The sequence below is a fragment of the Lemur catta genome, chromosome 2, assembly GCF_020740605.2.
Source record: "Lemur catta isolate mLemCat1 chromosome 2, mLemCat1.pri, whole genome shotgun sequence".
NCBI lineage: Eukaryota > Metazoa > Chordata > Mammalia > Primates > Lemuridae > Lemur > Lemur catta.
This window is the reverse complement of record NC_059129.1, coordinates 43607030-43743380: the sequence shown is the minus strand read 5'-3', so window position 1 is coordinate 43743380 and position 136351 is coordinate 43607030. Positions and strand designations below refer to the sequence as shown.

Here is a 136351-nt window from a genome sequence, read left to right as displayed (position 1 = left end):
GCAAGAAACCCCCCTGTGCTGGCATGTGCCGCGGGGAATCTGGGGGTGCGCTACTGCAGCCTCGGCCTGCCCGCGCTCGCCGATCCAGGTCACTAGCTGCTGCCATCTTCCCTGGGGGGAGGGCCACAGCGCATCACAGCAGGGGAGGCGTGGGGCACGCCTGGGTCCGCGACACTCCTACATCCAGTGCTGGGATGCTGCGGAATAGGCTAGAAAACTCTGGAAGTTCTGTCCAGGTCCTGGGTTTTTGGCTCTGCTAAGCCTTGGTGCAGAGAGCAGGGCAGTGTCCGGCAGGCGCTGTAGTGAGGGGCTGAAGCTGCGTCTTTCCGAGCTGGCTCCCCCTGCCGCGGTCCCCTGAAGAGAAGGATCAGAGAAGCGGGGCAGGGCAGGTGCGCAGGCAAGCAGGAGTCCTCCTGCCAGGCCGTCCCGCTGGCTCCCCCGCAGAGAAGCTGGGCCGCACGTTCAGGCGCTGCGCTGTGCAGGTTTAGCAGTGGAGGGAGGCCACGCGGCAGTCCCAGGACAGCCAAGGCCCATGACAGCCGCTCAGCCTTGACCCAAGCTTGGCGGAAGAAGCCAGCGGGGCGGTCGGCTGTCAGAGGAGGTGAGGTGGCATGGACACCCCCAGGGCAGCCCAGCCCCCACAGGGACACAGGTGCATGATGCACAACTGCTGAGTGCCAGGCCCTCTGCGGGGCAGGTGCCCAGGGTCCCCACCAGGATGGTGAGGGTGAGTGGGCAGGGGTGATGAGCCCAGGCCAGAGAGAGGAAGCACACGTGTGTGAGCCGTGCGTGTGCGTGAAGGTGTGTGCGTGCATGAGCGTGTGCGCCTGTGCTCCAGCCTCCCAGTGCGGGGATGGGGCTTCCTCGGGGACAAACACGCTCCATGCACTTTATCAAATTTGCAGATGCCACACAGCTGGGGGAGACGATGGCAAATACGCCAGATGACAGAGCTGGGATCCAAAGGGAAGTTGACAGGCCGGAGCGATGGGGTGGATCTAACGAGATGAAACTTAACAGGGACAAATGTGCTTATTTCGTCCTGTTTGTGCCCTTCCTCCCTGCGTGGAGGCGGGGGAAGGACAGCGGCTGCCAGGGCCGCAGACCTGGCTGCACAGACCCAGGGCTGGGCAGGGCTGGGCGGGCGCTAGCGTGGGCATGGGGCTTGATGACAATGGTCAGCCCTGTGGGCAGAAGCGGCTGTGGCAGGGGCGTCAATCCGTGGCCTCATCAGTAAAGGTGAAGCAGCCAGGTTGAGGGTAGTGGGGACTCAGGACTGAGAGCACCTGGGTTTGAAGCCAGGGACCTGTTGGGCAGGGACTTTTCAGGCAGTTCAAGCCCGGCCCCCTCCACACTGTCCACCTGGGAAACAGCCACCCATACCCGTCTCTCCTTCTCTGTGGCCAGGGCACCCCAGCCCTCCCCTTTTAAACATGCCCCACCCCAGAGTCAGGCCTGGGCCTCTGAGATCCCTCAAGTGCAGAGGACGCAGGTCGGTCTTGCAAGGACTCTCTCTCCACTTTCCACCCCAAAGCTGAAGCGCGTGGCTGGGCTTAGGGTTTCAGCAGCAGCTGCAGGTTGGGCGTGAGACTCCTCTTCCCTCTGGCAGGCACATCCCAGTTCTCCAAGCAGCCCTTACTGGCCCTCTGTTGGCTTCTGGTTGGGAATAAGACTCAGCAAGAAGAGGGTCACTTGCTCCAAACATCATAAGAGGGAGGATCAGGGTGGTTCTGAGGACCCCTGAGGGGGGCAGAGCCAGGTCCTGTGAATAGAAGCCTCTGAAAGACAAACCGCAGCTCTATAGGAGGAGGAAGGCCCTCACTATTTTGAGCCTTGGGCTGCCTCAAGAAGTAGTGAGGTTCCCATCACTGGAGGTATGTAAGCAGAGGCTGCATGACTCAGCAGGGATGCTAGCTCTGAAAGGACGGACAGAATAGATGAGTTAGCATCTTGTGCTACACTAAGGTGGTGTGATTCCAGGCAAGCTTTTGGTTAAAGCTGGGCGGAATTTCTCGCCCATGGGAATCCTCTTGAATGCGTTTCTTCTCCCTGGGGGAGCTGTTTGCCGGGTCTCAGCAGTTAGACTGAAAAATGGAAGGGGCTGGAGGTGGCAGCCAGGGTGAGGGCTCCTGTGGCCACAGACGTGGCCAAGGGTCACAAAAGGAAGGAGGAGTCCCCTGGTAGCCAGAGGTGTCCTGCGTCTTGTCCCTCGCATATCCACACAGCTTCTCACCCTCTATGTGTCCTCGTGCTCCGGGGAAAGCTGGGACCCAGGAAGCTTCTCCACACCCTTTCCTGCTCCTTGTCCTTCGAGGGGCAGTGACATCTGCAGCCTCAGCCCCGCACTGTCAGCACTACTGAGACCTCAGCCGAACCTGGTGTCTGCCAGGCAGGGCCAGGCCATGGGCCTGCAGGAAGATGTCACCCCCATGGCCGTAGCCCTTCCCATCCTGCCAAGGGTCAGACTGAGCCAGGCCTGTGCCAGCCTCCCAAACGCGGATTCCTGGGTCCTGCCCAGCTTTGAGTAAGGGCCTCAGGTGTGGGGGGAGGGGAGCAGGAGGAACGACCCGCCCCACTGCAGACCCACTCACGCCACACCTAGATGTGGCCCTTACCTCTCCCTGTTAGAAGATAACAGAAAGGGAGGGGGTGGCTGTGCCTGGAGGGCTTCCTGGAGGAGTAGTTGATCCACTGCGGTCTGAGGGAGAAGGTGTGAGTCTATGTGGGTGTCAGGGCCTAGTGCAGAGGTAAGAACCAACCAGAGAGGGGCAAAGGGGTGGTGGGGTGAGGGCCCGTGAAGCCCACAGCACAGCTGGCAAGGCATGGGCTCTGGATTTGAGTCCCCCATCCTGTGACTTCCTGCTGTGTGGCCTTAGGTGACACACTTCCTCTGGGCCTCACATTTCCCATCTGTGTAATGGGATGACACAGGCATCACCTTCACAGCTGCTGAAAGGATTAAATGACATGATGCGCTGTGCCTGGCACACAGTGTCTGCTGTTGCTGTTGTTGTCACTGTGACGAAAACGTGTGACTCCAGACGGCGTAACTGGGAACAAGCAGTATTCAGACTTCAGCTAATTACGAAGAACTTTCCTCAGAGGCAGAAACGTCTCTGCCTGGAGCAGGCTGCCGTGAGGGGGTGAGCTCCCTGTGCTGGAAGCATCCAAGCCCCAGGGCACTGTGCAGGGACACCCGCATGGGGACGTGCGTGAGGGCAGCCAGCAGCACAGTAGGAGGGGCTGGAGGTCGTCGGCCAACCTCCCACCATCTCCGAGGACTGGAGTGACAGTGGGATCGGGTGGCCTTGCTTCAGGACAGAGTCCCCAGCCACCCTGGGCCCAGGCTGGGAGCTCTGACAAGTGTCCTGCAGGGGTCAGGCCATGCCGGGGAGATGGGAAGGGGGGCTCTGAGCGTGCAGTGGGCCGGGGGGCTCCGGGCAGGCTGGGGCTGGGGTAGGGGTGCTGGCGTCCCGGGACAGGATGCTCTGCATACAGGCCCCCAGAAGGGTCACTCAGGTGTGGCTGAGATGGACCTGCTGCCCAGGCCCCTGTCTGAGGGCCGGGGCCTTTTTCACCTTCTGAGGTCCACAGTGGGGGCTGGCGGGGCCCATCCAGCCCCACCCGCAGTGCTGAGCCCCTCAGCTCACTGGGGGCCTCCTGGGGCTGGGAGACTGAGGGTGAGGAGACTGGGCCGAGGGGCTAGGGACTCAGCCATGTCCCTAGACCCTCATCAGGGATGAACATCAGGGGCCTGAGACAGGGCTCCCTAGAGGGAGGGATGCGGAGGGCAGGGAGGGGGCAGAGGATCAAGCCCTGCCCTGGCTCCAGAGAGGAGGGGAGTGATACACCCCTGCAGCTGCCCTGGCACACACAGGGCCCGGGCCGGCTGCTGGGGACTCGCTTGGGGCTGACGATGGATGGGGGCTCATCCCTTCCTTGGACGTGCCGAGGCCTCCCACTCAGAGAGAGCGGCACAGCCCCGGAGACAGGCTGGGAGCCCAGGCCAGGGCGGAGCCGTGGAGCCACACTCAGACGCGGCTGCGGTGCCCTCCACCCACGGCGCCCGGCCCAGCCCCAGCCCCCCAGGAGGGGGTGCGGGTCACTCCTGGCCCCCGAGGGCGCCCCACCTCCCCCTGGGGAGGCTGTGCCAGAGCCGGGCAGGCAGGAGAGAAAGGGGCAGGCTGAAGGCAGGGAGTGGAGAAGACAGGGCACCCGTCCCTGGCAGGTGGCCCATTTTGGAGCTAGAGGAAGCTGATGTCCCCTAGCCCCACCCCCGCCCCAGGACATGCTCTGGCTACTAAAGGGAAGAGTGACCTGGCCAAGGTCCAGGAGGGATCCTGGGGCTTCAGGGACACAGGGAAGATTCCCTGCCCGAACCCAACCAAAGCCAAAGCAAATAAAACCTCTCCTAAGAGAAAGGCCCGAAATTCCATTAAAGATTCATTCCTTTAGCTTAACACTTTGTCCTTTTTAAAAGTGCAAACCTATCAGTCTCGCCTACGCGAGCAGGTCTGTCAAAGGAGGGTGAGTGCACGGCCTCCGGTGAAGAGGAGCAGGGGCGGGCGGGGAGAGCGCGGCCGGGCCTCCCAGGACCGACTTCCCCGGCTACCCAGCTTTGGCCAGGGGCCAGCTCCAAAGACACCTGCAGAAGCTGGAAGCTCTGGGTCTCACGCCCCTCCACCAAGGACACCATCCACACGTGCACGTGCCCTCACAGGCATGTAAACACATGCACACCTGTGCACACACATGTGTGTGAGAAACTGTCCACGCAAACCTGCACCCCTCAACCTCCAGGTCGTGCATGTGACACAGGACCCAGGAAACATGACTCTGGGCCCAGATGACCCGTGGGGGAAGGGAAGGGGGCACAGTCTCCACTGCCGGCTCCCAACACTCTCTAGGGGTGGTTGCCGGGAGCTACCTCCCACCCAGGAGCTGCTTTCTAATTTCGGGTCCATGCGTCCAGCCAGTGGGTATTTATGGAGTGTCTGCGGAAGCTGCTGAAGAGCCCTTGTGACAGCTGAGAGGCGCAGCGATTAACCCATTAGCAGGGATTAGTTCTCACATTAGCATCTGCCACTGACCTCCTGCAGCTGGGTCCCCTCTGAGTCCTCAGCCGCTCCCCCTGCACCGACCCACTGGCAGGTCCACCTGGGTGCCTCAAACCAATACACCAGGGGCCCCTTCCCTTCCTTTCCCTCCCTTCTTTTTAAAGTAAGTTTAACTGTTATAAAAGTAACACATGGGCCGGGCGCGGTGGCTCACGCCTGTAATCCTAGCACTCTGGGAGGCCGAGGCGGGTGGATTGCTCGAGGTCAGGAGTTTGAGACCAGCCTCAGCAAGAGCGAGACCCTGTCTCTACTAAAAATAGAAAGAAATTATCTGGCCAACTAAAAATATATAGAGAAAAAATTAGCTGGGCATGGTGGCGCATGCCTGTAGTCCCAGCTACTCGGGAGGCTGAGGCAGGAGGATCGCTTGAGCCCAGGAGTCTGAGGTTGCTGTGAGCTAGGCTGACGCCACGGCACTCACTCTAGCCTGGGCAACAGAGAGAGACTCTGTCTCAAAAAGAAAAAAAAAAAAGTAACACATGGACATGATTTAAAAAGTCAAACAGTACTTCACGGCTTATGAAGAAAGAACAGCTGTCCCCTGCCCGCCCCAGGCCTGCGTGCCTGCGCTGCCATCTCAGTGCCGCGTGACATGCTGGTGCTACCAATTCGTGATTCTTCTATTTCAGGCTTTACCTAGTGATTTCTTACGGAAGATCACATTCTAACATCCCATTAGGATGTGACTACACCGTCGCCCACTCCCCTCCCGCATCCCGCCTCTAAACCTATGGTTTGTGCTAAGTCCTCACCCATGTTCACATTAGTGTTACCGCATGTCAGTGTTACTCCAGCTGAGTCGTACGGTGTGTCAGGATCACATGTCCTTTAATGTAGAGCTTTCTGGGTTCCTAAAGTTAATTAATTTGCCTTTTGGTCCTTGCTGGTTATTCCCTGAGGTTTCTATGGACCGTCATCAGTTTACCCTGAAACGCTCCAACCAGACTTAAACTTCCTCCCGAGGCGGCCGCTCACCTCTGGAAGTCTGACAACATCCCCCTTCCCGGGGGCCCTCAGGCCTGCAGACCTGGAGGCCGGGGACGCCCCTCCCCCAGCGTGGCGCTGCATTCTCTGCTGCCCAGACGCGCCATGTCGTGCTTTTTGTTGGTTTACGTCCTCGTTTTGTGGAAGTCATCCCTCTAAGAGCTTTCTGAGACAGGGTACATGGGAGTTGGATCTTTTGACATCTTTGTGGTGAACTGCTGGTGATCACCAAAATCCACTCTGCCTCCTCTCTCAGTCCTTGTATGGTTCGAGAATGTGGCTGCCTAGCCGGGCTGTTTCTCACCTTCCTCTGCGGTTCAGAATGGCTGTGGCTGGCAGGCACCGTGGAACGTGCCTGAAGTCCTAGCTGTTTGGGAGGCCGTGGCGGGAGGATGACGAGCCCAGGAATTCAAGGCTGCAGGGAGCTATGATGGCACCACTGCACTCCAGCCTGGGCGACAGAGTGAGATTATGTCTCAAAAAAAAAGTGGCAGTGGGATGAGATCTGCCAATGGGACGCATGTGAAAGTGACGATGGCCACTTCTGGACTTGGCCTTAAGACACTGGGTCTGCCTCCTGCGCTCCCCTTCCTTCTGTCTGTGGGACCCTGGGCAGGGGGCTGAGCCATCTGGTCCCCATCTAGCAACAGCGTCGCCAGCTCCCAGACCCGAGCTGCGGAGGGCATCTGCGTCTCACCACTGCTCAGCTTTCGGGTGTGTGCGGGGCCTCCAGTTTCAGAGACTTTGTTTCTCGTTGGATCCCTTGGTGGCCGGGCCTCCCCAGAGCGGAGAAAGCTGGAGGGCGGTTGGTTGCCAGTTTCCACCTCTTTCCATCTCCCGCCTGCAGTGCCCTCTCGCTCCTCCTTGCTGTCCTTGCGGCACACACTTTCTACCCTTTGCTGTCATTCAGTCGGCGTCTCGGATACAGTGTTTACTCCACACCACGCGGAATAACTGGAAACACAGCTCTGGTTTCTTTTTATAAATCCCAGAAGACCCAGCACAGTGCTTGGCACGGAGCAGGCACCAAATGGATGGATGAAGGAATGAATGAATGGCAGAGACATGATCCTCTGCCCTCCAAAAGCTCACAGCCCAGTTGGGTAGAGGATGCAGGTTAGAGGGGAGGGAGACTGAAAGTACAAACAACCACATCAGAACTCAGCGTGGGGCAGACAGCAAAGGCAGGCAGGGAGGTGAGGGACGAGGGCGCTCAGACTGGCCTGTCTGTTCAGAACTTTGAGTGCCGGGTTTGCCCCGTGGCTGGGGGGCCACCGGGCGGGGGCATGAGGACAGCTGCGCCTTAGAGAGCCAGGTGTGCAGAGGATAGGGGTGTCCTCCACGTGAGAGGTGACAGCTGACGCCACTGTGGGAGTGGACAGGCGGGAGTGGAGGCTTCAGCCTGGCCACAGGGACGAGGCAGTGGGCAGAGGCGCCCGGCAGCAGCAGTGCCAGTGACCACCAGGCAGGGAAGCCGGCAGGGAGGCCCACACCGGGGCAGGGCAGCCACAAGAGCCTCCAGTGCCCTGCAGCAGGCTGGGGCTGGAGACCAAGACGGTGCTGCCCACAGAGCAGGGGACTCGCCCCAAACTGGGTTTTCTTCCTGGTTTGGCTGTGCACTCTTGGGCTAGTGACCTACAGCCCCCATGACTCAGTTCCCCCACCTATAAAATGGGGACAGTCTGGCCACATCTCTCCACCTCCACCATTTGCACTCCTGTCACCTCCAGCTTGACAACTGCAGAACCTCCTTACTGGCCCCTGTTTCCTCCCTTGACCCCAGAGCCAGCCTCATGATACAAAACCCGTGCAGTCAGCTGCATGCTCGGAAGGGTCCCACACATGGTCTAATGCTCTGCTGTTACCATCTGGGAGTTCTTAATAATTTTTGAACAAGGGTCCTACTCTTTACTTTGCACTGGGCTTCACAAATTGTATAGATTGGACTTGGCTCCCATCTACTTAAAGTAAAAGCCAAAGTCTGTCTGTCTGTCTCTCCCTTACACACACATCTCTGACCCTCTATTATACCACTCTCCCCTCACTCCCTCTTTTCCAGCCACACTGGCCTCCTTGTTCCTGCCCCAGGACCTTTGCACTTACTGTGCCTCTTCCTGGCATCCTCTTCCCCATATCTACACGGAGATGTCGCAGACAACCAGAGCCTAGCCCAGCCCTCGGGGTACAGCAGGTGCTCAGGAGAGGGGGCCCTTCTCACATCTCTCCAGAGCCTCGTGGCGGGGACACCCAGTGTGTGTGGCAGGGAGCACTAACGTCTGCTTAACAGCTGAGGAAACTGAGCCTGGAGCTGCCGGGAGGGCTGCCAGGTAAAACATGGGACCCCACTAAATGTGAGTCATATGTGATGTTGTCACACAAAATCATTCATTGTTTATCTGACATTCAAAGGTGACAGGGAATCTTGTAGTCTTGTTTGCTGCCAGGCCACCGTAGCTATGGGGACTTGCCTGAGGTCCTCTATGGTTTGGCCTAGACCCAGCCCCCGGCCCTGCACTGGCCTTTCCCCAGTTGCCCTTCCCGGCATTCCTGGGGCCGCTGGCTTCGCACATTCCAGGCTGAACTTTAACCTGCACCCGGAGGGCTGGCCAGGGTGCCAGAGGAGGCGGCCAGAGGGCCACAGCTTTGGAGACAGAGCGGGCAGGCCCAGGCCGGCAAGCGGACTATCCCGCCTCAGAACTTGGGGCCCCGGCCGGAGGGGCAGACAGCAGGTGGCAGCTGGGCTAAAACAAGGCAAGAGGTGAGAGAGGGACAGCCTGCAGGGCCTCGCGGGCTCAGGAGGGCCCCACACCCTGGGGGACCCTCGGGGCCGGGTCTCACTGCGTCTCACCCGACGGCTGCTGCAGCCTCCATGGGGCCCCCCAGAACCTCCTCGGGGATTCTCAACCCCGTGTGAGGAGTCAGGAGCCTGTGCCTCAGTTTCCTCTTCTGTGAAATCTGGGGACAGTGATAGCACTTCCCCCACGAAGTTATTGGAGGATTAACTGAACTGACACGTGTTAGTGGTTAGACTCGTGCTTGGCACATAACTAGGGCTTTCCATGTGTCTGCTGATGCTACTGCCACAAACATCATGACTCAAACCCCTGCTCCTGCCACAGGCCCCAAGCCCCGCACCCCGACCCCCGCCGCCCGCCCGGCTCCTCCCAGGACCCTCCACAGTCTGCAGCAGCCTCTGCAGCCTTCCTGGGGCAGAGATGGGGCCATGGGGATTAGGCTGCCCGGAGGACAAACTCCCTGACCACCGACCTGCCCAGGCGTCGGGCAGCTGCCAGGGGACAGGGTGGAGGCTGGCCGAGGATGGATGGCTGCTCCGGCCCGAGAGCCCAGCTCAGCAGAAAGCAGGGCCGGCAGTAATGGGCTGGCAGCCCCCAGCTGCAACCAACTTCATTTTCTGCCACAATTAAATGATTGCAGGCGTTTGCTCACCCTCACTTATTCAATTACCTAGTGGCCCTGAAGGACTCTCAAAGAAACAGAAACATAAATAACACGCGCCAGCCACCCCCAGGCTGTCATCCCTGCCCCGGCTCGCAGCCCGGGACTGCTCCTTCCTTCCCGACGGGCCTTGCTGGCTTGTCCAGCCCAGGCCCCGGCTCCCACGCCCACGTCTGAAAGCCCAGCCCCTGGCCTGAGAGTCAGCAGAGCTGGGTCTCCACCTGGCTCTACCTCTGCCCAGCTGGAGTCTCTGGGGCACCACCTCCTCTGTGGGCCTCCATTTCCTTATCTGTAAAATGCAAGAAAATGTTCATGTCAGCTGTGAAGTGTTGACCCGGCAAGGGGCTGTGGTCCTGGCTTCACAGTTGAAATATGGCACCCCCAGGAGAGAGGAGGGGTGAAATGTCCTCCCTCCAACTGCCTCCACCCCACCCCGACCCCAGCTACCCTGAAGCCTTCCAAAAATGCCATGCTCTTCCATGCCTCTGTGCCTCGGTGGACGCTGTTCCCCTTGCTGTTCCCTTCATTCACTTCTCTGCCCGGGGACTCCTACCCACCCTTCGGGCCCAGCTCGGATTCCATCTCTTCTGAGAAGCCTGCACCACCCCCGCCATGGCAAGTGGACTGACCTCTCCCACCTTCCGCTCCCACGGCATTTTATATGTGTTCTGGATTTGGGGACAGTCCCAGATTCAAATATTCTGAGCCAGGACATAACCATGTCAAGACATGAATCTGAATTCAGGGTTGGAAAGTACGGCTGCCCTGCTTCCACTGCGGGGCAGAGGTCCAGCCCGACACGGCCGGCTCACATTTATAACTATAATAATAACAGCCAAGGTTTGGGGGCACCTTGCATCAGACATTATGCTAAATGCTTTTTACTTGCATTATGTCATTGAAACATCACAATGACCTTCAGAAAACTATCCCTGCTTTACAGCTAAGGAAACTGAGGCTCAGTGAAGTTAGGGTGCTTGTCCACAGTCGCGTCCCCAGGGGACGGCAGAGCTGGGAACTGAGCGAGGTGAGTCCACATCCACCGTCCGTGGATCCACCGTCCGTCCCTGCCAGCCTCGCTCTGCCACGCGCCCCTCGGGTTCGGTTCCGGCTCTCCTGGAAGCCGCCACGCAGACCCAGGCCAGCCCTCTCTCCCCTCCGGCCTTCCTGTGTCTCCTCTCCTGCAAAATGAAAGGATCGTAACAGGAAGCCTCTAAAGGCCCCTCCAGCTTGATGTTCTGGGATTTTCTTCCTGTCTGTAAAGGACTGCTCTGAGCTGAGCCAACAAAGCTCTCAAAACTACGGCAGTAATGGCGGGTTCAGGCAGCCCCTGGGGAGATTCTCCGGGCAGGGCCCTCCCGGTCTCCTCTCCCTGTGCCCGGAAGGCAGGTGGCAGCCTGCTCTCTCAAGGAAGGCAGCGCCCCCCGCCCAGAAAGGGCAGCAGAGTTCTTGGGACCAGCGGGCAGGGCAGGGCCCCCAGCCGGCCACCTTCCTCTGATGGCCTTTGATGTCGGCCACCGTGCAGGCCTTGTAAGTTTTACGTGCAGATTGTTCACAGGGCGAAGAGGACACGAGCCGCAGTATCGATGCACACAACTGGGTTCCCGGTGCCACACACTGGCTTTCGCGTGGATCAAAACCCCGCAAGAACCTGCCTTCCTGAGAGCTGTCTTGGGTTGGGAGGTCCCAGCTCCCCGTGTGGCCCTCGGCAGGACATCCTTCCTCCGGGCCTCAGCCAGATGTGAGCTGGGGGGTGTGGACTGTCACCCAGCGCTGCTGGGAGAGCCGGCCCAGTGCAGAGACCCCAGCCTGTGTCCACGTGCGCGGGCGGCCGACTCCTCCCTCCTGCCAGCCTTCCCCAGGCCCAGGCATGGCCGGGAAGCAGAGGTTGACCCCATGCTTTCCCCTGGCATGGGATGTGTCTCGGCACCGATGTGTGGCTGTGGGGCTGCCCAATAATAAGATAGGGCGTGAGGGAGGAGTGGGGGCTCCAGGTTCCAACCCCGACTCCGCACTTCCGAGCTAAGGAGAGAGGTGAGGGTGCAGAGGTCTGGGCCTGGCCCCTGCTGCCCTGGGGCCTCGCTCTCCAGCTGTCTGGGCAACAGGCAGCAGCCCGGGGCTCTGGTGCAGAGCCCTGCGCGGGATCCAACACCCAGGCTGGGAGTTCCTGGGTGGGGCTGGGGGCTGGGCCAGGTCAGGCCAGCACGGGTGCGATTCTCAGGGTGGGAGTCACAAGCCGCCCGGCCCTGAGACCTCCCCTGACTGTGAAGGGCTGGACAGTGACCTCTCCCCAGGTGTATCCCATCCTGCGCTTTCTAGGACGTGGGGTGGGCTGGGAGGGAAGGGGAGGGTGCTGTGCCAGGCTGGGGTACAGTGAGGCGAGCCCAGCACGGGGAGGAGGGGCTCTTGCCGGAACCTGGGCAGGTCTGTGGCAGCTGCCCACATTTACACCGTGGTAAGGGGGGTGACGACAAGCCCTGGAATGCGGAGGCTGTCTCTACAGCCAGAACTCTGGGTCACGGGAGCAGGGGCGGGGCGGCTGCTGAGCAGGGTTGCCACAGAGCCACCGTGACTGGGGCAGGAGGAGGAAAGGGAGCCCTGTTGTGCAAGCCCCAGCTCCCAGCAGCTGGGAGGGAGAGCCAGAGACCCAGCACAAGCCCATGTGTTCACTCACTCATTCATTCACAAACATGTTCTCGAAGGCTGGCGCTGGGACATTCTGAGGACATAGTGTTGAGCAAAGTGAGCCAAGTCACCGTCCTCAAGGAGGAGAGTCACGCAGTGGACAAATGGCACAAGTAAACATGCAACTTCATCTGGCAAAAGTGCTTCTAAAGAAAGTACTGGATGGTGGGCTGTGTCAGAGAGGTCAAGGAGGGCTTCTGGGAGGAGGTGAGCTTGAGCTGGCATCTGAAAGGTAGAGAGGAGTTAGCAGGTGGAGGGGCGAGGGAAGGGTGCCCAGGTCAGAAAGGACAGAAGGTGTGGCTGGACCACCGAGAGCAAGGGGGTGCCACGTGAGGTGGGACTGCGGAGGGACTTGGAATTTATTCTAAGGACAGGGAGCCACTGCAGAATATTAAGCAGGGAAGTGACGTGATGCAAATCATTTCAAAACATCACTTTGAGGAGAACGGCCTGTAGGAGCGGGTTTGCAAAGAGAACCAGGACACTAAGGAGCTGCGGGGGTCCCGCGTGACCATATGGTGGCCAGGCGGGGGCCGAGGAGATGGAGGAAAGAGACCGGCTAGAGAAACGTCTGGGACGTGAGCTGCACAGGACAGGGTGGTGGGTGGGCGGCAGTGAGGCGGCAGACAGGGGAGCCCTCCCAGGTCCGGCCAGGCTGGGGCGGGAGGGGCCGGGGGGACAGCCAGGGAGGGCCCGGGCCACCCTGCGCCTGGGGGGGGGCCTCAAGCAGCAGCGCGCGGTTGCGCCCGGGCGTTTCTGCTGACAGCTGGAGCAGGAGGGGTGGGAGCCAGGCCCGAGGTGGCTGAGGAGCTGCCACGCGGGCGAAGGTGGGTCCCAGACGTGGCTGTGGAAAGAGACATAGCAGCAGGCCCCTCGGAAGTGAAGTGCGCTTTGGAAAAATGACGTCGAGAGAACCTGGCCGCAGTCAGGACACAGAAATAAAGTGCTCTGTTTGATTACGTAACGGAAAGCTCCGGCAGCAGGGCCCCGTGAGTTCTGTCTACTGCTGTGTGTCTCGGGTCACATATTAGGGGCTCAAAATGTTGTTAAATAAACAGGCGAATAAGAAATCAGTATGAACCTCACTCTTGACAGCAACAGCAGAAAGCAGGCAGTGGAACGTGGGCCGGCCCTCCTGGAGACCGGGTGCCAGCCCACCTGCTGGCCGTCTTCTCGGGCAGGAAGTCCCTTCCCCTCTTGCCCCCTGAGGGTCTCCTGGCTCAGCCCCATGGTGGTTCTGTGGTTCCTAGAACAGGGGTCTGAGTCCAGCTGGAAGGGCAGAGGGGAGGTGGGGGAGGGCTGGGGGGAAAGGAGGTCACACCCTCTTCCAGGGCCAGGTAACCCGAGCCTGGCACACAGCTGGGCAGTGGGAGGGCTCGTGCACACGGAGGCCATTGCCTTCCCTGGTGACATGTGGTCAGCCACCTTGGGCTCGGGGGTGGGGGCAGGGGTATGTGTGGGATCCCCACCCCCAGGACCCCCTGACATGCCTGCGGGGCTCTACCCTGCCTGGGTGTGGGAGGGCTGGCCGTGGAGGTGGGAGGGCTGGAAGCCACAGCCGGGGCAGCTGGGCGGGCGGGCGGCCTTCCCACCCCACCTCATTCTCCTGCTGCTAACACATTGCTGAGGGCTCCTGCCATGCGGGGCCCCGGGTGGGCATGGAGGGCACCCAGGGGGCAATGCTGGCGCACGAGGGCCAGGAGGCCTGGGTTCTAGTCCTGCCTCGGTGCTGCACCAACAGGTCTGGGGGGCCAGGAGCTGGGGGAGGGCGTCCAGGGAGAGGCTGGACCGGACCAGGGGGCAGGCTGGGCCTGAGGGGTGTGTGGGCCGAGAGCAGCTGGTCTCACACACAGGAGAAGCCCAGGAAGGGCAGGTGGGCACCCAGCGCCGGGGGACGTGAGCCAGAAGTGCAGGGGAGCTTGAGCCGCCCAAAGGGCTGACTTCAGACCTTCCAAACACTGACCCGGGCTGCTCAGACCGGAGGCCAGAACCTTGAGGAACCCTCCTTCCCTCCACCCCCTCTCCCCGCCACAGCCACCAGACCTTGTCCAGCCTGACCCCTGGGTTCTCAGGAGCTCGCCCACTCCTGCCCAGCCACAGCCCCTCCCCACCAGGCCAGGACCCAGCTGGAGACAGCGCCTGTCTGCCTGCCTTCGAGGGTTCCACACTCAGACCCCAGCCCGACTCCTCCTGGTATAAAGCGCTTTAGTTCCTCCCCAAGGCTGGGGACAGAGGCCTGTGAGGCCCCTCCCCTCGTGGCTCCCCAGCCCTGTGCGCATCCAGCCCGGAGCCCACCCCACCTCCGGGCCTCTTCTCACCACCGCCCCCTTCATCCAGATGACCCTATTTCTCTGTCGGGTCTCAGTTGGTCGCTTCCCCCAGGACGCCATCCCTGCCCCTCCTAAGCCCCATGTTCTCCCACCAAACACTTACACTGGAATTGCCCCCATCTATAATCCCCCGACAACAGGCACTTGTCTAGGGGTTCCTTGGTCAGCCTAGCAGAGGGTCTGGCACACACAGGGCCTCAAAACTGCCTGTCGATCGACTGACGGCCCTCGGCTGCCTGGCCTGCCTTCTCAAACTACAGTCAGACATTGGGAAGGCGGAGGGCTGGGGAGACCAGGGGAAGGGAGAGCATGACCCCCACCCTCGACCTACCCCTTTTCTTTTGAACAAAAAATACCCAGGGGCGTTCGTGCCCAGGGCCTGACATCCACCCAGGCAGCTGCGCGGAACTCTCCTCCCCTTCCGACACTCCCGCTCCTCCCCCTGCCCTCTCCTGCTCCTCATCCCGCCCTCCCAGCCCCTCTGGCCCTGCCCCACAGCAGCAGAACACCCAGCTGACAGCTGGACATGCCAGTCCCTGCCGGCCCTTCCCCAGAGGGTCAGGTGACCCTTCCTTCCCCAGGCCACTGGCAGCCTGGCCCTTCTGAGCAGACCTGTCCACCCAGGCCTCTAGGGCACAGCGAGTGAGTACTCCACGCTGGGAGAGGCCTTCGCCCCACGCCTGCAGCTGGGGGGCATTGGCGACTGGATCCCCTCCTGCCGGACCCTCCCCACCACCCCCAGAAGGAGCCCTGGTGAGTGCTGCCTGAGTGGGGCGAGAGGGTCTCAGGGCCACGGGGCCTGTTCTCACCACAGGGCTCCCGCCCCATCCCGGGCTGCTAGGAGCCTGCCCCGCGGAGGTGGCAGCGACGCGTGTGGGTCTGGGCCGCTGTGTGCGCGGTGGGCTGCGCTGGGCTGTTGGGGCAGCTCAGCAATGTGGGCGTTCTGGCATTTGCTTCTCTTCCACCTCTCCTCCCTAGGCGATTCCAGCCCGCTCCTTCCTGGAGTGTCCCCAGATACGCTAACTTTGGCCCCTGCACGGACAGGGAGGGCGAGGGGGTGGGCTAGGACTGCAGAGGAAGCCGGGGGCCGGGGGCAGGTGCCAGGGACTGGAGCCGACAATTCCCACTCCACGCTGGGTTAACCCGTCACAGAGGCGAGTGTCCAAGAAAGGCGGCAGCGAGCCCTGGGCCCCAGGGACAGCACGTCCCATGCCAGCCGCCCGCCCTTCCTCCCAGAGGGATGACGTCAGCGCCCACTCAGCAGCCTGGGGCTTGGGGCCTGGGGCTCGGCACAGGGAGATGGGGGTGGTCACAGGAGGGGGCCACGGGTGTCAGAGGCGTGTCACCACCAGGCAGTGGGCCCTGCTGCCCTGGGCAGTGGCAGAGTCTTGGTGGCCCCGCCTCTCCATGGCTCTTCTCGTTCCCCCAGTGGACCCCAGACCTGAGCCTGCCCCGTGGCCCTCAGAATTCGTGGGGACCTTAAAACCGCCCACCCCAGCCCCTTCCCCAGAGACTCGAATCCCACAGGGCGGGACTCAGGCCTTTAGGTTTTTTGAAAACTACCGGTTTATTTTTTAACCTTTTTATTATGAAATACATCAAGGATACAGGGAAAAATAGAGGGAATGAGATCACGAACACGTGCACATCCTGCGCCTGGATTTCCATAGTTGTTTGATTTCTGCCATATTTGCTTCATCACATACGCTAAGGCTCAAGAATTTGAAGTAATTTATGGACGTCACAGCCTCCCCTTTCCCCGCCACAATGAGCCCCGCAGGCTCTTGCCAACCCCAAAGCCACTGCCCCAGTCACAAATGGGCAAGTCCCAGGAGCTGCATCCAGTCCTGTTCTCAGTCCCACAGCTGTCCCTGAGGCGTCCAGTGCTTCGCTAGCCCGGGATCCAGCCAGGATGCCTCCGAGGTCCCCTTCAATCTGGAGGCGTCTCTGCCAGCCCCCCCACCCCCACCGCATTGACTTGCTGAATTGAAGGGCCAGTTGTCCCCCAGGTGGGGTCCGGCAGCTCTCAGCCCAGACGGGCCAGTGAGGCCAGAGGGGAGGAGACAGGGAGTCTGGGGTGGAACCAGCTCTCCTGCCCCACCGTGCTCCCTCCCAGGGGCCTGGACAACCTCCCCTCTGCAAAGGGCCTGAGGCCTGTGGGGCCCTGCTGGTCCTCCGCCCTGTGCACCCTGGGAGCCCAGGGTTCCGTAGGCCAGGCTGGGCCCACCCTGTGGCCAGCAAAATCCCCTCCTCTCCCGCTCTGAGCAGCGCACGGAGTAAATCCTTCTCGGGCGGAAAGCCGTATGGTTGCTATCTTGTTCGCCAGCAGCCTTGGGGAACAGCAGTAAACTTCGTGAGCACTGGGTCATTCAGGGAAGGAGACCAGCGGTGGCTGCGGGAGGGGGAGGGGCTGGAAAGGGCTCTAGGGGCCAGGGCTGCACCCAGTGCCGCATCCTCGCGGCTTTTCCTCACCTGGGTGCCAGGACACCCAGCCGGCAGCTGAAGAGGGCGTGGGGCCTGGGTGGGAGGGTGAGACCCCGCTGTGCTCCGCTCAGATGTGTCTCAAGCACCACCCCCACCTCCTCCTCAGCCCCTGACCCCGGAACAGGGGAGGGGAGTGGCAAAAGGAGGGGCAATGTTGGTGGGGAGGCTCCAACCTCGGTGACTTTGAGCTTTCCCAAACCACCTGCCTGGTACAGGCAGGAACACTTCAGCTGCTACCCGGGCCCTCTGGGGACAGGTCTGGGCAAATCCTGGCCAGACCCAAGACACGTCCGAGAATGTGTCCCCTGCTCACTCACTGGGCAAGGGCTGGGTGCTGGCTTTAGTTTTCCAACAGAGTTAATCTCTCTCTGGGCAGAGCCGGCCCGGCGCGTGTGCTGCTGCCCTCTGCTGGGGAAGGCCTTGCTCGCGTTGGAGCTGACCAAGGCAGCTCTGCGGCCTGAAGGACCATGTCACACAGCACACACAGGCACAGGCACGCAAACACACGCACACACTCCACCCCGTTACTGTGCTTTGACCTTAAAAAACTGTGCCTTCCTGCAACTATAAAACGTCCAGGCTGACACCGGCTCCCAGGCCTCCGGCACCAGACGGCGGTGGGTCACACGCTTAGACAAAGGCAGCAGGTGTGGGGCGGGGTGTCGGGGCAGGAAACGCGTAGGTGGGTCTGGCTGCTTAGCAGTATCCGAGGTCCAGGGTGCAGCTTCAAGAGGCGAGGTCTGGTGGAGCGAAGCACGCCTGGGAGGGGCTGCAGGAGCGGTCGCTGGGTCGCTGACCGTGCCGTGGACCCGCCGTGCTGGCAGGAGTCAGGCTCTACTGGGCTGGGACGGACCAGCCCTTGCCTCCTCTGCCTCCCCCGACAGCCCCTGTAGCCGCACAGCTTCTTGAGCCATCTTGCCCCGCGTTTCTCCCGCCTTGACAGCAAGATCAGAACATGGCTGGCGCTGCTAAGTGCATTTGTCAGTGGCTGAAGGGCTTCTAAACTAATAATCGCTGTATTAAAATCGTATTTGGTCCTCGAGCTGGAGAAACGTTGGGAGGTTTTAAATGTTAACAAAAAAGGGGGGGAAATCCCCTCTCAAAGGATGAAATCAGCCCTGCAATAAGTTTCTGTGACAGGAATTGAAGTATTGCTCTCTGGTTCTGGAAATCCAGCCTTCCCTGGGAGGCACATGCTCTCCAAAGCCACATATTTGAGCCGCGGCTGGGAAGGTGATGTGTGAAGTCCCCCGGCGTTCAGTATTGATCCCACCGAGCCAGGGAGCCACGCACTGAGGACGCACCGCCCTACGGCCCTTGAGTCATTTTTAGAATAGATTTTAAGCTCCATTTTCTTCCCTCTGGAAAATAAGCTTGTGTCTTCCCGGCCCAGATGGCCCCAGATGATGCACGGCCCTCAGCCACGTGAGAAACTCCACGTTTCCCCTACCCATTACAACCTGAGCGGTTTTAAATGGTTTTCGGGTCCTCTCATCTCTAATAGATTAAAAAATGCTCCCCTGGGTGCCGCAAAGACATTGAATGGTACTTGTACCAAACCTCTGGCTCCAAGAGGCCTGTGGAATGTACGTTAGGGCTTCAGAGGCGAGAGGGCAGGCCACAAACCAGGCTGTCTGTGAACTGTGCGGCCTGCCGCATTTCGTATCGCAGTCTTCTTTGCTAAAGCTGTTTCTTAATTATCTTCTCCCCAGAGCGCCCTCTCCCCACCACCTAGGATTTCTCAGGATGTTGTCCTGAAGGCTCCAGCACCTTGGTATCTCAGGGGACCAAGCATCTCCTCTGGCTGGCACGGCTGGGACCCCTCTCTGCCCCCTCTGCTGCTGCAGCGCCGTGCGGGGCAGGGCCGCACAGCACCCCTGTGTCTTCCTCCTCCACACAACCCTCCCCTCCAGCCACCACCTCCTGCCCGTCCCCTACCGCTCCTGTACACACACGCCTCGGAGCAGGCCCTCCGCAAGCGCCCCAGGGCTGAGCCCACATCTCCCGCCTCCTGGACCCCTTTCTGGGCCTCTCAAGCCACCCCCGTCTCAGCTGGGAGCAGCGCCTCTCCTGACCTTTTCAACCAGGCTCGTTTCCCACGTCCTGTTTCCCTGCCAGTCCCAGGCGATGCTCATTATACTTCTAGGATCTGCTGACTGAGAAAATAGAAGATGACAGAAACCAGTAGGAATTCAACAATGCCTTTACGTGAATTTGCATTTCGATCATTACCGACACACTTACATGTGAGAAATGATCGTGCTCCTTGGGTGTTACCGCTCTAGTCTGCAGGTGGCACTTGCGGTGGTGTGGAGCAGGGTACGGCCCAGCCCACGGGTGGGGCCTCACCCAGGGCACCCTGAATCCGCACTGCCGGGCACCTTGTCACACTGCCACCGGCAGCGTGCTGCGCCTGGTGTGGGGCCCTCGCTGCCCAGCCAGGCGCAGCTCCTGGAAGGCTCCCATTCCTGATGCAGGTCACCAAGGCACAGGCATGGACAGGGCCTAGGACTGGACCCCAGCCCTAAGAAGCTGACCCAGGTCTCAGGACTCCCAGAGAGAGCCAGAGCGGCTTGGCAGCCACCCCGACTCCAAGGACTACACAGGGCGGAACGGGCACGGACTTTAGAATGAGACAGACGTGCCACGGCTGAGTCCCAGTGCTGGTCCTCACCAGCTCTGGACCCCGAGAAAGCTCTGCAACTTTTCACACCCTCAGTTTCTCCATCTGAAAATTATTATCTTGAGAAACAGAGGTGTGATTGTAAAGCCAGTGGTCCACGGTCGATGCTTACTCGGAGTGGCTATCATGTAGCATATATTTGTGCCATGAAATAGTTGAGTGCCTGGTGCAGGTGAAGTTGCTCTCAACTTAAGAGCTCCGCACGGGCTGTGAGCCGCTGAATCAGGCGGGACGGACCGGGCTGTGCTGCACAACAAGCCACTCCAAAGCTCAGTGGCTAAATATAGCGAAGACTGATTTCTCTGCCATGCTACATATGCAGTAGGTACAGTCACTCAGGGACCCAGGCTGGCAGAGCCCCCACCTCTTCCACGATCACCATGGCCAGGGAAAGAGAATGTGGGGAACTGCTCTTAACGCCCCCCCCCCCCCCCCCCGCAGAAGGTGCACATGCCACTGCCATCCACATTGTGCTGGCCAGGAAGTCGTGTGGCCACACCTGCCTGCAGGTCAGCTGCAGTCGTGCCATGTCCCCACAGGAAACCCAGAACAGCCGGGAACAGCCCTGACCATGGCGACAGTCCGCCCGTTTGTTTCCAGATAGAAGAAGCTGACAGGCTTTACTGAGACATCGTCCATGACTGATTTACTCCAGGTGTGAAGCCCTACAAGTCTGATGTGTGGTTTCGTCTGCCATCTTCCCTAAAATGGGAGTGGCAAGTTCTAAAAGAGATGCATCTTCTGTAATTTTTAACGAACTCAGATTTAGCACGTACGTAGAGGTTGCACACACACAGCCTCTCTGAAATAAAATGTGCCGACTGGTGGTGACAAGTTATGATGCCCTCATCCGTCTCAGCTTGATGGGTGGCATCTGTCATTGTATCTGGCATCTGTGAGGTCTTAGGGTCTTAGAATCACTGGTATTGTCATCTGTCCCCACTCTGGAAGCCAAACATACCGGAGGCCCTGCTGTCGGTGACCCTCCTTCCATACCAGGGAGTGTCTGGCAGCCCGGGGGCAGGCTGGCTGTCACTCAGCCCCCGAGGGCTGCAGAGCAGGGTTTGTATTGACACAGACAGCCCAGGGCCTCATTTAGCAACCAGCTCGGTGCCGCGCCCCATCAGCAGAAATTAGCCCTTGAGTCTCCTGGAGTGAGGCCCAGAGTTATTTCATTTAGGACATGACCCAAAGACAGGAGGACACAGGGACCTGGGGCCATCTGTCCAGTTCCTGGCAGTGGGGGGTGGGCAGCATTTAAGCTGAGCTCTTCTGGCTAGGGGCACCTCACACCTGCCCTCCCCCCTCCTCCCTCCTCCCCCTCTGTGTCCCTCTTACACTTCTCCAAGGAGCCCCGGGAAAGGGTGCTGGGCAAGGGTCTGGGCTGTGCAGCTGTGGGGAGAGGTGTAGCCTGGAGAGGGGGACATTTGTCTCCCTTCAAAGCACTGAAGGGAGCCCGGGGTATCCAGCAGAGTGTCAGAGGGGCGGGAGGCCGCATCTCAGGCCTTCCCTCACCTGCCTTCCCAGGGCCCAGCTGGCACACGGGTGTCGGCCCTGAGAGTAACCCGCGTGACAAGCCCCAAGTGGTGGAGCTGCTGGGAAACAGGACTCAACAAAGGAGTCCTGTGCATGTGTCACCTGAGCGTCATGCAAGGCTGTGGCAGTAGGCAGTAAACCAGACTCAGAGCAGTTGCCCAGCTCACCCCAGGGCCTTAGCAAGCCGTTGGGAATGCCTGGGATTGACCCTGGCCTCCGACTCCTTGCCTAGTGCTCTCAGGAAACAGAACAGGGCCAGAGGCATTGATCAAAGGCCCAGGCCCATGGCAGTGACAGGAATGCCTGCTGGTGGCAAAAGGAAGGTCTGGGTTGAAAAAGGTCCTACCAACTTGCATTATTTGTTTGGGACTTGCACAGGAGGAATGGGAAGACCGGGGCCTTCCCTCGCTCAGTCCCACAGAGCTGGAGGCCACCGGCAAAGGCAGACACAGACAGACCTCAGTCTCCCCTGTGCCAAGGGGGAGCCACAGATCGCTTCCCCAAGGGGTGGCAAAGCCCACCCTGCCCAGCTCCAGCCGGTGCTCCAGGGCTGAGGCCACTGCTCCTCCCTCGCCCTTCGCCCCTTCCCAACCTGTGTCAGACCTGCAGACCACACGGCGCAGAGGCAGGAGGCCCTCTGGCGTCACCTAATCTACACCCTAAGGTGACTTTGAGAAAGGGCCTCGGTTTCCCCAGCTGTCAAGTCCAGCTTTTTTAAAAGTGCAGGCTGGCTACCCAGCAGACACCCAATCGCTGCTAACCGCCCCAAGGCCGGGGCAGGGGTGCCTGCGTCTCGGGCCGTGCTGGGACCCAGGGGTCCTCCTGGCCCACCCTGCGCTCTGTGAGAAGGAGCAGCCAGGGATCCTGAGGACGCCTGGCGTGGGAGGGGGGAGGGCATCACAAGGCTGTGGCAGGAACCAGTGTGGGGCTGGGAATGACAGTGCCTCTCAGGTCTGGCTGGCATCCCCCGCCAGAAAGCCCTGGAGAAGGTCAATGCCACCCCCGCTCTGGGTGGGCCTCCTGCCCACCCCTCGTGATGGTGTCTGCAGAGGTGGGGGCGTGATGCTGGGAGTAATGACTCCACGTCATTAAGTGGGCTGAGGGACAGGCCGGGGGACAAGAAAACCTGTCCCAGCACCACCAGTGACTTGCAGGTGACTTTGGCCAAGTCCCGGCCTCCTTTCGGCTCAACTGCCTGATGTTTAAAATAGATAAAAAATAACCCTCAGCCTCCCCGCAACGTGGCAGGGGAGCGCACTGTGGGGCTGGTGCACCTGGGTTCAAATCCCTGTGTCCCCTCACTAGCTGGGTGCACGGGGAAGTTACTCAACCTGTCTGTGCCTCGGTTTCCTCATCTGTAAAATGAGGCTGGTAACACTGATTCCCTCCTAGGATAGTGGCAAGGCTTAAATGGGGTTACTCCGTACAAAGCACTAGAACACGTTGTGGCACCCAACAAGTGCTGTGTGTGACCATCTATTGCTATTGTTCCCTCACCACGCCCCCGCTGTCCACGTCCTTAGAGCACCTACGCAGACGGGTGGAGGGGGGCTGCGTGGGACGCGGCTGGGACGCGTTGGCAGAGCTAAGCCGGTGCCGGCAAGGCCAGGCCTGGTTAGTGCTGGCCCAGGCCCCGGGGAGACAAGTGTGAGGCATGGGAGCCAGGGCTCCTTCCAGGAGTGGCTGTAAATGAATTTTGCAGACTAGCTGTCCCTCTGGTTACCGGAAGTGCCTCTGCCTGGGGACAGGTCTGCCGTGAAGGCCCACATGCAAGCAGCCCAGTGAGGGCAGAGGCGTCCGGCCGCCTTGGCTTTCTCTGCCCTCTTTCTTCTTGCCTTCTCCAAATCTGCAAGTAGAATTGGGTTTGCCAAGCAACGGGGATATGTTGCCCCATAACCGGAGGGTTATCAGACTGAAGGTATCGGCTCATCCGTGGGTCAGTTTCCCAAGTACAGATGCCTCTCTCCGGCTTCTTTTCTCAGCTCCTGGACGGGCTGCCAGGTGGGGCTCACTTCTGCGCTGCCCTAGAGCAGAGCTGTGAAGAGGCCCCGGCAGGAGTGTCAGGCCCGGGCCGCTCACCATCAGGCCTCCCCCCAACGCCTCAGCCCTGCAACCCCAATCTGCCCAGTCACACTCCAGCCACGCAGCCGCTCCAGAAGCCTCACCCTGCATCCTGCAAAGCACATACACATGCACCAGCCAGAACCCCTTCCCCTTCCTGAAGGAGCGTTTTTGGGCCTATCCTGTAGGCCAAAAAGCTGATTCCCCTTTGTTGGGGAAGGAACAGGCCAGGCTGAGGCTGTCAAAGCCACCCTGAGCTGGAGGCCTGGGCCGCTGGTGGGAGCCTCCCTGAGCCAAGGGCCTGAACAAATTGACGGGCACCACTGTGTGTGGATCCAGCCAGCCGTGCCCGCGGCCTGGACTGAAGGTCAGTTAGAGGGTTAATCATGCCCAGCACTGCCCGCCTGGTCGCATCTGTGACCGGGAGTCCAGCAGAGGGAGAGAGTATTAATAACTCAGCGATGACGGGCACCGCTGTGGGAATGTCCTCTCGGACAGGACGAATACAGCAAGAAGAGCCTCCCCCCAGAGTGTCTCCTTGGTACTCCCTGACACCGAGTCAGGACATGTTAGGGGCTGTGTTTCCAGCCCAGGTTCCAGCATCTGCCTGAGATCCACAAGCCCACCCTAGACAGAGGGCAGCTGCAGGAGGGCACCAGGCCCAGGGAAGAGGAGACCCTAGCTTGACTTCCTGCTCTGCTCCTGGCCAGGAGCAACGCTGGGCAAGGTATCGCAGGCCTCACTTTCCTCGTTTGCAAAGTGGCCTCCCTTTCCTACAACGCAGAGCTGTTAGGGAAATAGGACCCCTGTGGTAATAATGCTAGAAATAATGATGACAGACCACATTCATTGAGCACTTTGCTCTGGGCACTGGGCCGACCTTCCCACCATGGGCCTTACCTCAGTTCTGTCCCTAATTCCATGAGGTAGGTATCATTATTATCCTGTTCTACAGATAGGGAAACTGAGGCCCACAGAGGGCCTCAGGAACTCGTCCAGGGTCGCACAGCAATTGTGTGGTGGAGCCATGATGCGCACTGACGGTGTATAGCTTACGACACAGCCCCGGCACCCCGCACCCCAGCCCTGCAACAGGGGCTCCGCCTGCTTCTCGCTGAGCCTGGAGCAGTGTTCCCAAAGGACAGAAGCCAGCACGACAACAGCAGTTAAGACACGGCCTCCAAACTCTGGAAGCTTATGGTTATGTTGTTTGATTTTTAAAAATGTTTTAATTTAAATTCAAAAGGTACAAAATGGTATTTAAAGTCTCCTTTCACCCCTGCTCCATGGGGGCAGTGACTGTTACCAGTGTCTTGTAACAGACTGTTCCAGAAGGAACCGATGCACATGTATAGGCTTGTTTAAGCCACCAGGGAGGAACCTGTCCTGGTCCAGGCTGGGGACCGTGTGGGCCCTTCCGAGCATGCCACCTCCCGCATGTCATATCATTCCACCTTCCTCCTCTGCTTTCCAGAGGCCACACACAGGAAGACAACTGTGCCCAGACAGCACTGAAGGCCAGGAAGGAGAAAGTTGAGGACGACTGACGGCCCGAATTCTGTCCAGGAGCGGCCGATCTAGCTTCTACCTCACACCCTCCTCTCGCAGATTCTGCGGGGTGACCGGCTCCCTGTGCGGAATCATGGTCGTACAGGGCAGCGCGGACGCCAGGGATGCCAGGGCGGGCGTGCAGCTGGAGCCCTTCCTGCACCAGGTCGGGGGGCACATGAGCGTGATGAAGTATGACGAGCACACCGTGTGCAAGCCCCTCATCTCCCGGGAGCAGAGGTTCTACGAGTCCCTGCCGCTGGCCATGAAGCGCTTCACCCCACAGTACAAAGGTGAGTGCCCGGCAGCCAGGCCACGTCTGGGTGCGGCCACACCAGGCCCAGGCCCATCTGCACACACCCCCTTCTTCTTGGTGCACCGTGGGTGTGTGCAAGCATTGCCATGGGGATGTGCCCCTTTCCGGGGCTGGCCTTCGTGCCCTGGTTTCTCTGAACTCTTCATGCCTCCAGGGCTGGAGTGTGATGCCATTTGGCTTCCAGACAAATTAGCTCAAGCCACCAGGCTTCCTGGAATTGAGAATGGAATAACACAATGCCCCTGTTCCACCCGCCCCGGAGGTGGCAGTCTGGGCTGTGCCTTGAGGGCATCGTGGCTGGTTAATCGTGGCTGTAAACATGGGTTGAGGCCTCCTTAACCTCCCTCTGGAGGCCCAGGCGGGTAGCAGGAGGCTGGGGCCTGGGATAGGGCATGGAGAAGCTGGAACACGCCTCTTTTAGGAAACCAGAATTCCCACCTTCACCCAGGAAGGGGCAAAGCCCGGGGAATGGGCTGCCACCTGGGAGTAGCTGGGCAGCCCTCTGCACGGGGCTGTGTGTGCTCTGGATCTGAGCCCAAGGTGACTCTGGGGAGAGAAAGCCGGTTGGAGGGTGCCTCCTGCTGGCATCCTGGCAGGCTCAGTCCTCGGGGGCAGGCCGCTGTGTCCCCACCCGGCCTTGGGTAGAGAGCCCTGCTGGTTCTCCACTGCAGCTAGGCCCCCCGCGGGCGAGTGCTCAGAGAAAAGACCTCCCTAGAGGAGTTGAGAGTTCACCACTGCAAGCTCTGCTCTCTTGTTTGTGGGGAAGGTGATAATGTCCAATAAGTCCGTTAAAAACCCACTCGCACTTCAATGACCAAGATAACTGGGGAGGAGGGGCCTCTCTACACTGGTGTTTCTCAAAGTGTGATCCAAGGTCAGCCGCCTTCGCAGACCTGTGAGTCAGGATCCCTGGGGTCCTGGGCTGAGAACAGGAGTCCGTACTCAGTGTGGTCCAGATGGAACCGCCCGTGGGAGCGCCAGGCCCTGCGCTCTGGGCATTGCCTCGGAGCAGTTTCCCACGTGCCTGGCTTCGGGCCGGCCTGCCAGGACCTCCGAGAGCCGCAGACAAGCTGATGATCATCGCACACTGAGAGACAGGGGAGGACAGCCGTCTCCTCTCCGCGGGGGTCTCCCGGGCCCTCAGGCTGGTGTTGCCTGGCTGGTTGCGGGTCACTGCCCATCTTGTCAGGGCACCCACCGGAATTAATGACTGTCCCTTCGCAACTGAACTCAGCCCAGCAGAGGGATGGCAGGACGGGGGTGGGGCGGCCTCCTGCCAGCAGCATTTCACGCCTGCTCCGCAGGGCTCTGCAGCTGAGACAGGCTGCCAGGCAGCCACAGGCAAAGCGGGAGAGGGACAGAGGCTGGCCTGGTCTTCGGGAGACCACCCTGGCCCCCCCTGCTCTCTTCTGTGCTTGGCCAGGCCTCTGGCGGGGGTCGGAGGGCGCTGTTCCCGGGTGCCCAGGCACGGGCCTGCCGTCCAGACGCCTGCTCTGCCCTGCTTCCCCTCAGGTTGGGCCCGGCACTGCCGTCTCCCCTGGGGCTCTGCTAGCTCAGCAGGTGAATTTGAGCCAAGGTGTCATAGCCAAGTGCAGCAACGGCTTCGGGACACAGGAGACGGTGTTTCTAAACAAGCTGGGCAGGCACCTGTGTCAGGGAGCCCTGTGACACCCCTCAGATGAGACCTGGTAACTGCCCACCACCCTGCTGTGGCCGGGGCGACACCCACGGGGGGCTTTGAAGAAGCAGGAACGCTGGCTCACGCCCAGCAGACCGCGGCTCGCGCAGCGCCCACTGACCGAGCACGCCCAGCTAGGGAGACACCAGCAAAAGCCCGGGCACCAGGACTGCCAGGCCCCGGGCGCCGGGTGGAGGCGGGAAGACGGGCGGCCGAGGTCGGCTGCAGGCAGGAAGGCTCCCCGAGAGGGCCGTCAGGCTGCGGGGCTGCTCGTTCCGCCCAGTTAGGAAAGTGGCATCAGCTGACCTAGGCTCTGCGCCTGCCACAGCTGTAAGCGGTTTCCGGGTACCGGTTCATGTGACCCTCACAACCTGCTGAGGCAGACACCTTTATTACTCCAGTGTCATAGGCGAGGAAACGAGGCACAGAGAGGTTACCCGGCTTGCTCAGGCCACACAGCCAGCGAGAGGTGGATCAGGACTGGAAGCCCCAAGTGTGGGCTCTGGCCACACAGGCCCGCTCCACTGAGCTCCACTGTTCCTGGAGGGATGGACTCGGGGTGTCAGTGCTTCCGGGGTCATCTAGCCCGGGGGGGCAGGGACATGACTTGCCAGGGGTCAGTCAGCTAGTGACCTCAGGTCAGGGGGACTCAAATCCCCCAAGGCTGCCATGGGGGTCTCCCTTTTCCTCCCCGATAGGAACAGCCCCCCAGAGAGAGGGGCCGTTTCTGAAGTGGCCACCACCAGCCACTGAGCACAGCTGCTGCCTTCTCGCTGGCCTGACCAGGATGGCCTCGGGGAGAAGGCTGGGCAGGGACGCCATCCCAACGGGCAGCCGCCTCATGCCAGAAGCTCGCCCTGGACTTGTGCTGGGCTCCCTGAGCACAGCAGCTCCTCGGGGCTGTGTCCCTCTGCCTCCCGGTCTGCCTGTCCACTCTGGGCGAATGAGGACATGCTCTTAGGTCCAGCTGGTTCATGGTCGAGCCGATTCATATTACAGACAGTGGCAAGTTAATGCTCTCATAAGCTTAAAAATAAATATGTGATAGAATGGTCACTGAGGCTCAGGAAGCTGCTCGGCCAAACCAAAATTGCTGAGATGCTCTGGGCATGCCAGTCGTGGCAGTAAGCACTCTTGCCTGCCCAGCTGGCCTGGTCTCAGGTGGAGGTACGTGGAGAGGGCTGGAGAGCAGGCAGGAGGGGACTCTGGCTGGGTCCCCCACTCTCCTAGGTGGGGGGACCCTCCGACGCCTAATCCCCACAGACACACAGGGCAAGGCAGAGGCCAGGCTGCAGCCCACGTGGCTCTTCGTTAAAAGCACAACCCAAGCCCCAAGGAGTCTGGGTTCTACCGACACGCTGCTCTGCCAGGGGCAGCAACCTGAGATCCTTTGTAAGGGGCTGTCGGCTCTGGGTCCCAGCCAGCAGGTCCCAGGCTCTGGAGGGAAGGGCTGAGCTGAGCTGCGCGGGGCACGGAGCGGTCGGTGAGAGAGAGGGAGGGGGAGACAAGAGCCGGAGACAGACAGCCGGCAGAGGCATGCAGAAAGACGGAGAGAGACAGGGACGCAGAGCCTGGCTGTGTAGCTCTGACAATATGAGAAATGGAAATGACTTTCAGATTTTATTGGTTTTGGGTTATTTGCACCTCTGCTGTCCTCCATTTACTCAGACACTCAGAACCGATGAGATCAGACAAGAGCTGGAGCCTGGAGAGGGGTGAAGGCCACGTTTCTTGTCCTCCAGGGAGGCCTCCTGGGCCTGGGGCTTCCCAAGCCTGTGCTTTCCGGCAGGCCTGTCACCGCAGCCTCACAAGTGGAGAAGCCGGGGGGCTGCTGGGTGGCAAGTGAACTTTACAAGGCCCAAGAGGGCCTTGCCTTGGCCGGCACACCTTTCCGGCTCCCAGCAGCCGGGAGGCCTGAGCTCCTCAGGGACCGGCACCGGCACCGAGCCAGCTCCCTCCCGTCGCGAGTGGAGCAGTGGGCTGTGGTTTCGGAAAGGTCACTTCTCCCTAGAACAAGCACGATGACGACACCCCTTCCCCGAGGACATGGGGCTGCAGATGTAAACCCCAGGCCCTTGTGGCTTGGCGTCCCAGCCCTCGGTACAGACAGCCCTCTCCTGGGTGAAGGAATCTCGGCCTCTCTGTTCTCCCCCACGGGACAGAATGAGCAGAGCAAGTGTGACTGGGGACATGGCAGGAGTGTCCCTCATGCACACGCAGGGTAAACACAGCGTGACAACACCAGGCTCTCCAGAGACAGTCCCTGGCTCCGTGTAACTGCTTGTCCCTTCTTCCACACCCACGACTGGGGTGGCAGCTCAGAGCTCCACCCTGTGTCAACCCTGTGACCTTGAGCAGGTTATTCGATCTCCTTGAGCCTCAGCGACTGTCAACGGCCCTGCAGATGCATCGGGACTTAGAGGCAGCAAAGGAAAGCAGCCCGGTGCCGACCTAGTGGCACGCACGGCAGGCAGCCAGACGGGGCGGGTGGCTCCAGGATTCCTCCCCGCCAGCAGGCCTTGCTCCACGAGTGGGACTGCTGTGGTGGGCTTGGCCTAGGGAGGAATGCTGGTGGCAGGGAAACAGTAAAATGCCAGGTTTGGGTACGGTGTTATCATTACCATCGTGATTACATCACAGGACACAGGAGCGAGGGGTGAGGAAAAGTAGAGTTTTTTTAGGAGTTGGAAAGGACTGAATGTCACTCTCAGGCTGCAAAATTAGGGCAGTGGGAATCTGAGATGACAGCACTGGCCCGGGGAGACCGCTGAGCTAGGCACAGATGGCTCTGGAGAGCAACTTGCTGAATTACAGAGCAGCCCAGAAAACGAGCGTCGGCACTGACCGGCCGGGGGACCAGGCAGGCAGATCAGCTGCCCTTATGGCTTGCTCAGCAGAAATTGCCTCGCACTCTGAGAAGGTGACCAAGTGGCTGGGGAAGAAATAAATACCTTGGAGGACGTACAGACACGCAGCCCACCCTCTCTCGGTCGGGGTCCCAGCAGGAGGCAAATGGCACGCTCAAAGCAGTTTCGATGAAGAGAATCTTGAAAGGGACTGTCTGCAGATGTGCAGGCAGGATTCAGGGAACAACCAGGGCTGAGGGCAGCGGGGACTGGCCTCACTGGAGAGCTGTGACCACCCAGGCCACGAGGGCCAACGTAAGGGGCAGTGTCACCAACCCAGTGAGTGTGGAGGCCACAGAGGACCGCGGCAGGTGGGGACGCAGGCCAGCCCACGGTGAAGCGGGGGGACCCAGCCTTTCTCCTCCCACCCTCCGCCTCCTGCCAGTGCGCCCCACTGGCCGAAGCCACTGGGAAGCCGCAGGGCAAGGAGGCCATCGGCATACTCCACGGGTCAGCCCTGGGGCACAAAGCAGGGCACAGTGGGGTGAGAGTGGATTGGTGCATGGGGCGGGGGGTGCAGACACTCACGCATCAGCTGCAGGAAGGACAGGATGACAAGGACTCTCACATCTGGTTCTCGCAAAACCACGTGTATGGCTGTCTCCTGGGCCACCACCGGGGCGCTGCCAAGGCTGGGCACCCCCTGGACGCTAAGCCCCACGGAGGGAGGCTTAGCTCTGCCACAAGAACAGGACTCCAAAGACCACAGAGCCGTGACGGGCCTGCCGCAGTGATCGCCCAGCCTGGCCAGCGCCCCGGAGGGCCCACGAGCACGTTTGTTCAGGGTTTCCGGGCAGCCTTCGCTTTCACAACCAGTGGGCTTTGTCCCTTGATCACAAAACCGATGCTAGGCACCGCAGGGAAATCTCGCAAGTGCCCTGTTTCACCAAAGAACCATGTTCCAACCAACGGCCTTCGTGTGCCCGTGCGTCTGACCAGTGTGAAAGGCAGAGGGACGGGGAGGGTGAAGGAAGGGGTGACGCCGGGTCCTGAGCCCCACGTGCTGTCGGAGGAAGACCTCCAGGCAGAGGCCGGACAGGTGACGGCAAGGGGAGAAGAAGGATGAAGGAGGCAGAGGCTAAGGGGAGGGCCAGGAGGGCCCCGGCTTCCCTCATTGCACTCGGAGGTGGGAGGACCAGCTCTGAGGTCCCCAGGCAGGGCACAGCGGGATGGGTGTGTGTGTGTGTGTGTGTGTGTGTGTGTGTGTACATGTGCTGAGAGGACTGGAATGCAAGAACAAAAGGTACAGGGAGGGCTTTGCCTAAGAACAAGGAGCAGAGAGGGGCTGAAGCAGAGGCCTGCTGTGGGCGGATCAGCCCAAGGCTATTTCCTACAGCCGGGGCTCAGGGCTCCTTCCGGAGCAGAGAAACCAGGCCAGTCCCAGAGCTCTTTACTGAGCGAGGCGTTGGGGAAGAGGGGAGGTTGACCTGTGCCATTAAACTGAACTCCCAACGCTGTCACCCTCTCCACGTGTCCACTGGGAGGCCCATCTCACCTGGTCTCTCCTCCCCTCCCTGTGTGTCCTGCAGGCACCATCACGGTGCACCTCTGGAAAGACAGCGAGGGCCATCTCAGCCTGGTCGCCAACCCACGGAAAGAGAATCAGGAGCCCTTCAAGGTCTCCGCGGAGTCGGCGGCGGCCGCCCTCTGGCAGACGCTCCAGCAGAGCACCGGCGGCAGCGGCAGCGCCCGCATCCTGGCGCAGCTGGCGCGCTCACCCAGGGAGAGGTGAGGGCTACCTGGCAGGATGGCAGAACCCGGCACCGCTCCCGCCTGCGCCCGAGGCCAACCCTCCCTGCTAGGGCTGGCGCCGAGGAAATGAGAGATTCAGAGGAAGGCTCTGTCTAGAATAACCAATGTGCCCAGGGAAAGGAATGGATTTTCCTTTTTGCCACTTCTAGAGGGAGGATTACGATGCATTTTATCTCAGAAGTGGATGCACAGGCAGAGTTCTATGCAGAGTACGTATTCGGTACATATTTGTTTAATTAAATACGTGTTTTGCCGAGACCATCAGGTGTCTCTGAGGGAAAAGTGTGCAGAACAGAAGCCCTAGAATAGTTTACATAAAGGAGTAGTGTGGCTAATTGCTCAGAAATCGTCTTTCCTTAGCAGTCAGGACGTGAGGAGGGGGAAGGTCCGCGCGGCTCACAGCGGGTCCAGAGGTCCTTGGGGAGGGCTCCGAAACCTCTGACAATGTCAGCTGACCTTCCTCAGATGAAAAGGATCCCTGGGGATTTTTAAAACATGTATGGAAAACAACAGGGAGCTAACACGACAATACCTCCCTCCCCTAAGCAGCGGTGGACCCAATCACGCTCCCGGCCCCGCGTCAGGCAGCAGCCCACGTTATCTCCATTGCACAGATGGGGAAGCCAAGACGCAGGAAGGCAGGAGAAAGGGGGTGTCCCTGGGTCCTGGGGCTCCCCCAGCCCACCTCACCCCGCTCCCCATGGCACTGTGAGGTCTCAAGCACACACAGACCTGCCAGAGTATCAGAGTCCAAGCCGCCTTGCGCTTCTAGATGGGGCTGCTGCCCACACGTGCCCCCGTGGGAAGACGAGCAATAGTCCAGATCACTCACAGCCAGTTTAAACCACCTCGGCCCTCCGATGGGTGACACATTCCAACGACTTACTCTGGGGTTTGCAGAAACCCCGAGAGGCCTGCAGTGTGGTGTGATCTGGTCCCAGGGACCCGAGCTGGACAGGGAGGGCACTTCCAGCAGCCTGGTGCGGGCCGCCAGGGCGAGCAGCTGGGGACAGCCCTGTCAGAGCCCGTCCCAGGGAGCCCAGTCACAGTCACGGCACCCTCCCCGCACCACCCTGACCGTCGTGTGCTCCCGCCAGCCGCAGCCCAGCCAAGGCACCCCTGAGGCCCGAGTCCCACCTCAACGCTCAAGTGTCCTCGCTGGTGGAAGATGCTAATGGGAACCAGGTTGAGAAGAAGAGGTTTAACCCGTGGGGCCTGCACTGCCACCAGGCCCACCTGACCCGCCTGCGCTCCGAGTTCCCCGAGAACAAGCGGCACCGTATCCTTGCCCACCTCCCACCACACGCAGTCCCAAGGCAGGGACAAGGGACAGAGAGACATACCAGAGCAGGCGTGGGAGGGAGAAGCAGACAGGTACATGGGGCTGAGGGAGGGGTGGGCAGGGACAGCCAGACGGATGTGAGGGACCAAGAAGAAATCAGATCCTTCCAAAAGAAAAATCAGAGAGTACGGGGAAGTCAGGCTGGGAATGAAGCGGAACTCAGTGCCCTGCCACCTGGGCAGTAGGGGGGTGGGACGAGGGCCGCTATGCCACGCTGGGTGGAGGCAGCATGGGGCTCACAGGGCTAGATGTGTCCCTGGCCCAACCTCCCGTCCGTATCTGCACATTGCCCCGCCAGCCTCTTCCATGGGGAAGTATCCGCGGGAGGGACTCTGAGAGGAGGTCCCCCCTCAACGGGCTGCCACGTTCTCAGGGAGCAAATTTCGGTTTGAAGTGTCCCTTCGTCACCACTGGGCTCCTTCCCGAAAACGGGTGGCTGGTTTCACAGTATTTACTGAGACACATCTGCAACCCTAATCCCTAAGAAGCTTTTGCAGGATGATTACTCCGCTGAAATTAATATTCCTGCAACACATCTCCAAAGCTAACATCCACCCACTTCTCCCAAAAGGTACTGGTCCACTCAGTGAGGGGAGGTTTTGGCCTTACGATTTTCTGCCGTCAAGTGTAAATTGGGCCTGGCCTGCCAGGGACTTCTCGCCTGCATTTAAATTTCAACCTCAGAGCAAATGGAGAAGGGAAAGGTTCACACACTCCTAAACTCCCCCTAAATAAATGGACTTATTAAGGCAGGCTGCAAAGCTAATACTTGAATTCTTAACAGCAAGGCTGAGCTTGTCTGTGAGCAGGGCCGGGAGGGGGGAAGGCGCCCGAATGGGGAACTTCCGCGCAGCTTCTAAGGCACGCTGACGGCCTCCGGTGGGGCAGCAGCCTGGGAGTCCTCGGAGTCTTTCTTAACTTCGTGTGACTAGGGTTCCTGTTGCTGGAAAACGTAGTGTCGCAGTACACGCACCCCTGCATCCTGGACCTGAAGATGGGGACCCGGCAGCACGGGGATGACGCGTCCGAGGAGAAGAAGGCCCGTCACATGAAGAAGTGCGCGCAGAGCACCTCGGCCCGCCTGGGCGTGCGCATCTGCGGCATGCAGGTAGGTCGCGGAGGGCCCGCCACAGGCCGGCACCGGCGTGTCCACTACGGCACGAGGACGCCTCCCACCCAGACACCACTGCCCCTGCAGAGCCCTTCGCGGTGGGGGGGCAACAGGGGAGGAGCTGGGAACCAGTCTCTCAGCAGAGCCGTGCATATCTTGGTCTGCGACACGCTGGGTTTTTTCAAGAGCGCCCTTCAGGATAGCAGCTCTGTGGGGCTGGCGGCCCCCCTCCTTGGCACTGTCTTTGGCATCTGAAACGTTCCGCAGTGGCCGCGTGGCCCCTGCCCCTGGGCGAGCAGAGCTTTGATGACAGTGTGTGAGCAGGGGCTGGGGAGGAGCCACGAGAAGGAGTTCTCTGGTGCACTCTGCGGCTTCCCGAGTCCTCATTCTCTTGAATAATAAAGCTGAATCCTTTCCTCAGATGCTGTGCAGCAGTCTGCTCCTCGGATTCTCATTAGCCATTTCCTCTTTTTTAATTTTATTTTTCCAGACAGGGTCTTGCTCTGTTGCCCAGGCTAGAGTGTGGTGGTGTCACCATAGCTCACAGCAACCTCACACTCCTGGGCTCAAGCGATTCTCCCGCCTCAGCCTCCCGAGTAGTTGGGAGTACAGGTGCTGCCGCCACACCTGGCTGATTTTTCTGTATTTTGTAGAGACAGGGTCTCGCTCTTGCTCAGGCTGGTGTCGAACTCCTGAGCTCAAGCGATTCTCCCACCTCTGCCTCCCAGAGTGCTAGGATCACAGGTGTGAGCCACCGCGCCCGGCCCATTTCTTTTTCTTAATCCACCTTTTCTGCTTCTTTTTGTTACCTGTTCTGGTTAACAAAATGGGAAGGTCATAACCTGCTAACCCCCACAAGGAATGGTTGTCTTCTTATCACACAGACTACACGTCTCATTTTCACTGCTCTGATGTAGCTTATGACAAGGGCTGCAGGACAACAGGAGGAAATAAACTTTCCCCACTCATTCCCTCTTACAGTCTGTCTACTCAAAGCAAAACCAGACACCAGTTTGACGGTAAACGTTATAGCTTTCCTTAATTGAAACTGCCACCCCTTGAAGCTGGAAGTTAAGTCTATAAATTTGTTGCACAGATGTCCCTTAGAAGGCTTGGAATGCAGTCCTCAAGAGAATGCAGTGTGATGATTTGTGGTGTAAATGGAATCTCTCTCTGGACCTCAAATCTTCTGAAATTGATCTGATTTATTCAGAAAGTGATGCCTGTCACATATTTATGATGGCTAATTTAGCAGCCAATCTCCAGCCCTCCAAAGGCAACCCGAGGTCTATCCTATCTTTCTGATTTTTTTCAACACTGGTTTTCTATAAACATATCATGTACTGTGAAGGCAAGAAAGACCCGAGCAACTGTCTTGGCCAGGTATGGGCAGCCCTTCCAGGTGTGCCAGGCAGAGGGGCGGCAAGTCCCCCTCTGGCCATGCCAGCCGCTGGCCTTGGTTCAGCTTTGCTGCTGCCTGTGCCATCTGAGTGAGACGGGGGTGGCTGCCACTGTCCCCCCATCAGCATCTCTCTTCCATCTGCTCCCTTCTGGTGGCCAAGACATGACAGGGGAAGGGAGGGCAGACAGTGCCAATGAGAGGGGCCACCAGCCCCACAGAGCTGCTACGAACCGTCCTCCTCCACCCAGGCCCCCTCAGCTGCACTGGCTACCTAACACCTCTGTCCATACCTGACATATTCTGTCTTGTTCTCTTCAAGCAATTCACCTCACTCCACCTCAAGAGCCATTACTGTTTCCTTGGAATCTGCAGAGAAAGGACTTTATAAACTTCCTTGGGAAAAATTTAATCTAGTTGGCTTTCCAAAGCCATTGGCTGTGATTTCAGATTCCTATTAAAGCTTTCTAGCTTGGGTTTGCTAATATTTGAATTGAAGAGGGCCAGAAGCCAGAACTTAAATCATGATTTGGAGGTTGACATTGGAAATTCACAAGAAAGGAGATCCAACTGTTCTCCTTGTGGGGGAGGCTCCCCTCGTAGGGTGAAGGGTCTTTAGTCCTAGGATTACTATTAAGATCCGCATGGAAAGCATTTTAAAATGTAAAGGCTACACTGGTGCTTCACAGGGAGTCACCTTCCACTCACGTCAGTCACCCCTGCCCCGCATCTCCTGGACATCCGTTCACGTGTCATCCTAGCTTGTGATGCTGCAACCGTACCAGATGCAACTTTGTTTTTTAAGTTTGCAATTCTTCACATTTTCTCTTTCTTCTTTTTAATGTAAGGTTTATCAAACGGATAAGAAGCACTTTATCTGCAAAGACAAGTACTATGGAAGAAAACTCTCCGTGGAGGGGTTCAGACAAGCCCTCTATCAGTTCCTGCACAATGGAACCCACCTCCGCACGGAGCTGCTGGAGCCCATCCTGCGCCAGCTCCAGGCCCTCCTCTCGGTCATTAGGAGCCAGAGTTCATACCGGTTCTACTCCAGCTCTCTCCTCATCATCTATGATGGGCAGGAGCCATTGGAAAGAACCTCAGGCAGCCCACATCCTCAGGAGGCTCCGCAGGTGGCCCACGGCAGCTCTCCCGGGGGTCTCACCAAGGTTGACATCCGCATGATAGACTTTGCTCACACGACATACAAGGGCTCCTGGAATGAGCACACCGCCTACGATGGACCAGACCCTGGCTATATTTTTGGCCTAGAAAATCTCATTGGGATCCTGCAGGATATCCAAGAGGGACAATGAAACTTCTTGGGCTTATCTGGATTTTTCTGGGCTACAGATCTCAAAAAGGGACCTATTGGTAGCTAGGGTAGTCTAGACACCCCTTAGATGTCTTTGTAATAGTCATATCTACCCTCAAAGCCATCTCTATACATGGCAGACTACATTAACAGCTGTCAATCAGCTCCGGAGGAGATTCCACATACCCTGGCATCCTGCTCTAATGCTGGTCATCGTAGAAGGGACAGTCAGGATAAAGTGGCACCCGTTTGGAGTGCACCGGAGGGAGCAGCATGATGAGCTGGAGGCCAGCACTGCAGTGCGGTTCTGGAGTGTGTGCATCTGCGAGTGCCCGCCTGCTGTCACGCTGCAGTCCTTGCACGCCGCGAGGCAAACACCTTACTTGAAGTCGCCTTGAAGAGTGAGTTTCTGAGTTCATGGTTTTCTCCTGGTCTGGGCTGCCTGCTCCAAGGGCAGACAGAGCTCATGAATGCCTTGTACCTTCCTGCGAGGAGTTGTAAATGGGGCAGGAGGAAGCGGAACAGATCTGCCCACCTCACCTTCTCGCACCCAGGTGCTAAGGGGACAAGGACAATCCCAGGCACAAGCACAGGCAGAGCAGGACCCCAGGTCCTCCGTGTGCCTGTGGAGATGAGGGTCTCTTTAGAGACTTGTTTTTTTCCTTTTTCGCTTTTCCTTTTTTTCCCCAAAAAATCTACTATAGTGAGGAATCTCTTTATAGACTTCTGAGTGCCTGTTGGAAGTGATGTTTCTGCCACATTCTGACCATGAAATGACTCTGACCATGAAACGCAGCTTCCAGTGGGGGGCGGGATGCACATGAGGAGGAGCCACTGACATTAAACTACACTCTCCGTTTTCTATTTATTTATTTTGGGGGTGGGTTGGGGGTGTCAGAAGAAGCCGGAGGACCGAGGAAATCAGGGGCAATGTTTACAAGACTGGTGGACAAGCGTAAATATGGAATAAGAACAAACAGCTCTAATTAATTCCTTCTTCTGCAGTACGGAAACCTATTACAATGCCCTTGAGTCAAGCACTGAGATACGTTACCCAATTAGGGAAATAAATTTGTTAATAAAATTGCTGAGGTCACCAGTGATTGTTGGCGTGCCTTATTACCCTTTCCATTCTGATCACACTGTATGGCAGTTCCAACTTATGAGTGACTAGAGTATACAACAAGAACAGTTCACCAATTTCCTACAATCCTTCAGGGAACTCGGGCGGAAATGGTGGCTAATAAAATATTTGCATGGATCTGCAAGGCAGGCACCCGACCTGAGAAGTAAGTTTCATTTGAAACCTATACAATGTAAAGTTAAGTAATTTTTGGATTCTCATGGATAATTACCGTCAACTTTCCAAGATCCACACTAATAGAAGGAAAGAACTCCTGGATAATAAAAAAGCTTGTGTTTAATTTCGAAATACGCTATAGAGACTTCAAAGCAGGTTAACTTTCCAAATCATGTTTGGCTGTGTCAATGATGTGATTAATTTGCATGCTTTGTGCCCATGGTAGGGCAGTTGAGTCCAAGTATGTTGGGTGGCAAAAGGGAGTTAGCCAAAAACTACATATTTGCTAATGACAAAACAGAGCCCTAAATACTGCTATTTCCAGGCTACTTCCTTGCTTGAGAATCTGGTACCATAACAACCAAGTCCAAGGCTCCCTGGCTTAGCTTCTCATTCCTCCACCCATTCTCAGCCCTGGGAGGTGTGGGGCTTTCCAGACAGTCTGCTGGCCTACCCACAACACTAAGCGTGCTACCGCTGCTCCCCAGGGCCTGGGTCCTAATTCCTGCCTATGTGATGCCCCCCTCTTGGCTATTCCTTCACCCCCGCCCCACCCCGGCGCCCTTCTCATATGAGGCCTTCTGTCTAAATCCTCAGCCCACATTCCCATCTCCTCCTGAAGATGTCCCTGACCAAAGTACAATTTGCTATTTAGAAAAAAAAAAAAGGGACAAAGTTGGCTACTGGTTTTAGACTATTCTCACTGGACTGCAGACTCAGAGGGTCACTGCAGTCTGGAAACTCGTGCATGGTTCTGCAGATTCAGGAACTCAGTGAACTCGGAAACCGAATGGGCCCACCCAGTTGATCCAAATCTGGGAAGAGGAAGAACAGAAAAGCATGGAAAGAAAAGAAGATGATGGGTGTATATATTTTTGGTCTCCAAGCTGAGTTTACTTGAAAATGGCACAAAGAGTGAGGGAGGCCTAAGTCACCTGGCAATTGGCAGATGTCCCCTGAGCAGCTGTTCTGTGCTGATCCCTTTGCTCATGCTGTGGAAGATGCAGCTCTTGGGCAGCTTAGGTTCTAACTGAAGAGGCAAGACTAACACACATGGACTGACAATAAACCACACAAGACAATACCCAGTGGTACCGAGGATTAATCTGTGCGGTGCAGACGATTAACCCAAGGATTTAAAGTTGGAAGAGGTTCACTCAGAGCAGAGTCGTCATAGACATTGTTGGAGGAGGGGAGACGTTATCTGGGCCCTGAAAGGTGACCGACCAGAGTGGAGAGGAGCTGGGGGATCAGTGAGGGGAGGTTGGGCGGAGATGGGGGAGGGAAAGTCCAGCGTGCTTAGGAGTCTGTGGACAGAGCAACCCACCTGGAATGGGGGTTTGTGGTTGGGAGTAGTAGAAACAAAGAGAAATGGAGTGGACTCAGATGGCGGAGACACTTAAAAATCTGGCCAAGTAGTTCATTCATTGTTTGTGATTTCATTAGTCTGCCTGCCTGCCTTCCACCCACCCGACATTTACCAAGTGCCTGATACATACAGCACAGTGCTAGGGCCTGTGTAGGACACAAGGACGTGTGAGGATCATGCCGTTATTGTTAAGAACCTCACAATTTAATGTGAGTTAAGACCGCCTTATGAAAATATTGTGGGTGCTTCAACCGAGATGCTCAGCTGTGCAGAGTACTACCCAGGAGAGGGGAGGCAGCGAGGCTCACTGCCACACACAGCATGGTTACAGAGGTGGTATTTGCATTGTGCCTTAAGAAGGAGCCGAGTCTGAAAGGTGATGAAGAAGGGTGAGGTTTCCAGGAAAAGGTTCAGCGAGCATGGGAAAGGGAACCAGGCACTCTACTCAGGGAACAGCAAGTGGTCTGGGTTGGCCACAGGGAGCTGACGTGGTTGGACACCAGGAGAGATCAAGATGGACATGGAGAAATCCCAGAACACGAGAACTAAAAAGAACCTCTGAACCTTCTACCTCTACTGCTCCCTCTTGCCTGGAAGACTGTGAGAGCCTCTTGGCTGAGGTCCCTTACCCAGACTGGGGAGCTCTCTTCTTTTGCAAATGAAGAAACACGCAGGTATTAGTTAGAGCTAGGCTAACTGCTGTAACGATCTCCAGATGTCAGTAGTGTAACATCACAATCCAAGGTGCTTGGCCGAGAGCCTCTGCTCCACACAGTCCTCGAGGGACCCGGTCTCTGTCCATCGTGGGACACCACCATCTTCAGGCACCGTCGACAAGGCTGCCATTGACAGGTGAAAGCTAGACGGCACAGAGAAGGCACATCCACAGCCCATGGGCAAGGACTAGTCGGGTGGCCCTAGCCAGAAGCCAGGGGTCTGACGTGCTGTTTAACTGTGTGCCAAGAAAGAGGAAATGGGTTTGATGAGAACCTCTTTCTCCATAAGCCTTGTATCAAATTGATACTTAAGGGGGGAGAAATAGAGACAAAGAGAGCAAATGGGGAGCATGGGGGGATGGCAGGGCCCGGCAATGCCAGGGAGACAGGCTCTGATCCAGATCCTTCCTCTGGCCCTGTCCTCACACAATCAGTGTGTTCTGCATGCTGGCAGATTTGCTAAGCATCTCCCCTACCTCAGTTTCCTCATCTGTCCCATAGGAACTCTAACTTGGTCCTCAAGACAGGTGACGTGGAAGAGCAAACATAGATCATTACCATATCCATGGAGCAACCTGCTCCTGCCCTGGCCTCTCCACTGCTGCCCACTACCAGGGGACAGGGCAGCCGGGAGACATTCATCCTCCACCCCTACTCCTGTCCCCCAGTGTCCCCTGTGTGATTAAAGAGGAGACTAAAGAGCGGAATGTTATTGCAGCTTTTCCATAATGCAATGTCATCAGGAAGCCCTGGGCCTCTGGGCAGCACCCTGGCAGCCCCATCACTCTTCCCAGCTGCACGGAGCTTTTAGACCACGCGGGAAAGGGCAGGAAGCAGCCTAACAAAACAAATGGCAAGGCAACACCACTCATCAGCAGCTCTTCAGAACGATCTAAACTTCTGACTTTTGATTTAAATCTGCATCCTCTGTTGCCAAAAACATAAAACAGAAGATGAAGGAAAGAGCTAAAATGAAAGTGTGGGGGCCAAGCATCGGAGGGGAGGGAGGGAGGAGAAAAGCAGCCCTGGGACGGCACTGAGCGGAGCGCCAGCCAGGCAGGCTGACTTGCAGCCAGGTCTGGGCCCTTCCTATCAGGCATTTCTCAGAGCGGCTCCCTTCTGTCACTAAGCTGCCTTGAAATGCGACAGAAAGGCTGAGAGCCAATCCAAGAACAAAATCCAGAAATCCACCTGTTCCTGGTTTGCCCTTAACCTTTCTCCCTCAGCCCTTTAACAGGAGTGAGGGCTGGGGTAGGTGGGCCAGGAGGCCTGGGTTTGTATTCCATATATTCCAATGTCCTTCTCATCAGATTCTTTTTTTTTTTTGAGGCAGAGTCCCGCTCTGTCATCCTGGCGAGAGTGCTGTGGCATCAGCCTAGCTCACAGCAACCTCAAACTCCTGGGCTCAAGCGATCCTCCTGCCTCAGCCTCCCAAGTAGCTGGGACTACAGGAATGCACCACCATGCCCAGCTAATTTTTTCTGTATATTTTTAGTTGTCCAGCTAATTTCTTTCTATTTTTAGTAGAGATGGGGTCTCACTCTTGCTCAGGCTGGTCTCGAACACCTGAGCTCAAACGATCCGCCTGCCTTGGCTTCCCAGAGTGCTAGGGTTGCAGGCGTGAGCCAGCGCGCCCGGCCTTGTCAGATTCTTTTACTGGACAAATATTAGTGAGAGATGAATGCACGTCCAGACCTGCTGTCAAACAGGGAGCAGTGAGTGCTTTGAAGCAAAAGGGGACAAGAGTGGCAGGGGCTGCTACTGTAGATGGGGCTTGGGAAGGCCTCTCTAAGGTGTCCTCTACTACAGAATAGATACGAGGAGACAGGCAGATCCTCCCCGGGGCAGACAACGAGACGTCTCAGCAGAGCTGAGGGGCATCAGGTATGTTAGGCTGCACTTCAGGTCCCCACTGAGCCTATCCCAGCACATCTCAAACACGTCTTCGCAGAAAGCACACCTCCAGAATGAGGCCGCAATCTATTGCCAGTGTGACCCTTTTGGCTACTTTTACCCAGGGGTATTTAAATGATGAACTTTTCTGATGCAAGTCCAGACCCACTGTTTTTGGTAACATATCTGGGTATTGCAGCCAATCACGTCCTCTGGTTGAATAAGTTGAAAGAAAAATCGGGCAATCGTGCCACACAATGAAGCTAAGTATTCAATTCCTTTTTAATGTTTACATTATTAACACCAACGTAACAAAACGATATTTTTACTTTTGAGCAATTTAAATGTGCAATTCGGTGTCTCGATTACTGGGATCATTATAACCTGAAAAACTGAAGCAGTGCTCCCTCCCCCCGCTCTCCTCCCCCCCTCTCCTCCCCCGACGGTGCCTCCTTTCTATAGAGTGAGCAGCGCTGGTGAAGCCCAAATACCCCCTCCAAATGGCTGGGGAGTCGCGGCCCTGGTGGGGGTTTTCAATCAGCCGGGGGAGGCTGCACTCAGTGTGGAGTCAGTGACAGTGGCAGGCGGGTGTTAAAATGGTCATCAACACCCCAAGGGGCTGGCACACCAAGCTGCATTCCAGACAGTGCCTATTAATGTGCCCAGAATGGCACTGGGTGATTGACAAGCCAGTGCACCCGGACGGGCTCAAACTGCCCACGGGCACAGGGAAAGGAGAAGGGGCCCAGCAGACGATCAATAAGAGCCACTGCAATTCGACGGCCTACCCGTGCCGGCGCTGGCCACGCACCATAACACACACACAGAAAAACACCGTGCGCCTGGTTTACCACAGTAACGCTGCCAGGAGGCCCCAAGAGGCACCTGACGGGGTGGGCAAGAGCACGGGCTCTGCAGCCACTCAGCGTGGGTTCAAGTCCTGGCTCTTCCACTTACTAGCTGGTGACCTTATCCTTTCTGTGCCTCAGTTTCCACCTCTGTAACAATGAGGATAATAGTGGTACTTAGTCTGAGAGCCACGATGAGGACTAAAAGAGTCAAATGTGAAAGGCATTTAGAATTGTGCCTGGCACATGGTAAACACTGTGTTAATTAGTCATCATAACTCCCACTTGGAGATGAAGAAACTGGAGCTTACAGCAATTAAATAACCCACCCGAAGGCCTCCTTGCTGCCCCTCTGCTTCAGAAGCCTCTCTTGCCGACCTCCCTGTGGCTGCCCCTCTGGGCGACTCTGTGACACACAAGGTCCTCAGGGATGGCCTCCAAACCACCCACCCCACCCTGCCCCCGCTGCTGCAGGCCCAGCACCCTACCTCGGTCTCCCTGAGCACTCCGCTTGCCCTATCAGGAAAGGGCCGGTACACATAAAGCACTGTTGCCGTCGTGCGCGTGCTTGGCTGCTGCAGGAGCAGGGCCCCAGCTGTCTTGTCCACCACATGGGAGGAGCGCAGGCCGGTCTCACAGGCACGTGACCTGCACAGCCGCCCAGGGCCCGGCACTCAGAAAGGCGCAAACTTGGTTTAATGCTCTGTTACTGTCTTGAAATTCTTAATTTTTTCTAACAAGGGGCCTCACGTTTTCACTTTGCACTGGACTCCCAGAAAATTATATGTCCTCGGTGAATGAATGAATGAGCAAGGCCACATTCCAACCCAGGTCTGTCAGACCCCAAAGCCTCACTACTTAACCACCATGCCAAATAAGCCTCCAGGTGGGGGAATAGAGGTGGGCAGGGCAGTCTGAACCCAGACAACCAACCACAGCCGGACCCAGGAGGAGACCGGGTGTGGGAAGGGGGAGCCTCAGAAGGAGGCATCTGTTCGCGCTCCCCCTGCGTCCAGGCGTTCCTCTCAACCTCTCATTGCACTGTGCCTCGAGTGGCATGAAAACCACTAGCTGCCCCTAATGTTACTCTTCCTGTTGCCTAAGACAGAGGGACCTCGTCTCTGCCTCCCAGCACCGCTGTAGGCCAGCCAGGTGCTCTTCAAAGCCACAGCCGTGGTGGGGCCTCAGGCAGAAGTAAAGGCTCGGCCCTAGAAGCTCCACGAGTAAACAGATAGGATCCTTGCCCTGTGGGCTCAGGGCAGTCATCAGAACCGTGGCTATAAACACGGCCGAGGCAAGGATGCAGCAGGCAGGCATCGCCGGGCTGGGAACCTGGTGCAGCTCATCAGGGACACTTTCTGGAGGTGACGCCCCTGAACACCTCACTTTCCACTCCTGCTCACCGTCCTTACCTCAGATGGGCACTGCACAGCCTGGGTCCCCAGATCTTCTCCATCATAGGTCTTCACCCCTAACACCCCAAGCTGTGCCCTGCTAAAAGCATCCACTCATCTTTCCTCAGACTCAACTCTCTTCCCAGCCCTGCCCCAGGCCTGCCTCTCGCTGCTCTAGGAGCATCCCTGCTCCTTCTCCCGCTCTCCTCTGAACAGCCAGAAGGAATATGTCTTTCTCCAATCCCTCTAGCATTGTCCAATACTTCCGTTAAGCGCCTGTCACCTTTAACTTTGTGTCCTGGTCATGTACACACTCCCAGGCCCAGCAGTCAACTCCTTGAAGGCAGGATTCTCCCAGATTCACCTTTACAAAGTAGGGGGGACAAGAAGGAGGCGATTCAGGGGAAGCAAAGGTTGCAGCGTGCGATGGTCTTGGCTAAATACAGGATGATGAAGACACAGAGCGGGGCTGAGGCTTTCTGAAGGAAAACCCGGATGGTAGGGCAATTTTGTGAAAGGAAAAAGCAGTCCACATGTGATGTAGCTAGAGATGTATAAGACTTAGTAAAACAAACAAGTTTCAATGGGAGAAAATATATTGAAATTATATATACAATAAGGGATTAATATCCAGAATATAGAGAGCTCCTAAAACTCAATAACAAAAAACAAACAACTCAACTCAAAAACGGACAAACGGCTGGGTGAGGTGGCTCATGCCTGTAATCCTAGCACTCTGGGATGCCAAGGCTGGAGGATCATTTGAGGTCAGGAGTTCAAGACCAGCCCAAGCAAGAGCAAGACCCCATCTCTACTAAAAATAGAAAGAAATTAGCCAGGCAACTTAAAATAGGAAAAATTAGCTGGCATGGCCTGTAGTCCCGGCTACTCGGGAGGCTGAGGCAGGAGAATCGCCTGAGCCCAGAAGTTTGAGGTTGCTGTGAGGTATGATGACGCCACTGCACTCTAGCCCAGGCAACAGAGCGAGACCCTGACTCAAAACAAAAACAAAAACAAAAATGGGCAAAAGATTTGAATAGATTTCTCCAAGGAGGACATACAAATGGCCAATGAGCACATGAAAAGACATGCTTATTGGCACATCTTCGATAATTATTAGAGAAATGCAAATCAAAGCTACAGTGAGATACCACCTCATACCCAATTAGGTTGGCTACCAAAAAAACCTGGCACTGAACTAGGCTGATCCAAGTGCAGCCATGTTTACAACTAATTGATCGCAACGAGTTACAGATTTCTTTGTTTCTTCTCCACTCCTACTGCTTCACTTCACTAGCCATATACATATAATTTTTTTTTAAGAACAGAAAATAACAAATGTTGGTGAGGATGTGGAGAAATTGGAACCCTTGTGCACCAGTGGTGGGAGTGTAAAATGGTGCAGCTGCTGTGGAAAACAGTATGGCAGTTCCTCAAAAAATTAAAAATAGAACTACCATATGATCCAGCAATTCCACTTCTGGGTCTATACCAAAAGAATTTAAAGCAGAGTCTTGAAGAGATATTTGTACATCCATGTTCCTAGCACCATTACTCACATAGCTAATACGTGGAAGCAACCCAAGGGTCCATTGATGGGTGAATGGCTACACAAATGTGGTATATACATACAATGGAATATTATTCAGCCTTAAAAAGGAAGGAAATGCTGACATACGCTACGACATGGATGAACCTTGAGGTGAGGACATTATACTGAGTGAAATAAATCAGTCACAAATGTCAAATACCATATGGTTCTACTTCTATGAGGCACCTAGAGTAGTGAAAAATCACAGAGTGGGGTGAGGAACTTTTCATGTGGAGAAGCCACGTTAGTTTAGCTGTAATCAAATAAGGCTGCATTCAAGAAACTTCAATTAGATATACCTAAAAATGTACATTATTTTGTAAAAATTGAACTGCTATGTATTTAATAATTTCAAAAAATGAAAACTGTTAATTTTAAAGTTAACTAACCTTTGTTGTCTGCTTTTTGTTGGAAAGCATTTGAATATGTGGTTGCAGCATGGAAGTCCACAGTTTCAGTTGATCCTCTAGGTGGGTATTAGTCATTTCTGACCTTAAGAGCATCTTGATTTGGGTTAGGTAGGAGAATGTACATTTGCAACAATAAGTGGTTGAAAAGCAAGAAAGCATTTTTCAGGCATGTTGCCAAGGGCATGGGTATTCTACTGCATTTTTCCATATTTCAATTGGATCTTTCTTAGCATCAAACAATGACTTTAAAATGTTATCTACTGAGAGCTCAATCCATTCCATCTACAGCTTTTTAGGTGCGTTGGTGATATCAACTAGGCGAGTCTGAAGTGCTAATCTGAGTATGATGCCACGATTCTCAAAGTCAGTGAACCTTTCATTGTATTCTCCAATTAATAGATCCACAACAGCTGCGTATTCTTCAAATGATTTGCATATATCATCCTAGTCATCAATGACCTTTGCTAACTGGGGAAAATATTCATCCAAAATTTCCTTTTGAAGAAGAAGTGTTTGAAACAAGATAGCTTTTTTTCAAAATGCTTGGACTTCTTGCCACATACCATATATAGACTTAGTTTTACCTTGCAAAGAAATATTCAAGTCATTTTGACTTGACATGATATCACACAGAAATGCTATATTCCTATAGAAATCTCCTTTCAATAATACACATTGCTGATTCTGTTCTTCATAAAATTTAACTATCTGTTCTCACAGACATAAAATTTTGGCTAACACCTGTCCCAGTGATAGCCAATGCACTTTAGAATGATATCATAAATCCATATTGAATACCTCATTGTTCAACCTTAGCATGTTACCACCAGGCCATGTTGCACTTGCACAAATATAGTTAACAAAATGTATAACTTGTTGCAAAGTGTCACTTAAAATAGAACTTTAGCACAGAGATTTTGCTGATGCAAGATACAATGAAAAGAAATGAGAGCATCTGGATCTCTTAATACTTTTTTTATCTGTACAATAAACCCTTCATGTTTTCCTGTTATGGACGGTGCACCTTCTGTATATACACTCACTAAATTTACCAAGTTCAGTCCAACTTCATGACATTTATCTTGAAAGTTGTTAAAGTATTGATTCCTTGCATTCTGTTCGCAAGAGTGCCCAAAGCAAGTAACTCCTTGTATCAAAGAAAATCTTCTGTATGACCAGAATGAAGTATAAAACCTGCACTGAGTTGGTAGTTATCAGTTGATTCATCCAAAGTGATTGAATAATACATATTTTCCTTTTGAAGTATTGCATGAACTTGTTCTGTTAAGTTGAAGGCTAATTCATGCTGCCAATTAGTTAGGGTTTTTCTTGAAAGAGGCAGTTGTTTATACTTTGAAATGTTATCAGGGTCTAAGCATCCTACTACTTTGACAATGCATTCTTTCACAATTTCTACATCACTGAATGGCTTCCTTTTTTTCCTGAGTATGTAAGCTACTTTATAAGTTGCTTCGGTGGCATTATTTCCAGGTATTCAATGAGGTATTCAGTGTGGATTTGCCGTATCATTCTCAAGTGCGTTGGCTATCACCAGGACAGGTGTTAGCCAAAATTTTACCTCTGGGGGTATAGCTCATGGGTAGAGCATTTGATTGCAAAATTTTATCTCTGTGAGAACAGGTAGTTAAATTTTATGAAGAAGAGAATCAGCAAATGTGGATTGCTGCTAGAAAGAATTGTCTTTGCATTAGTCTTTCATCTTTTAATTTCTGCGATGCAAACTTTTATGCCTCTCCCTCTAATTTACAATATTTGTGGTCCTTATGAGCATGAATTTTTTTTTTTTTTTTTTGAGACAGATTCTCACTCTGTTGCCCGGGCTAGAGTGCTGTGGTGTCAGCCTAGCTCACAGCAACCTCAAACTCCTGGGCTCAAGCAATCCTCCTGCCTCAGCCTCCCGAGTAGCTGGGACTACAGGCATGCGCCACCATGCCCGGCTAATTTTTCTATATATATTTTTAGCTGTCCATATAATATCTTTCTATTTTTAGTAGAGACGGGGTCTCGCTCTTGCTCAGGCTGGTCTGGAACTCCTGAGCTCAAACAATCCGCCCGCCTCGGCCTCCCAGAGTGCTAGGATCACAGGTGTCAGCCACCATGCCCAGCCTGAATTTCTTTAATGTTGATTTTACAGTATCACGAAGCAAGCAAATCATCTTATCTTTAGCAGAAACAAGGTGATATTGCAATTCCCAATCCTCATTAAAAAATCTGTTTTCTTCCTTCAGCATTCCCTTGGTCTTCTTTGACATAATGGGCTGTTAAGCAGACAGAATTAAGAAATACTGTTGAGCTGTGCAACGATTCACAAATTCCACTTCAAACAGTAACAGAGTGCACTGTTGTCAAAAGCTGATAACAGACTCTAGCCAACCAGCCTGGTGCAGTAGTGGCTCCAGTCAGGTGAAGGAAGTTAGAACTAAATAATTAGCATAGCAGCCATCAATTTAGCCCTTATGGCTTACTAATGTTCTAACTGTGCCAATCAACCTGGGAGGATTATTTCATTGAAACTTACTTTATGCTTTGGTATTTTAAATACATTCCTTTAAAAAATAAAACAAAAATATAAAAGGCAGGCCGGGCACAGTGGCTCACGCCTGTAATCCTAGCACTCTGGGAGGCCGAGGCGGGTGGATCGCTCGAGGTAAGGAGATCGAGACTAGCCTGAGCGAGACCCCGTCTCTACTAAAAATAGAAATAAATTATCTGCACAACTAAAAATATATATAGAAAAAATTAGCCGGGCATGGTGGCACATGCCTGTAGTCCCAGCTACTCAGGAGGCTGAGGCAGGAGGATCGCTTGAGCCCAGGAGTTTGAGGTTGCTGTGAGCTAGGCTGACGCCGCCACGGCACTCACTCTAGCCCGGGCAACAAAGTAAGACTCTGTCTCAAAAAAAAATATATATATATATATAAAAGGCAAACAAAAATGTATTAATAAAAATAAAAGGATTTGTTCTATAAAATTTGGATTTAGTCAAAAGGCCTAGAAGGCCTAGAAGGACCTAGAAGGACCTAGAAGGCCACATGTGGCCATAAGGCCACAGGTTCCCTACCCCTGTCATAGAGACAGAAAATAGACTAGTGGCTTCCAGGGACTGGGGTGGGGGGCGGGCAGGGAATGGGAAGTTACTGTTTAATGGGTATACAGTTACAGTTTTACAAGATCAAAGGGTTATGGAGATGGATGGTATGATGACTGCACAACATTATTCAGTGTTATTTAATAGCACTGTACTGTACACTCGAAAATGGTTAAGATGGTAAATTTTAGGCCGGGCGCGGTGGCTCACGCCTGTAATCCTAGCACTCTGGGAGGCCGAGGCGGGTGGATCGCTCAAGGTCAGGAGTTCAAGACCAGCCTGAGCAAGAGCGAGACCCCGTCTCTACTAAAAATAGAAACAAATTATCTGGACAGCTAAAAATACATATAGAAAAAATTAGCCGGGCATGGTGGCGCATGTCTGTAGTCCCAGCTACTTGGGAGGCTGAGGCAGGAGGATTGCTTGAGCCCAGGAGTTTGAGGTTGCTGTGAGCTAGGCTGACGCCACGGCACTCACTCTAGCCCCGGCAACAGAGTGAGACTGTCTCAAAAAAAAAAAAAAAAAAAAAAAAGATGGTAAATTTTATCATGTGTGTATTACACAATAAAAAAATAATAAATTACAAAAACCATAAAAAAAAGTTTTTCTAGGCTGAATCAACCCAGGTGACATTGCCCAGACTAGGAAACCTGTGTCTTCCAGAAAATAGTGCCTGGCTTGCTGAGGGGATGGGAGGACAGAAGAGATACTAATAGGGGCTGGGAGACAGGGACAAGAACCGGGGAGCACTAAGAAGGAACTGTGGCAGAGTACCAAGCAGCAGTGACAGGTACAGGGGCTGCGAAGAGAAACCGGGAGCAGGAACAACGCGTGCGTGCTACGTGATTAAGTTCAAACACATCTTGATCCAATAACCTGTATTTACATGCAAATGGCTGGCTTATGCAAAATACCAGAGGTCTCGGAGGAGGGTTTTTGAGTCTGGGGCTTGTATAGTCATTAAAAAGGGAAGCAAAGCTGTCCCTGGGGTACTACACGTCTGCCTTTCCCCTGGGAGCTTGGCCGGTTCCAGGAGGACGAAAGCTGAACTGGCTCAGCTCGCAGAGACGGGAGAGCAGCGCCCCTACCCGGGGAGCAGCTGGGCGCCCGCGAGGACGCGCATGCCCACTCCTGCCTCCCGCCCCGCCTCCTCAGGAAGGCTAGAGCCTTAATGCGCAAGCGCCATCGGTCCGCGCAGACTCTTCCCCCAGGGGCGGGAACCAGCGGGGCCCAAAATGGCGGCGAGCCGCTACCGGCGCTTTCTTAAGCTCTGTGAGGAATGGCCAGTGGACGAGACCAAACGGGGCCGGGACTTGGGCGCTTACCTGCGGCAGCGGGTAGCACAGGCCTTTCGGGAGGGAGAGAACACCCAGGTGACCGGCGGGGAGGCGGTTGGGGTGAGGGGTGGAAACGAGGCAGGGGCGGGGCCCATGAGCGGCTCGCGGCGGGGGCCTGCGCATGCGCGCGCCTTTCCTCCCGGGCGGCACGTGCGCCTGGACCCCCTTAGCCCTCCAGGAGCTGCAGAGCACGACGCCCTTTCCTGCTGCTCACTGCTCTCACCCGGCTGCACCTTGGAATTACCGAAGAAGCTTTTTTAAAATTAAGATGCTTATTCAATCAAAATCTCTCGGGGTGAAGTCTTGGCCTCAGCGTTTTTAAAAGCTCTCTAAGTGATTCAGGTGCAAGCAGAGTAGAGACCCCCCAACACCAGTCGCAGGCTGTGACAGCCTCATGCTTTTTGCTCCCACGACACGGTACCATGACGTCGCAGTGTTGTGTGTTGACCGAGCTGATCCCCAGGAACCTCCGCAGGGCCGCCACCGAGCTTTTGCGTTTTGCCTGGGCCCCTGTAAGCCTGTGCAGCAGGTTTGGAGCTCTGGGATTCATTCATTCAAAGAGCACATGTTTATTGATCACCTACCATGTGCCAGGAACTGTGCTGGGTGCCAGAGAGACAGCAGTGAATTAGACAGGTGAGGTCCTGCCCGTATGAAGTTTTATCTTCTAGTGCAGGACACAATAAACAATTAGACATACCTAAGACAGATAGGTACTGTCATGGATATAAAATAGGGTAGCATGATAGAAGGGTACTATGAGTATAGTAGACCTTTCTGAGGAGATGGCACATGGGTAAGACCCCAGGGAAGAGGATGACCCAACACTGTACAGTGGCAGGAAAGGCACTCCAGGCACTGCAAGGCCCTGAGGCAGGAAGCAGATTGCAGTGTTAGAGAACAGAAGGAAAGCCGGAATGGCTGGAGGGTGGTGGTGAGTCAGGTGGAGTTTGCTGAGAGTTGAGGTCAGAGGAAGTCAGGAGCCAGGCACAGTAGGGTCTTAAAGCCTCTAATTAGGAGTTAGATCTTATAAGGCCAGTGAGAAGCCACCGGGGATGTTTATCAGGGACTGATGTGCCCTAATTTACTTTTTAAAAAAGATCGTTCTGCTTGTAGGTGGTGAATGGGTTAAAGGGGACAAGAATAGAAACAAGGAGGCTGGAGAGAAGCCGGCTATGGTACCCTAGGCAAGAGACAATGGTGGGTTGAATGAGGATGGCAGCACAGGAGATGGAAGTGTCTGGATTCAGGTTATGTGCAGGTCAAGTCAGCAGGACTTGCTGATACATTGGATGTGGGATAAAGGGAAAGAGAGGAACCAAGGATAGCACCTAGATTTTTTTTGGTTTTTGGTTTTTGTTTTTTTTGGCTTGAGCAACTGGGTATAAGATGGTGCCATTTACTGAGATGGGAAATAGTAGATGAGGAACAGGTTGGGTGTGGGAAGAACATCTTGAGTTTGGTGTTAGACAGGTTAAGCTTCAGATGCCAAGTGGACTGACTTCCAAGTGGAAATGTCAAGTAGGCAGTTACATATTTGAGCCTGGGCAAGAGGTCAGAGAGATGAAATGAGATACATACACACACAATCTGAAGAAATGACTTTTGTGAAACTTGGCCAAGACCTGTCAAAGCAGGAACATGTTTTTTGTTTGCAGCTTAGCCCAATACAGCCAAGGCAACCCACCTAATGGAGTAAGAGCATGCCCAGTGGCATCATTGTGACTGGACTGCTGATTGGGTGGTGGTGGCATGAAGTATCTGGCCCAAGACTTCTGGGGGGAAAGTGCAGGTTATGCTACATTCAGGGCCTTCACATCATTTATGGTGGTCTTCACTGGCCCAAAGTGCAAAAATCTTGAAAGAAAAAATTGTATCTAGCCCCAACTCTACAAACCCCGTAGACTTTCTAGGGCTCTGCTCCCTGCATATTTTTAGGGTGAGCTTCCTGAGAATCAAGATGATGCCATTTTTATCTCCCTCCAACCCAGTGTTTTTTGTTTGTTTGTTTGCTTTTTTTGAGACAGATTCTTGCTCTGCTGCCTGGGCTAGAGTGCCATGGCGTCAGCCTAGCTCACAGCAACCTCAAACTCCTGGGCTCAAGCAATCCTACTGCCTCAGCCTCCCAAGTAGCTGGGACTATAGGCATGTGCCACCATGCCTGCCTAATTTTTTTTTTCTATGTATATTTTTAGCTGTTCAGATCATTTCTCTCCATTTTTAGTAGAGACGGGGTCTTGCTCTTGCTCAGGCTGGTCTCAAACTCCTGACCTGGCGCGGTCCTCCTGCCTCGGCCTCCCAGAGTGCTAGGATCCAGCCCAGTTAATGTCTGACTGAATAGATAAATAAGTGATTGGTTATGGCTCATGAGACGAAGTTCATTTGAATATAGTTGCAGATGGGCAGAACTAGATGAAGAGAAGTAGTGAAGGGTGAGAAGGAAATAGCTCCTGAGTGGTAAGAATTGACGTAAGAGCTTACTGTGTTTGGAGAACTGCAGGAACTACAGAAGAGGGCCATAACCTGGTCCTCACCACCAGGGAGCTTACAGGTGGGCAGTCAGAGGCGACATCCTTGGGGAGGCAAGAGAGTGACATTCACCTACTGGATTGTTAGTGTAAGAGGAGCTAGCAAAGGAGGGTAGAGCTTTCTCTTTTGTCATCCTTTGTCATCACCTAGGGAAATAGTTTCTGCTCAAAGACCCACACAGGTTTGAGTCATAGCTGTAAATTCAAGTCATGGCTTGGTTGATGGTTCCACAGCAGCTGATGAATGCCTTCCTGGTAGAGTGAACCAGTGCATCATGATGGCAGCAGGCATATTACTCAGGACCACTGTTGTGGTACCTCATGCTAATGTCACCAGAGGATGCACCTGAGCTTAATAAATCTTAGTGATAATTTCTGGAGGGAGCAACCCCTTGCTGGAATTGAGAACAGTATTGTGAGTCACTCCCACTGACAGCCCCAGATCATTTATAAAGAGCTTGAGAAAGAGAGGTGGTTTTGGTAGACTCTTCATTAAACTGGCAGCAGGAGGTGGGGATTAGACCCGGTTGGCTGATTGGTGTGGAGCTCCCGCTTGATTATGCCAGTTGCTAGCTCTGCTCACGCATTCTTTTTATTCCTGTAGAGGAGAGAGGTGGGCAGTCCTCAGGCCTTTTGGCTTCCTGTGTCCTAATGATAACCCTCAAAGGTGCACATCACACCTCTGCACGCGTGACCTCATTTAATTTAATCCCTAGTGCAGCTGAGTGGTGGCCATTACTAGTCCCATTTTACAGACAAGGAGACAACTTACGGTGGGGGCAGGGGGTTCCCTCTGGTGGTAAAAGCCAGGTAAACAGACGCAGCCTGCTGATCCCGGTGTGACATTGTCTCCTCAGTGCCTGGCCTTTCCTCAGCTGCTGTTCTTCCCAAGGTATGTCTTGTTAGAACAATCTCTTGTTCTGTGAACATCAAGCCACTCCCTTCACCTTGTTCCCCACTCAAACCTTTTTGGGCCATAGAGAGTTTGGGCAATGAATTAAACACCTCCCTGTGTTTGCCCACCTGCTTTTTCTTGCTCCAGCCACTGCCTCCCCAATGCATATGGGAAGAAAGACGTTCCTCAGTGGGGCCCCCGTGCAGAACAGCCAGGTTCACTAGAAGGCAAATTAATAATTCACACTCAAAACTAGAGTACAAGCACCGCTGCCTCTGTTTATTCCACTTCAAATTGCCCATTGGGGAGTCTCGTCCACCCTAAACCCACCCAGAGGGAGGTGATGGTGGGAAGCAGGAACACATGTAACACCTCTTACACCCTATATCCTATTGTGCAGTTTTTAAAAGTCAATGTTGATGGGTTTTGCCCCCTTTGAATACAGTTTCTTTAAGAACACATGTTCCTGGAGCCCTGAGAGCTTAATAAAAGAATCACAACATGAGAGAAGGTGGCAAAACAACTGTAATTGTTGACTTAACTATAGAGAAAGAAGCAAATCTTTCTAATGAGTTCATTAGGTGCACAAGCAGCTTCCTAAAAGATCTCTGACTGCACACCAGCACCCACTTATCTAGCACAGGGCGCAGCCCTGAGGGACCGCCTGGAAATGCTGCCCAGGAAGGGGCTCACCCACCAGCGAGCTCTTATGATTGTATTGTAGCCAGGTTTAAATAACATTGGCCCAGTTTGAAGGAAGTTAACTGTTGTTTTGGGTTTCTGGTAATGTAAATGATTTTTCCACCTTCTCAAAGGAGAATTCAGAGGTTTTATATAATTCTGTTTTATGGGTCACCCAGTTGAGGCGTGGTCTTTGGCATTCCTTGGCGTGGCAGGGAGCCAGCTTCCCAGCTGCCTGTAACATGCTGGCCATGGCGAAGCCCTCTCAGCATTGCTCACTGCCATACGTGGGCCCCTTGAAGTCACATTTTTAAGCAGTAGGTTAAGAACAGATTATGCTATTCTTAGATATAATATTGAGCCCACTGCAAAACAGGAGTTGTGAGGAGAATCATATCTAAGGGGGAGTCCAAACATCTCCATATTTTTTTCTCTCCCAATTCTGAATGGAGCTAGCATGAGTTAAGGTAACGTCCAGACCAAGGGGTGGCATTTGTCTGGGCATGTTTAAAGATGCAGGGGCTCCTCCTAAAAGGATAGCTACTTCCAGTGGGATACTACTTTATTCAAAGATCTTTGAGGTCTGCCCATTGCCTCCTGGGTAAGTGGCAGGGAACTCTGTGAGACCTTCAGTGCTCTCTGGTCTTTGGTCCAGCCTATGGTTCCAACCTTGCCTCTTACCACCTCCACCCAGCACGAGCCGCAGGCTCAGCAAGGGTGTCTTCTCACTGCCTCCCACATTGGCCATAAAGAAGTGGTTCTGAACCTCTGAGACTCTAGTGCACTGTGGACCACTGCCCCCTGCCCACCCAAACCCAAATACAGAGTTTGCCAAGAATTTGGTGGCTTCCCAGGCCCTTGAAGCCCTCCCTGCCTGAAACACCCTTGTCCTGTGCCTTTTCATGCCTATGCTCCCTGCCACTACTCTGATCCCCGTTACACTCGTGCCCAGGTTGACGCTCCTCAGAGTTGGGGACTCTGCCTTCACTCACCCTGTGCACTGTCATTACAGTGAAACTCAACCCTTCCCCGACACACCTGCCTATCAGCTCAGCCTGCGCCCAGCTCCCACCTGGGACCTGCAGCGGTGGGGTTCCACAACCTGGCGCTCGGTTACACACTGCCTCAGGGTGCAGGTGATTTTTAATGCAAGTGGATCGCGTCTCCTCAGCTTGGCCAGCTTCTCCAGTGCCAGGCGGGGTCTCCTTCTTTATGTCCCCCCACAGTCCCCCAGCAGAGCACTTTCTACATAGTAGGTGCTCAAGAAATAGATTTTCAATTGAATTGAAGGGAATAGGCTCCCATAATGGAATGAACTCATTTCAGAAGTTCATTACCAAGTCATGAAAACCTTTTTTCATAGATCCTCCTGGACCGAATCCAGCTCTACCTTAATTAGCAAAGCAATTTTCAACACCCTTTCCCAAAAGTGCTTATGCGTCCCTTTGTGTGACTAGAATAGGGACTGCTGTACCAATTGCTGTCACCACCCAAAATTCAATTTTGAAAATCGAAATCAGTGCCTGCGGCACTGATGTAGATTTGTATGTATAAAAGTTTAATATGGTAAAGAGAAATTTACTGACGACTGAGCAGGGGAAATGCAAAAGGAGCAAAAATAGAGCTATAAAGGACACTTTGTCAGTTGAACATCTATTTTATTCACATTTAGGGAGCAGTGCTGAATTTTTTATAATGTCCCTACTGCTGCCTTTTTCAAACCCAGCACTGCTATTAGTCCTAAAATGTCCGTAATCTCATTAGGTGTGAATGCAAAGTCAGGTAATTTAAAGCTTGTATTAAGAATATTTCTCAAAATGCACAATTCATTTCATGAGAAAAACTATATATTTCAAAATTAAGGAATGTGTGTGCTAAAGTCTGAATAAAGTATGAGATGTAGGTGTGTGGCGAGCTAGGCTTCTGGAATTAGATATCTTCATTGATATCCTTTTAAGTAGTAAGCAAGACTATTTTAATGGCTGAGCTTGGATTGGGTGTGACTGGGAGCTCAAATTGCCCTAGGCTCCTCTCTCCTTAGGCAGTAAGAACTTGGCTAGAAATTGGCACATCTCCAACTCCCATCACCTCCACTGAGCTACTTTCACAGCCTCATTTTAACACTTTCCAACCTCAAACAGGAAATTGGATGGCAAGTCCGTTTTTAGATCTCGTGTTTAGTTCCTTCTCAGATTATGATCGAGCTCCCAGGACTATGTAAATTATCTAGAGACTGTCTCTTTAACACTGAGGGAAGTTTAAGAGGTGAGGGAGCTTGGAGGGTCACTTCGTGCTTTGCACTCAGACCTTGTACAGTTTGCTGTCACAGGAGCAATGCTCTGCAAGAGTGGCCCCTGTCCTGCGTCCTTCCTGGCCGCACTGCTGCCTGTCAGAGATGGAAAAAGACAGGGGAAGGATGACACCTCTTCACTCCCTTGAGGGTGTGTAGGAGGTGACCGAGCAGCTCTCAGGTGGTGGAGAAGCAGGAGGGGAACTGCGGTTGGCTGAGTTTCTTCCCTTGAGGGTCTCGTTGAAATGTCGGTTTGATCAGGAAGCAATGGTGGGAGCCCAGGAGAGAGGCTCTGGGAGGAAGGCAAGTCTGTGTGTGAACTTTCCGAGGAGCTTTGGTTGAGAAGGTAGTGGGACGGTGGTAGGAGGGGAAGGTCCAGATGAGCGCCATCAGGTGAAGCCTGGGCGCGGTAGACAGCTGTTCACTTAGCGACCTGGCCGTGGACCATGGAGTGCTCAGTGACCGCTGAGAGCCTTTAGGATCAGGTCTGGAGTGAAGCCTTGATATCTCCCATGCATCTTCACTTCCACCTCTAGCGCCACACTCTGGCAGCACACAGCAGCCACGCTGGCTGACCCACTGCCATTCCCTGGGCGCTGGCATCAGCTGGTCCTGTGCTTGGAACACCCCCACTTCCTTCTTGGTTATGTGCGCTCGTCCTCCGTGGGTCATTCTCCAGCACTTCCTGCCTGGATCCCGGCAGTGCCGGTGCCTCCTCCATGGGCCCACGTACCCAGTGCACACCGTTTCATATCAGAGTTGTCTTGAACTGCTTTGTCATTTCCCCTTTAGGGCCCTGTGTTTACTAAAACTATTTGCTACTAATAACCTCAACAAAACTAATGGTTCACATTTATCAGTGTTCCAGGCTCAGAATTCAGAGCAGCCCAGGCATTACCTCATCTATCCTCACAGCACCCTCGGAAGTGGGGGCTATTATTATCTTTTCTTTTAAAAGAAAGGTTAAGTTGGCCAGTGTGCTTCAAAAATGTCAATGCATGAAAGACAAAGGCCGAGGAACTGTCCCAGATTAAAGGAAACTAAAGACACATGACAGTGGAATGCAGTAGGGGATCCTTTCTTCCTGTGGATTATTACTGAGACAATTGACAGAACTGGAGTGCAGACACTGGATTAGATAATAGTGTTGTATCAACATTGAGGTGGCCTGAATTTGATCACTGAACTGTGGTTATATAAGAGAATGTCCTCCTTCTTAGGAAATATTATGGAGTGAAGGGATGTCATGATCCTCCTTACTCAAATGGATCAGAAGGAAAATATGTACATACAGATACAGAGAATGATAAAGAAAATGTGGCAATTTTTTAAAAGTGTTCTTGGTTGAAGATTGAGTGGTTTGCCCAACATCCCATAGCTGGTGAGTGATGGTGCCAGGATTCAACCCAGGCATTTTGACTCCACTGCTCCTGCAGCCTTGGAGACACGGATTCACCTGGGTGTCGCCTGCTCACGCATGAGCCAAGCACACTGCAGGCTCTCAATGAATGCCTGTTAAGTTTGTAAGTGAGCAAGGCTGCACAGGTATGATGAGAGCAAGCAAAAGATGAAATACACAATTATTTTTTGATAATCTAAGTAGTAATCTTGTGCACAAAAAACTGTGCCAGTGTTATTCTCTTTTTCCTTCTGTGCCTTGTACCTTCTGTTCTTCTGTCTTCTATGTTAGGTCTTGGTTGTATTGTCCTGGTGAAGAAATAATGTTCCAAATGCGTTAGTCCAGAGCATGTGTGCAGAATTCTGTTCCGCTGGACCAGAGCTGGCTGGCAGAGAGGCACGAGCCTCACACTTGTCTATTCAGTCTGTCCACTCTGACAATGCCTTTTTATTCAGCAATGAAAACTGGCCACCTTCTCAGCCCATAATCCTTCTCTTCCGATGTGGCTACCCAGGCATGCTCATGATGAGTAGCCTGAACGCGGGAATGGATCAGGTAGAACTAAGGATGGATCCTCTTTATTGTTTGCTGTAAAATGGGGACCTCATTTGACACACACGGAGGCAGAAGTGGAGCTGCTTATTAAAATGCTTTACAACTGATTTATTTATGCTCTGCCTTCGAGAAAGGATTTAAGTTAGAAAAAATCCAACATTTGAATTCTGGGAAAAAACATAAAATAGAAAGTTTTATTCTACGGAGCTCTTCAGAATTCTTGGCAGAAAAGTGTAAAGAATTATAGATAAATAATAGCATGGGCAGAGGGAAGGGAAAATGGAAAAGAGGTGCGAAAGGGGGGAAACCCACTTCTCATCTGTGCGTTGCCTGTCTTCCCGGGAATCTCCCGCAGGGGCACCTCTGTCTGGGGCACCCAGAGGATTGGTTGATTTTCCCTCCTCTCACAGGGCCTCAGGGTTCTGGGCCTTCTCCTTTCTAGCAGGATCTAACTGGGGTCCCCATCTAGGTCCTCTGGTTCTCCTCAGTTAACCTCTCTGATCTCCAACACTGCCTTCTTTGTGTTTCTTTCCTTAGATAATACAATTTGAGCAGCTCTCCACTCAACACAGATGGAAACTCAGATAATTTTTTTTTTGCCTTTCATAAAAGAATCTTTATTTAGTGCATAAGGGCATATCATATTGAAGGTTTAAGTCAAAAAGCTTGCTCTTTTTCTCCCACCCAGGCCCGTTTACCTTTATGTTCGGGCCCTCAGCCAGACTGGTCTGGCCGAAAGTACCCCCTAGCATTCCTGCCTCCTCTGCTCAGGCCATCCCCCCCACCAGCAAGGCCCCACCCTTCTCCCATCTGCTCCCCAACTCCCGTGCATCCTTCGGAGCCCAGCATAGTCTCACTTGCGTCATGCACTGACCACTTGAGCGTGTGGGGACGCCACGTCTGCATCCTCATAGCCCACACTGCCCAGTGCTCTCTTTGTTAGGCACACCCTGCCAATCCTGCATTTCTAGTGTGGCATCTCTCACTACAGCTGGCATTGCAGGTCGCGAGTCATAGATGCTCAACAAATGTTTGTTTGCTGGATGGTTGATCGGGTTTTTCTGCAGGTTGGGGAAGGTGATGAGGTGGAGCCATTCTTCCAAAAAGGTGGTTTCTAATAGCAGAGGTGTAGGCCAGGTGTGCTTCCCAGTGCTAGCTGCAGGCCTGCTTCGTGTGAATGCATTATTAAGTGTGTCCTTCCTCAAGGTACAGACACAGTATGGGAGGCAGTACGCTCACTTCCTTGGGGCTTCTTTGTTTTTCAGATTGCAGAGCCTGAAGCCTGTGATCAAATGTATGAGAGCTTAGCGAGACTCCATTCAAACTACTACAAACACAAGGTGAGTGGGCCACAGTCTTTTATATTCCCAGCCCTCTGACAGGACGACCAATAAGAATGAGTGAAAATCTGATTATATTAATACATTGTTTGTAAAGAGGTGTGGGTATGCTACTTTCAAATGGAACCAGTAATTGCAACCAAATCAATAAAAGTGCCTGGTAGAGGCTTTTGGGTCTAAAGAAAAGCTATTTAGAATTATGAATAAAAGCCATATATTTGATATGGCAGTGTATGCTTCTGGGAGTATCTTGACAAGCTTTGGCTCTTACACGTATTTTCTCATCCACTTTGATGGAACCGATATGTCCCCACACTCTGGTGGTAAAGATGGGATGATTGGGAAGGTCCTGTCCTTTTCCAAAGCTGGGCCCTGACATGGTTACTGTCAAATTCCACGTAGTGTGGTTTTTCCCAGGCTTGAAAAATATGTTCAATAACTCCACAAATTGGAAAAGCCCACAGAAGGGATTTCTTCTAAATCCTCCCTGCTGAAAGTGTGGTCCGAGAGCAGCAGCACGGCCATCACCTGGGAGCCGGTTAGAAATGCAGGCTCGTGGGCCGCACCCAGACCTGAAATCAGAGCCTTCGTTTTCCAGAGAGGATTCCTGTGTGCAGTAAAGTTGGACCGACTCCTCCAGGCGGTACCAGTTCTTGCAATGCCGAGTCTTGACCTCAAGGTGGCGCTGCTCTTCTGGCCAGGCCTCCTGGCCTCTCGATGCCCAGGGCCCGGGTGAGCTGTGGTTAGAGAGCAAGGCTGCAGAGCTAATCTTTTCTCCCCTCCCTCTCTCTTCCCTTCTGCCACTGTGACCAGTACCCTCGCCCCAGAGACACCACCTTCAGTGGCCTGTCCGTGGAAGAGTACAAGCTGATCCTGTCCACAGGTATTGAAAGCACAGCTGCCTTTTCTGGTTGGTTTGCAAAGATGCTTTGAGTTTGAGCAGCCAAGGGAAATCGTCTAATAAGACAGCTTTGCCTGATGGAAAGTCTCATGGAATAGCCCAGAGGAAATTCTGAAGCTACAGGGCTCGTGCCTTTTGGCCATAGAATGTGGAGAAGGTCAAAGGCATTATTTTAAAAAGAAAATCTATCTTTAGTGCTTTTAAATTCAAGGCTGGGCAGCAGGGAATAGGGGAATACATATTTGCCAAATGGAAGTAGTTGAAATCAGGATGGAAGGAAAATAATTTTATTTTTATGGTCCTGAGGGGGCTTTATAAACAATGAGGATTTTAATTAAAACAAAAAGCCATTCAATAAACGTGTATGGGGATATCCGCCTAAGAGTTATCTGACCCAGGGGACGTGGTCTGTGGGTTAGATATGAGTTTAACAAGGTGTGTTTTAGAGCCATTGATAGACCCTGATTAACAAGAAAGGAAACACCCTGCCAGCCCATCCCCTCGGTACTTCCCTGTCTCCATTGTTACCGAAGGGAGCGGGGAAGCCACGGTTGAGGGAGGCAGGTACTGGAAAACTACTATTTTTATTGCCAAGGATATTGTATACAAAAATAGGCTAACCTTTTCTGACAGGGCACAGCCCTGAAACATTTGCCTTCTGGTACTTCGGAAATTTCTCCTTCCTTTTCTTCTGGCAGCCTTTAGCAACTAAGTTTTAAGGATTTGGCCTTCTAGAAAACGCTTACCTTCTGAGCAGATTAAAACCTGGTAGCATTACTTGCTGTTGTGTGTTGACTCTGACTCTATTTTTATTATAGTACTCTCTGGAAAACTGGCATGAAGATATTTTGGCTAGATGCACTTTATTGACAATTTATTTTTTTTTAATTTAGAAAATATTTTTAAGCAGCATGTCCCTGTAACCAGGCAATCTTTTCTTTTCTTTTCTTTTTTGTTTTTTAATTATTTGCTCCCTCCCTCAGGGCAAATCTTTCTTTAATGTATGAATTTACTCCCATGTCCCTGGTCCATGTGATACCAGCATAGATGCACCATGTCATTGTGAAGGCCCTGGAGAGTCTGAGCAAAGTTTGAATTTGAAATTAGAATGGGAGTAAGTTCCAGAGGCCCTGCCTCTGCCCTCTCCTTTTTCACCCTCAAGGAAGCCTCTGTGAGGAGGAGACAAGCAGCAACGAAGGATGGAGGTGCAGGAGTCTCTTGTTCTGGCTGTGAGTTCAGTTCCAAGAAATTTGCTGATCATTTGTTTTCAGAGCAAGCCTCATATTTTTGTTACAACCTTGTGGAGTAAACTTACCAAATCTTTGCTCTGACGGGGCAAGAAAAGACCTGCAGCACCTTGCAATGAGAGGCTGTGGGGGCCTGACAGGTCTGAGTTGCGGCCATGGTTGGGGTCCGTGTGCGTCTACCTGGGGCTGGAGTCGTGGGAGGCGCTAAAGGAGGCCCCATGGCTTATGGGTGGACAGGGATACCTTAGTGTCACACTTTGTGCTCCATGTGGCAGCCTGGACTTCAGGAAACGTCCCAGGTCAGGATGCTGGGCTTGTGGCTGAAATACAGCGCGTGTCCTAATTTAGGCAAGAGCCCACTAACAATTGTCAATAATACGATATCTTTTTTGTTCAGAAAAGCTATTCTTTTTCTCCAGAAGTTTTATTAACAGATGAAAATTCAGTCTATGAAAGCTAAACAATATTATGAGAATATCTAAATTTAAAATACGAGTAAGGTTAGATATCATGGAACTTTAGCCCTGGAAAGACTTTAGACCAATGGTTCTCTACTGGGGCGATTTGGCCCCCCAGGGGACATGTGGCAATGTCTGGAGACATTTTTAGTTGTCACAACTGGTTGGAGGGACTAGAGATGCTACTGGCATCTAAGTGTGTAGAGGCCAAGGTGCTGCTAAACATCCTACAGTGATGCACCAGTCAACCCCCAACAAAAGATGATCTGGCTCAACGTGTCGATAGTGCCAAGGCCGAGGAGCGCTGTGTGTAGGGGTATGTTCTTAAACAAGGGTCCTGCCAGCTAGTACTCACCCTCTTGCATTCAGAGTGGTGAAGATGGCTACCTTTTCATGCCCGATACGCCACAGTTCAAATCCCAGCTCCACCACTTCATAGCTGTGCAACCTGAGCAAGTTACTTAACCTCCCTCTGCTTCAGTTTCCACATCTGAAAATTGGAGTTAGGGAAGTCCGTTTGGAGCAGGCCAGGTTTTTCAATGAAGCATATGGGCCTGTGGGCTGCACAGCAGACACTGCAGGGCCATCTCTGTGCCCTCGTGTGGAGCAGGGCAGCAGGCAGCACACCTCTGATAGATGCCAAGGGTCAGTGAGGGCAGGAGACTGCTGTGAGGGTGCAGTGTGCGGGGCATGGGGCCTGGCATGCAGTGCTCAGTCACCATACATGGTCATTGCTGTCACCCTGTTAGATCTGCTTTTCAGAAGTTGGGTCTGCACTTCCGTTTTTCAGGAACACTGAAAGGCAAGGCATGCTTGTGTCGGGAAAGCCCTGTGGGGCCAATCTACACTATCAAGGTTTACTTTATTTTATTTTTTTTAAGGCTGGTCAAGTGAAGCAGTGGGCGTGGAGAAGGAACAAGGAATCTGTAACGGGTTGTGATCAATTAGTTGTGAACACCACTGCACTCAGACCAACCGTCAAGTTTTAGACTTGCGTTTCTCTCTCTCTTTGGTTCCCCTTTTACAGACACCCTGGAAGAGTTTAAGGAGATGAATAAAGGCATGTGGAAGAAACTGCAGGAGAAGTTTGCCCCCAAGGATCCTGAGGAGAAGCATAAGGCCTGGGCTCGGTCCTTATCTCGCCCACGTACCTAAGTGTGGAGTCTCGTCTCGCATGTTGCCATCGTCAATAAAACTGCCCCGATTTCCCCCTGACCTCATGGTTTGGGAATCTCATCTAGCCTTCACAAAAAGGAAGCCCTTGTTGCTCTAAAGAAAGTTTCAGCCCAAGAAGAGATGCTGTTTGAGATGTCTGCCGTGACCATTGGTCAGGGTAGGGAAGTCTCCTGGGGAGAGGAAACGCAGGTTTCCCTCTGGGCCCAACGAGGGAGGGGAACAGGACCTCTGCCCAAGGTGCTTCCTGCAGCCACAGGAGCCCCACCTCTCCAGGGGTCTGGCTGGCTCCTGGCAAGATTCTCAGGCTCCCTTTTGTTGTAGGAGCTCTTGGGAGGACGCCAGAAATAGCAGTAAATATCTAAAGGGGCATCCTGTTGCAGACAGAAAGCAGCAGGGAGGTGACGAGGCTGAGAGCTGCAAAAAACCTGCTTGGCACTTGTCCTCACTGACTCAGAGGATGGAGCTCAGGCCTCTGCCCATGACCTTGCAAAAAACCTGTGTGCTAAGTTGGCTTAAGGGACAGCGAAGCTCTAGACAGGCCTCAGGCAGGCAGGGCCTCAGGTTGCACTGTGGGCAGGTTCTGTGGGAGGCCACAGGACAGGCCTTGCTGGCTGGGGACACACACAGGGTCACCTTATTATTCCATTGAACCTTGGCTCTTACCAGTAGATGTTCACTTCCTTCCTTGATCCTCCTTCTGTTAAGAATACTGCTGGGAGAAGGGATAAATCTGGGGCCCACAGCACCCACTTGTACAAAGTGGAAGTGAGTTCTTAACTCCTTATTTGTACCTAGATTCCTCAGCATATTCTGAAATGCGTAAAATAAATACAGTAGGCTTACAGTGGAAACCCACTATACTGAAATGCAGTTCTGCCCAGAGCCCCTGGCTGAGCAGCGCTGTGACACAGGATGTTACTCAGAACAGCTCTGGAGAGGCCAGGCTGGCGGGCAAGGGCTCACGTTGCTGTCCCCTGCCAGTGTGCCCTGTTCATTAATCCCCACAGCCCCGGGGGCAGTACAGGAACCACATCCCTTTTTAATGGACTAGATTTTTATTAATTTATTTAAGGCAATTAACGTATTAGTTCTCAGGCCAAAGAATCTGTAAAACATTACACCAAAAGGAGAAAAACAGCAGTCAAAAAACAGCCACTCTAACACAGCTCAGCCCTGTCACGTGGGCGTGCAGCTCTTCCCCAGGAAGCCTGGGAAGAGGCAGGTCCCAGGAGCAAGGCTGTCCCTCCTTGAGTCATCAGGCCGCCTGAAGCGGTGGCATGGACGTGGACAGTGGGGTCTGCGTACTGTCCACAGCAGATCTGAGGCACAGAGGGAGCTGTGCAGCCGTGGGCAGGGCTGAGCACAGCGCCCATGGAATAAGTTAAATAACAAAGCCCTAAAATCACTAGTAACGGCATCACTGCCGCCTCCCCTAGCGGCAGGCAGCAGCCCGATGTAGTGCTTGGAGATAAAGAGATGAGCCCACTCCTAACTACCCACAAGGAGGGCTACACAGGGATGTCAGTTACTGCTTTGAGGGACAAAGGTCTCCAGGACTTTTCTTCCTCTAAGGCATTAAGGTAAAGTGAGTCCCACTGAACTTTCTTGAGTCTTTCTGCAAGGTCTCTAGGCAGGACTGTCAGCCCTGAGGCTCCCCCTCCATGCTGGACAGAGGCTGGGTTGGTGTGGGGGTGCCTGGCAGACTGGCCAGGCCACCCAACCCAGAGAAGGCACGGTATTGTTCCCAGTCACGGTCTCCAGTGAGGGGCACCCCGCCGGGGCCTTCAGCGGCTGTCCTCAGCGGCTCATGCAGTTCTGGACGTCCACAAAGCCCAGGCGCTGCCTGCGTTTCCGCTGCTCCGTCATCTAGGGTTAAACAGACACCAAGAGGTCTGGTGTGGGTGTCCAGCACCCTTCTTTCTGTGGATGCTGCGGAAGGGCTGGTGCCTACCCTCCCCTGGGGGACCCAGCTGCTGTGTGGCACTGGCAGCAGGCCAGGGGCCCTCGGGGTGCTGCAAAGATGTCGGCTCCAAACCCTCATTCTCAATCAGCATGTCACACACCCCTGATTTGGTGCAGCTGGGAAACCGCCCCACCTAACAAGCGCTGCCTAATCCTCATGTAATCGCTGCCAATGCAGGGGAGGATGCTCCGGACGAGAAGGGAGCTTGAGAAGCAGAGGGTGCCTTAAACTCCCCCATCTCCAGTGAACCCCTCACAGGGACTCCCTGCAGCTGCAGGAGGACGGGGACAGGAGACAGGGAGGGCCCTGTGCCCCTCACCGAGGTTCCACTTGGCCTGGTCTTTCAGGAGCACGGAGCAGGGATTGCTCACCCCAGTCTGGCTCGCCACGGAGGGGAGAGTGTTTGGAACCTGCCTTCACACCCCAGGCCAGAAGGGAGGCCCACAGGGAAGACGGGGCTGGGGGAGCACCCTGTGCCCCCTCACCCACATGGCAGGCTGAGGCTGCCCTCGGGGAGCCCCAAGGTGGGGAGGATAGGGCTGCACACCTGCTCCTTGAGCTCGTTGAGCTGGGCCGTGAGGTGGGACACCAGCTTCATGGTGGAGTTGAGCTTGTCCTGGAGAATCCGGATCTCGTTCTGCTCCCCCTCGCCCTCGTTGCTCACGAGGGACATGGCCCGCATCCGGGGGAACCAGTCCAGGTTCTTGTTCTGAAAAACATCACCAGTGGAGTGAGCAGGCTTGGGCCAGGGCTAGGAAGGCCTCTAGAAAAACAGTAATGTGTGTGGAGGCTTCTGCCACACCCTTGACAAAGTTACTCGCCAGGGATGTGTCATGGGAAAGTCTGAATTGACCTGGGTCCTCCCCAGGGCCAGAGTGAGCTGGCAGTGAACCCTCTGCCACTGTGACGGGCTGACTTCCGTTAGATGGCCTTGTCGGCTGAGTTTGATCCTTCAGTGGTGTCAGCACCATCTGTTTACTCTCAGCACCCAGACCCTGAATCTCCTTCCTTCCTTCCTTCCTTCCTCCCGCCCAAAAACGCCCCACGCCTGGGGAAGATGCGAGTCAGACGGCAAATTGAGGGAGCAGGAGGCTCTGCTGAGGAGGGCAGGCAAGTGACACGTGTCTGGGAGGCAAAGCCACATCTCCCAGGACAGAGGAGGGGTGGGGAGGGAGAGGGCACCATGCAGTTTTCTGGTTCCTGGTTGCAAGATGTGAATTCTCAGGCCAACAGATAAACCTATACTCAAAGATTGGTTCAACGCACAGAAGACAAATGGAACTCCCCTTCCTTTACAATCCAGTGCCTGCACCCCTCCACTGCTGCACGTATCAGACGGGCTACATTCGATTCATCTAAGTCCGATCGTTTTAAGATTTTCCAGGCTCCCTCTTGGCCCGGGACCATCCTGACTTTGGGAAGCTGGGTTCCTTGCCAAGCTAGACAGAGCTCCCTTGGAGTGACCCACGATCATGGCCCACGGGCAGGGTCTCCCCCGCCCACATCTCATTGTCACCGTGCCCACAGGCCCGGAGACACCACGCTTGTCCTTCGGGGATGACGGCCTTGTCGTGGGTTTTTCCTGACACCAAAAGAGCGAGGACCCCGCAGCAACAGTGGACAGCCGGCAGGGCTCCCACGCCGCTGAGGCTGCCTCCAGCTGCTCCCGTTCCCCTACTGACCCCTCAGCAAGTGTCTGCAGCTGTCCCAGGGCAGCTGTGGCCACTCTTCTCCAGGGCCCAGGGGACTCAGAAGCCGAGGCCACGAGGGCCTCTGGTGCACAGCAGCTTTGACTGAGGAATACCCCGTCTGGGCCCCGCTCACACCTTAATCATCTGGGCCACGTAGCTCTCGGGGCCCGTGTAGTCTGTCTTGTTTTTCACACGGACCAGCACGATGAAGTATAGGTAGTTCCACATGTTGTGCTCCAACTTGATGTGCTCCTCAAATGACACCGTCTTGTTGTCAAACTTGTCCCTCTCCAGACCTGAGGATGCAGAGGGCAGGGATGAAGCCGTCAGCCTCCAAGAGCCACTGTGGGGCCCCCTGCTGGAGGGGATGCAGCCTCGATGCCCTGTTGTTGAATGCTTCTGACACGCTCTGGGCTATTTGGGTCACTTCTATTTAAAGTACCAGCCACTTAGCCTGGAGGTCCTGCCCCGCCGCAGCTGCAGACTCCTGCAGTGGCAGCCAAGGGCTCTGGGAGCAAACGCCAGAATTCCCAAACTCCTGAGCGCCCCAAACCCAGGGGAAGCAGGAAAGGCTGGAAAAGGGAGGTCCTGCCGGTGACACCTGCCCCTTAGTCTGTGGTGGCTGGTGAGGGGACCAGCGCGTCGTAGCAGGGGCGGGAAAAGCACTGGACTGAGTCTGGAAGCTTGAGGCCACTGCCTGGCTTCAGCTTTCTCAGCTGTACACCGAGAGGATTTCCCACTCTGTTCCATTACGCCAAGTTCAGGCAGGGTCATGTTCTCGGTTCTGGGATGAGCAACTGAGCCTTCCATCCCCCAGTCCCAGGGCAGGGTGCCCCAGTGCCCAGGCCCCTGCCGTGCGGGAACTAGGCCCTCACCACAGATGAAGCACGTCGTCTTGAGAATCTCCTCCTTCTTCTGCTTCTCGCTCCGCAGGTCGGCAAAGGTATCGATGATCACCCCAAAGATGAGGTTCAGCACAATGATGATGACGATGAAGAAGAACAGAAGGTCGTAGACCACTCGAGCCGGGAAGAGAGACTCCTGCAGGGGTGAGACAGGGAGGCTAGACCCCATGGTCCCCAAGCTCACTGGCAGGACAGGACTCAGGCAGGGGATCAGGGCTGTGGTAAAGGGACCCAGACCCCAGCAGAAGGAAGTGAGGGCCTCTGGCTCCAGGGGCCACGAAGATGGCAGAGTGGGCCCACCCTGGCTCCACGGAGCAAGAACTGCAACCAGAGCCCTGAGTCTGGACGAGGACAGGGCAGACTCAGACGGGACCTGCCGGGAGGAAGCCCTGGCGAAGCAGTCTGGCGTGGGGAGGTAGGGCTACAAGTCTCACCTTGTCTCTGGCCCTGACTTTTGACTAGCGGAAGAGCCAGCTCTGAACTCTTCTGCCCCACCCTCGGGACGCCTGGCCTCACACATTCTAGAAACCCTGTCTGGCCACGGAGGTGGCTTCTCACCCCCGAGCAACTAGGGAGGACTGCCCTTCAGGGAATGCCGGCTGCCCAGGCCAAATCCTAAGGCCTCCTTGTGAGGCCGACTCTGCACCCCCGTCCCTGCCGTGCACGGTACCAAGCCAGTGGCCCCGGCCGAGCCCTCCGCTGCCTGACTCACACCTTCCTGAGCCCTGGGGTGAGGTTTGGCTGCCAAGGTCTTTCCTCGTGGCACCCAGAGTGAGCTGGGGGCAGGGGGCCAGCTCAGCAACAGGGACACGCACTCGGCTGGGTGTGGAGAGCAGGGAGAGGGTTACAGATGAGAAAGGCTCAACACGGAATGTCTGGGGGAGGCCAAGGACAGGACTCTGCACATCTGCTGACCCAGACAGGGGCTTGGGCCCGCGGATTTGGGCTGGGCCGGGGTGCTCACGTCTTTGGAGGGCTTGCGGAGAATGTCACCCACACCGCCACCGTTGCGCAGCCCGTGGTTCATGACAGTGACGATGCACATCAGCAGAGTGTCACAGGCCCGCTCTGTGCTATCCAGCTCCCCGTCCTCTGCAAGCAGACAGTGTGCTCAGACTCGGGCCACCTTCCCCCGTCCTGACTCCCGCAGACAGACTGCTCTCACCTTCCAGGACCTCGGGCACCGAGACCCCCGAGACACAGTCCATCTTGTCCCCGCTGCAGGTGCCCACAAATGTAGTGGCTCCATGTGGCATCCCCAGGGGGCTGGCTGGAGGGGATGTGGACGAGGTCACCAAGAGGCCCAAATGTCTGGCCTTACCATCCCCCGGCTCTGTCCCCCACCCACATCTTCCAGGAAACCTTCCCGATGCTGCCAGGTCTCCACTGTCTGGCTACAGTGAGGGTCCTTCATGCCTCTGGGCCCCCTGGGCTGCACACTAAGGGCAGGGCCGGGTCCCCATATCCCAAGCCCTGGCACACGGCAGCCCCTGCAAACACCGAGTTTAATGTGAATGACGGCGTCTGCCTGCGAGGGGGTCCAGCTTCCAAGCAAATGGCTCTGGGCCAGAGACTCAAGGCACTCCCACGCCCTCGATCTGCCCCGGGAAAGAGGGAGGCCGCCTGGTGTGGGCCACACCTGCCCAGCCGCGAGAGGAGAAGCAGGGAGCCTGGGGGACAAGCACTGCATGTAGGTTGTGGTCCTGACGCCAGTCACCTGTGAGGCCCAACCCTGTCCCACACAGCCCCGCCAGGAGAGGAAGCCCCCAAGACCTCTGGAGCGGTTGTCGGGGAGCCGGTCGACCTCGAGGATGAAGTCGTCCTTGAGGAAGAGGAAGCCGACGATGGAGAAGAGGTAGACCAGGATGAGGGCCAGCAGGGCGGTCAGCAGGATGGAGCGGCCGTTGCGGGTCACGCTCTTGATGACGTTGAACAGTGTCTCCTCTCGGTAGATGAGGTCAAATAGCTACAGGACAGGGAGGTGGCCTTGAGGCGCCGGCCAGCCCGTCTTGCTGGGGATGCCATGATGGGGTCCCCAGGCTACTCCAGCGGGGCCTCTGCTGAGGCGGAGTAACCGAGCTGGGCGGGCCTGTTGGGACCTTCTTGGAGGAGCCTGGAGCTCGAAGGCCACAGAAAGGGAGTGCCCCGGGGACAGCATGAGGGGTGACATGGGTGGGCGAATACCAGACACAGAGGAGGGACTGGCCGGCTCTTACAGCGCACTTGCCACATGCTAGAAAACACGCTCAGCGCTCTCCCTGCATCAGCTCATTTCGTCCTCAGTCATTCTAGACGGTAGGGGCTGTTATTATCCCCATTTTACAGATAGGGAAACTGAGGCATGAGGCAATTAAGAAACTTGTTGAAAGTTACACAGCTAATAGCGGCCAAGCTGGATGCAAACCCCTGGCCCAGCTCCAGAGTCCAGGCTTGAACCGCCACTCTATAGGAGAGAGGGTCGCAGGGCCCAGGCCAGGGTCAGGCGAGGAAGACTCTGAAAATCCACTCCTCCTAGCCAAGCAGCAAAAGGATGGACAGACTGGTGCTGGGAAACCGCTAGCCACTCATGGGACGCCCAACCGCCCGTGCCCCAGGCAGCCCGCCAGCCAGCGGGCCTCACCAGGATGCTGTAGAAGAGCTCGTGGGCGAAGAGGCCCAGGACACTGGTCAGGATGTAGCCCACGTGGTAGAGGAATTCCATGTCCATGACCATGGCTTTATAGCCCCGGATGAAGGTGCCACGGTTGCCCACGAAGCTCACCACAAACACGATCTTGTTAGTCAGCTGGAGGTGAGCGCAGGCACGAGTGTCAGTGCCCCACCAGCCACCCTGAATCCTCACCCTGCCACCGCGCCCAGCGGAGGCCCAGCTCAGAGGCTGGCGCTCCAGCGGCATGAATCAGCCCGGCAGGCCCCGCACTGATGGGACGGCACCCGGGAAGGCATCTGGGCTCCTGGGACTCAGAACAGAGAAGCCCCTTAGGTCCTCAGCTCCAGAGAGAAAGTGAGGCACAGGAAAAGGAGGGTGGGGCAGGGGTCTGGCCTTTACGGTGACTGGGAAAATTAGGAAAGGCACTTAATTTGCATCTGTTAGGAAACTGTCATAATATGCAAATCTTTGCTGTCTGCAGCAGGAACAGCGCCGTTGGGCAGCGCAGTGTACACGCAGCCCGGAGCCGGCGCTCCAAAGTGACTCCTGTCTGTCTCTGAGCACAGGTGACCCCAGTTGTCAAGGGAGAGGGAGGAGGCAGAGTGGCCCCAACTGCTGATCTATGACGAGCTTGGGGTCCCAACAGAGAGGAGGGGATGGGACAGAGCAGTGGCTGCTGGGACAGCAGGCCAGCTTCAGGGCACTGCAGGGTGAGCCGGGCTGGCCTGCGGGCGGGTCCCCAGCACTCACGTTGAGGGCGCCCAGGATGTTGAGCGTGGGCCCGATGCCCAGGTAGTAGATGGAGCGCAGGATGAGCGCCACGATGAGGGGCCGGACGCTGTAGCGCTTGGTGAACAGGGCCGCGATGGAGAAGCAGATGAGGATCCAGAACAGCAGGGAGATGAGCGGGGAGCCCAGCACGCCTGGGGGCGGGGGGAGCGGGGCTCCGTCAGCCACCACGCCCTGGCGCAGTCCAAGAGCCACCGAGGCGCCACCCTCCGGGAAGCCCTCCCTCTGAGTTCCTGGTGCCTGTTTTAGCCTCCTCCACTCCCCCCGCACCACCACGCCTGAGGGGGCCGACCCACGGGAGGCGACCGCGTCTGGTTTCTCACACGCGTACGCATGCGCCATCGCCCGCGGAGTCAAAGACCCTGCCTGTCCCCCGGGACCACACCTGTGTCTCTCCGCGACGGGTGCTCCTCGCTCTCTGCGCCTGGCCCCTCAGAGGCCAGCCGGCCGAGGCTCTGCCCAGCCCCGCTCGCTCCTCACCTGTGGATGCGCCCTCCACGTAAGGGTAGAAGAAGGCAATGATGATGTTGATAAACACTGCCAGGTTGAAGGAGATGCTGCCCCACAGGGTCATGCGGCGGGAGAACCAGTAGATCAGCGGCATGCCTGGGGGGGGAGGGTGGCAGCGAGCTGCTGTGGAGTCCCCGCTCACCCTCTGCCCGCCCCACGAGGGGCCCCACTGCCAGCCCAAGCTGCAGGCCCAGGCAGGAGGAAGACTGGTTGATGGGAAGAGCCCCTGGTTGGGGTGGGGATGGGCGGACCTAGGGGGCAGCAGTGAGCAGCCTCGGACCCGCCGCCCTGCCCTCCCGCCCGCGGGGTGCTCACTGCGGAGCTTCCGCTGCCACTCCATCTCGTTGTGCAGGAAGGAGGACTGGTCGAAGAAGTCGCTCACTTTGCTGCCCTGCTCGTCCTGCTCCGTGGTGGTGAAGAGCCGGTGCTTGGTCTCCTCTGTCAGGAACTGGCAGATGCCGGGCACGGGGAACACGATCTGCTCCATGCTGCGGTCCTGCCGCACGATCTGGGCACACAGCACCCGGTCACACCTGGCCGAGGCACGCATGCGCCCACCCCGCTGCCCGCAGGCCCCACCTCGATCTGGGACGTGTGGTTCTCATAGTAGGCCAGGGGGTCCTCCTCCTCTTCCTGCGCCGGCGCCGAGGACTTGAGCATCTGGGACAGCTGCTTGTTGTTGAGGCTGAGCTGAGGTAGGGAGGGCGCCGAGGTCATGCCCCAGACCCCACAGCCAGGCCTGGCACCCGACCCCCACTTCCCAGCTCTGAACTACACCCCAGCGAGTGTGCCCCCAGGCCAAGCCCAGCCCAACCAGGACCCAGCTCCAAGGGTCTGGTGCCAAAGGGAGGGCAGCGGGCGAGCCATGGCCAGAGACTCCCACTGGACAGTCAGTGCCCTCCTCAGTCCCGCCCAGGTGCGGCCTGGGCCCTGCACGAGGCTCCCAGACCCGCCCAGACCCACCGGGCCTTGCTTCCCCTTCTAAGTCTGGCTTCCAGCCCGGGCTGCCAGGCCCACTCCCTGCCACCCGTCGGCCCTGCCTCGCCCCCAAATCCTAGCCTGGCTCTCGGGTGCTAGGGCCTCACTCAGGTCCCCATCACAGCTCCTCCAGAGTTCCTGGCTCCGCCCCCCACCATCCCAGAGTCCAGCCTGACCCTCAGTCCTCAGCTCTGTCCTTCTCCCCAACTCCGTCATGCCCGGCCCTCAGCCCTCAAACCCCAGCCTGGCCCCCAGACACGAGCCCAGCCAGTCTCCGCCCCACCACGCCCCTAGATCCAAGCCCTGCCCAGCCTCAGCCCTCACCATGGAAGAGATGCTCTCGGCCTCCTCCTCTTGGATGCGCTTCACCGGCTTGAGCAGGTGCTGCAGCTGTTTGTTGTGCCTGGAGAGCTGAGTGAGAAGGCAGAAGTCACCGGGTGTGGTGGCTGGGGGCATGGCCGCCAGGGCTGGGGCCCCAGGTGGAACTGGTACCTGCAGTGCCAGGATGTAGATGTTGTGGCCCACTTCACGTGGGCTCACCTCCGAGTTCTCACGCTCCTCCTCCTGCAGGTAGGCCTTCTTGATGACGTCCACCTGGCGGGGGCAGCACCTGCTCGAATGCCCTCCTCCTGGGGGGTAGGGCTGGCTGGGCCCCAATCCCCATGACACACCTGGCCAGTCCCGGCCCCCACCCGCAGCCCGGCCTCACCAGCTCCTGGGGCCGCAGGCTGATGAGGATGCGCTCGGCGTTCTCGCTGTCGTGCCGGCTCTCCATCAGCGCCAGGAGCAGCTTGGACGCGTTGTCCTGGTGGAGGGGGGGGGGGGGGGAGGGCAGGTCACAGTCTGAGGGCCCCCACCACACCCCTCATGACCTCCCTCTCAGACTACTCCATAACAGCCCCTCCACCCCCAAGATGTGCCACGACCTTCCCACCCCCGTGCCCCCAGGCTTGCTGGGAACTGTCCCCATAACCACCCCACCTGGGGCCTGCCTGCACCCCTACCCTGTGGCAAACACACTCCACCACCCAGACAGCAGGAAGTCCTCAGATAAACCTGGAACATATTTGCTTCTAGAGCAACTGCATGTCCTAGCATGTCTGCTCACACATGCACTCTTGTGTACATATAAACATGCGTATGTAACACACATGCAACCTGCACACATGTGCACACTCGACACAGGCATATACACATGTGCACACACATCCCGTGCACGCTCACGCGGGCCGACCACAGGGCCCCACCTTGAGCTGCAGCACCAGGTCCACACGATACTTGCACAGGGGGCTGATGTCATTCAGGATCAGCGCAGTGATGATGTCTATGCCGTTGGACTCGTGCGTCACGATGCAGGTCTGGCAGGAGGCAGTGGGGGCACATGGGGCCCAGGCCCCTCAGCACTGTGGCGGCTCCAGAGGCCTCAGCCTCCCTCCCTGCCCCAGCCGGCTCCATCCGCCTGCACGCCCACACCGCCACCCCGGCTGCCGCTCACCTGGTTCTCATGGCAGGGGCCCTGGCAGTACTCAGTGAGGGTCTCCAGAGTCTGGATGACGAGGCCCACGTTGTCCTCGTTGATGTAGAGCCCCAGCAGCCCCAGGCCCCCCGTGGTGCTGCCGCACATGATGTCCAGGAACTGCAGGGTCTCGCACACCAGATTGTAGTTGGTCTTGTTGTTCTGACAGCGCAGGAAGTTCTGCAGAGCACAGGAGGGAGGGCACAGAGCGGCTGCAGCAGGGAGGGAGAGGCGGGCCCAGGGAGCGATCCTGCGTGCTGGGGGGGGGGGGTGCCGAGGCCGGGGGGCAAGGGAAGGGGCAGTGCGTGGCCAGGCGCTCACCTGCAGGTCCCGGTTGTGGTTCTCGCACAGCAGCTGCAGGAAGCGCAGGATGGGCTGCATGATGAGCACGGACGTGCCCATCTCATTGCTCTGCACGCGCTCGCCCACCTCGTGCCCCCGGCGCAGGCTGGGGCCCAGTGAGTAGCGGGACGAGGAGCCAGGCATCGAGAAGGAGGCCACACGGCCTGCGGGCGAGACCCGGTGAGGCTCGGGCTGCTGGGAGCGCCAGCCCCCCACCCTCACCCGGCGTCCCTCCCTGGGCCGTGCACAGCTCCTCCTGTGACCCCGCCTCACCCTGCACCCTGGGCCCCTGCCCTGCACCCCTGACCTTTGGCGGAGGCGTCTGCTGGCTCGCGGTCCTCACGCGGCTGGCTGCCTAGGTCATTCATGTTGACTGCCACCGTGGACTTGGTCTCCTGCTGGGCCCGCTTCATGCGGTCATGCAGCACCTTGAAGAAGCGCTCTGACTTCTTGTCACTCGTCATCAGGTTGTAGAAGGATTTCTGGAGACGGACAGGGGGTGGGGAGCAGCCTCAGCACTGGGCCTGGCTCGACACAGCCCTTGGTGAGGCCACGAGGGCCCCACTCTCTGCTGCAGGGACAAGGATGGGGCAGGTGGGTCCCCAGACGTGTCCAAAGCAGACTGAGGTAGGTGGGGAGACAGAAGCACCTCTGTGCCCTGTGACTGAGGCTGGTGCGGGGCCAGGGGGTCAGGACCATCAGAGGCGGAAGGGGAAGGGCCTGTTGGGCCAAACTGCTGTCGCTGCCCTGCTGGAGGCCTGCCCCAGCCCCTCACCAGCCCCCGTAGCTGCCCGTGGTGCCATGTCTGTCCCCCACACAGCAGCCAGGGGGATCCCTTGAAGTCCAAGGGATCCTTCCTCTGCTGGAAACCCTGCGGTGACGCCACTCCCCCAGAAGAAAAGCCACAGCCTCCCAGTGTCCACGAGACCACATGATGCCACCTCTGCCCCACACCAGCCACGCCAGCCACGGCTACATGGCCTTGGTGCCGGCTGCCTGCTCTGGCCCGTGTGTGTCCCTGTGCTCCCCTCCGCTTCCCCATCGCAGGGGCCTTCCCCGATCGTTCCGCTTACAGCAACCCTGCCCTGCACTCCGCGAGCCCCCTGCCCGCTCATCCCAACACGCTCTCCACGTTACGTGTGGCCTGCGCCTCGTGACTGTCGTCGCCACCGAGGTGCATGCACCAAGGCAACGTGGGTTGTTTTGTTCACTGCTGATCCTCAGCGCCTAGAACACTGCCAGGCACACAGACGGCGCTCGCTCAGCGTTGGTTTATCAAATGAATGAACGAATGAAGACAGAGCGATGAGAGAGGGCTTTTGGAGGAGGTAGGGAGGCCTGAGTTGGGGACAAAGGCGGAGGGGGATGTGGAAGCGGCCGAGAGGCAGGAGCGCATGGATGTGATGGGGCAGGACGGCGAGGGGGCAGGCTCAGGCCGGGCTGGGGTAGAGGGATGTGTGGGGACGGTGAAGGGGCCACATGACACGGGGGCAGATGTGGGGTTGGAGCTGAGCTAGCTGCCCAGGGGGGCCAAGACTTGTGCTGGCCGCCAGCGCCCAGGCCTGCAGCCAGGCCCCCACGGCCTTGGTGACTTGGCACACCTGCCCCAGCCCCGGGTGGGAAGTGCCCACCCAACGGAGGCGCGAGTCTGCCCCGGGCCCACTCCACCTGGATCTCAGTGTTGCCGCCGTCCAGCAGCCGGATGGCCAGGCCGATGCTCTCCTGGAAGATCTTCTCGTTCTTGGTGCTGGTGATGAGGTCACACACCAGCTTGGTGGCCCCCTCCTTGTCCAGCCGGCACTGAGTGGCTGCGATTGCTGACCAGTCTTGGTCCAGGCCTGGAGGGGACACTGCTTGAGGGGCACTGGTGGGGCAGGGGAGGGAAGGGAGGGCCCACGGCCCGAGTGAATGGGCACCTGCAGGCAGGGCAGGGGAAGGCGGTACTGACCGGTGCCCATGGGGTCTGGAAGGTCCCCTCTTGAGCTGGACTTCCGGTTCTGGAGGTAGTTCTGTAGCAGCATCTTGCGCAGCTGGTTGCCCTGGGGGAGGAGGGCAGTGAGGCCCCAAAGTGCGCACACAGCCCTGAGCCCCCGGGCCCTCCTGCCTGGCCCCGCGGTGCTCTCCCCGCCGGCACTCACCCGCTCCCCGTACTTGGTCTTCTTGAGCAGCATCTGCTGCAGGGTCCGCAGCACCTTGATGCACAGCTTCTCCTCCGACTCCATGAGGTCCTTGGTGTGCTGGATCAGCCTGGGCCGGGCGAGAGGGAGGCCCAGGGCCGTCCCACGCTGCCTCCCTCTAGCCACTTTCCCACCCTGCCCCAGGCAGGAACAGCCCCCAGGCCCTCTGGCCCCGTGAGCCTTCTCTGACCCAGGCCGCTGAGCCCCCACGGCCCCCACGCCCCGGCCGGCATCCCACTCACTTGGACAGGAAGCCGCCGCTCTCGCAGCGCTGGAAGGCATCACTGCCCTCCAGGAAGAGCAGCTCAGGCCAGTGCAGGACGTCCACCAGCACGGACAGCTCGGCCTGCACCAGGGGCTTCAGCCGCTCTTCCAGGGTGGTGATGATGTCCTGGGGGGGCAGGGCCGGGTCACCCCCAGGCCCAGGAGATGACCGGGGCTTAACCACCCTTTCCCCACCCGAACACCTGACAGCCCCACAGATTGCCGTGCCTGTCTGAGGGACCCTGGGCCCACAGAGACACCCTGAACGAAGCATGACATCTGTCTGCACAGAGCCCCTGGCTGGGAGCTGCAGACCTGGCTTTTCTCCCAGCCGTTCCTCTGGCTGTGTGACCCTGGGAAAGCCCCTGCCCTCTCTGAGTCTTGGTCTCCCGCCACATGTGGACAACCCAGCACAGCCTCTACAGGCCAACGAGACAGTGGGCAGAAATGTGCTGCACAGGCAGGAAGGCGCTGCGGGGGTGAGCTCCAACCCCGCTAGCAGGCGCCCGGGTTCGCTGGGTCCGTCGGGAATGAGGCCCTTCAGGCCCCTGCTGCAGCCCCAGAGGAGGGGCAAGCTAAGCAGCCCCCCCCCCGGAAGCGTGGGCAGCGCGGGAAGGAACAGCCGAGAACCCGCCCTTGCAAAGGGAGCAGCTGCCCAGTCAACCAAGAGCTCCCGCGGCGGGTGCCGGGCAGCCCCGCACCCACCTGCAGCTTCTCGATGATGTTCTTGTAGTCCCACTGGTTGGCGGTGGGGGTGACGCGGGGGAAGGCCCGCGTGGCCGCCTTGTAGCTGGGGGCGTTCCGCTGGGCGGCGGCTGCGGAGCTGGCACCACTGCTGAGCAGCGCGCTGACGTGGGCGTCCAGGTCCATGGGCAGCGAGATGGCCCGGCCCTTGGCTGGGGGCAGAAGGGGTGCTGGAGGGCTGCTGCGTGTGTCGGGGAGGGGGCTGTGACCAGCTGCCACACTGGGAGACGGGGCGAACTAGACCAAGGGTCTGGGCTGCAGGGGCCCACCCTGGCCCCCCCGACAGGGACCGGGGTGCTCTTTTCCCCTTGTTGGGCAAAAGCAGAGAGTTCCTGCCCTTTTGACTCCACCCGGCTCTACTCGGACCCCTCACTCCTCTCTCCGTCCTTCCTTCTCCTCTCCCCAGATGCTCCGAACAACCCACAGACCCCCCCTCCTGCCTGAGACCCTTTGTAAACACAAAAAACTAAAACAATCAAACAAAAAACTCTAGCTGGGGAATGCCACCCAGCATTCCGGAACCTCTGGGGACTGACTCAGAGGAGAAAATAGCTTCTCTCAACTGCCCAGATGCCAGGCGGACATCAGGCAGGACTCCCTGGGGGCCGGGAGCAGGCGACGGCGAGCTCAGGGCTGCGTGTTTATTGTGGCGGAGGGCGGGGCGGCGGCTGGAGCTGGCAAGTGCCCGGCACACTCACCCACCATGGCGAGGGTCCGGATACAGGCCTCCACGGAGCCCTTGTGCTGCTGCTGCAGCCAGGGGCAGTCGAGGAGCCGGGCGGTGGACTGCAGCAGCTGCACCACGATCGTCTGGTGAGTCTGCAAGAGCACAAGGCACCCACGGCTGCAGCCTGGACCACGCCCCGGACACCCCGGCCAGTGCCAGGGCTCGCCAGGATAGGCGTGGGTAGAAGGACACAGCCTTCGCTAGCTACCGTGTGCCTTCGTGCCAGATGGGAGGAGGCATCCCCATTCCTCAGCAGTGCACAACTTGCCCAGCCATACACGGCAGCCCTGTGAGTAACTCCCCAAGGTCCAAGCCTGGGGCTCATGGCCATTTTACTGACCGTTTAAAAATTTTTGTAAATAATGTTGTGAAAAGGTGATACATTTACATGGTTCAAAAACCAAAAGGTTATCAAAAGGCATACTTTGAGACCTCTCTCCCCCACCCCTGTCCCTGTCACCCTCATACCCCTACATCCTGCTGCCTGGGGCTGGTCAGAGGTGGGGAAGGCTGACACAATTTACTGACCTGAAGGCATCCCAGGATCCAAACAAATGTGCATCACAGTAAACCCACCCTTGCTGGGGGGGCAGGACCCAGCATCTTGTTTTTATCACTCTCATAGCATATCCCCACCCCAGCACCTCTAAGCAGCTCGTTCTATCAGTTTCTCACGTATCCTCCCAGTGTTTCCTATGACGTAGGCAGTGTAGCGGGTCTTCCTCAAGGGAGCCCGGCTCTCTCTCATTCATGGGGCTCTGGGGCTGAGAACTGGCTCGCGTCTGGGAATCGGGGGGTGACTCTTTCAGTGATTCAAACCAGACTTCTGGGCACTGGCCTCGAGCTTTTCTGCTTACACAGACCAAGCAGGCTTCAGAAGGCTGTTGACCTATCTCATTTCTGGGGACGCCAAGACCCACTGGCCAACGTGACGGATGTCTGCGTGTCGGAGCACCATGAGCACTGCGCTGGCCCTGCCGTCCAGTGCAGTAACCACACACCCGTCCTTGGTGAGCAAGCACCGCCACCCCGGGGCGCACCGGACCCACAGAACTTAGGGATTCCTGTTCGATGGTACCGTTCCCATTGGAATCCTGACCCACAGAAACTGTGAGATAATAAATGCTGCTGTTTTAAACTGCTAAATTTTGGGGTACTTTGTTACGCAGCGTAGATAACTAATACACCCGTATATCTTTCTGCTATTGTTTTATGCACAAGCAAGTATGAATGCAAACTCTTACTCTCCCCCTTCCCTACGCAGAGCCAGCCAAGCGGCGCTGGCGGGGTGGGAGCAGCTCACCTGCAGGGAGGTGCTGTTCTCCGAGAACGGGGAGCTGAAGAAGGCGCCGATGGTGTCCAACACGACGGTCAGCACGTACTTCTCCAGGGTGGGGTCGGCCAGGCGCTTTTCACGCTTACTGCAGACCTGAGGCGGGAGAGGGAGATGCCTGGGGGTCCGCACGTGGGGCCCCTGCTCTCCCACCCCTCCTGGGGGACTGCCCAGACCCTCAACCGTGCCCCTGCCCCCACAGCCCCACAGGGACGGACCCGAGCCATGTCCAGGGTGAAGTTCTCAAAGAGAGTCCAGATGTGGTTGCTGGTGTAGATCTCCTTCATCTCCACCTCCGTGTCCACGTAGCAGTGGTTCACGAAGTTCACATAGGCCATTTTCACCTAAGTGGTGGGCGGGGCCGGGGCGGGGCCGGGGCATGAGCAGGGCCAGGCGGCCAGCTCTCCCCACCGCACGGCGCCCATCGCCCGGCGTCCCCGTTCCTGTCCGCTCCCCCAGCGTCTCTTCACCTCCCTCGCCCTGTCCCACCATGGCGGGATTGAACAGCGCCCTGGCCCGGCTTCCACCCCCTCCGCGCCTCCGGCCGTCTCTCCCAGCCCCCGTGGACCCCCACCTCGGTGATGCAGTCCTCGTGCGTCACCACAGACACCACGTCCTCCAGCGGCAGCAGCGAGGTGCACTTGATTTCAGTGTAGACGTTCTTGCCCTCGGCGCAGGCGGCCAGCAGCTCCACCAGGGAGATGTGGTACATGAGGGGGCTGTGGTCCTCCACGCCGTCTCGAGCAGCCTTCATCATGTCCAGCAGGTGGGCCAGCGAGGCCTTGTCATTGTAGAACACGACCACGTCGTCACCGGCATTGGTCAGCTGCGGGTGGGTGGCAGGGGCGTGCTCAGACCCTCTCCTGCGCTCACCAGGGAGCGGCCGGGCTGACACCAGCCCTCGCCCGCTCTCAGGAAGACCCTCCCCTGCCTGAGTTTTTAAGGTCCCCCGGCTGATGTCTCAGGCCCTCTGCCATCAGAGCCGCTGACCCCTCAACCCAGAAAGTCCCCCTTCTCCTCACTGGAAAGAAGCCCCACTTGGGCTCATCTCGGAGGCAGCTTCCTCCGGGAAGCCCTGTGCAGTCCCACCCCACCCCTGCCGCCCCCGTGCTCCTACCGAGAGAGCAACACCGGGCCTCTCTCCTATCAGAGGCCGGGCTATGCGCAGCCATGTAACAATGGCAGTTACTGACACTGCACAGCACTGGCAGCACATGCCCTCTCGTTTACCATGCCCCCACCCAGTGCGAGATGCTCGAGGGCAGAGACCACACCAGGTCCGGGTTTAGATTCAGCCCATTGTCCTTCGTGCCTTCAGCTGACAGGTGTGCTCTGAGTCCCTGCCATGTGCCAGTCGTGGTCCCCGCCCCACCCAGGAGCAGCCCTCAGCCGGCTGCCCCCAGGCACATGCAGTCCTTGGCTCACGGCAGGTGCTTCCTTCATTTTCTCAGGCCTGTTGTCTGAGCTCTGCCAGGTGCCTAATGCCCCTGGGCCCCTGCGGTTCCGTCAGGCCGCAGCCGAGTCCTACTGGACCCGCAGCCTCAGTTCTTCTGTGTCCCCTCCCCGGCACGGCAGCCGAGTGTTCCTTTTGTGACCCGCCACCCAGTCTCCCTGCACCCCTGGGCCCTGCCCTCACCTCGGTCATGATCATGTCCTGGCACTTCTTGACGTACTTGCCCTCGGCCTTGATGACGGTGTGCAGGAAGTCCAGGTACTGCACGTGGCGCCCGTGGGTGGCCAGCAGGTGCACGAAGTGCTGCAACACGGGTTCGCTGATCTCGGAGCACAGCTGGTAGTTGTTCAGGAAGATGTGCTGCATGGTCTCTGCCTCCAGGAGCTGCGGTGGGGGGCAACCGTCAGAAAGGGAGTCCGGCCCGCCCCACCGCCCAGCTGCCCCCAGCGCTGCGCCCTCACCCCCGGCGTGAGGAAGAGGTGCAGCTGCTTGTGCAGCAGGGCCTGGTTGCCGGGGTTCCCCGCGCAGAACTTCTGCAGGAACTGGTGCGTGTAGCGCAGGATCTCCATCATCTTGGCATCGCCCTGGGCGCAGAAGGCAGGGGGAGGCTGCTGGGCCCACCAGGCACAGAGGCGAGGCCCGGTCCGCAGCCGGAGCTCGACAGGCACAGGGGTAGGCTGGGCTTGGGATGGGACCACGCAGAGGCCAGTGCAAGGCGAAAGCCGGGCCCCTAGAGTAGCACGGGGACATGGGGGGGGCGGGCGGAGGCTGCAAAGTGGGGATGAGGCTGGAGAGGGAGTGAGGCAAGGGGTCAGAGTCGGGGGAGGAGGGGGCAGGTCAAGAGGACCAGCCAGGGCTGAGACGAGACTAAGACTCGAGTCAGGAGCAGGCTGGGCCTGGGGACAGGGCCGGGTGACGATCACAGTCGGGGCTCAGGATGAGGCCAGCATTGGTATCATGGGTCAAGGAGAGGACCGGCCAGATTAGGGTCAACGTGGGTCACGGCAAGGAAGCCGAGGCTCAAAGTGGAGAAGCAGCTGGGATTATCAGCGATAGGGTAGAGGGCGGGGAAGAAGCTAGGGTCAGGGTCAAGAATCAGGGAGAGGTGGGGACACATCAAGGTCAAAGTGGAACAGGATGAGGGGTAGAGGGTCAAAGGCTGAAATGATAGGAAGGTCAGAGTCAGGGGTCAGGGTGCGTCTGGGACAGGTCAGTGTAAAAGGTCAGAGTGAGGCTGGTGCGGTCAGCATTAGGGACCGGTATATGGCTCAGGTGGGGTCAGGGTTCCGGAGTCAGAGGTCAGAGGTCAGGGCACCTTGTCGTAGGGGATCTGTAGCAGGTCCAGCATGACCTTGTGGGCGTCCATGTTCTTGAGCAGCCGTTGCTGCTTCTTCCTCATCTGCTCCCCGACCCCACACATCTTGTTCAGCCGCTCCAGGATCTGGGGAGACGGGCGAGCCCAGAGCCCTTGCTCTCCCCACTAGGCTGCCCCTGCCCTCTCCGGCCCCATAGCCAAGTTCTCGCGTGCACCCAGGACAGGAAGGGGAAGGAGGTCACAGCCGCTGAATCGGACTGTCACAAGCCAGGGAAGCACTAAAAACCCAATTCCACCCACAAAAGTAAATAGAACAACATGACTGTGAAATGGAATTTCAAGAAATTCCTTCAGCTTTAAAATAATTCCACCTGGACCTTGGCAGGGCTGTTTCTGACATGCAGGGAAGGCTGGAGGATGTCTACTTGGAGGGCCAGTGGCCGGCAGAGGAGGAGCTGCAGGAGGCCGGACCAGCGGGAGCCTCCAGGGCGGACGGGTGTGCAGAGCCCTGGCCCAGGGACCCTCGGCCACTCACGCCCTTGACGATCTGGTAGTTCTCGCTGCTCTTCTCCCCAGGTGGGTGCGGAAAGCCCTCCTCGTCCGTGGGCCGCTGGGAGCACAGAGCAGGTGGAGTCAGCCAGGCCCAGCCCTCACGGCAGTCCCGCCCCGGCTCCTGGCAGCCCGCTCACCTCCTTCTTGTCCTTGGCAGTGCCCACCTCCGCCTCCTCGCCCTTGCCGCTGCCCTTCTTGTCCACCCACAGCTCTGACTTCTCCACCATGGTCCGCAGCCGGTCCAGCTCCGACTTGATCACCTTGTAGTTCTCCACGTCCTGGGCTGAGATCAGCAGCTGCACCTGCGGGCGGAGGGTGCGCCTGGCTGGTGAGACGGCCCCCAGGTCTGCCTGGAGAACTTCCCCAGGCCAGGACTCCCACCCGCCCCGGTGTCAGCCCACCACCACCTGTCCCTCTCCACCGAGCCAAATCCCACTCTGTGTCTATGGCCCCACCATAAGCTCACCACCTCCAGGAAGCCTTCCCTGATGGCTGTAGGTGTCCCTGTACTCTCTGCCCTGAGCTGCCACATCACCTGTCTTCAGCTACTCACTGACTAGTGTCACGTGCTTCTGTGGCCTGTCACTTGTTCACTCAGACCCCAAACGGGCAGGGCAAAGCACACTGGCCTCACTGAACACTGGCTGAAAAGGAACCTGAGCTCCGAAGGCCTGGGCCCGCATTTAACTCCCACCGCCCTCACTCTGGGTCAGAGGGCACAGGAGGGAAAGCTCCCTGGGCCTCAACTTCTCCATCACACGGGAGGGCGTCATAACCACACCACCAGGGCTGCGGGAATGCTGTGAGATGGCGCAAGTCCAGCGCTCAGTGCCTGGTACACAGCAAGCATTTGCTTTTAAAGGCCGGCGCCAACGCGTATAGACATTTCACGGGGAGCTGTCGGACCACGTGACATCACAGTAACAAGCACCTTAGTGAAGGCCGCCTGCCTGCTAGGCACGACTCAGAGCTCTAAACATAGGTGCATGTAATAGAGTCTGCAAACTATAAAGTGCCGTCCACATCATAAGAAATGGCAGGCACTGAGCCAAGCTGGAAGGAGACAAAGGTAGCCAAGGCTCGGTCCTCACCTTTAAGGAGCTCAGCAAGGCTGAAAACCCCAAATGTGTACCCCAAGCTCCCCCCTGAGCTGGGAGCTCATGAATCATCCCAGCGCCCAGCACGGGCCTCATGCTCAGTGCCAGTGCCAGGTGGTCCCGTCACCTGCTTGAAGGTGTGCATGGCCTCCTGGCGCTGGCTGAAGTGCTTGAAGAGCAGCTGCAGGGCACCCGAGACCAGCGGCGCGTAGTCGTGCATGGTCAGGTGGATGAGCACGCGCAGGAACATGCGGCCGCCCTCGTCGTCCACCTCCAGCATGCTGCTCGTCTTCCTGGGGGCACAGGCACGTGTGCACCCCTGGCCCACCCTCTGCTGCCGAGGGGCGCGGGCACAAGCACACTCCCCGCCACCCGGTCAGCACATGCAATGCCAGCCTTCCAAATTTATTAATAATACTGACGCTTTCTCACCAGTTTGTAAACAGCCACTGCCTGAGCCCCCCCCGCCAGTGACCCCGCGTCTCCTGGGACCCCTCGGGGCTCCCCTTGCGTAAGCAGCTGAAGCAGGGACTCTCAGGACAGGCCCCGCAGGCCCCCGTGTGCACGACCAGAGATGGAGAAACCGTCACATCCTTATTTTCACCAACCTCGAACCAAAACGTAGCATTTCCTTCAGTGAGGAAATACTAGCGGTAACTGAGTTTGTCGCCAATAAACATCAGAGATGTTTTCACAGCACCTCAGAGTTGTTAACAGAAATCACAAAATACCGTTTATGTTCATCACTGCTTTGAAGTAACGTACTAATTACACCCACCGGGACAGCTTGTTATTTAATGTGTTAATAGAGAGGCACATATATAACTGTCACTTCAAATTTGTTTTCCTCAATATTTTGATAACTGTACCTCAAAGCCATTGGTTTCCTTTATAATTTTATGTGCTTTATTTTATGAATTTGAAATTGCTATTCTGAGAAGGGGTCCACGGGCTCTGCTAGACGCCAGGGACGAGCATGGCACCAAAATGACAGAGCTCCCTGTGAGCCCTCCCCACTCTGCCTGTCAGCCGAGTGTCCCCACACCTCCTCCCGCTGTGGGACCAGGGACACCCACGCAGCTCCTGACTCACGTCCTACTGTGCAACTAGAGGCACAACCGCCCCGAGTGGAGGCAGGGGATGGCCGAGGGGGCCGGACGCAAATAGCCCTGGAGCACCGGGCCTGGGCAGGCAGGGGAGGGTCAGCGCGCAAAGCTGGATGAAGGTCTGCAGGGGGGGACCGAGGAGGCAGGGCCGGCCCAACCCCACACACAGCCCTCAGCTCCACCCTGGCCTCACCCCACTCCAAACATGGCCTCCGCCTGCTCCCCGATGCGGTCCAGGTTCATGTTGGCAGCTGTGGGAACAAGAGGGCAGAGGGGGCAGGTGGTCGGTCCATGCCCAGGAAAGATGGGGAGCACGGGGAGAGCTCCGACCCCCACCCCAGCATTGGCTGGGTGGCAGCCCCTCTGCCTGCCCCTCCCTGGGAGGAGGAGCAGGATTGCTGGGACGGCGCAAGTGGGGCCAGAGCCACGGCAGCCCCACTGCCCTGTGGGGCAGGACCAGGTCAGACAGAGCCACCAGCTGGGCGTCAGGAGACCAAGCCCTAGTCTCACTCGGCCTCTGACCTGCTGTGACCTTGGGCAAGGCCCTGCTCCTCTGCGGGCCTCGGCTTCCCCATTTAGGAAATGGAGTGACGGGTCCCTGCCCTTCCCCATCACCGTGGCAATTAAATGAGACAGTGGAGGGAAAAGACCTCTGCAGACTGGCTGCACCCCACTGCCACCGGCCAGTCACGTGGCCGCGGCCTGAAGGCAGGGGGAGGCAGGGCCGGGGCTCACTGGTGGAGTCGAAGGCGGGGGCCGTGCCGTCGGCCCCGCTGTCCTGCATGGGGAACACCTCCACAAACTCCTTCTTGAAGACAGACAGCAGGTAGGAGATGCGGTAATCCAGGCGGACGTTGAGGATGAACTGGAGAGGAGGGAGGGTGCGGTGAGGACCGGTCAGAGGCCCTTCCTGCTCTGGAAGAGGTGAGGGGGACCCCGGAGGGGCTCTAGCTCTTGGGGACCGGTCAGAGGCCCTTCCTGCTCCGGGAGGGGTGAGGGGGACCCCGGAGGGGCTCTAGCTCTTGGGGACCGGTCAGAGGCCCTTCCTGCTCCGGGAGGGGTGAGGGGGACCCCGGAGGGGCTCTAGCTCTTGGGGAGGGTCCTCAGCACACATGTCCAGGGAGGCCCCAGGACCCTCTCCCCAGCTCCTGCCGCAGTCGTGGGGGATGGTGCCTCCGCTCAGCATGAGGCAGCGCGTACCCGCCCCAGGCTGGACGCTGACAGGAAAGGGAATGACACTCCCAGGTCCAGGCCACCTCTTGTCCTATTCTGCTCAGCCAAACAGTCCCTGGGGCTCTCAGAGGGAGGGGAAACTGAGGAAGCAGGAGAAGCCATTGAGGGGTGGGGGTGAGGACACAGGGTCTGCAGACACCATTGACTGGCCTCTGTCCTTGAGGCACAGAGCCCCTGGCCACACCCCAGGACACAGACATGGAAGACCCTGCCCCTGACCCCCTGGCCAGAGTGGGTCCCTTGCAGAGGCCACACTGCATTACCCCTCCTGCCCTCCCTGACAGCGAGGCAACGCAAGAGTCCTCGACCCTCCTCAAGACCCTACACGCCCCTCCCCGCGTGCTGCGGGAGAGTCTCGGACGAGACCAGAACAGGGTGACCGCATCCCCCTTGCACAAAATAGGTCCTCAAATCTCTAGCTCTGCTTCAGCATCCCCGCGACTGTGGGAAAGCCCTCACTTTCATTTTCCTCATCTGTAAAATGGGAGGCTGAGCTAGACTTTAGAGCACATCAGAATCGCCTGGAGGACTTGTCACAACAGACTGTGGGCCCCCTCTGCAGTGTTCCTGGCTCAGTAGGTCCGGGGCGGCCCGAGCATGTGCATTTCTAACACCTTCCCGGGTGGTGCTGACGCTGCCGGCCCAAGGACCACACTTGGAGAACTGCTGGGCTTGACAGAGACCACTTCGAGTCTTCCAGCACCACATACTGAGATGTGAGGGGCTCGCCCTGCAGCCCCCCGGCACCACCTGCTCCCAGCCCCCCACGGCGCTGCACACACCTGCAGGATCTCCAGGATCTTCAGCTTGGTCTCCATCACCACGATGTCTTCGTTCTCCTCAAACTTGCTTCTATCCAGTGGCTCCGCAGCGCCAGCACCAGCAGGCAGGCTGGGGGCACCGAAGACAGACTGCTTGCGGCTCAGCACCATGGTGGACATCATGTGCCCCACGCCCTGGATGGACCGCCGCACGTTCTTGCCTGTGGAGCAGGGAGCAGAAGGGGGTTACTGAGGGCGCACAGCAGGGCTGCCTGGTCTGATGGGGGAGGCAGTGTGTGCAGGACACAGCCTTGCCAAGGAAGGGACAGGGCTAACCCAAACCTGGGAAAAGGAAGACAGGCCAGGACAAAGGTGAGTTCTGTGGGGAGATGGGTGAGAATTCTCTGTGGGAATCCCTGAGAGCTGCTACAGAGCATGGGGAACTGAGGGATGCTGTGGGAGGAGCCCTAAAAAGCAAGTGCCAGCTCTAGACATTCTTTTTTTTTTTTGGAGACAAAGTCTCGCTCTGTTGCCTGGGCTAGAGTGCCGTGACATCAGCCTAGCTCACAGCAACCTCAAACTCCTGGGCTCAAGCAATCCTCCTGCCTCAGCCTCCCAAGTAGCTGGGACTACAGGCATGCACCACCATGCCCGGCTAATTTTCTTTTTTATATATATATTTTTAGCTGTCCATATAATTTCTTTCTATTTTTAGTAGAGAGGGGGTCTCGCTCTTCCTCAGGCTGGTCTTGAACTCCTGATCTCGAGCAATCCTCCAGCCTTGGCCTCCCAGAGTGCTAGGATTACAGGTGTGAGCCACCGAGCCAGGCCTAGACATTCTTGTTTAGACGAGTTTATGTGGCCTGGGGGCGTCTGTGAGGGCAGGGCTGCGGCTCACCCTCAGACGGGCTGTGCCTCCCCTCCTCCCTCATCACCTCCCCTCAAGACCAAGCCGCGCTGGAAAGCAACTCTGCCAGACCTGGTCCAGCCAAGGTTGCAGCGGATAGGGGTTCAAGACGCCCCCTTGCGGCAGAGCCCGGAGGCAGGTTGCACAGGGGGCTGATCAGAGAGGTCGCTGAGGACGGGCAGGGCAGTGGGTGGCCCAGGCCGGGCAGAGGCCTCACCGCCTGGGTCCTCGTAGGCCTGCAGCATGGCCGGGGGCCCCTGCACGCAGTCGATGATGCCCAGCAGCGTGCGAGTGAGCCGCAGCAGCTCGCTGAAGCTGTAGAAGCCGAAGTAGATGAGATTGTGCGCCAGGCTGACCACCTGCGGAGATGGGGCGGGGCCGTGAGGGTGGGCGGGGCCGCTGCACATGGGGCGTGGCTTCATGGAGGGCAGGCCTGGGCGGGGTTCCCGGGAGGGTGGGGCCTCAGGAAAGGCGGGGCCCTGCACTGATAGGGTGAGTGGCCAGGGAGGGGCAGCCGCGGGGCCACAAAAGAGCCCCACCACTGGGAGAGCCGTGTATGCCGTCCCCAGTACTGGCTCGGGCACGAAGGAAGTGGGGTCATGGGTGCCACAAGCCCCCCGCTGGGTGCAGCCTGAGGCCTGTGGGGGGCAAGCCAGAGCCCTCGGACCCCAGCCCCCCCAGCCACCTCGTAGGTGAGCTTGTTCTTCTCCTCGTTGGCAAAGGGCACGGCCTCGCTGACCACATTGTTGAGGTAGTCCTCCACGAACTCCATGGTGCTGGCAAACTTGTTCTTCTTGTCATCTCGGGAAGCGTTGAGGTTGGAATCATAGCTGGGGCAGAGGCGGAGAGGCATGAGGGCCCCGGCCCCCCGCCTGCCCCCCACCTGCCCCAGCCTCTGCTCCAGCCCTCTCACTCCTTGATGGTGATGGCTGTGGGGATCTCAGTCCAGAGGCGGGCGAACTTGACAGGTGTGACCAGCTCCTGGGGGTCACGGTCCACGTGCACGTGCAGCATCAGGTGGCAGAAGGAGGCGCGCAGGTCAAAGGGCAGCATCTCATCGGCCATGCACAGGAAGATCAGGTCCACGCCCAGCTGCTGGGAGATCTCGTCGATGGCCAGGTACTGCCGGTCCAGGCACATGCGGGCAAAGAGCTTCAGCTGGTACCTGCGGGCAGGGAGGACAGTGAGGACGCGGCAGGTGGGCCGGGAGGGGCTGGGTTAGAGCGCGAACACCCACCGTAACAGCAAGGGCACAATTCTGAGTTAGGTAAACGGAAAACCCATCGATCTCTCCCTCCACGCTAAGGAGGAAAAACACTTTCTAGCTCAGCCCGGAAGGGTCTTTGCGGGAAGAGGGATGTCTGAGAGATGAGGGGAGGCGGGAGGGGGGAGGAGAGTGAGGTGAGACGAGCCAGCCTCAGGGAGGGAGGCTGAGGGCAAGCCGGGAGAGACCTCAGAGACCACTTCACCTCCCGAGGGCTCTGGAGCCAGACACCTGGGTGTGAACCGAGGCTCCCCGCTTAGGGCTGTGTAGCCTTGGGCAAGTTCCTTTACCTCTCTGTGCCTCCATTTCCCCAACTTTACAAGGGGAGTGATGATAGTACCTACTTCATAGGGTTGCTGTGGGGCTCAAATGGGGGACCAGGTGAAGTGCGTAGAACCATGCCTGGCACGTGGCAAGCGCTGCAGGTCTAGTGTTATTAATAAAGGTATGTGTGTCTGGAGCCAGGCTGGGTTTCCTGGAAGCCTGGTTACTGCGCTGAGCCTGGCCTCGAGGCCACCCAGTGCTGTCTGGGCCACACAGTCGCCTTCCCGGCTTGAGGCATGCGGCGAGGGAGTGAAGGCAGGGACGCCTCGTCCCTAGGAGGCGGGAGCCCCACTGGAAGCCGGCAGAGCTCACCCGTCAGCAGGAGCAGGCTGAGGCCCACTCAGAAGGCCCAAAGGGCCCCGGGAGGGGGAAGGGGCTGGGCCGGGCACCTGTAGTAGCTGAGCACGTTCTCGTCGTGGGCGTTGCCAGCCCGCGCCTCCTGGGCCAGCTGCCGCACGCTCTTCTCATGGTGCTCGTTATTCTTGTCCGTCCACGTGAGCCACACCTCCTCCTCTGAGTACTCGATGCTCAGGTACTCGTGGGACTGGGCCATCTCCTTCACAGGCCGAAGCCTACAGGCCAACAGCACCCATCACGGTCACCGGGGCCAGGCCCCCTGCCCAGGCCTCCCTGCACATGCCCAGCCGCACAGGGCTCTGCCTCCCACGGGGAATGTGTTTCCACCCTGGGACCCAGACGGACCACGAGCATCTCAAAGATGGGGTCCTCAGCTCATTCTCCTCCGTGCCCCTTCCGCCTCCCCCACGGTGCTGGGCACAGAACTGGGCATGGCAGACACTGGGTTCATATCTGCAGACAGCAAGGGTGCCAGTTCCAGCCTGAACCCAGACGGGGCCCAAGCTCTAAGGCAGCGGGGGCGTGGGGTAGGTTGGGGCCCAGGTGTGGGCCGCTGCGCCGTGGGCCGCTGGGCTGTGGGCAGGGGTGGCGCAGTGCTCACTCGGTCTGGATGAGAATGTCGCTGTTCTTGGGGTCCAGCACACACTTGCAGATAAGCTCCTGGGTGACAGGGATGGCGATGTGGTTGGAGACACACAGGTCAGAGAGGTAGTCCAGGAACCTAGGGTGGTGACAGCAGGGTGCGGGAGAGGCTCAGAGGCTGGCTCTGTAGAGACGAAACCCACCCTCCCCTTCCCCACCTGGCAGCGCTGGTGTCCTGGAACCAGCTTACTGCTCCTGCTCCCTCCAAGGCTTGCAGGTGGCTGGGATGGGCTCCCAGCTGCCCAGGGAGGAACAACCCAAGGGCGTCACCCTGGGGCAGGGGGGAGACTAGCCCGGGACCAGGGGTCAGGGGAAGGAGACACAAGGGCAGGGTGACATTCAACATGTTTAACAACTTGTTCAGTATAGGCACTGACTTTGCCACTGGAAAAGGGTCTCGGGGGCCTCCCACTATACCAGGAGTCACTCCTCTTGTTGCTAGAGTGGACCAAATTTGGGAGGGTCCCAGAGAGCGGCTGGGAAGACCAGGGCCTCACGGCCTCAGGTGGCAGTTTACCAACAGTACAGAAACATTTTGGTATCTTAACAACCAGCACCAGCAGACTTTCTGCCCCGGGCAGGGGAGGGAGGGGGCTGGGCACCTGGGCTCCCGGTTCTTCCGCACAAGGCTGACGAAGGTCTCCACCTCAGTCTTGGTGATGTGCTTCTCCAGGAGCTTGCGGTTGTTGTGCAGCAGGGCGGTGATGGTGTCCTCGGCTAGGATGTCATAGCCAATCTGGGACTGCATCATCCCAAATTGCTTGGCAATGTGCTCCTGGGGGATGGACGGGCCGAGGGTCACGGAGAGCCACAGGTGGGGCATGGGGACCCAGCTCTGCTCCAGAGCAGTGCCCCGGACCTGACAGGGACCCACACAGGCCGAGGGCCCCACCCTAGAAAGGTGGGGGTCCAGGAGAGGAAGCCAGCACCGAGCAGAAGAGTGGCTTTGTATTATAGCATTTAGCTCGTGGTCTGTCTGCCCTGTAGAGTGACACCTCCACGAGGGCAGGGGCCTTGTCCCTCCGGCAGGACCAGCTACATAAGCTGTGGAGCCCAGTAGTAAAGTCAGCAGCAGACCCCTGTTCAACACCAGCAGAGCACCGAAGCCAGCACGAGGCCCTCGTGAGCACTGAGCCAGGCCGCGCGCCCAGAGGCTGGCCCCGCTGCCCGGTGCCCCACAGCACCCAGGGCGTGCACCTGCGCAAGTTCACACTGAGGCACAAACCACGAGCGAGCGAGCGCGTGCCCAGCCGCGGCCCACCTGGTTCTTGCGGTAGTCCTCCTGGGAGTGCCGCAGCACGCGGTAGCACAGGCGGAACATGTGCTGGTAGGGCACGTTCTTCTGGTCCGACAGCTCCTCCAGCCGCACCAGCGGACCCTCACCCCCCTTGTCGCGGAATGGGGCCTTCAGAATGCCAAAGATCTGGGGGATCGCAGAGGGTGAGGAGGGATGCCCCCACACCTGCCTGCACCCCTAGTTGTCCCAGCTGACCCTGCCCTAAAGCCACCCCTGACATCAACGCCAAGCTGATTCTAAGCCGGACCATATCAGCCCCAATTCCAGCCCCAGCTCTCCCTACTCCTGGCCAGAACCACGACTCCGACCTCAGCCCATCGCTCCCTGACGTGGATTCTAACCGCAGCTCGGATCTCGGCCCGGCTCAGCGGCGGGGGAAGAGCAGAGGGTCGCTGCAGCTCAGGGGTCTGGGGCCCAGAGAAAAGGCGGCCAGGCCGCCGTGGCCAGAGCTTAAGCGGTAAGACTCAGTCAGGCCTGCCTCACCAACAAAGTTAATATAATCACCAAAATAAAAAAGATGGGGTTCGGGGGGGGTGAAAAACTCTTCTGGAACAGAGACCAAAGAGAGAAAACAACTGAAAGTAATGAAAAAACCATAGTTGGATCCTGGCTTAAAAATCAAGCTTTAAAAAGGCATTTTGGGAAAGTTAGGGAAATCTGATAGGGACTGGGCATTATCACTAGCTTTCTGGGTGTGGCAGCAGTACTGTGGCTGTGTAGGACCATGTCTGTATTCCTGGGAGACGCACGCTGAAAGATTCCAGGGTGAATGGCTATTTGGAGATGCACGGGCGAAGGACGGATGTGTAGACCATCACGTAAAGCCAAGCGGCACAACGGTAGCAGCTGAACTCAGATGGCAGATGCACCATGTTCACTGGACTATTCTTTCAACACCTTCTCAATATTTGAAAATTCTCATAATAAAAACTTAGGAAAAAAATATTTTCGCAAAAAGCCAAGTTCTGGACCTGGCATTGTGAGTTCAGATCCTGTCCCCTCAGTAAAACAGGGATGATAATAATGGCACCTCCTCCAGGGGGTGGGGATCACCTGAGTCGATACAGGTAGGGTACTTGGGAAGTGCCTGGCACGTAGCCCTGCCCATAAACACCCGTTTTGCAAGGGGGTGACAGAAGCCGCAGGGAGACTGCAGCGGCCGCCCCCTCTCTCATGCACAAGCACCTGTTTGAGGATGTTCTGCTCCCTCATCAGCTTCTGCCGCTCCCGGTTGGGCTTGCTGACCATGATGTCCAGAACGTTCTGCCCATTGTTGGGCACATCACTGACAAAGAACACCAGGTCCTCCAGCAGCTGGATGACAAACCTGGCCAAGGGGACACCGTGGGTGATGAGTGGGAGGCGCCCACACAGACACGCCCCATGGGCAATAGCCCTTCCCGAAGCAGGGCTTTCCCGAGGTCACTCACTGGCCCCAAAGCACGAAGCCCACCGTCAGCCTACAGCTTCTCTCCCCGGCTTTACCCTGAACTGCTCTCAGAACACTCTGGCCCCACACACCCTGGCTTCTGAAGTGTCCCCAAGACAGGATCTCAGAATACTCCAATCGGGAAAGGAACCGCAGGGCACGAGTTAGGGTGTTTGGCGTGAATGGGGTCTGCAGTTACGTCCTGACTCTGCTACTTGCTAGCTGTGTGGCTCTGGGCAAGTCTCTTCAGCTCTCTGAGCCTCAGTGCCATCGTCAGAGCCAGGGTAACTGGGGCTCCACCGTGGGGTGGACTGGGACTGTGTGAGCAGAGAGGCGGGCACCCGGACTCAGGACCCAGGCCCAGCCGGCCCGCAGGACAATGCCCACCTCCACCGCCCCCCCAGCCCTGTGCCGTCTGCCTGGCCTCTGCAAGGTGACTCCTTTCTTCATGAAACACAGGCCCCGGGAGGGCAAGATCACTCCGAACGCCTCGCCTGCGCACCTGCGATCATTCTGGCTGATGAAGCCCTCGCTGAGTTTCTCCACGGCGCTGGCCAGCATGGAGCTGGCGTCGTTGGCAAAGTCCAGGTCTCGGATCTCGGACACGGGCACTGACACGATGGCAAAGGCCTCCTTGTCCTCCTTGGTGGGGCAGGTGCCCAGCTGCAGGGACAGGGGTCAGAGGGCATCTGGGGAAAAGCTGCCCCCGCCCCTGCCCCCGCCCCAGGCGGCCCGCACCATGAGCCGGATGGGCCGCTCCTCCTCCACGTCGATGGGCACGTTGGTGCTCTGGATCCACGTGTTGGTGCAGAGGTGCCGCAGCCGGACATACGAGTTCCTGCAGGGTGGGAGGGCAGGGCTGCAGGAGTGCACCGTGCAGTGCCACCGGCTGCCTGCCAGTCTGCCTCCCTGGCCCTGTCACTGCTCCGCCTTACTCCACGCCCTCAATAGCCGTGGGGCACGGGCCACTGGTGCCCCTCCAGGTGGGCGGCCTGAGGCCAGACAGGGATGGCCACAGCAAGCCCCCCGCCCCCCTGTAACTGCTGCCCTCGCACAGGCCCCCGGCCTTGTCCACACTCCCCAAACCAAAGCTTGTTTGTAACTGGGAACCAAAATTCATCTAGTAAGTGAGGCTTTTTAGATTATTTATCCCATTTAAGGTCAAGATGCACGCATTTCACAGAAAGACTAATGTCTTTGATTATGAAATATAAGGTTACCTTTCTGAAATGAAAACAATCTGAATATTAAAATGCATCTGGGCCCAAGAGTTTTGGGGAAGGGATTATGGGTCTACATAGTGACTCAGTTAATTCTCCCATCAGCCCTGTTCATAGGTAAACTTGATATTCCCACTTTACAGATGAGAAGACTGAGGCAAACGACTGAGTTAAGTGGCTAAAGCCTGGATTGACACTCTGGAAGTTTGTGGATGTTACGTCCTAGAGCCTCAGGGTTGGTGGGACAAGGTCGGGGAGCCAGGCCTCCCCACCCAGTGTCTGGGTTCCCCAGGCTGCTGTGCTGTGGACAAACTGTTGTGCAGCCTGCGCTTGAGCACCCGGACGGACTGGGGCAGGCGACTGATGAGCAACACCAGAGCCAAGGCGTTTGACGACGCGGTGGGTGCGAGGCAGCACCCGGTGTGTGCAGGACCTGGTGCCGGGCACGTGGCGAGCACGCAGTGGTGTCAGCTGCCGATGGACTGCAGAGCTGGACCCCAGAGGGGCAGGACCCGCAAGGACCCCAGAGGCCAAAGGACCTCAGGAGGTCAGAGGAGTGGCAGATTGGGAGAGTCCCAGAGACAGAGTGGCCCAGCCTGGGCACCCCAGCCAGCCCCCAGGCACATGGCACATACACACCGGGGCACGAAGGAGTCGGTTTTCTGCAACGTGGTGGGGTCCAACTCAAAGAGAGAGGCAATGTCGTTGCCATGGGGCACAGCTACCAGGCGGTACTTGATCTTCTCTCCAGCATTCCTGCGGCCTGCCCGGCCCTGGGCACCCTGGGGTGAGGACCCCAAATCAGAGAGGTGCCCCTCCCTCCTCTCAGGCCCCTGAAACCACCTAGGATCCCACCTGAGGGACCTTGTCCCTCCAGCCCCCCTCCCAGGGTTTCAGGGCCTTCCCTGTCCCTGTCCACCCCCGGAGGGGGCCCTGGTCACTCTTTGGTCCTCACCATTCCTGCTCCCTTGGGATCTGAGGCGTCACCTTTGTAGCTGGGGTTCTCCTGGACAGAGACACAAGATGGGGAGCTACTGGACGCCAAGCTGCACCCACGTAACCCCACCCTAAAACAAGGTCACCCACACGGGGCCCTGGGTCCAGGCAGGCAGCCCCCACTCTCCCAGGGGTGCCACTCCGGCTCCAAAGCCCATGTCACTCCCAGGGGAGCCCTTCGTGGCCCTTCTCCATAGATCCACAAATGAACACACACACCCCCAACACACACCAAGGCCCCGACACACACACAGCTGTGCAGTATGGACAGACTGGGGATTCTGCCCACTGCTCTGTCCTCAGCACCTGGAATGGTGCCTGGCACATAGTAGGTGCACAGTAGTATTTATTTATTAGGCTTATTTACAATCATGCACTTATTTGGTAATATTTGATAAATGAATGCCTGAGTGCAGATAAACCCAGGTCCAAGGTCACATGCATCTATGTACACAGATGTGTGCACGTGCTCCTGCCTGCCTACGTGTGCACACGCACAGCCTGACCTCCCAGAACGCCCTCTGCCTCCGCTCACCTCAGCAGCCAGGTAGTTGCCGGTGGCCAGGTGCTTGAAGCGGTACAGGCCATTCCAGTGGCCAGCTCCTCCGCGGCAGGGGTCGTGGTGGACCACCTGGGGGCGTGCAGGAGTGAGGCGGGGAGGAGCGACTGGCCAGGGAGGGGACCGAGACCCAGAGGGGGCCTGGAGGTCTCCAGGCAGGTGGGTGCCTGGACCCTCCCTGGCCTCTTGGCTCCCAAAGGGCTCAGAGGAGAGGTGGAGCCCCCACCCTCCAGGGTGCTGGGGAAGCGGGTGGGGTGCAGCCCAGGGTGCCACAAGCAGGGCTCTGACCTCCACCTCCCAGAGGGCGTTGGAGCTGGTGGCCGAGGTGGCAGACTGGCGCAGCGTGGTGCGCAGGAACACCTGCAGCTTGCCCCTGTACTCGTCACACGTCAGGAACTTCTCCTGCTCTGCGTGGAACAGCCGCACCACGTCCCCCTGTGGGCGGCGGGGTGTGGGCTCAGGACAGACAAGGCGCCCCCTGGCTCCAGGACCCTCCCAGGCCCAGCCCCCCCGCCTCAGACACAGGCAGCGCCGGCAGCCCCCCCTGCTCCTTCCAGAGCTGAGCCGCACCAGAGGGCGGCCAGGCCAGGCACTCTGCCCACAGCCCTCGTCCCAGACCCTGAATCCAGGGCCCTCCCGGCCTTCCCTTGTCCGAACCCTCCCTTGACAGCCTCCATCCCCTATCTGTACCTCTGGACACCCTGCCTAGCCTCGAGTGGCCCATCTCCAGTCACCCTCTCCATGAAGGAGGAGGGACCTCACCTCTCCCGGGGCCCTTCCTGCCTGAATGCCGGTGGTCCTTGCCGTGTCTTTGCTCCCCTGCTAAACTGGAGCGGCACAGAGGGCATCTCCGTGGCTTTGGACACAGAGACCAAGTTTGGATCCTGGCTCTGCTCTTAAAAGCTGTGTGACCTTGAACAAGCTCCTTAACATCTCTGCGCCTCAGTTACCTCTTCTGTAAAATGGGAACACTATGACCTCCCTGCAGAAATTGTGAGGATTGTGACATGTATAATGGAGTAACGTGGCACACTTGCGTGCCAGCCACTGTGCACAAACTTCACAAGAATCTTCCCGCTTCACAAGATCCTCATGTCTCGCCTGGGTCCACACCCTCATCTCTCCGCCACACTTCCTCCCACGGAGCCTGGCCCCTCAGGCTCTCAGGGCACGGCTGCTGCTCCTACTATTGTCCCTACGGCGTCCTCCATCGTCCCTCTGCTGAGCACAGCCCTGGACGCAGGGCACAGCCAGCATCAGCGGAGCAAGCGCAGGCGGGAGGGCAGGGATGCGTGGGCGCGTGACTGCGCAGAGTTGGGGCAGTCACCGTGGAAGAGCCTAGTGGCTTCTGTACAGGGTGAGGACACAATAGGGTGGACTTTGCGCAAGAAAGTCTTGCTTCTGAGTCGCCTGTAATCTAACCTCGGAGCCATGACAGATGCACCAGAAACCACTCTGGGTAGCAGCACAGGGTGAGGCCCAAGTGACCTGCACGTTCCGAGAGCTGCCAGGCCCAGGGCTGGAGCGTGTCAGCAGGGAAGGCTCCCGGGAGGGGTTGTGCTGGGCTGGGCCTTGACTGATGTGTGAATGGCTTTAAGGGAGGGGGGAGGAGGCACCTGGGCAGAGCAGGGGTGGAAGCGGCCTGGGAGGTGGGAGGGAGGAGGAGGGCGGGACTGAGAGTGTACCAGCAGCGTGGCTGGGGAGGAGGGTGGCACGTCTCCTCAGGTGGCTGCTCTCAGGCCTGTGGCCTGCCCCTCTAACAGTACCCCGGCCAGGCCTACTGCCCGTTCCCCTCGCCAAGGAGCTCCCCAAGCCCACCCCTCCCACAGACCCCCTGTGCCCCGTAGGCTGGTTCCATCCCCTGGAGCCCCACTCAAGACACCTCTGAACTCTCCCAGCCCCCACATCTGGTGTTCAGGGTTTCTCAAATCTTCTTCCTGGCAGCCCAGGACAGCTCCCCCCGCCCGCAGGTCCCGACCCTCCCCAGCCCCTCCTCTGCCAGCGCCTGCCAGCACGTCTGGGACCAGGGCACAGGCGATGACCCCAGACTCAGCAAACAGGCAGCCTCACTTCCTTGCCAAAGAGGCCACAGGGCAAAGGGTAAGGGGCCTGACCTGGGTCCAGGCAGCAGGAGTGGGGGCGAGACCAGGTGCTCTGAGGCTCTGCACCCACCCAAGGTGGGGCGATGGGAACCCCTATCCACTGACACCCCCTTAGCAAGACAAAACAGGCTGGAGAGGCTGGAGAGGGGTTCTGGCCAGAGACAAGAAAAGAGGCCTCCAGCTGGGGCCATGCAGTGGAGCCCTCAGGGCTGCAGAGCCAGGTTGGGGCAGGGGCCTGGGGCCCCGGGGCTGGGAGACGGCAGGAAGTGGAGGAGGGACAGGGTAGTGGTGGGGTTCCCAGTCCTTACCCCTTTCAACACCTCCTCCAGGTGGTCCCGGAACTGCATGAACAGGTTGATCTTCCAGCTGGTGTTGCAGTTCACAGAGTTGACCTGGGGAAGGGCGAGCAGACCCATGATGCCCGGCAGACCCCAGCTGCTGAGGAGGGGCCAGAGTCCAGGGCCGGGAGACAGGGAAGGGAGGAACCAGCCCAGCCACCACCACAGCATGAGGACAGGACAGGGCGTCTTCTCCCAGCCAGGGCCCCCCCACCAGCCCCGCTTCCCTGGGGCTGCCAGCCCGTGGGGGAAGGGAGGGGCCGCGCTGGGAGGGGCAGGGAGGCCCGGGCGCATCCAGCAGGCCAGACGGCGCTAGAGGCAGAGCCCGCGGCAGGGAGGGGCGTCTACTCCGCTGCAGGGCCAGCCCCGCCCGCCCACTCACCTCCTTGCAGCCAGCGTTGTCGCTGAGCTCGTAACTGCTGGCGTGCAGAGGCTGCCCCGCGTTGACAGGATTCAGGATCACCTTGTCCCCCACGACCACCTACGGCACACAGGCGGAGCAGTGAGGGTGGGAAGGGCAGGGCACCTCCTCTTGCCAGGCCTTCAGCCTCTGTGGGTCTCAGTCTGCCCTTCTGAGAAACGGGCGATCGTCATGCGGCCTCCACATCACAGACACTATGGGAGCCCCGCTGGAGTTGTGACCTGCCCCTTCCACCAGGCCCCTCCAGCCCCGGCCCTGTCCTCACATTGTCCCCGTTGCTCCGCAGCTTCCAGAAGGGCTGGATGAAGAGCCAGGAGCCCTCGTTGCCCGTGGCATCCAGTGTGACCCGCATGGCATTCTTCTCCAGCAAGGCCGGCAGCCGCTTGTTCACTGTCAGGTACTTGTTGCTCTTCATGTGCAGGAGCTGGGGGCAGGTGGGCAGGGGTGAGGTCACCAGGCCCAGGGGACAGCCCATGGTGGGGGGTACGGGAGGGACCCACTGGGCCCTTGGCCACATCCCTGCTGCACATACAGTATCAGACACACTGTCCAAACACACAGACTGAGACACACACAGACACACACACAATAACACACAAACATGCACTCAAATGGGCACGCCCTGCCGGGCAGCCAGGTAACCACAAAAAAGAAGCTGTTTTGGACACTTTACCTGTATTATGTAATCTTACACTAATCCCAAGAGGGAAGTACTGCTACTCGCCCGATTCTGCCGCTGGAGAAGCTGAGGCACCAGGAAGTTAAGTGACTTGCCTGAAGTCACACTACTGAGGAGCAGCAGGGCCGGGATTTGAACCCAGACAGAGCGGCCCCAGACTGACTGCTGGTGACCACTGCACAGCTGCTCAGGCCACACAGCAGCGGACACACACGGGCCCAGACGCGCAGTCCACAGGGGCCACCCGTTCACCGGGGACACCGAGCAGAGGGCAGTGTGTGCTGACACCCTTTCCCAGCGCCAGCCCAGCCTATCGGGGAGGCCGGTGGCAGGGAAGCGGGCCGGGCTCACCTGGATCACGCTGCCATACTTGACGACGTCCCCATGCACCTTCTTGTTCTCTGTGTCATTTTGCTTCTGTTCCATCTGGGCCGCGTGCTGGGCAGACACACATGGAAGTGAGGGGTGGGCTCGGGAGCTCTCCTGGAGGGAGACATCCCCCATCTCCGTGCACGCACGCTTGTGTACACAAATGCACACACACTCGCCCTGGACTCCGGGACCCCTTGGGACCCCACCCCAGCTCCTGGAGCTGCCCCCAGAGCAACTCTCGGAGGCCATCTAGCCATGGCCTCCCACTACCAGTGAGGGCCTGAGGCTCAGCGTGCAGAGGGACAGCAGGGAGCCAAACCCCTCACCCCCCGAACCCCGCCTCCCCTGGAGGGGCATGCCAGCAGGACCTGAAGCCCCTCTGCCCCTGACACCCCAGCAAGCTGGGCCTCACCACCCCCCACCACTGTCCCCCTGCCAGGGGGGTGGCTTGGTGACATTGACTGGCTCCCTCCTTCACCCCCACTCCTCTGTGACCCTCCCTCCCCAAACTGTGTACACTTCCAGCCCACTGCCTCCAGGGAGCCTTCCCTGACTGGCCATATCCAACTCTGATGGATCCATCTCTGGTGGCCTCAGGGATTTGGTTTGCAGCCCATCAGCGACATGTTTTTAGACACTCTGTCTCCTGTCGGACTGGAGGCTGCCTGGGGTAGGTGCTCTGTCTCCTCCATCAGGTTGGGGGTTCTCTGAGGGCAGAGGCTGTGTCTGCTCCATCAGACTAGGGGCTCCTGGAATGCAAGGGCCCTGTCTCCCCCCTCAGACTGGCACTCTCTGAGGGCAGCGGCCCTTCTGCCCTTTCCTCTGCCTCAGTCCTGTTATTGAGACCGGAGTGAGGGTGGCCGCTGGGGAGCCTTGTCATGGACCATGTGACCTTCCACATGGACCTTCTGTGTGGCGGTGTGACCACATGTGGTTCTGAGGATGTGGCTCTTCACGTGGGACTGCCCTAGACCTGGGCCAGGTCCCCAGCCGGACTCGGCCTATCAGCAGCAGGAGGGAGGCCCGGAGCAGCCCCCGCCCCAGGGAGAGAGGCAGGGTGTTTGCAGCAGAGCTCAGGCCGCCTGCCTCAGCCCCCTCTTTCCAGCCCAGTTCACAGCTACAGGGTGGGGCCCGCCTGCCCCCATCTAGACCCCGCTCCTCAGGGCAGGGGGCTCAGGAGAAGGGGACAGAGGGAAGCAAGGTCTGCGTGGCAAGGGGTGGGCACCAGGGCCGAGGGAGGGTCTCAGAAGCAGGCTGCAAAGTTGCTGACGACAGCCACAGCCTCCCACTCTCTGGGATTGGGATTAGGACCCTGAGCCGTGTCCAGAGGAGATTGCCCAGATGTGAACCGAATGACTGCCCACAAGGAGCCCATGAACAACCGCCAGGCCCTAGCACCATGACATGACCCATGTGTCTGAGCAAGCCAGGGTGAGTCAGAGACCTAGCAGCCATCTAGGCTCTCCTGCAAATTCACAGGATGACCACGGACAGACCAGTCCCATCCAAGGGGCCCCAGGCTCCAATTCTATAAAACAAGGGCAGAGGTTAAGACTAGATGCAGGGATCTCAAATGGGGTTCTCTGGAGCCAATGGGAACTCCATGTACAGTTGTACAGGTTGTTCACTGCACTATGGTGTCAATATTTCACTCATTTAGCTGTATGCCCTGGCATAGGGCTATGCCAGCCTAGAGGAAGGGGTACCTTCTTCTAATTAGCACAAAGAAGTTACACAGACTAGTGGGTCACTGGGAGGACACCCTACTTCCCCACCTCCCCTCATTCACAGCAGCTCACACCAGTCTCTTGCATATTGGGGTTTTAGAAACCATTCGACTAGCACTCTGGGCGGCCAAGGCGGGAGGGTCACTTGAGGTCGGGAGTTCGAGACCAGCCTGAGCAAGAGCAAGACTCCGTCTCTACTAAAAACAGAAAGAAATGATCTGGACAGCTAAAAACATATATAGAAAAAAAATTAGCCGGGCATGGTGGCGCATGCCTGTAGTCCCAGCTACTCGGGAGGCTGAGGCAGGAGGATCGCTTGAGCCCAGGAGTTTGAGGTTGCTGTGAGTTAGGCTGACACCACGGCACTCTAGCCCAGGCAACAGAGCGAGACTTTCTCAAAAAAAAAAAAAAAAATTAAAAATTAAAAATAAATAAATCAATAAAGAAAAACCATTCAGCTCAGCCACAGGGCCCCTACTGGCTCTGACAAGCAGTGGCCCTGCGGGCGTGCCCAGCTCCACAGAGACAGATGCACGCCTGCGCACACACACACCTGCAGCTTCTGCAGCAGCACCACGTCCGCGATCTTCTCCTTGTCCTGCTTGGTCTGCTTGGCCTTCCAGTACTGCTTCTGGGCCGAGTAGCGGTTCATGGGGCACACCTTGAAGAGGCAGTCTGTAGTGGGGCAGGCGGGGGGAGCCGTCCGCTGGAGCTCAGGGCCTTCCTTGGAAAAGCCCCAGCCTGCAGCTCTGCTCTCCCAGCCCCTCCCCACCCTCCTGCCCCTCTGTGGGTAGAGAGGAAGTGGTTGGGAGAAGCCCATGGAATTTGGAGCATCCTGGATTATGCTGAGTAGCGGGGAGTCCCAGAGCAGGCTTGAGAGTGGCGGATCTCACCTGGGGTGGGCATGTGCCCCCTTCCCCATGGGGGATTTGCCAGAGGCTCATAGAGCCTCACCCCTATGTCTGCAGCCAGCTTCCGTGGGTACCGGCAGCTAACAGCTTACATCTGCACCCTTCTTTGGCCAAAAGAAACCATCCTGCCACAGCTGCCTGGGCAATTACACACCCCCCTACCAAGGGCAGCCCCCATCCAGTGGTGACACAGGCATAGAACCGCCCAGCCTCTGGAGGGGACTGCCCGAGGGGCGGCTCAGACTCCCCAGGCCCCTGGGGGCCAGGCTGAGGCGCATCTTCCCCCAGAGCCACATCCTCATCCTCCTCGGGCTTCCGTCCCTGCCTGCCGAGGGAGGACAAGCTCCCTCTCTCTCCTCTCCTGAAACCCCTCCTCATCTTGGACTCTGCTCTAGGGAACCTGACCTAAGACAGGGCAAAGCAAAATTCCAGCAACATGTTCAGTATTACAGTTTTTACTTTGGCAGGTGGACAAAACAACTATCATTTCCCTGAGTCCAAACTCCAGAAAGGGTGTCCGACTGCTCTGCTCATCCAAAGGAGGCACGAGTTGGACAATCCGATTCTGAAGTGTGGGGGAGGACTCTGGTGCTGGCACGGGCACCTGGGCAGGGGGGTTGGCCTCAGTGACCCTGAGATCCCTTTGCCATGCTACTGTGCGGGTCCCTGATGGCACCGTGCTCCAGTAGCTTGGAACACAGGACACTGTGCTGGGAGGCTGGAGGGGGACTGGGGGGTCCAGAGACAGAGCCCCCTTCTTCAGCCCCTTTCCTGTCCCCTCTAAGAAGAAGGCTGTGTCTCTCCTCTGGTCAAAGCTGGCCATCTGCGCCTGGGGAACCGAAGCAAAACTGGATTTCCCATCTCGCCCATGAGGACGCAGAGGCCCTCTGGGGCCATCAGGAGTAGAAACTGGGAGAGCCAAAGGTCAGGAAAGGCAGAACTTCCTTGCAGGGACGGGAAAGTATGGCGATTCCATAAGCAGATGGAGCCAGCAACGGCTGCCCACTCTGGCACCACCGGCGTGAGTGGGCATCACTTCTGGAAATGAGCATTCATTTGTTGGAGAGAGTGTGTCTTTACAGGTTCTGCTCTGGCCTCAAGACCCGCTGGCACCGGCTCCTGGAGTCCCCCCACTGCCCTGTCACCATGTGGATCTCACTGCCTTGTTAGAGGCGGGTGGTGCCCAGCAGAGTGGTGGGGAGAGGGCCCCCCCAGGGGGCGTTCTGGAAATTGTTGGGGGCGGGGTTGTACCAACGATTGTCACAGCTGGCACTTAGCGGGCAGGACAGGGGTGCCAGACGCCTGCACTGCAAAGGCTGCCCCGTGTGACGCCTGACTGCAAACGTCCCGCCTCGCGCACTCCTCGCTCGGGGCCCACAGTCAGACACACAAACACAGACGCTCTTGGCATGCATTTAGCAAGCACTGAATTTTCTACAAATGCAACTCCAGTATAAACCAAGGGAAGATCTGTGCTGTTCAAATGTAACCAGGAGGTTTTTGCTGTTTCAGAAAATACATCACTCACAGTCACTCCAGCGGGGTACACTTGTGGCTGCCATACTCGTAATTTAAAGGCAAGCATTTGCTTCACTGGGTCTTCTAGTGGTGCCCAACATTTACTTCTAAAATATATATTATTTCATGAAAAATCACTTTCTTTTTTTCCTCTTTTTTGTCACACCTAGGACATTTACTAGCCGTATTCCCTCCCCCTGGCTCCAGGCCCACTCAGACCCTGGCTCTGGACCACCACCATTTTGTATTATATAAATATGTATGTGGATAAATTGTTTTATTTATGAATTCTACTTCATGTTTTTCGCTGCCCTCCCCAGACTCAGGGCAGGCAGGCGGCCCAGCCCGGTGGCGCTGACAGACCACTGCTTCCCCGCCCTGACCTGGGACTCCTCGAGTGTCTGCTGAATGTCTGCCGGATGAGTGCACAGATCCAGAAAGGACTCCCTCATGTATGACGACATGGGTTTGACTTAGCGCTGAGCGGAGGAAGAGGGGCAGGAGCGGGGAAAGGGTACGGCAAGTCTGGGGACAGCCCCAGGGCCCCTGGCAGGGGCAGGGAGCTCGTATGGGAAAACAGGCCAGGCAGGAGCCTGGGGAGCTGGGACTGGCGGGTGTGAGAGGCCCAGGGCCCTGGCTGAGCGGCCTGGACAGGGCACTGAGGGCGGTGGGGCCGGGAGCTACCTGGTCTCCATGTGGCCCAAGACCCCACCCCTAATCCAGAAAGGAGAGGAGGAGGAGAGGGACAGGTGCTGCCCCAGGTTGCCCCAGAGCAGGGATCTCACGCACTTTTGACCCTGGCCACCTAAGAAATACATCTTAGATCACCACTGCACGAAACGACGTGGGGACTCCCCGTCCACGAGCATGGCGGGCAGGCTCTGGGTCCAAAAAGCCTGAGAACTAATAGGTTAGAATGTATTCTGGGCTAACCAGACCAGAAACAACTAAAACAACTGGATGTTTAAAATATGTGATTTTCAGACATCTTAAAGAACTGACAAGATACTGAGGAATCACCCTGCTGGAAGAGAAGGTCAAAAGGGAAACAAGGTCGTATATTACAGAAACACTCAAGCTGCTTTTGCCCTGAGGCTATTTGCTGATTCCAGAAAACATGAACTTTTATTTTGACGGCTTTGCCAGGTGGAAGGGTCAGAGACCCAAGCCCAGACCCACAGAAGGTGGCGGGTCAGGAGCCCTGGACCCTAAAGGGACATACTCTCAGGCAAGGGCTGAGCCCAGAGTAGAACACTCCTACCGGCAACTGAAGAACCCCCAAACTCGAGCTGGGCTTTAGGTGGTCTTGACTTGGTGATGCCCCCAAGAGTCTGGCAGTGGAAGAGCCAGGCCCTCTCTGGAGGAAGGTACCTTCATCCTAGACTCATTGCACATTTTTCAAATGCAGTAACCAGTGTATAGTCAAAGCTAACAGGAACCCTTGGGAACTAGACACCACGAGGGAGAACAAGCCCACAAAACAGACGCTAGAAACAGACGTGCGGAGACTTCAGACACAGACATCATCTATAAAACAGATGCGCCTTCTCTGCTTCGAGAAATACAAGAAAAGCTTGAAGATCCCTGCAGAGAACAGGAAACTATAAAAAGTAACAGAGCAGACTGAAAAAGAACCAAATGGAATTTCTAGAAATAAAAAAGCTTCAATAACCAAAATTTAAAACTCACTGGACAAATTTAACAGGAGAATGGCCAGAGCAGAAGAAAATGAAACACTGACACCCTTCCTATGGTTGCGGCATTCTAATTCTATTCCTTCTGATCCTTCAAATGATGCTCACGCCCCTCCGCGTGACTGCCACCCACGGCTGGGTCGGAGCCTGTGTTTGCTGACGCACGTCGCCCCGGAGCATCCACAGGAGAGCAGTGAAGCCGGACATGAGCCCTCCCTGCTCCTGACGCCTCTGTGTCTTTCTTGGAAATGCTGCCTGGAACTTGTCAGATTCATCTTTCTCTCTCACGTATGATCCCCCCTTAGAGCCTCACCCCACACGATGCACGACACACGTCAGAAGGTGCTTACTTGAACACATAAGCAAATGAGTGAATGACTCGGGCCCCGTCCCCATGCACATCTCTACGCTTGTACTGTGCTGTGCTCTTTGCCCAGAGGCAGCCCTGTCGGGACTCCAGAAGGGCCCAGAGCCTTCCTCTCACCAAACCACAGGCAGAAGGACAGAGGAGGAAAGGTGGGCGGGAAGCTGGGAGACGGGCCCACGCAGCAGCAGCAGCAGCAGCATCAAAGGCATTGAGGAAAGGCAGAGGGTCCAGGTTTCCCACAGTAAGGGCTGTGTGTCCCGGGGGCGTGTACCTGTGGGCGAGGGGGCACAGGGCTGGTGAGGCTGCAGATGAGAGGCTAGTCATTAATTAAAGTCAGTGGGGCCAGACGTGGTGGCTCATAGCCGTAATCCCAGAACTTTGGGAAGCCGAGGTGACAGAATCGCTTGAGGCCAATAGTTCAAGACCAGCCTGGACAACGTATCAAGACCCTGTCTCTACAAAAAAAATTTTAAATTAGCCAGGTGTGGCGGCATGCGCCTGTAGTCCTAGCTACTTGGGAGGCTGAAACGGGAAGACTGCTTGAAACTAAGAGTTTGAGGCTGCAGTGAACTATGACCCCACCACTGCACTCCAGCCTGGGAGACAGAGCAAGACCCATCTCTTTAAAAAAAGAAAATGTCAGGCCAGGTGCAGTGGCTCACGCCTGTAATCCCTGCACTCTGGGAGGCCCAGGCAGGAGGATCCTTTGAGCTCGGGAGTTCGAGACCAGTCTGAGCAAGAATAAGACCCTGTCTCTAAAAAAAAAAAAAAAAGTCAATGGACATTCACCTGAAACTGACTAAGGTGTCTAACACTCTAAAAGCCCACTGCCAGAAGGATGCAGTGGCTCACGCCTATAATCCTAGCACTCTGGGAAGCCAAAGCAGGAGGATTGCTTGAGGCCAGGAGTTTGAGACCAGCCTGAGCAAGAGTGAGACCCCCACACACTCCAGGCTGGGCAGTGGAGGAGACTCCATCTCAAAAAATAAACAAACAAACTCCCACTGACATTGCATTGAATCATGCCGGGGTAGGGGGAGCTTCAAAAGATACAAATTCCCAGGCCTCCCACAGATCTTGGCAGGCCTGGTGTGGGCCTAGGAACATGCATTTCTAAAGGGACTTCCCCACCGTCTCTACCCAGATGGTTCTGCTGCTCAACCAAGCACCAGTGCAGAGGATCTTATGAGCTCCGTATGAAACAATGTCATAATCTGTTTCCAGTTGTATTCAATGTTTAGACTGAACCAATAGAACAAAACACCAAAGACATCATGAAGAGGAGAGGATGGAGCGGTCATTCAGTCTTGAGGACGTGAGAACAGATGTGGGCGTGGCAGCAGCACAGGAGGGAGACATAGGCCAGGCACCGGAGGCGTAGGCAGAACAGGGAAAAGGGGTAACCGGGATACCGGGCTTTATAAAGGTGACCTCGGAGAATCTCCAGCTGCAACAGGAGACTGTTGGGAGGATGGGGTGGAGTGCAGGAATGGGCCGCCGGAGCTAAATTCTTATCTACCTTAGAAGGCACAAATAGCTGCTATTTAAAATCGGTTAGTCAGGAAACAGTGGAATAAGCATAACATTTGGAGAAGAAACTAAGAAAAGAGTTAAATGGCATTGCTTTCTCTTACTACATTGCTGGTGGGGGTGCAAGACGGTACAAGTGCAATGGGGGCAAGTGGCTGTGCTGAGCAGAATGGCAGATGCCTCGCCCCTGCCTTGGCAGCCTCACTGCCCGGCATGAGCTCGAGGAATGCACCTGCACTTACGCAAAATGACCCTGGACCAGGGTCTTCACGACAGCACTGTCAGGAATAATAAAGACTGGGAACAGCCCGAGAGTCCATCTGGAGGGGACTGGTGAAACAAATTACAGTGGAGCCTCATAATGCAATTCTGTGTAGCCATAAGAAAGAGAAATTCTGACACATGCTACAACACGTGTGAGCCTTGAGGACGTGATGCTAAGTGAAATAAGCCAGCCACAGAAAGACAGATGCTATATGATCCTACTATATGAGGTACCTAGAGCAGTCAAATTCACAGAGACAGAAAGCAGAATGGTTGTCAGGGGCCAGCGGGGAAGAGGAATGGGGAGTTAGTGCTTAATGGGTACAGGGTTTTAGTTTTGCAAGTTGACAAGAGTTCTGTGGATGGATGGTGGTGATGGCTGTACAGCAATGAAAATGAGCGGGGCACGGTGGCTCACGCCTGTAATCCTAGCACTCTGGGAGGCCGAGGCGGGAGAATCGCTTGAACTCAGGAGTTCGAGACCAGCCTGAGCAAAAGTGAAACCCTGTCTCTACTAAAAATAGAAAGAAATTAGCTGGACAACTAAAAATAGAAACAATTAGCTGGGCATGGTGGCGCATGCCTGTAGTCCCAGCTACTGGGGAGGCTGAGGCAGGAGGATCGCTTGAGCCCAGGAGTTTGAGGTTGCTGTGAGCTAGGCTGACACTATATCACTCTAGCCCGGGCAACAGAGTGAGACTCTGTCTCAAAAAAAAAAAAAAAAAAAAAAAAGGCTGGGCGCGGTGGCTCACGCTTGTAATCCTAGCACTTGGGAGGCCGAGGCGGGTGGATTGTTTGAGCTCAGGAGTTCGAGACCAGCCTCAGCAAGAGCAAGACCCCGTCTCTACTAAAAATAGAAAGAAATTATATGGACAACTAAATATATATAGAAAAAATTAGCCAGGCATGGTGGCGCATGCCTGTAGTCCCAGCTACTTGGGAGGCTGAGGCAGGAGGATCGCTTGAGCCCAGGAGTTTGAGGTTGCTGTGAGCTAGGATGACGCCACGGCACTCACTCTAGCCTGGGCAACAGAGTGAGACTCTGTCTCAAAAGAAAAAAAAAAAATAGAGTTAAAATGGTTAAGATGGTAAACTTCATTATGTATGTTTTACCACAATTAAAAATAAATAACTTTTATTAAAAGCATAAAACTATGTAATTTGTAGGAATGCTATTTTCACATGGTTGTCCAGGATATGGAATTAAAATGAATATGTTTAACAAAAGAGAGTTCAAACTTCTATATGTTAATACAGAAAGATCTCCAGTAGGATCTGCCCATACTCAGATTTATAGAGCAAAACCAGCAAAGAACAGAACAGTGTATGTAGAATGGTACGTTTGTGTAAGAAAAGGGGGAAATCTGAATATGTTTGTATCTGCACAGAGGAACACTGGAGGGGACACAGAAACTAAGGACAGTGATCACCTGAAGGGGCAGCCGTGGAGGAGGAGAGGCGGGGTGGGGACAGCCCGGGGCAGACTCTCAGTGTGTATTTGCACAACATTTCGATGCTTTAATGATAAATTACCTGGTCAGATTTTCTAATAGGGTTACCCCTGGGGAGGCGGACAGGAGGTGAGTGAGGGTGGGGTGGAGGAGCCAGGCTTTCCTCTAGGTCCTAGAGCATGTATTTATATTACTTTTATAAAAAGAAAAAACAAGAATAACAAAATTTCAAGTGGCCACTAAACATGCAAAGAGGCTCAGCATCACCAGCAGGCAGAGAAATGCAAGTGGAGAGCACAGCAAGATGCCATTTCCCACCCAGCAGGCTGGAGGAAATGTGCAGGGGACAAACGCTGGCGTGGCAAGGACGTGGCAGAGCCAGGGGAGCTGCCCCCGGCCTGGGCGTGTCAAGGTGACAGCCCTGTGGAAGGCAACAGCGTCCCTCCCACCCAGCCATCCCCTCCTCGGCACCTACCAAAGGATCCCATGCCCCGGTGCCAAGGAGGCCCAGCGCAGCACTGGGGGCAATGGCCAAAACTGGAAACGGACTAAATGTCCACCATCAAGAACACCGATAAATGGTTTGCCGTTTATCACCCAGTGGAATGTTACCTAGCAATTAAACAGATGAACTAGAGCCACAAATAAATCTCAAAAACAGTTTAGAATGAAAAAAAGTGCAGAAAGATTTGTACAGAAGGCCATCTTTAATATGTGGGGTTCAAAAACTAGGAAATATACTATATCCGTGGATATATCTTTATGGACTAACAGTGAAAGCATTCAAACGGGCCCTGAATGACACACTCATTTCTTTTTTTTTTTTTTTTGGAGGCAGAGTCTCCCTCTTTTTGCCCTGGCTAGAGTGCCGTGGCGTCAGCCCATCTCACAGCAACCTCAAACTCCTGGGCTCAAGCGATCCTACTGCCTCAGCCTCCCGAGTAGCTGGGACTATAGGCATGCGCCACCACGCCCGGCTAATTTTTTCTATATATTTTTAGTTGTCTAGATAATTTCTTTCTATTTTTTAGTAGAGACGGGGTCTCACTCTTGCTCAGGCTGGTCTCGAACTCCTGACCTCGAGCATTCCGCCCGCCTCGGCCTCCCAGAGTGCTAGGATTACAGGCGTGAGCCACCGTGCCCGGCCAACACACCCATTTCTGATCAGCGTTTACCTCTGGAGAGGGGAAGGGAGGAATATGCAGGGGCTTTGGTTGCAGCTATGTTATTTCTTTAAAAGTAAAAAGCTCTAAAATAAACATGGCAAAAAGGATCTGACAAAGCTCAGCAGCGAGTACATGGAGGTGTGTTATTTTTTCTTTACTTCTGTGTAGAGTTGAAATATGTCCTAATAACAAGGGCAATAAACTGGGCTTGGAGCATGGAGGGGCAGAGAGGGGGTATGGGCTGGGGGCCCACAGAGGGAGGCTACTCAGCACTCCCTGGCACCTGTCCCCACCGGTCTGAGCCCCTAAGTGACTGCCCATACACTTGTTCTGGGGTCACCGTGGCTGGGGGTGCGAGCTCTGAGCTTCCCAGAGGGAGACGTGGGGACCAGTCCTACGTTGTGGGTCTCCCCGTGCCCAACAGGAGGAGGAAAAGAAAGAGAAAGGGCCCTGGGGCAGAGAAGGGGTGGGAGGATGGAGTCGGAATCCCTCTCTTCCACCTCACTCTGCTGCTGGGCCCAGGGAGGCCATGGGGACCCCAGGGTGGCCCAGGAATCCTGGGGTGGGCCCAGCCCACAGGCTTTGGGGAAAGGGAGAGGAAGAGAAGGGGGAGTGGGAAGGAGTGAGGGGGGAGGAGGGCAGGAAGTCAAAGGAGCATTTGTTCTGCTAAGTGGCTTTTTTGTTGTCAAAAATTGGCCCCAAATTCTGTCCACTGGCAGCCTAGACAGAGTGTTCCTCAGCCACACCCACCTCCCTGTCACCAGCCTGTCACACCACAAAGCTGCGTGCACACACCCCCACACAAGCCTTCCCCTTCCAGCCCTAGCCCCTCCCTGCCCTGGCAGAGCCCACCCTTCAGCCCCTCACCAGTCTCTCTCTCACTAAGTTCCTCCCAGGAACTCAGCTAAACCCTCCTCTGGAGCGCAATCCGCCCCGCTAACAGCTTCTTCAAAGCTGTCCTCTCTCTGGCTGCAGGAGAGGCCAGGCCACCTTCTCTACCCTCCCTCCGCCTTCAGGGAGCCAGGGCAGGTGCGATCAGACCTGCGCCTCCAAGCAGGGGCCCCACGCGAGCACCCTGAAACCCACAGAGCCTGGGCCCGGTGGCTTCGAGGCTGAGCTCAGCCAGGGGACTTGTGGGTGGGTCACATCAGTGGCACGTGGCCAGGCCTGAGAGAGGGGGCAGGGGCAGGAGGGAGGGGGAGGGGCCCAGTGCACGCATTTATCCCTCACCTGTGTGCCGGCACCCACTATGTGGCGAACACTGCAGGCAGGACAGTAAGCAAGCAAAACCAACAGAAATCCCTGCCTGCCCTGCCCTGGAGGAGCTGACGTTCCAGTGAGGGAGGCAAGGGACAAAGAAAAATAATTAAAATACGTGGAGCACGTCAGATTCGTGCCATGGGGAAAAGTAAAGCAGGAAGAGAGACAGGGACACAGGCACGGCGGCGCAATGTCATACTGGGTGGTCAGGAAAGGCCTCCCTGAAGCCTGAGGCTGCTGAGCCCGAGTCCCATGGACGTCAGGAGTAAGAACATTCCAGGCAGAGGGCAGAGGTGGGAGTGTGGCTGACAAACATGAGGACGGCAGGGAGGCGGGTGTGGCTGGGGGGAAGCGGGAGAGGGGAAGGGGTGGGGGATGAGGGAGAAAGGCGGGGCCAGGCGGATAGGGCAGAGGGGTCTATGGTAGCAAGGGGTGCCCACGTGCCCCCCAACCCGGAAAGCCCCCACTCGATGCCTGCAATCGTGTGATGGAAGCAGGAACCAAATGGCAGACGTGGGGCCCCTCTTCAGGCCAGGAGGACCCCTGCCCCGGCCCGCACTCTGACGGGGCCAGGGGGCAGCAGCCAGCCAGCCGAGGGGCTTCAAGGTTGTCTTAGATCCCACCGCCTTCCAGCATCCCCCTCAAGGACAATCTCAGCTAATCCCTCCTGAGCTGAACAGCCGCACAACAGACGACAGACGTGGTGGGGGCAGGCTTGGCGTGTTCCTGCCTGCCCCGCCCTGCCCGCCACACCCAGGACCTGTCTGCCTGACTGTCAGTCCCTCTCCTCCGCGCAGATAATCACAACAATAGCACCTTACCCTGGCTTGGCACCGTGACAGCAAGGGTATCACTCAACCCTCACAGAGGCCCTCAGGGGTGTTGGGTGGGGCTGAGGAGCCCCAGGACCACTGGCCCGATGTCACAGGTGGAGCCAGGGCTGGGCTCCAGAGGCCCCACAACCAGGGTCACAGAGTCTTGGAAACCTTTAGTCCAATCCCCTTCCGTCCAGATGAGAGACTGAGGCTCAGGGAGGGGCTCTCACCTTGGCCTCCTAAGCCCGAGGCGATTCTATTTCCCACCCCTGTTCCCTCAGAAAACGCCCAGTCCTGCAGACAAAGACAGCCCTGCGCCTGGGCGGAGCTGGGGGAGAATGGTCCCCGGCCAGGAGTGGCTCCGCCCCTGAGAGGTGGGGTGTGGCCCCAGAAAATGAAGGGAGAGGTGTGTCTGTGCCAAGGTGCTGGCAGTGCCAGCCAAGGGGGCTCCACTGCCAGCAGGGCGAGGCTGCAGGGCAGCGCCTCACCCACCCAGCCACTGGGGCTGAAGGCGGTTGAAGAAATCCAGTCCCAGGCCCGGGACAGACAGCCCGGGGTGGGGGGCCCTTACCTCGGAACTTCTTAGGGGGGTTGTCCAGGTCCCCAGCCGCGGGCTCCACCACACAGCGGTCATCCACCAGCCTGGGGGACAAGGCAGCTCGATCAGTGGGACAGAAGAGACCCATGTCCCCACAGCATCCCTCCCTTGGAGGGGATTCCAGTGCACCAGTGAGACTTCCCAAGCCCCCTAAGAGCCTGCCTCCATCACGGCCAAGCCCCCACCATCAAGTGCATCTCGTTCCACCAGGCAAGCTCTCTTGGGTGGGGGTGGGAGGACCCCAGGAAGAACACAGAGACACCCACCCCGACCCCCTGGGGACTCTGCCACAGTCGGGGCTGTTGCACACTGCAGATGTAACTCCTGTCACAGCCCTGAGACCTGCTGCCCCCACCAGAAGGCCAGTGGGCAGATCAGGGAGGGAAAGGGAAAAGGACCTAGAGACAAAGGCAGAGAGAGGAGGGGGAGAGACAGAGCGGAATAAAAGATAACAAGGAAGAGAAACAGACACAGGAAGAGATTAGAGAGAGACAGATGAGAGAATCTTATGAGATGCTAAACTAGGGGCCTGAGTCCTCAGGTCTCAACGGCAGGACAGTGAGTCTCATGCCTTCCCACTCTCAGCCCAGCCCGCTGCCACCCAGCCACCACCCATCCCTGCATCTAAAACTTTTCAGTGCCCCCCAGCCTCTAGGATAAAGTGGTGACGATCACCCACCATTTCAAAGGCCAACTCTATTTCAGCACCCTCACATCTGTTGCCTCTGAATTCTCACCAATTTCCCAACAAGGGGATAGTCATTAGTGCCATTTTACAGAGCAGAAAACTGAGTCTGAAGATTAAATAACTTGCCTGAAGTCACAGAGCTGATTTCAAAGCCCATGATCCTTCTGCACGCCCCCTCCTTGGCTAACAAGGTCTTCTGTGGTCTGACCTCTACCCACTCCCTAGCACAATTTCCTTGCCCCAACTGTATGAAACCTCCAGTTGACCCCCAAGGTCCACAGAGCTCTCATCTCTCCAGAGGCGCCTCTCTCCTACTCTGCAAGCACGTCCCTCTCAGTGGGCCTCCCTCCCCCATGTTACAGCTCCTGGTCTTGGCCTCTCCTGTAGCTGTGTCTCTTTCTACTTCTACACCTGCTGTGTCCACACTGTGAGTCCCCTGGGGATGGGACCCCTGTGTTCTTTTCTTTGGAATCACCAGCACTCTGCACAATGCAAAGTATTAAGATATAATAAGAAATACATATTTGGTCTTCCTTCGTCCTGGCTGCTGGCCAGAGTTCCTAAGCCTTGTAACTAACTTCCTAAGCGATAAGGATAAGAGTGATAAGAGTATCTTTTGTTATAGTATTTGGATTTTTGTTTCCAGTTTCTGAAATAGCTCAGGAATAACAAAGATTAAAAGGTATGAGTTTGTTCATATCAAGCACCCTTCAACCACACCTGCATTTATGTTAATGAGGTAACAATTGGAAAGGTCCTAAGGGTGGGGAGGGAGGCTGGGACCTCACCATGTGGCTGGGGGTTGAAATTGTCAGCCCCAACACCCCCATCACGACTTCCCCTCAGCAGCAGAAGGGAGAGCCGCTGAAGGTTAAGTTGGTCACCAGTGGCCAACGGTTTAATCAATCCCGCCTACATGACGAGGCCTCCATAAAAGCCAGAAGGGCCGGGCTGGGAGAGTTTCTGGGCTGGTGAACATGCGGAGGTGCTGGGCCAGGGGTGCACCCGAGGGGGGCCTGGAAGCCCCCAGCCCCTTCCCACATACCTCACCCTACTCTTCCCTTCTGTCTGCCCGTTCCTGAGCTGGAGCTTTTACAATAAATGAGTAATTTAGTAAGTAAATGAAATGTTTTCCTCAGATGTTTTTCTGAGTTCTGTGAGCCATTCCAGAAAATTATCAAGCATGAAGAGGGGGCTGTGGGAACCCCTAATTTATAGCTGGTCGGTCGGAAGCACCAGAGGCCCAGACTTGCGACTGGTGTCTGAAGTGGCGGCAGCCTTGGGGACTGAGCCCTCAACCTGTGGGCTCTGACCCTAACTCCAGGCAGATAGTGTCAGCTCTGAAGCAAATTGTAGGACATCCAGTTGTTGTCCACAGAGAACTGGACAACTAACTGCTTCATGCTTTCCTGTATTGTTATTTGATTTTCTAATTCTACTTTGCTATTATTTCCATCTTGCAAGCAGGGAAACCAGAGCGTGGAGAGGCTAACAATCTGCAGAGCCGGACGCTGCACCGGCGTCCCAGCGGGAGCTGGCAGCACCTCATGGCGACAGCAGGGGAGAGGGCCTCAGTCCCTCTTCCTCTCTCAGCCTCCCCATTGCTCAGTCCTGGCCCCCTGCCTTCTCCACCTGCACTCCCAACCCTGGTGGTCGCGGCCACACCCATGGGCGCAAAGGCAGCACTCGTACGCTCCCTGCGAACTCCTGCCAAACCCCAGGCTCAGAGACCTAACTGCCTGCTCTGCGCTGGGATGGCCACGGGCATCTCAAGCTCAGCAGGTGCAAACTGAGCTCAGGGCTCCGCGGGAATGTGCTCCTCTCAGAGCCCTCCCTCCCCAGGGATGGCAACTCCTCCCCTCTAACAGCAGCACCACCGAAACTTGACCATCCTCAGCTCCTCTCTTGCTCACGCCTCACACCTCACACCCACCCTGTCAGGAGATCCCATGGCCTCTATCTTCAAAACAGATGCAAATCTGACATCTTCTTGTCAGTCACTTCCACCACACCCTGTCCCCACCTGTTCTCACCAGGATTTCAGTAACTGCCTCCTCTCATTGGTCTCCCACGTTCCCCCCTCGCCCCCTTATGGCCCGTTCCCCACACAGCAGCAGAGGGATCCCTTTAAAAGGAAAGTCAAATCAGGCCAGCACTCTGCTTAGAGCCCTCCAGAACCACCCATCTCAGAATGAAAGCAAAGAACTCACGTGGCCTGAAAGACCCCCGTGATCCACCCCCACCCCTTGCCCAGTCGGCTCCTGCCCCCCAGGTGACTGGGCACTGGCTCTTTCCCCTGCCTGGAACCCTCCACCTCCAGACACCCTCATCTCCTTCAGATCTCAGCTCAGGTGACGCATTCCCATGGAGACCCTCCCTGCCCAGTACTTTTGAAATTGTAAACTGCTTCCTCCCGCACTCCTTACGCCCTCCCTGACTGTTCTCCTAGCACTTATCACCCCCTGTCTGGCTATGTATTTCACTCATTTTGTTTACTATCCCTCATCCCTGCACCATGGGATGTTAGTTCCACAGGACAGGGATGTGTCTGTTTGTGTCCCTGCTTTGTCCCCAGCACCAGACCACTGCCTGGCGGAGAGCAGGGACACAGAAAATACATATCAAGTGAATTAATTCACTTTACTAGTTGTGGAGTGAAGTACACAAGAAGCAAAAGATAAGGTCCCTGGCCCAGGGAGTTTAAAATCTCGTTGGGAAGACAAATCACATACTCAGAAGAGTAATAATATAAAGAACATGCATCGGTGCCAAGCGGTGGTACCAGCTGTGGGTTTTGTCCAAATTCAGAGACGGGAGAGGGCAGAGCTTGGCCAATCAGACGAGGTGTGAAAGCAGCAGCAGGAGCTGCTCAGAGCCCTGAATAATCCCTAGGATGTCCTGTGAGACAGTGAATCAGATTAGCTGCAGTCTCTTAGCTAAACCCTGAGGGGAGGAGACCCAGGATGGATGCATGTTGATTGGGGGCAGGGTGGGGAGAAAGCCTTGGGCAGGGCCTGGGACCTGGCACTGCCAGGGGTGCTGGAGCACAGGGCAGCAGGGAGATTGTAAGGCTGAAGAGAGGATGGGGGAACCCCGCACCCCCATCTTGGCCAGTGCACAAGGCCTGTGTCAGAGGGAGGAGGAAGAGGCTACAGAGTGCCCTTCCTCAGAGACTGGGTCTGAGGAAACACCCATCCTCATCCCAGACCTGGGAACTCCTGGTCTGGGTCACACATGCCAGGAAGACATGCAAGTTTGGATGCCAAAGTGCATTTCCTAGTCACCCTGGCACAAACCTGCCTGGTCATTAGGCGGATGTCCATCTGTCCCTGCCCATGCTTGCACAGCTCCTGAAGCCCTGCGGTCTCCAACTCAGCCCCTCCCCAGGCCCAGTGGCCTACAAAGCAGGAGTGCAAACCGAAGCCACTCAGTTCTAGAAAGGACAGGTCAGGAGGGGAGCATGGCGTCCAGGAGGAGAATCCTAAACAGGGTTGGGAAGGAAAACATCCCAGATCTTCAGCGGCAGGGGGCTGGGAATGGTGGGCATGAGGGGCCCAGCAGAGAAGCAAGCCCTGTAGGAGGCAGGGAGGTCGGTCAGCAGTGAGGACTTGCAAGGTACCAGATGGGACCTTCCCAGTGTCCTCCTGGGTCCCAGACCAGCATAACAGGGAACCTGCGTCGCCTGGGAACTGGGTTCCATCCTGTACCCTCTCCAAGGGTGACACGTTGCCTTCCTGTTTCTCTTCTCCCCCTGGTGTTCGGCACAGCCCCCATCTGGTGTGTGTAGGCAAAGAAGGTGGCCTCCGGCAGGATGTTTGCAGGGTCCCATGGTGCCGCCAAGCCCTTCCCTCCATTCCTCTGTCCATACTCATTGGGCCTGAGGCGTCCCAAGAAGGTGCTGGCGGGAGGGGAGTCGGGAGAAGCATTTACAGATAAGCAGAAAGCCCTTCTCAGATGGGCGGCGGGGAGGCCTGGGGCCAGAGGGAGGCCCAAGAGCCAGGGCGCCGGACAGGTAAGTTTCGATGGAGGAGGCGCGAGGGCGAGGCGGGGATCCCCCAGCCGCCGTGTGGTCGCGGCGGTTCTGAGCCCCGCGGCCCGGACAGCAGGGTCCGGAGGTCGCCCAGCGCCCCATGAGCCCGCCCGGCCCGGCCCGCCCCCGCGGCGAAGCGAAACTCGCCGCCCCACGTGCAGCCGTCGCCGAGGCAGGGCGAGGCCACCCCGGCCCGCCCCGACTGCCAGCAGGACGCCGAGCCTCCGCGGGCGCGCCGGGCCGGGGCGGGAGGCGAGCCGCCTGCGCGCGCGGGTTCCTCCCGTCCCGCTCGGCTGTCCCAGAGGGCGGCCCCGGGCACCCCTCCCACCTGGCAGCATCAGCCTCCCTGGTCTTGGCCACCCCCAACTCTCCCTCATGGGGGGCAACTGTGTTTATTAAACTAGCGCAGCCGCAGGTGCCCACCTCCGGGAGCGCGCCTGGCGCTGGACCCAGAGCCGAGCTCTCGGGGGAAACTGGCTGCGGGCTTCACACACCCTGGCTCCGCAGGTCTCCTCAGCCCACGGTCTGGAAAGGGCCTGCTCCTGCCCCGCAGGCAGCCCCCTGATGTCACCGTCCCGCCTCCGCGCCATCTCTGCGGCCGTCCTCCAGGCCGCGCTCCGGTTGCTGCAGGGCTCCTGCCCACTGCCAGCACGGGCGTCGCCCCCAACTAAGGGCTGGCATCCCGGCCAAGATCACATTAGAAAAACCTCCCTCCAATGTGAGAACCCTTTAAGGTGTATAAATCGTTTTACATCCAATGTCTCCTTTCATTCTCACCCCAGTACACCATGAGGCCCACAGAGTGGAAGAAGGCCCTGAGCCTCCCTGAGCAGGTCAGATGAGGGCACGCACACAACCCACGTCTATTCCACAAGACCCTACTGCCAGCCTACTGTGTGCTGGGTGTGGTCCCCAGCCTCCAGAATCTCATGCCCACCACCCTGAGTGCCCTGAGGACAGGAGCCAAGTCTATACCTGTGCATCACACATCCCCTCCCCCCATTCAGGGCCAGCCCAGCAGAGGCTCCGGAGTCCTGAGGACAGTCCCTGCTGTGAGCCTTCCATCCACCATCCACCGGGAGGCACAAAACCAATGTGAACAGCAGAGGGACAGGGAGGATGGGGCTCAGGGGAAAAGGGTCCTGGCGGGAGGCCTGTGGGCAGGGCCCTCCGGGACACTCCAGAGAGGAGCTGGTTTACGGCTTACTCTAGAAGGATACAGAACAGGGTGCTGTCTGTGAAATGCCCATGGGGTCTGCACCCCAAGACTTTGGTCTGAGGGAGCAAGGAAAGATAGCTGCGTCCCAGGATCTGGGTGGCCCCATTCAGCCCAAGGTGAACTTTGAGATCCAGGTGGGGGCCATGGGAAAGGCAGCAGGGCGGGTCAGTGCAGTCTGGAAAGATTAGATAAGGAGGAGGAGGAAGGGAGCTAGATAGAAGTGGGGCAGGTGACTGTCAAGGTGCCTGAATCAAAACCAGCACCACCCTCAGAGTAGCCATGGGAGGGGGAATCACAGACTAGCGGAATTCCCTGGGACACCGAACACCCCCCCTCCCTCACCAGCTGTGGAAACTGGGTTATGCGGGGGGCGGGGGGCGGGAATGAACCAATCCAGGTCACACAGTTAATGGAGCAGCAAGTTCCAGACCCCAGGTCCCCTGACTTCCAGCCCTGGGCACTGGCCACCACTCCACAGATCCAGGCCAGCCCTAGGAGGCCCCTCGCAACAGCAGGTACTGTCAGAACAGTGGGATGGGCTGGTGGTGGATGAGGGCACTGGGGGACCCTCTATTCCAGAAACCCAAAGTCACACCCAGTAGGTGGGAGTGAGATAGGAATGTTGGGAGAGGAACGCAGATTCACTGGCTGGGGTCCCTGGCTCATTGGAAAAAAGAAATTAATTTTCACTTCCCTGCAAAAGCATCCATTTCCTTTACCTCTACGTATCTTTACCAAAGATCCAGCCTGTGCTACTCAAGGGACCTGGCAGTATATGGAATACACAGAATTTAAAAATGAGCACTGCTAAAAGCCTTCAGAGAACTTGAAGTCTAGAAAGTGCAGTAAGCCACACATTCAGAGAGCCCAAGGGTCTCTCCGGGAGCAATGGAGATAGCAAAAACAGCTGAACTTGGCCCAACAGAAATAAAGGTCCCTGCTAGTGTGCCAGCCTTCCGGGCACCTGCTTCTGCCTCAGGCCTAGGTTTCTAGCTCTCAGGAATGAGTGGGCTCTGGCAAGTCCTGGGGTCTGTCTCCAGCGCTGCTGGGTATCTGGGAAGACACGTCTTTAAGGCCAAAGAGCAGCAGGAGACAAGAGGGAAAGCTGAGAAGAGACAGACAAGAGGTGCAACCAGGGCCCCAGCCTGCCCAGGCCTCTCCCACTCTCCATAACCCCAACTGGACTGCCAGGCTGTCCCACTGCTAGACAGTCAGCGGGGCTGTAGGAGCCTCAGCAGGGCAGACCGGCAGGCCAGGCCTGCCCACCGCCAAACAAAAGCAGCCCGGCCAAATCAGCCCAGAAAGTGAGGCCATGTACAGCATAACCCCACCTTGTCAGGAACCACTGTCCCCGTGGGAAAGGAGGTGGCAGCAGGGCGCTGTTTCAGCTTAAAGGAGACTTAAGAGGCATAAGAACCAATGTAACATGTGGCCCTGACAGCCTCCTGATTTAAAGAAACCAGTGGTCAAAGACTGAGGACAATGGGCATATCTGACCATGGATTGGACATTGGATGCTATTAGGGAATTATTAGTTGATGTGATCACAGCACTGTAGTTACATAGGAGCACACCCTTATTTCTTAGGGACATAGAATGAAGTATTTAGAGGTGAAAAGATGCAATGTATGTAATTTGCCATAAAATGCTTCAGCAAAAAATAGATGTAGCAAATATGACAAAATGTGGGCAATTATTAAGTCTAGATAGTGGGCAGACTGGTGTTCTAAATGGTTCTCTTTACTTTTCTTGAATTATATTTATACGTCACATTGGTGGTAGAGGGTCAAAGTGACAGCACAGATGAAGGCCAGAGTCTCCCACTGTAAATGATGTGTAAAGTCTACCTGTTGCCATCATCACCATCATCTCTCAGGCTTAATTCTCCCTCCCGTGACCTGTATCACCCCCACCCCCGCAGTCATCAGTTTCTAACTCAGACACGGAGATGGCCCTCCAGCAGGCTGGGGGGAGGAGCCGTGGCTGCCCCAATGAGAGATGGGAGAGGCATTTGCTAACCAAATCTGCGCAGGTGTCTGCCTCAAGCACCTGCAGCCGCCCCTGGGCTGAGATTTGTGTTTGTTGCCCTTTCTGGCTCTGCCCACCTGCCGCCAAAAACCACACCACTGTGATGATTTACTGCCCACCGAAGCCCCTGCGATGAGTCCCTCCTGCCTGTCTCCCCAAGTGGAAATCCCTCTGTTAATGTGGCCCCACCCGGTTCCATCCCCAGCCCACACTCTGGCTCACTGTGCTGTGAACGCCCAGCCTCATTTCTGCCCCCACGATCTCTCTCTCAGTCCCTGGTCTGAAAGGCCCTGTGACCTTCTCCCCACGGAACCCTGCTATGTGATCCAGGCTCTCTAGCCCAGGGTGCTGACTACAGGGACTTGTGACTACAGGTTTGAATGCTGGGTACCACTTGCACCCCTGGTGTGACCGGCCTGAAATACCCAGGGGGCTCAGAGCTCACATTCAGAGGCCTGTGATGAACTTGGTGGAGATGTGGGCTCTGCTCTCCTCCCTTCCCGCTCAGGTTTCCTCCCCTCCACTCACAGCCCTCACTGTGGTCCCCCAGCTCACACGGGTGAAGTCTAGAGAGCAAGGCTAGAGGTGAACACACAGGGACTCTAGACATGTGTGCAGAAAAACCCAGAAACCTACCCCCAAGCTGAGAGCAGAAAGCTGATGTGGCCCCACCCTAAAATTCAGCAAATCTCCCCACCCCCAACCCAAGCCACCGCCCCACTGAGCCAAGCCAGGGAGGGGACATGGGGTCAGGAATGTAGGGCAGGGCAGAGTGTGAGCAAGTGACTACAGCAGGATTCTTTCAGGCCAAGGAGCTGGAAGCAGCCGGAGACCCTGGAGTCCCAAGGCAGATGCTGGGGCTCTATCCTCAGCCAACCCCCTCCCCACCCCTCTCTCCACGTCACCCCCACCCATCACATCCTGGTGCTGCCTGGGACCTGGCCAACCTCCAGGGCAGAGGCTGCTCTTACTCCCCAGCCCCCAGGCCACACTCACAAATGTGACATGGGTCAGACCTTCTGTGGCAGAGAGTTTCATTTCCACCCCCCTCCACCACCAGAGAGACACGCAAAGTTAGAGAGAGCCTATGAGGTGAAAGATGTACGTTCTCTTTGATCTCCATTCTGGGAATTTATCCGAGAGGATAACCGGACAAGAGTTCAGGCATGTATGGACTAGGATGTTCAGGGCAAATGGTTTGTAACAGCAAAAATTCAGAAGCAGCCTGAATGCTGAATACTAGAGTTAATGCTTATTTAATGCTTAAATAAATTAAGGCACAGCATATTACGGGATGCCATGCAGCCATAACAATAGTGTGCTGGCATGAGAAAATACAGCTCACTGTATCTGAAAAAAGACAGGATGTAAAGCCATATGTACAGTTTGATATCATCTGTAAATGTTTATTTCCATACAAAAGGCTAAAAAGTCAATACAGAATGTTAATATAAGTTGCAGTGGTATTACAGATAATTTTTTTATTTGCGTTTTTCACATTTTATCAGAAAAAAATATATTTTAAAAAAATGAGTTGCATGGATCAGGATAGCTGAGGCTGAGACCCTGCCTTGGGGACAGAACAGAAGTGTAACATCTCATTCCAGTGAAATCACAAGTAAGTGAAAGCCAAGGCAGGTCCGAAACCTGCCCAGGGAATGCGGTAGGCATGGGAGGGGCAGTCCCCCTCCTGGAATTACATGTGTCTCGGAGACTTACCGCTCACAGGGCCCTTGCAGACCATCTCTACCAACTCCCCACTGCACAGAATGGAACAAGCTGGAACTGTCTTGATTACTGATTGCCCAGGGCCTAAAACAGTGCCTGGCACATAATAGGCACATGAATGTTTGTTGAATGATTTAATGAAGTCTGATGAGGGCAAAAAGACAGGATCTCCAGGCTGAGGGACATGCAGACGCAGCAGACAGGCTTCCCCGCAGCCCACCAGCCTGGGCGGGCCCTCAGTTCAGCAGTCCAGACCCTGGATACACATTAAAATCACCCAGGCAGCTTCTAAAAATCCCACATCCAGACCCCCTGCTGGAGGCATTGATATAGGTGGCCTGGCCTGGGACTTGGGAGCTGGGATTTTTTTTAAAGACCCCAGGGAGATTCTCAGGTACAGTCAGAGCACCTCAGATCCATACAGGCTGACAGGAACACACTCCGAGAAGGCAGGGCCTTGTCAAAAACACCCGCAGCTCAGTGGTAAGACAGACACCCTTCCTGAGAGCCATGCCCCTAAGGCTCCCTACCCAAGGACCCTGACCCTGGGCACCTGGGCCTTCCTCTACATTTCTCCCCACACTTCCTGGGCCTCCGAGGGAAGCAGGTCAGGCTGGAAGGTGGACAGGGAACTCCATGAGGAAGAGGCAGGGGTCCCTTCTGTCCCTACTCACTGTGATCACCGAGCCCGGGGTGATCCAGATCCAGAGGCCCTGAGAGCCCCCAAATGGTGTTCCGTGGCCCAGCCATGGTGGGCAGAGACACTTTGATAAATGTTAGGAGCTCAACTTCAAGACCCAGTTCACCTGCTCTCCCCGAGCTTACTCCCTGTGGGTGTGGGCTGCCCCTCTAGGCACTCAAAAGAGATCTTCATGGAACTGGAAGATCTTGAAGGGTCCGCCATGTGTTCTTGAGGCCAGTTCTTCCCAGAACTGTGGCCTGAAGCCACATTAAATCCGCCATCTTTTGCTGGCCCTGATCAGCAGCTCCAGCCCTGGCCTCTGTTGTTCCCACCTGGGGTGAGGGGCAAGGCAGTGGCACTGGCCAGGCTTTCCTGCCAAGAACAGGCATGGGCCTGCTTTCCCGTGCCGGCCAGCAGTCTCAACCACTCCAGGATCCACTCCCCAGACCCCTCCCGTCCTCCCAAGCCAGAGTTAATGTACAATCTTCACCAGGAGCTCTAATTATCCAGGTGGCTCTAATTGGCCTCCTCTACTTCAACTCTGGCCACAATCGCAAGGCTGCCCCAACCTCCCTCCCCCACCACTGCCCCCTTCCCATCTCCCCAGCTGACCTGGCCCACGTGTCCACCAAGGCCACCCCTGTCTTCCACAAATTCATTCACCAGCCCTTGCTGGGCACCAGGCACTGACCTAGCCAGGGGAACTCAGTCAAATCAGCCTCCGGGTTCAGATGTGGTCACCAACAGCCTCCAGAAAGGCTGTGGAGACCCAGAGTTGAGAATGGAGGCAGAAAGATTCTAGGGAGGATGGGGCAGACAGAGAATCACTTAGAGCACCTACACATCTTAGTACACCAATGCTCTGGAGGTGTAATTGAAATGCAGATTCCGATTCAGTAGAACTGGGCATGGGGTCTAAGAGTCTGTACTTCTAACAAGCTTCTAAGTGATGCTGAAACTGCTGGACTGATGACTATACCTTGAGTATCAATAACGTACATCACTTACAAATCCTTCTTTCCCTGACTCTAAGCGGCGAGAAGCACAGTCCCCTCACCACCCAGTCCCCAGCACCCAGTGCAGTGCCTGTGTTTGTGCTAAATATATGAATGGTGTAATTAATTAGTTAATCCTGGTAAAGTGGCCAGCATCAGACAGGCCTACAGGGAGACCTCCAGTGACGTGATTGACACCAGAGAGCAGTCTGTCCAAAGCAGTCTGAAAACACAGGGGAGAAAGAGTTAATTCTGCCCCAGGGCGTGGGGGAAGTTGTATCTCTCAAAAGAGGCCACTTTGCACTAGGTCTTAGAGGGTGGGTCAGATTTACCCAGGTGGAGACTGACTAAAGGGCAGGAGCAACACAGGAACAAAGGTAAAGAGACAGAGCCTGGGCCAGGCCGCGGAACGGAGAGTAGTGTGGTGCACCTGGAGCTTCAGTGTATGAAGAAGGTGGTGAGAAAAACCCAGAAAATTAAGGTGGGGCCTGCACATATCGGGCTGGAAGGGTGGGTGGAAAGTCAGGAGATGTTGGAGGTGTTTGCCCAGGGAAGGTGCACCCTAGGCTAGAGGGGCTCTCAGAGGTCACCAGGACCTGCCCCAGGATCAACAAGGACTGGATCAAGCAGTTCCTGGGGCAGCAAGGGCCAAGGTGCAAGTTATCTTAGGGGGCAACAGAGGGAATCCCTTGTGAGGGAATGAGGCCTGTGTGAGGGCAGGGGAGGGAAGAACAAGATGTTTTGCCTGGTTCTGTTCAATCTCACAGGTGCTTCAAAACCACACACTATGTGCTCAGCCCTGAGCCCGGCGCTAAGCAACAGAGGAGACAGTCATTTCCCAAAAGTCCCCAGTGCTGTTCAGATACTAGGAAGGGACTGCCACCATTGGCCCCTATGTCTCTCACGATCGCCACACCCTCTCCTCCTTCTCTCAGCATCATACGTGTTCACTATGTGCCTACTGTGTGCAGGTCTTGGCCTCAGGGCAGCCAGGGCCTGGTCATTGCTCTCTGCAGGAGGCCTGCACAGATGCTGGCCCAGATGCGGCTCCATCCCCATCCTCTCGGGAATTAGCCAGAAGTCAGATCTAGTGGGAGTGGACAGACCAGTGGCCAGGGACTCCACATCTGAATGGGGAAGCGAATAAAAGAGCCCTGGAGGGTGCTGTAATATGGCAAGCACGGCACGCTGGGATTCCCAGTGGGAACCCCCTGCTGGCAGAGCCAGCCGTCTAAACCCACAATCCAGTCCCTATCCGGCAAGCCTAAAGCTTAACTGCCAACAACCCCGCAAGAGACCAGGAGAACCAGGTGACAGCCCACTCTACTCCCCATCCTCAGCGACACACCCAACTGCTTCTCTGAAGATAAACCCATTCTCTCTGCAGAATTTGTCCCCTGCCCATCCTTGCTACAGGCAAGAGACATGAATTGATCCGCTGTTTATCCAGCCCAGACCCTGGGGGGTGGCGGCCAGAATTAATTAATGTTTGTAAAGTGCTGGAGACAACTTGGGACCAGGTACCCAGGGGCGCCAGATGACCTGCGCAGGAAATTGACGGCGAGAGCGGGGAGAAGGGGGGCAGCTGGCCAGGACCCGGGACGCCTGGAAGGACGACTGAGAAGACACTCCTACTGAAGGGGGGCGGTACAGGGAGACAGCTGGGAGGAGAAGAGGCGACCCTCAAAAGCACCACAGCGTCGGTAACAGAGGATTCCGGCTCGGAGCTCAGCCTGCCACCCCCACAGCTCCGCCCCACCCCCAGAGCCGAGCACGTCCAGGCCCGGATGCCCTTCCCCAGCTCAAGCTCCAGCCACCCACCGGCCCGCCCCCGCGACCACCTGCAGAGGAAGTCTCGTCCCCTCCGCCCCCTCCGAAGAAAGGCGCGCGCGGGAGAGTGGAGGCTTCGCCGACGGGGGCGCCTCCTGCCAGCTCCGCCGGGCGCCTGACTCCTACCTGAGCAAACACTTCACTTCCTTTCTCTAAAAGGAGGAGGAGAGCCGTCCCCCAGCTCCTTGGGGCTGGGGACGTCCAGGTCCTCTGTCGGAGAGCGGCGGTGGCAGGACGCACGCAGCTGGCACCAGGGCCCACGGCACCCCCTCCCCGCCCGTGTCCCCCTCCAGCTCGTTTCACTCACCCCAAAGTGCTGATGAAGCCATTGACGGAGCCCTCGGCGTACAGGGAAACGATGTCCCCGATGTGGAGAAAGCTGGACATTTCGCTCATGGCTGCGTCCCTCCGGGGCTCGGAGTGGCAGGGGCGCCCAGGGGCGCGTGGCCAGGCTCAGTGCGGAGGACTGGGGTTCCGGGGGGCGGGGAGGGGCGCGCCCCCACGTCGGAGCCTGGCGCTCGGTGTGGCCCGGGCGGGCTGGCGGCCACCGAGCAGGAGGCGGCGCGGCGCGGGGTCTGGGTGAGGCGGTGCCCACGTCTTGGCGCACCCGCCGCCCGCCAGCCCGGCCCGGCCCGCGCGTACCTGCAGCGTAGAAGGAGCAGGAAGTCTGGGGCCGCCAGACACATGCAAATTCCGCCCGGGAGGCGGGGAGGCCACACCCCAACCCCGCCGCACGCCGCCGAGGCCCGCCCGCCCGCACCCATGTGCACCGGCCCGCCTCCCAGCGCCCCTAGCACGTCCGGGGTCCGGTCCCCCGGACACCCAGTGCGCCGCCCGCCCTCCTGACTCCCCGGACACCCTGCGTCCGGGCAGTCCCGGGGTCCCGCGGGCTCGCGGAACTGCCATCCCTGGGAGGCCCAGCGGTAGCCGGGGGCTCTCCGCCCTCGGGGTTCCCCGGACTGTTCACTTCCCGGCCCTCGGGTCGCTGACAACCAGCGCGGGCGCCCGCAGACTGGGGAGTCCAGCGCCCCGCAGGCACCGCGGTGAGCCGCGCGCTGAGGACGCGTCCCAGGGCGTCCTGGTCACCGCCGCCCTGCGGCCACCGCGCGGTCTCCGCACCCAGCTGAGAGCCGTCTGGCGCCCGAAGGCGCGCTCATCCCTTTGCTCAGGATTCATTTTTCTCAACGTGAAAAGCCTTTTCATTGCACAATAGAAAGTGCTGGGTCTTGGAGGGGAAATGAAGCAATGGGTGGGTTTTGTTTTTTTCTGTTCGCATTCCTGTGTACAAAGAGATCCAACTTCCGAATCAATTCAGCCGCTCCCTCTCCAGGAGTTGGCTGCAAAACTTGGCTCCTTCTTTCCTTTAAAAAAAAAAAAAAGTGGGGGTGACGGGGAGTTACCTTCGCTAGTTAGTAGCGCACCCAAGCGCCAACAAAGACAAGTCCGGGTGCCGACCCTCTGGGAGTGACCCGCTGCGGCGCCGCCGGCGGGCTCCGGCTCCCGAAGTCCTGCCCTCAAACTCACATCCCAGGCTCGCTTACTTTCTGTTCTGTTCCCGGGTGCTTGGGTGCTTGCTTCCTAGTCCTTTTATTTGAACTCCTCGATAGGGTACCCGCTGCCACCCCCATTCGATCACATTTGCTCCCTTCCGACCCCCACCCTCTACTTCCTGAGGGGTGGGGGCGGGGGGCGTTTGTTCCTGGGAGAAAGGGAGGAGGGGACTCGGTGACTGAAGCAGGAAGAGAGACCCGGGGAGGGGTGGAGACAGTTCAGAGCAAAGAGCTGCCAACCCCGGAGGGCAGGAGAGCCCCTGGCTGTGCGTGTTTGTACAAAGACCCTTAGAACCTGGGAGGGGAGGACAGCTCTGGGATCGCTGAGTGGCGTGTTCTACAGTTTTTCACCAGAGCCCACTGTAAAAAATAAGTTTTACATCAGCCTAGTCCACATCTTGATCTGTATATAAGTGAAACAATAGTTTCACAAAACAATACTTACCCTTTTGACCTGTGATGCATTCTGATATTTTCTATTTTTTTATTTTATTATGTTTATTTATTTTTTGAGACAGAGTCTCGGTCTGTCATCGTGGCTAGAGTGCCGTTGGGGTGAACCTAGCTCACAGCAACCTCAAACTCCTGGGCTCAAGCGATCCTGCTGGGACTACAGGCCAGTGCCACCAAGCCCAGCTAATTTTCCTATTTTTAGTAGAGAAGGGTCTCGCTCTTGCTCAGGCTGGTGTCGAACTCCTGAGCTCAAGGGATCTTCCCACCTCAGCCTCCCAGAGCTCTAGGATTACAGGTGTGAGCCACGGCACCCAGCCTGATATTTTCTATTCTGTTTCAGTTGTGTTGTTGTTGCTGCTTTAATACTGGTTGTAACCCACTAAATTGCTTTAAAAGTGTACCAAATGGGTTGCAAACTGCACTTCAAAAAATTTCATTCTGGCGGGGCGAGGTGGCTCACATCTGTAATCCTAGCACTTGGGAGGCTGAGGTGGGAGGATCGTTTGAGTTCAGGAGTTTGATACCAGCCTAAGCAAGAGCGAGACCCCATCTCTACTAAAAATAGAAAGAAATTAGCTGGACAACTAAAAATATATAGAAAAAATTAGCCGGGCATGGTGGTGCACACCTGTAGTCCCAGCTACTCGGGAGGCTGAGGCAGGAGGATTGCTTGAGCCCAGGAGTTGGAGGTTGCTGTGAGCTAGGCTGACGCCACTGCACTCTAGCCCGGGCAACAGAGTGAGACTGTCTCAAAAAAAAAAAAAAAAAAATTTCATCCAGGCCATTGTGCCTAAAAGAGATGACCAAAACCCAAAGAAGAAGTGCCCAACATCAAGGCCACACAGCAGGTTCCTGGCAACTGGAGGCAGAAGTTTAGCCCAGCACCCTCCACTGCCCCACACTGACTGGGCTGCAGCTGCCCATCCCTGGAGCCTGGCTAAGAAGGACCAGCTCCCCAGACAGTTTCACTTGCTCCCAGGAGTCAGGAGGGAAAAACAGCATTCATTCCATTGAAGGCCTACTATGTGTCCGGCCTCTGCTGGGCACCAGGCTCTGGTCAGGCTTCCAGCCTGAGCCCAGTCGCCTTTTCTCCTCTGGACAGGGCGGGTGGAGAAGGATGAGTTGGAAGCACCTTCAGGACTTGTGCCTTCCTTGCCCCAGCCGCAGCCAGGAGTCCATCTCCTTCCTCTCCTGAGATGCAAATCGAAGGTTCCATAACTCAGCCCATGTCTCACAGCCAGCAGGGGAGGTCACTCCACTTCAGGCCTGTCTGGCCCAAAGCACATGCCCTTGGTTTGCCCACCCCTCCCCCAGTCTGGGAGAGCTCTGAGCCTCTCTGTCCACCAGGGAGGAGGCGCAGAGGCGGGGAGCATGCCTCTATACCTGACTGAAGTCCTGCTGGGGAGGCTGTTCCCAGCCTCCTGCCACACACACTGCCTCTAGGAATTTTTCTGGAACATGAAGTCCGTGCTGTTTCCACTTGAGCCCCCCCTGGGTTCCAGTCTCCCATCACCTGCTTCTGCCAAGTCAGCTCCACCGTAAGCTCTGGGTTCTGAGTTAAGAGTTTGTTAAAGAAAGGTTCAGCTGGTTAAAAAAAAAAAAAAAAAAAAGTTTAAGAAACAGACGGTATAGCTCCAGTGAGTTCACTCCCCTGCCGGAAGGCTGGAGGCCTTCCTGCACCCCGCATTGCCCACAGAACAGATCTGCGTGCCCTAGCGCAGCGCACCAGACCCTCACAGCCTGCCTGGCTGTGCCCTCTTCTCCCAACCCCTGCACCCTCTGTGGACACCAGGATTGCTCCTCAAGCAGGAGCCGTGCTATGGATGGGTCAGGAGCTCAGGCTCTGTCCCTTACAGGCCTGGGTTTGAGTCCCAGCCCTGCCACTCTCCGTAGGCAGTTCTCTCAACCTCTGTTTCCTCATCTGTTAAGCGGGGAGAGTGTCGGTGTGAGGGAGTGTAAGCCCCCAGCACGGGATCCCCAGGCAGGAGAATGAATGTCATTCTCATTTCCCAGGACCCCATCCACTCCCACCCCTGTGCCCGGCTCCTGTGGCTCCCTCTACAACTTCCCCTTTTCCATTTCCCATGGTCAGAATAAAGTCTCCTTCCCTAAAGTACTGGGGCTCAATCTTTTAAATATAATTATAAAATATTTTAAGAAATAATAGATAAAAATATAGTGAATGCCCTATACTCACTCTTCTTCCAGCTTTGTCAAATCTATGTGTTTTGGAAAATTTTGTTCTAATATTTTTAAGAACGAAACTTAAAAGTTCAGTTAAAGTTCCTTATGCACACTTCCCCGACTATATTCCCCTTCCTCTCCCTCCACAGATAGCCACTATCCTGATTTGGGTGGGTATCATTTCATGCAGGTTTTTATGTTTGTAACACATACCGATGTATCCATAAACAACCTATGATACCACTTTGCAGGGTCTTACATTTTGCATAAATGGTATCACCCTGTGTGCATCCTTTGATACATATAGCTGCTGTGTGATAGTCCACTTCCTGACCACTCACAATTTGTTTATCCATTTTGTTGGTGATAGGTCTTAGATAAAGACCCAAGTTTTGCTATTACAACAATGTTACGGCAAATATTCTTGTCTCTTTGTGCACATGCATCAATGTAGTATTGTCTCTGGGTCGTGGAGCATGTTTTTTTCCGTTCTTGCTTTCTTACTTTTTTTCTTTTTTCTTTTTCTTTTTTTTTCTTTTCTTTCTTTCTTTCTTTTTTTTTTTAGTGATAGGGTATCACTCTGTCACTCAGGCTGGAATGCAGTGAACTCCTGGGCTTAAACAATCTTCCCACCTCAGCCTCTTGAGTAGTTAAGACTACAGGTGGGCGACCACACCCAGCTAATTTTTTTTTTCTTTTTTTTGAGACAGAGTCTCACTCTGTTGCCCAGGCTAGAGTCCCATGGCATCAGCCTAGCTCACAGCAACCTCAAACTCCTGAGCTCAAGCAATCCTCCTGCCTCAGCCTCCTGAGTAGCTGGGACTACAGGCATGCGCCACCATGCCTGGCTAATTTTTTCTATATATATTTTTAGTTGTCCAGCTAATTTCTTTCTATTTTTAGTAGAGACGGGGTCTCGCTCTTGCTCAGGCTGGTCCCAAACTCCTGACCTCAAGCGATCCTCCTACCTTGGCTTCCCAGAGTGCTAAGATTACAGGCATGAGCCACTGCACCCAGCCTAATTTTTAAATTTTTTTAAAAGACATGTCTCACTATATTGCCCAGGCTGGTCTCAAACCCCTGGCCTCAAGTGATCCTCCCTCTTTGGCCTCCCAAAGTGCTGAGATAATAGGCGTGAGCCGTTGGGCCCGGCCCACAGTGTATTTCTTGTTGAGGATACCTGTCAAAAAGTTTGAAAACCCCTATCCTAGAGTAGAAACTTAGAAAGTAGAATTACTGGAGTGCAGGTAAGGTGCATTCAACTTCCTAGAAGTTTCTAAATTGTTCACCAATTTGGCTGTTCTAACTTTACCCTCTTGCCAGCCACGTGGCAGTATGCCCACTGAACGATGTCCTTGCCAACACTGAGTACAGTCACACTTTTTTAACATGCAATTTCTTTATTCCCCGACTATCAGAGACATATTATGGGCCATCCTATATTGAAACTCTCAGTTTCCTCATTGGCCTCCCCTAGCAGACTGTGAGAAACCAGATGGAGGAAACTGTGTGTACTTCCCTTTATGTCTCCAGACCAGGCCAAGCTGAGCACATAGTAAGTGCTTAATAGATCTGTGCAGAACTGAATTGTCAAAGAGAAAGAGGGTGTGGAAAGTACATAAATTACACCAGGAGATAAATACACAGGGAGACTGCGGGAGCCCCAGGTCAGGGTCAGGTACCTGGGTCCCCTGGGTCGGAGGGTGGGGAGCTCCCAGGGGTGCTCCAAGGAGCTGGGAAGGAGAACTGATGAGCCCTACCTCTCCTGAGTGGCTTGAGTGGGACACTCTTAAGCTGGGGCCAAGTTCAGGATCAGGAAGGGGTTCACCACCATCGCCCTGACAACCGGTCTGCCTGGCCCAGGCCCCAACCTCAATGGCCGGGTGTCTCCCGGCACCCACCAGCCCCACCTCCGAAGGGAGCCTCTCCTAGAGGGAAAACACAGAGGATGGGAAGAAATCCCAAACTCAGGATTCCCAGGAAGCCAGTGATTGCAGGGCCTCCAGGGAGGAACTGAGGGGTGGGGGCTGGGTGGGGAGATTATTTTTCACCATATCTCTTGTTTAAACATTTGCATTTCAGACTATGTGGGCGTATAGCCTATGGCCAAAAATAAATAAAAATAAAGATGTTCAAAGCATCATCCCCAAGCTCCAAGTGCCGGCAGGAAGACCTCCAGGAAAGCCACCTCCTGCACTCTCCATCCTGAGGAGGCAAAGGAGGAAAGGGGGTGGCACTCAGACCTTCTCCCTGACTGGGGGCGGGGCGGGGGACGCTGCAGCAGGGGAGAGGCTGCCAGCTCTGAGCCCTAGGCTTCCTCCACCCGTGTCCCCTCTTCCCCCACTGCCACAACCACCTTCTGGAGATGGTCCCTCTCTGCTGTGTGACTTTGCACAAGACACAGACATCTCTGGGTCTCAGGGTCCTCCTTGTAAACAGAGTTCATATCACCTTCCCAGATTTCGCCATTGGCTCTGACTGTTCTTTAAGCTCTTATGGGCCCTCCCTGACTGTGATCCGGAGGGGCAGGAACACCCCACTCGAGCGATCTGCACAGATGGGCAGTCTCGTGGTTTGGGGCAGATAACAGGGCATTGTCAAGGGCTTCCTCTGCCCCTCACTCCTGGTATGGCAGCAGGGCCAAGAGGGGTGGGGCAAAGGCGGGCCAGAAGGGCTGACTCAGTGAGCAGCCACCCGGCTGGGTCACCCGCCGTGGGTGGGGTGCCAGCCCCGCCCCGCTGGGGTTCCCAGAGAATTCCTTCCCCATGCCATAAGCTGCCCTGGGCGGGCACCTCAGCCCACAATAACCACTTAGCCACAGCCAGGGAGAGTGTGCAGGGCTGCCTGCCCCGGGAGTCTTCACACACACACACACACACACACTCACACTCACACACCAACACTTTCACTCATGTACTCTCGCCCACACACTCAGTCACACTTACACACTCAGCTTCTTGGGAAGGTTGGGAAAGAGACAGAACGAGTTTTCCTCCACCTCCACCCCCGCGCCCCAGTCATCAGCCATAGCGATGCGTTTCAGACATTTGCTGACCACCTACCACGTGCAAGGGACTGAAGAGGAAACGACTGGGGGCTGCAGCCAGCTGACTCTAGCATGTGGTCCTGGTCTGGTGAAGCAGGAGATAGCAGCAGCCTGCTCCAAGGACTCCCGCTGGTCACAGAAGCAAGCCCGATGCCCACTCCTTCGAAGTTCAGCCTTCTGGGAAAGAAGCCCCTGGCTCTGGAGCCTGAAACCAAGGGGCCTCTGCCCCAGTCTTCCCCAGGCTGACGCCCCATCACCAGGTACCCCCCTCCCAGCCACCCCCAGGTGCTGGGGCAGGTAATCTATGACCTTGCCCAGGGCACCTTCCCAGGCAAAGTGAAAAGCAAGCCCTGGAGCAAGACCACTGGAATCCCAGCGCCAGCCGCTTACTGACTGGGTAGAGAAGCTCCCACTGTCTCTGGGACTCAGTGTCCTTGCGGACCCTTGCGTGTGACATGAGAATGTAGAGCCGCGTCAGTAAGGTCCTGGCAGGTAACTGGCAACACATCCACAGCGGGTGACTAAAGAGGACGGACTTACAGAGGTGTGGGCAGTGTTAAGGAACCACCAAGGGTGTGCGGTGCCTGGAGCCAGCAACTGCGGGAGCTGTTACCATTCGGGCCTGCAAATGCCGGGGAGGGAGTGCAGCCCACCGGAGCGCAAGGCCCAGACACAGCCAGCCAGGGCTCGCCAGTGGGGAGCTGATGGAACAAACACCCACCTCCCTCCCTTCTGCCCTCTAGTCTCTTACTGGTGCCTCCCATTGGCACAACCTAACGGGAAACCAGAGGGTAAGGATGCTGGGCAATTCAGGCCATAAAGATCAGCCTCCTGGGGCACAGAGCAAGTGCAGAAGAGGGGACAGTGGACCTGGAGGGGTGCAGGAGACACCCCCATGAGTAACTAGTAATACTTGGTAAAGCACTTAGCTCAGTCGGCAAGTGTTCTCTGCGATCGTCATTATTTGCCTTGTTCTGAGGATTATCAAAAAGGGAAATTCTTATACTATAGATTTAAAGAAATGACAATCTACTGGTGGAATTTTGGGTGTTTGTTTGTTGTTTTGGGGAAATTTTGTTTTAAGATGGATGGCCAAGGATGTGATGTGCATAAGGCAGGAGATTTTATCAAGGTCTCTACAAGTCAGGCCTCCAAGTCCCTCCTCAGCTGAACAATCATAAGTGCCTGTCACACCCACTGGTGAGGAGGAGGAAGTTCTGGGGGCTGGGCTGAGCTGCCAACCTGCCCCTAGTTCTGAATCTGGGTGGGGGGTGGGGATCACAGTGGAGGGTGGTTACAGCTCCCAGCTGCCCTCTGAGGTCACCCCATGCTGATGCCTGGCGTCTTGGCGGCCACCCCCAAAGAGGGCCCCTGGCCATTCTTTCTCTCTCGACCCTGGAGGGCCCTGCACCCTGAGGGGAAGTGGCACAGGCCTCTGTGAGTGTGCCCAGGCCTTGGCACCTC

The 136351-nt window shown here is 56.6% G+C and overlaps 3 protein-coding genes and 1 long non-coding RNA gene across 5 annotated transcripts; 2 read left to right on the top strand and 2 right to left on the bottom strand.

The window, feature by feature from the left end:
- The first annotated feature begins 15073 nt into the window (after positions 1–15073).
- IP6K3 (inositol hexakisphosphate kinase 3) lies at positions 15074–37799 on the top strand. The gene is made up of 6 exons (XM_045543508.1): positions 15074–15325; positions 24811–25177; positions 31314–31512; positions 32634–32815; positions 33811–33986; positions 36237–37799. Exons 2-6 carry the CDS (start codon positions 24979–24981, stop codon positions 36702–36704), a joined length of 1224 nt encoding a protein of 407 aa, XP_045399464.1. The 5' UTR covers positions 15074–15325; positions 24811–24978; the 3' UTR covers positions 36705–37799.
- LOC123632824 lies at positions 31753–32857 on the bottom strand. The gene is made up of 2 exons (XR_006733479.1): positions 32269–32857; positions 31753–32014 (listed from the first exon to the last, which is right to left on the bottom strand). It is a non-coding gene; the product is annotated as an uncharacterized LOC123632824 (long non-coding RNA).
- Positions 37800–50511: 12712 nt separating the features above from the next.
- LOC123632822 (ubiquinol-cytochrome-c reductase complex assembly factor 2) lies at positions 50512–64179 on the top strand. Its single transcript, XM_045543507.1, has 4 exons — positions 50512–50706; positions 60284–60358; positions 61172–61241; positions 63992–64179. Exons 1-4 carry the CDS (start codon positions 50569–50571, stop codon positions 64117–64119), a joined length of 411 nt encoding a protein of 136 aa, XP_045399463.1. The 5' UTR covers positions 50512–50568; the 3' UTR covers positions 64120–64179.
- Positions 64180–65176: 997 nt separating this feature from the next.
- ITPR3 (inositol 1,4,5-trisphosphate receptor type 3) lies at positions 65177–128206 on the bottom strand. 2 transcript variants are annotated; one of them, XM_045543506.1, is made up of 58 exons: positions 127962–128204; positions 114428–114498; positions 103434–103555; positions 101133–101219; positions 100368–100526; positions 100064–100162; positions 99652–99735; positions 97530–97676; positions 97218–97313; positions 96642–96692; positions 96326–96468; positions 95205–95304; positions 94969–95129; positions 94223–94364; positions 93002–93163; positions 92343–92515; positions 91700–91819; positions 91131–91313; positions 90067–90318; positions 89839–89983; positions 89371–89512; positions 88268–88467; positions 86988–87117; positions 86446–86503; positions 85274–85439; positions 84187–84351; positions 84033–84107; positions 83498–83623; positions 82644–82766; positions 82366–82566; positions 81304–81555; positions 80948–81073; positions 80700–80825; positions 79368–79488; positions 78631–78821; positions 77904–78052; positions 77623–77731; positions 77433–77523; positions 77153–77322; positions 75792–75966; positions 75464–75648; positions 75122–75322; positions 74874–74984; positions 74336–74431; positions 74119–74220; positions 73951–74037; positions 73228–73338; positions 72964–73156; positions 72619–72744; positions 72100–72272; positions 71320–71484; positions 70473–70665; positions 69865–69969; positions 69664–69791; positions 68670–68835; positions 67930–68090; positions 66651–66812; positions 65177–66006 (listed from the first exon to the last, which is right to left on the bottom strand). In XM_045543506.1, exons 1-58 carry the CDS (start codon positions 128048–128050, stop codon positions 65938–65940), a joined length of 8016 nt encoding a protein of 2671 aa, XP_045399462.1. In that variant the 5' UTR covers positions 128051–128204; the 3' UTR covers positions 65177–65937. The 2 variants fall into 2 exon arrangements, with proteins under 2 accessions (XP_045399462.1, XP_045399461.1); XM_045543505.1 differs by lacking the exons at positions 65177–66006; positions 66651–66812; positions 67930–68090; ... (3 more) ...; positions 70473–70665; positions 71320–71484 and having other exon boundaries at positions 71760–72272; positions 103434–103541; positions 127962–128206.
- Positions 128207–136351: the final 8145 nt, after the last annotated feature.

Coding starts and splice junctions, on each gene's coding strand:
- IP6K3 (XM_045543508.1), top strand. CDS start 24,979: ATGGTCGTACAGGGCAGCGCGGACGCCAGGGATGCCAGGGCGGGCGTG. Junction 31,513..32,633: donor GCGCGCTCACCCAGGGAGAG/GTGAGGGCTACC, acceptor TGCTCCCGCCAG/CCGCAGCCCAGCCAAGGCAC. Junction 32,816..33,810: donor CCCCGAGAACAAGCGGCACC/GTATCCTTGCCC, acceptor TCGTGTGACTAG/GGTTCCTGTTGCTGGAAAAC.
- LOC123632822 (XM_045543507.1), top strand. CDS start 50,569: ATGGCGGCGAGCCGCTACCGGCGCTTTCTTAAGCTCTGTGAGGAATGG. Junction 60,359..61,171: donor CAAACTACTACAAACACAAG/GTGAGTGGGCCA, acceptor CACTGTGACCAG/TACCCTCGCCCCAGAGACAC. Junction 61,242..63,991: donor CAAGCTGATCCTGTCCACAG/GTATTGAAAGCA, acceptor CCCCTTTTACAG/ACACCCTGGAAGAGTTTAAG.
- ITPR3 (XM_045543506.1), bottom strand. CDS start 128,050: ATGAGCGAAATGTCCAGCTTTCTCCACATCGGGGACATCGTTTCCCTG. Junction 95,130..95,204: donor AGCGGCCCATCCGGCTCATG/GTGCGGGCCGCC, acceptor CTGTCCCTGCAG/CTGGGCACCTGCCCCACCAA. Junction 74,432..74,873: donor ACCTGGTGCTGCAGCTCAAG/GTGGGGCCCTGT, acceptor CCCCTCCACCAG/GACAACGCGTCCAAGCTGCT.